Source organism: Labrus mixtus, chromosome 22 (genome assembly GCF_963584025.1).
Source record: "Labrus mixtus chromosome 22, fLabMix1.1, whole genome shotgun sequence".
In the NCBI taxonomy this organism is placed as follows: Eukaryota; Metazoa; Chordata; class Actinopteri; order Labriformes; family Labridae; genus Labrus; species Labrus mixtus.
The window spans coordinates 16,837,805-16,981,983 of record NC_083633.1 but is presented as its reverse complement, the minus strand read 5'-3'; the positions used below and the strand labels follow the sequence as shown (position 1 = coordinate 16,981,983).

General features: G+C 41.5%; 2 protein-coding genes across 2 annotated transcripts; one reads left to right on the top strand and one right to left on the bottom strand.

Moving 5' to 3' along the window:
• The first annotated feature begins 23,876 nt into the window (after window positions 1-23,876).
• On the top strand, window positions 23,877-91,492 carry chrm2a (cholinergic receptor, muscarinic 2a). Its single transcript, XM_061029222.1, has 3 exons — window positions 23,877-24,014; window positions 51,578-51,728; window positions 86,777-91,492. Exon 3 carries the CDS (start codon window positions 86,818-86,820, stop codon window positions 88,327-88,329), a length of 1,512 nt encoding a protein of 503 aa, XP_060885205.1. The 5' UTR covers window positions 23,877-24,014; window positions 51,578-51,728; window positions 86,777-86,817; the 3' UTR covers window positions 88,330-91,492.
• A 5,686-nt stretch (window positions 91,493-97,178) lies between these two features.
• ptn (pleiotrophin) lies at window positions 97,179-136,579 on the bottom strand. Its single transcript, XM_061029223.1, has 5 exons — window positions 136,410-136,579; window positions 109,442-109,536; window positions 107,992-108,165; window positions 105,367-105,528; window positions 97,179-97,971 (listed from the first exon to the last, which is right to left on the bottom strand). The coding sequence occupies exons 2-5, from the start codon at window positions 109,533-109,535 to the stop codon at window positions 97,916-97,918; spliced, it is 486 nt and encodes a 161-aa protein (XP_060885206.1). The 5' UTR covers window position 109,536; window positions 136,410-136,579; the 3' UTR covers window positions 97,179-97,915.
• Window positions 136,580-144,179: the final 7,600 nt, after the last annotated feature.

Genomic DNA, 144,179 nt, shown 5'->3' with positions numbered 1-144,179 from the left:
GAACCAATGCAGTGAATTGCCTTTTTTTTTGTTGCATTATTTTAAAGTATACTCTGGTATAAAGAGTAAAAGAGTTGATATGGGGGCGCGACGGAACAAGGAAAACCAGAAAAACCTTGAATGATTGGGAGGACACATAGAGTGTCATCTGTATTGAGGTAGATGATAGCCTTTCACCTCCATTCAATGGGCCAGCTTATTTTCATTCCTGTCACCTCGACGCCCTCTCGATATTTAGTCAAGACTGAGCCTTGTATTCATTGTCTATTACCAACGAATGAGGCGAATGAAACTGCATGCATTAAATAAATGATGTGGGCCCCTGACAATTCCATTACACCAGAACCGTTTTCCCTTCCTTTGCCTTTGTTATAATTTCCCAAAGCGCATGTCGCCTCTCTTGCTTTGTTTGTCATTATTTCTGACATGTCTCTTGCAAAGCATTCATTTGTCAAATGCAAGTGGTAACATCTTTCAAAGCTCTGCTTCCAATTCCATTGTCTTTGTCACTTTAGATGATGTTATTTGTCATCTTTATCTACTCCAGACAGCTTTCTTAATAAATCCTTTGTCATATATTTGCAGTGGGTAAACAAATGGTCCTCTTTACGACTATGATTTTACATCAGTGCCAAAGCATTTTGGACATTAAATGCTCTTGGGGAAACTTCAAGAACAGATTGCCAGCAGAATTTGCCAGCATACTTGGTCATCCACATATTTCTATACCTTACATATTCAGCCGTATCTGTAATCTCTTTCTAGCATTTAGGCTAACATTTCGTTTCATATCACCCCATCCAGGATCCAGGGAACTGGACACGCAAAAAAAAAAAAAAAAAAAACCTTCATTAGCAAACTTAATTTGACCTTTAAGCTACATTTCTGGATCCAATAAAATTCAGTCTTGTATCTTTTCTAACCAAACTCTTTCTGAAGAATAATTCAAACATGAGTTGTAAGTCATGGATTTATCCTTTAGCTGTGTAGCTGCTTGGGTGTAAAACAAGCTAGCAAATTTAATTATGCCTCATTATGAGCTAGCTTTATTAACTTTGCATGAATATTTTATCGCATTTTTCCATTAATGAACACAACAGAAATCCAGGTAATTTTAAACAGCTGGTTGAAAGAAAAAGCTAAGGTGTTTCACACTCATGAGGGTCCCCAGCATCCTGCCTGAGGCGTGTCTGTCTCGATAAATTGAGTCAATAGATGTGGGGTGTTGCTTGTGGCTGATGACTTTGTTGCAAACATATTCCAATGGATTACTAGCAGACTGACTAAATGGGTGTTATTATTTTTGCATGAATTTGAACTTGCAGACTCTTAAGCTGATGGTCTTAATGAGGGCAAACATGAATCTATTGAACTCCAATTAGACTCCAACAAAAATGCTCGGATATACCAGTGTTCAAACCAAAATTGATATATTCTTCTGACATTGGCAGTTTCAAATTGGATTAAAAGAAATCAATCAAAACAAACAGTATAAAGGAAACTTTTGCAGAATGAATGGAATAGATTTGCTCTTTTTCTGCACACATATTGTATTTAATCTCACTACGTTAAATTTACACTTCATCTTCGGCCTGTACCCATAATTAGATGGCAATCAAAATTATATTCACCTAAAAAAAATTGAGGTTACTTTTGTCTTAAACCAGAACACAGTTTATGGTCATCACAGTCACGTGTCTAAAATCCACCTCTGCTTTTTATCATTTATAACTGCTTAATTTCTATTCAACTATAATCAATTCTGATGTCTGAAGAGGTCATCTTTGTATTCCATAATCATCTGAGGGGGTCCATGTAAACTGTCTTTCTGGTTAAATAAATATGCAAAATACAAAATGAACCCATTTATTTACACAAGCACAATCTTTAAAATTCAATGTTTGAAGAGCTCTTCTGCACAAACACATCACAAATAAAGCGAGATAGTGCTTACTCCTTATTCAAAGCCTTGGGATATTTACTTTTTAAATTATGAATCCAATAAGCCTCTCTTTACACAAGTCTTTTTTATCCGTGTCTTCTCCCTTCCTCAGTGGTGTAACGACCTCAATAACCATAAAACACAGCGTACAGACTTTATGGACTATGACATTAGAATGTCTTGCTACAGTATGCAAGACTTCTCATCTCCTAATGTTGCTTTTATGTTCAGGCATTGAGATTTTCCAATCACTGCCAAACAAACCCACAGGGACACCTGCAGTCCATAGACACCATGTGTCATTCTGCTTTTCATTTGGATTTTTTTTTTTTTTACTTACTTTGTGTGTGGGTGTAAAAAATGATTAGTCTTAATCATTGCACTGCAGTCCCATTTCATTGCCCGTTTCCCTCCAGAGACTAATCAGGCATGATTAGCTGATGGGTTTTGAGATTGGCTTCGGAATACATTTCTAAATTTAACCCCAAAAGCACAGTTTGAAATGCCACGTTAATCTTTGCAACTTTGGAAAAATGACAAGGATACTCAAGTCTTCAAGTTTGGTATCGCAGACATTACTGTCTACAAAAATTTATGTTTTTTTTCACCTTTTCATTTATTTGGGTCGAGAAATCTTGGAGTTGTGTTCTTGTGTAAAACCCATAGACTGTAAATATTAATGGATGAAGCCTTAGCGACGCCAGCAATCGTCTTTTTTGCCAGTCATGTGTATGTGACTTCTTGTGTTCCTGGAGCCAGCCTCAAGCGTACACTCGACGAACCTGGCTTAATTTTTCAAGACCAGAGGTTGCTGCTTGGTAAAACCACCATACTTTCGACCATTTAGTGCGCAAAGGATACCGGCTGCAGACACGGACTCCAGGATTTTATAGGATATGGTCAGGTTTTAATGGTTCATAACTTTTAGCTGTATAACGAAATGAAGGTCATGTTGCTTTAAGGCTCAAACTTACATTTTCATTGGAGCACGGGGTCGACTCTTTCCCAATGGAAAAGCCTTTGGGAAGAATATGTTGTGTGAGTACAGATGAACCTGTGGTAGAAATACCATGACTATTTTATAGTAATAATAATATATTGTTTTTTTATAGCGCTTTTGTAGGAACCCAAAGACGCTTTGACAAAATATAAAACCATAAAAACAAAACAAAAAACGACGAGGACAGTACAATGAAGAAGTAATGTAGGGGGAGGGGGGGGAGTTAGTGGTTGTAGGCAATGTTGAAGAGGTGAGTTTTGAGGGATTTCTTGAACGAGGTGAGTGTGGGGGAATCTCTAATGTTTTTTGGGAGTGAGTTCCAGAGGGTGGGAGCAGCAACAGAGAAAGCCCTGTCCCCCCAGGACCGAAGATAGATGTAGATGCAATAGATGTAGGGATGTTACCCTTGCATCTATACCAAAGGACCCACTCCATGTAGCACACCGCACCGAGTACTACCGTTCCTGTCTGTGTAATTTGATTGCTTAGCCTTCGAGCCCTATCGAGCGGACCTAGCTGCTCCTGGTGGGAAGGTTACAAGGGACCCCGAGGCAAGACTTCACAGATCAATGTGAGCTGCATCCGATTCTCTTGGCTTCATAATTTGCCAGCCAAGTGATCAAGAGAAATGATCCAAAACGTTTCCACGTCTGGCCGAGTGAAATTCATTATCGATTCTCTGCATGGGTCAGTCAGGACTCTAAGTACATCAGAGTTCTGCATGTTCACTTCACAGCAACATCAGTACGGATGGTATGGATATGTACTGTACAATAATATAAAGGGGAATATAGCTTTATAGATTGCCCTTTCAGTTCAACACAGTTTATTAAAGCAATAAATGTATTCATGTTTGTTGAGTCTCTCACACCATCATATATGCATATTCACAAATAGTAGTGTATACAGTCATGAGGAAAACATTGGTGGCTGGCTGACTGGTGCTAAAGTGCAACCTCTGTTGGATCCAAATTCACACATTATACCTCTAAAGGACTTTCATCTCTGCAATCTTTCAACATTGGTTTTTGTTTTCCAGACATTAGTCTTTTAAAGATCAGTAAACAAAGACATCTATATTCTCTGTAAGGCACAATCGACCTGGTTGAAAGAAGTTCAATCATGCACAGAAGTTAAAAGAGGCTGTTGCAAGCAGCGGTTGTATTTCTGTTGAAGAGGTTCATAAATCAGCCGGGTCCAGACAGTTTGAGTGAAATTAAAAACAAAGAAAAACAGAGATATATGAAATTAAATATTTGGTCTTGGTGCACTGATATGTAAAAGGCACATTATCCTTCCTTTGAGAAGAAAAATAAACCCAACTGAAAGGGCTCTTCTTCTGGATTCTGCTGGCTTTGAGGTCACTTTGCACGGCTTAGACAACAACACAGCTGGCGGGACTCGAGCTTCTCACTCATCGTACACAGTCATGACTCAGAGAGACGTTTACAGAGGAAAAACTTGATTTCTGCTTCCTTAAACATATTTTTTCCTCTGATAACGTTTGAACTGGTTATTATTCAGGATGTTGTGGAGAAACTGAATTTGATTAATAGCTGCTGTCCTAAGCATGGTGGCACATCAGCCAGTCAAGTGTAATCAACAAAATGTGTTTTTGTACCAAACAACTAACGAGTTGAGCTCTGTTTGCTGGACACAAGAAATCCATATTTTAAGAGGCTTTTTTTACTTATTATTCTTGAATAAAAAAAAAAGATTTTCTTTTCAGGCACACACCATTAATCATCAACAGAAACGTATTAATTAATCACTGCTTCTGCTTTTTGCCTGCGCTTTAATATCTGCTGTCACAACGGTAGTGTATGCATGACTGGCTGCATCTCTGTGTGTCCACACTGCTGGAGAGGAACGAAAAATCCCCAACTTCATATTAAAAAAACACAAATAAAAGTTAGTATTACACTGTGTGATGCTCAGACTCCAGAGGTTTGAGAAGACAGAAGCCTGTAGTAGCAGAATACATGGATGTTAAAATGTAGCCACACTGGTGTCAAACATCAAGGAGAACAACTCGTATGGCGTTTAATTTAATAACAGATACTCATTTAGTCTTTTATGGAATTCATTTGAATGTGCAGAGGCGCTGAAGGCCTCTGAGACAAACCCAGGCAGGTGGAAATATAAATCATTGACTGGGATCTGCTTTTCTCCCAGAGCCACGCCATGTGAGGATATATTCAAGTTAAAACATTTTAATTGACTCCTGTTCTCTCTCTCCCCCTCTGCAGAATCCGCTCAGTATTCACTGGTGGGGATGCAATCACAGCTGCTTGGTATGCACACGTGTGTTTCCCGGATTTCTTTATTGTCCTTCACGCTGCAGTGGCTGCAGCACAATGAGGCCATCATGGTAAATGTTGAAATGCATTAATGTGACATTATCCACCCGTACGACAGACGGTGACCCCCGCGGGGAAAACGCAGGCCTGATATGAGAATATAGCCGGGGCGCGGGATGTCTCCGGGTAATTGAATCATGTCTTACATTGTGTACTCTGCCTTTGTATGTGCTGTGTGAAAATTAATTTAATGGTTCGGAACAACGTTAATGCATTGAGAGCTATGGTTGCGAGGAGGCTGGTGACCCCTTGGAAGCTTTTGTGGAGTGAGCTTTTCTGGAAATGTAAAGGTCCCGGGCCACTGAAGAGTAGTCAACCTTTAATATTAAATGCCATGTGTGCATTGGGATGTTTGAATAGATAGGCACTATATACAACAAAAAGTGTAACATGTTAATAAAATCACATAATGATGTAATCTTTGAGTTATTTCCAATCAAAGAAGGGTTTTCAATGTTTTGCGACTCACCACATTCTGTTTTTATTCACATTTTACACAATGTACAAAGGTTTAAGGGAATCATTTTTTGCAATAAAGCATCTTTACTTTGTTTTTCGGAAAGAAAGACAAACATAGAAGGAAGATAACAATCTGGTCAGAAATCCAGCAGGACGCTCCAAACTTAATAATGAACCCGAACAACTGAGAAACACAAAAAATTTCCGTTAGCCCTCGGCAAAAAGCTACTCTCTGAATCCAGCAGTGTGATTCAACTCTGAAGCTGTTTCAGTTTATCATTATTTCATCCCTAACACCACTACAGCTGGGCTGGTTGCCCCCGCGAGCAAAGGAAACAGTTATAATTTCAACCTGACTTTCCTGTTCAGTACAAAAAAGTTGTTGTTTCTTATTGTGAACGTTCTGCATATTGTGTTTGGATTTAGTAGATTCATTTGATTTAAATTTCTCTTATTAGAAATGAGTGTGACATTTCCATGGATCAGATGAACAAAACTGCTACTCATCTGCGTAATGTTCAAACCAAATTGAACCCGCCAACTGGTTGTAAACACTTTCCCTCTTCGCCTATAACAGATAATTAAACTAAATTTTTAATTGTCCTGTTGTGCATGCCATTAACATCAAGCATGACGTATTTCACTGGAATGTGCTTGGATTATTGCCTTGATTTATCTATTTAAGCACGAGAAACACTAATCTGTGGCACCGCTGCAGTAGAAGTCTAGTAAGGGACCAAAGGAATTTTAATCTGGCAAAAACATGCTGCTGTTCAGCTTTTACACAACCGAGCCAGTTATCGCTTCAAGAACTCTAAATCTTGCTAATAATTACTTTATTTGTATCCCCACTTGTTACATCAAGAATGAAGCCTGATTTGGCAACCTCTGTTTATCTCAGTGAGCAGCACTATATTCAGCTGTCGCTCAACTAACTAGAGCTTCTCCTTAAAGGATAATTGAGTCACTGTCAGGCAAGCAGGGAAATCTGGGCTATAAAAATAAGCTATAAAAACACACTGAAAGCAAAAAAAAAACCCCAACTGATCATTTTGAACTTTATTTGTACCCGAAGGGTTTTCCGGCAAGGCAGAACAGGACAACTGATGTCTGCCACTTTGCCCTGGTGCTGTGTCGTCATGTTTAAGCTAGCTAGCAGGTAGCTTGTTTGTTAGCTTACATCCTTTCAGTCAACAACCTACGCATCTTCTCTTTGTTGCTGTGCTTGTATCAGTGCGCTCAAGTTAGCTAGCAGCTTGTTTGTTAGCCAAGGCAGGACGTGTCATATACATTGAAATTGGTTGCACTTAAATTAGAAGTAGCAATGCCTGCATGGTTTGTCCCTGACAGATAAACTGATGATTAAAACTCTTAATGATATCACGGCATGGGTGACTTTTTCTAGGACTTTGTGTGGTATGAATTTCCTGATACTCGCAATGATCCTGAGTTGAAAGAAGCAGGTTTTGCTGACTGTGCTGATTTTTTTTTAGGGTCAAATTTCAGGTTACTGCCGAATATGATTCAGAGATTTTTTGTTTTTTGTTTTGCTAGTATGTCTAAGTATAGAGAGGCATGATTGCAGATGGGATCACAGCACTGCCAAAAAGGCTCCGTTAAGAAGCTAATAGTCTCTGTGGATAACAACAACTTTCCTTTGTAACTTGTTAAATGAGACCTGAGAGGTATGATGAGTGGGTGAGCAGCAGAAAGTGAGAGATCCACACTTTGAAATGAGATAAGACTCACTGTTGACTCCTTTTCTCTTGAGCAAGACTTGAACAATGAGTCCAGAGAATCACTGCTATCCTTTGCTTTCATGGCTTGGCAGGAGAAATAACTAAAGCAACACACTGAAAATGGAATATGTAAAAAGGAAGGGGAGCTGTTATTTGGACACTTTCTACGGGAAATGTGTATTTTTGTACGAAGTATAGAGCATGATTGGTTTTCACACCATTGCAGCTAATCTCTCAGTGAGATACAGCAATGCAATAAGCTTTGTATATTCACCAAGGGAGAGAGACAAAGACATCAGGCATATTATGAAGTGGGGCGACATGAAGAATGACGAGTCTTTGCATTTACATTTCAAGCATTTATCTGCTAAAGTCAGTGGTTTTCAAATGGTTTTAAACCAAGCTGAAGGAGCTGAATATTTATCTTTGTCTTGAAAATGTGTGCTTCCTTCCAGAAAAGAAGAAACTCTATTTAAAATTTTGATTTGATGGCAATTTTGGAAGCGTTCAGAAGGCTGAGGGGGCTCATTTGAAATTTGATGATCAACAAACATGGGCACACACCCCACACACACACACACAAACACACACCTAGAGCGGCACAGCATGCAAACAGACCCAGCATGCAAACAGACACGACAATGACCCCGTTAGCCTCTTTCGACACGGTTAGCTGAAAAATGCTTCACAGCCCTGGGAAGCTACTAAAGAGACGGACGAAAATAAAACATATTGATAATGATTTAATTCCATTTACCATGGGACGTTTTTTTTTTCCTTTCCCTTTCTCTACTCACTCCAATTAACTGTAGAGCTCTTCAAAAGTTATGACCAACCAGGCACACATCTACAGAAAGGCAAAATGCTTCTTGAGTCAGATGAAAACATGCTGCATCGCCTCAATATGGACATATCCGTCCTAATGATCTGACTCAAGTTATGACAATAGATCTGTTTGTCAGACACTTCAGTACATCATGTGCTTTGATGCAGCTTCCACTGCAGATGTTCAGAAAATATAAATCCCCACGGGGACCTCTTAAACGCCACAATCATCTTTAAAATTACAAAGTATAACATAATTAGCTGTAACTGAAGCAAACGGGGGAGAGGGAGGAGGGGGTGTAGCGTGTCAGCTGTAACTTGTTCATATAGTAAATTTAGGGACACAAATATTTAGGATTCAGACGTTTTTGAGTTGACGCGATGAATGTCTCTGTTTCCTCTTAGTGCTGTTAGTTTCACTCATTAATATTTGTACATGAGCAGTTAATCAATCAGTACTGTATGTGTAATATGAACAGGGTCACCTACTCATTACTGACTACACTGTGCAGTGTTTTTCAAAGTGGGCGCAGCATTTTATCCTGGTGTATTGGTTTCAGCAGTATGCAGGACGCAACTAACTTTCAGATGACAAATTAGGTGTTAAAAGTGCGTCCTTAAAAGTACGTACGCCACATGTTAGGGAAATTGAGATTTCAAGAGCCTATTTAATCCTAGTCACAAGCCGAGCTACTTCTGACAGCAGTGCTATTGGTAAGCTAGCAGGAGATAGAGCTAGGCAGGGAAGCTGATTGCTAAAAACGGCAAAGAGAAAACGAAAACCTTAGATTACACAATAAAGACATCTAGAACAGACTAAGCTGTAACTAAGAAGCATTTAAGGTAAATGTAAAGGCTCGATGTCTTAAGCTCAACCAACACGACGCTAAGCATCCTTTTTTTTTTTTTTTTTTAGCATCGTGTTGGTTGGAACTCAGCAACAACCAGCGACTTAGATTGTGAAATAATGAGGCTGATTTAAGATTTTATGGATGACCCCTGCGACTACGCTGTCTGCTTCTTTAATGAATACGTGGTAAACAACCTGGACAGAGAAACATGTAATCGAGAGATAATATCGGCTCGTTTGGGAGACAGAAACGTCTTAGCGTGCTTTAAGGAATGTCCACTGTTTCCCGGTGCCAATGAAAGTATGAACTTGATCGATCTTGTAGCTGTGCCAAGTGTCTCAGGTATCGAGTGGCTTGGCTTCTGGAGCATATATTGCAGACTCAGCAAAAAGTCAGTGTGTCTTGTTATCTCTCCCCCCTTGTCCAAGAGCAAACAAAACTCTTGTACGAGTTTACAACCGTTTTAAAAATTGATTCACGGGGGCCATCCCCCCTTCCCCGCGTTCAGAGTCGCTACACAAGCTCATTAAGAGCCAATGTTCCTGTTTTTATGACAACAGAGGCTGTTACTGTTTCCCCGGTAGCACTGTGCTATATGGTTCAATAAAAACAGCATTGATTATTATAGGTGTAGAGAGGAAGGAGGAAAAAAAAAAGTCAGACGACCTGAAACTACAGCAGACGGAGGAGGGAGAATGAGGCGGGAAAAAAAAAAAAAAAAAACAAGGAAAAAGAAGACATTGATGTCAGAAAGGAAAGAGGAAAATAAGGAAGCATGAGCGCTGGAAATGTACCAAGAGACAACACCGCGCTACCAATTAACTTGCTATGAGGCTTTCCAGTTTCTCTTGAGCTCTCGCATCAGCTTCAACCTTTTGACCGCTCATCTATAACTTAGAGACCATTAAGAGCCTCGCAAAAAAAAAAAAAGTAAGCCTCTCATTATAATTGCCTTAAATATTCACGAGGTCCTCACAATCAACAGTAACTTTCTTAAAACGCTCGGTTCAGAAGAGCGGCTGCTTTTTTTTAAGCGCTCAACATCTTTTTAACTGCTGATCTCTGCACCTGCCTTCTATTCTCCAAACGGGTATAGTCCACACAAATGAGTGGCGTTTAAGGCTTGAAAGGGGGCTACAAAACACAAAGACAGACTTCTCCAAAAATATGGAAACTAGTCCGCTTCATGAGCATTTCAGAGTAAAGGCGTATCCGTATAATTGCAAAGGGAGTGAAGTGGGGGTGTGCTGGTGCCGAAAGTTCAAATTAGTTGAACTTTGATGTGAGCTGCTCTGACCTTTGTGGGCGCAGCTAATCCCTGTTGACCACTGATTGAACTGAAAGATGGATGAAAAAGTAATTACCCGTGTTCCTGACTTTTCAGAAGTGTACAATTACAGGTTGGCCTTCGATTAAGACGGACCAGGAGGATGACTTTCTTTGCCATGAATTGGCATGCAGATGTAGCTGTCGGGTTTGTTACAGAAACTCTGTTTCTCTGTGTTTGAAATGTCTGATCTACAACACCTAACCCCTCTTAGTCAACGTGCATTTCTTTACAAGCAGAAGGAGCGAAGCAGACAAATATGCTGCGAGAAGCCAACCAACCATGTTAACTTGACAAGTTTCAGTAACAGGGTTCTCACTCTTTTCCAGAGATTGTTTTCCAGGACATTTTCAGCGATGATCGAGCTGGTGTGACAGTCCGTGATCGTTTTCTCTTTTTGTGAAGGATCTTTTCGCTCCATCCTCTCAACTAAATTGTAAATAAATATCCACTTTTGACACGAGGGGGAGGCGGAGCCATTACATTATCTATAGACTTCCATTCAATCTGAGTTGTGGAATATGTAACAAATAGATACTTTTATTAACGTGTGGCGGTGAAAATGTCCAACTCTGTAGGAGAGTGTTGGAATAATATTCCAGGACAATATGTGATTTTCCAGGACATTTTACTTTTTCTCTCATTTTCCAGGTGTTTTCCAGTACTGGAAGTCAACTGTTTTGAGTGGGAACCCTGAGTAATATTAGCAGATTTTGATAAAAACATGACTCTGCAAGCGTCTTCACCCCATTCTTTGCAAACTGCTTGCACGTGGAGTATGTGTATTCAACTGTTGCCGTGACATTCACGGGCTGTGGCTAAATCGGTTTCTAAGGTCACAAACAAATGAAACTAACTTGAAGATCAACATGGAAAGACACAACTGTTCTGCGTCAGATGGATGCAATTATTAATTTGTGTGCAAATCTGAGACATTGTGCAAGAAGACTTTCTGCACTCTGTAAACTTCCAGGTCACTCTCTTTTTCTCTTCTTAGCTTCATCTGTCATTCCTCTTAGCCATTGTATCAAAATGCACAGCTAAAAGCTAACAGGCATCTTTTTTTTATAACTGAAGGCTTGTGTGTGAATTAGTTGTGTGAAGCTTTATGCCCTTCTTGTAACATGACCTCACCCCCATGCCAAAGTAACACACTGTAGTAAACAGGTGATCAGGCAATGCTGTGGACATTGGAGAGACACCATTCACCATGTTGAAAGTTATAATGCTAATAAACCGACTTTTGAAACTCAATTTTTTAGGTGGAAAAGTTACATATTGCTGCTTTAAGGATAGATGTATTGTAAGCTATATCATAGTTGTATCAAAGTTTGACTAAAGCTGGAAAAAGAAGCAACAAAGACAAACCATGAATGGTAATAAAACTTCTTTCCAGCCTCCCTCATCCACAACAGCTTGCCCGTATGACGTCTTTCTCTTCGGCCTGATTAACTCCCTTCCGAGCTTTGTGGAGGCTGCAGGTATGGTTTCCATCTGCAGAGTCTAATTCAAGTGACGTTCATTGTCGAAGTGTGATTAGTCAACCAGATCCACTGTGGATAGCTGATTAGGTCTTGAGCACCCAGCACCGGTCTGTTGCACACCGACTTCGGTGCACTTCGTCTGTTGTGTTGTTATTTCTCTGACTATTCTTACACAACCTGCCCAGTTACAGAACGATAAGTGATAATCATCAGAAGGGCTTGAGATAGTGACATCTCAGGGACACATGCAGTTCACTCATAAGACAATAAAAACTTTTCTTGCTCCCTTTTTATCCAATTTTCACCAAATATCACTTCAGAAGTCATCCGTTTCTCTCCAACTGGTCCGACAAAAGTAACACCTCAAGTGTCACAAATTGCAATAAATGTTTGTTGTTGAAGAATTGGTTTTTAAATGATGCAAAAAAAAAAAAAAAATTCTTGTAAAAACCTGTGTTACTCTAGAACCATACACACATTTTTATAATGGATTGAAACCATAGACTGTATAAAACAAGTGCAGAACACAATGTAATCATTTTTAAAAGCAAACTCAAGACCTACCTTTTTATTAGAGCTTTAAACTGAATCTCATTTCATCTAGTTTTATTACATTTTGAACCTCCTGTGTTTCCTCATTTAGAATAAATGATAGCGTTTCCTCAGTACCTGTTCTTATCTAGTTATTGTTACCGTAGTTTTTGGATTGTGGGATAGAGGTGGGGGAGGGAGTCGTGTTGTTGCTGTTTGATTTATGTTGATGTAAAGCACTTTGGGATACATCTGTTGTATGAAAAGTGCTATACAAATAAAGTTTGATTGATTGATTGATAAAACACAGACGAAACACCGATCGACCTTTTAAAGCTCAATGACGGCGGTCGCCATATTGGAAATGCGGTCTCAAACTAACTTGCAGTCAAGCCCTAAAAACAGGCAAAGACGTTTAGCCTTTAGCCACCTCCCTAATTATGAAGAACTCTTAGCCATAATATAATCAAAATGAATGACTCATAAAAAATGTCAACCCCTGTACCATGTGAGCCAATAAAGACAAGAGCTAATCAAAATAATAATGACTGTTTTAGCAGTTAGTAAATTAACAGTGTCTGGATTGTGTCACCAGGGGAGAGATGGGGGAAAAAGACACCTCTTACTATCCACACAGGTTTCCAAATGTGTCCATAATTGAGCACCATCAGTGTAATTAAAGTAACTTCTAAACCATAAAAGCTCGATAAAACGAACTCTTAAATGTCTTCTGATCATCCCTGCAGAGCTGCTAGTCATTGCCAATGTCATCCGACTGCTACATCCCGCCCGTCTGCCAAAAATACGACTCGTTTTTTTTTTTCCTTCCGAAGCCACAGTCTGTGTTTTGGCAGTTTGCCAGTAAGCACTCCACACTTGTACCTCTCCCTCCTCTCTCTTCTCTGGGACTTTTGATGAGCAGTGAAAGAGCAGCGATGGAGTCCAACAGGGAACCTTCCGCGTCTCAGGGAGATTGTCCTCACTGGTACTCAGTTTTTTTTTTTTTGTTTTTTTTTTCCACACATTGAAGGCAAACGTATTCCGAGGCATAACAAATATGATCCACTGTCTGTGGCAGAATGAGAAACCAGGAGTCATGTATGAGCGTAAAACTGTCAGCAGGGAGAATTTCACACCTTCATCCTGTGACTTTTGGAGAAATATTTGTAGTCAGTGTGAAGAGAAACGTTTAATGTCAGAGGCCAAATTATCAGGTTTTACTAAACTTAGACCAAATTGGATTTTAGAGCAAACAAAAAGAGCTAGTTATGGATACTGAGGTCAGTTTAATAGATTTAAAAAAAATCTAGAATGGCATTGTTAAAGCTTTTCTACATTGATAGTGCAAGGGTTTTCCTTTACTTTAAGTGTAAAAGCACCTCTAGAATCCAAGGATACATCTTCAAATGTCTTCTTTTGTCAAACCCACAGTTTGAAACCCCAAACTTTTCATTTACAAACTGACAAAATCAACAAATTTAAACATTTAAGATGTTAAAAACAGGCAAATATTCAGCATTTTTTGCTTTAAATATTCAAAAATAACGGAAATACTTCACCAAACCGTCTTAGTGATCAAGAAGAGACGATCAGATTGCTTACCTCCTTGACTACAGTAGGTAACCCTCCCTGTAGCTATAACCGATTGGATCCAACGCAAATAAAATTAAAATCCGCCCATAAATAAGTACAGAGCTTGACCAGCTCCCTGATTCCTAATTAATTGTGCTGCATAATTTCCCTTTAGATTTGGCCGGCGATGCTTAATGTTGCCGCTCAGATTTACAGTGTAATTAGTGTAAAATAAAAGACTGCTCCCATCTCTCATTCTCCCTCTGGTGGTTTCTTATTACCCTCATCACAGCAAGTGATTTAAATTCAATCCCGGGAACTATGGCACTTATAAGCAAACCGTTTCGCACATTACACTGCCACTTTCCGCATTGCTCGACTTCCCCATGTGCCGTAACGCCAACAGTGTTGTCTCTGCTGCGAGCAACACAAAGGGAGGAGAGGAATAAATGAAATGTCCTCCACCTGAAAAAAAGTTATTTCTTTTGGCCATTAACATGAAGATTACTCATTTGCACACATTGTTAAGCATGATGACAATCTCAGCTGAAACTCGTTATTTTTGTCGGTATTAAATAACGGCCTGAATTGCAGCGGTAAAGTTGTTGAATTTGAGAAAAATAATTACCTAATTTCGTTCCCATTGGTGTTCTTAACATATTTTGGAATAATAATAAACCTTCCTCAAAAGTCCTTGAATGTTTGCCACTTTTTGAGCACATGCACATGACTTGAAAATTTGCACTTCTGGAAACGCTAGAGGCTAAAGGGGAGAATTCACAAAAAATAAAAATAAAGGATTGGAGCCGCTGTTCCATGAATTGGCATTGGCTGAGTATTTCCCTCCTTCCCCACCGAGGTTTCTCCGATATGTACCGTCCATTGCTTTCCATTTTTCCTTTGCATTGTCTTTCCCCACTTTGCATAATCAATTTCAAAGTCCTTGTTATTTAGAGACAAAAGGGAGCCACATTTAGCGGAGAACCTTTGATCTAGCACCCAATTTTACTCCCGCTAGTCTTCCATAATATGCCCGACTATAGAGCAACACCTTCCATCCTATTCCCCGCTCCACTTCATTTCATGTGGTTTAACCTGGAGCCCGTCGCGGGTCAGATTTGATCACTAAAGAAATGAGAAAGTGAAAAATCGTGTTCTGTGAATGCTGCGGTATACAATCTGGACCGTTTCACGTCAAACTGCACGGTTTCCAATTTCCAGCTTATTGTTGTCCACACAATATGAGACTACTGTGTGTGGAAGCAAATGAGGAACCAAAAAAAATAAAAAATTCCATAAAAAAATAATTTGCATTTTTATAACTCACAACTATATCTGTCTGTCACTTCTCATGAAGTCACTCTGGATTTGGCATTGTAACTTAATGACACACCAGGAGTCAAATTGAGTGTTTATGCAACTGCTCAGACGGACATTCTTTCACAAAAGTTTCAATTTGATCTTTATTCACTTTATTAATTCAGTGGTAAAAACTTCCGCCAAAGAATCTCCAGCTGCTGCTGCGTGCAAACATTCAGCATAGACAACAAAACTTCTGAGGACATTTTTCCATCCTGATGCCTTTACAGCATTGTCACAGAGCGTTCGCCTTCACTCTAATCACCACAAACCGATAATTAGACGACGCTCGTCGCACATCACACACACTCGCGCGCGCGCGCGCAGCTCCTAGTGGGCCTTGTTTTTGCCTGTGAATTACACTTCTCCGGGGCGGTTGTTGTGATTTTTTCAGATGTCTCTGTATGAAGAAGCACAGATTATCTAAGCAGGAGACCGTTTAAAAGTTAAAGACAAGAGGGAGTCGACGGGGAGAAATAAAAGTCAGAGAAGAAACAAAGAATAGAACTTTTAAATAGACTTTCCATTACGGGGGCACATCGCCTGACAGAATCAGACAGCTCTTAAACATATAATCTGACTATTTGTCTCCTAGCACAGAGGAGCAAAAGGCCAAATTGCCTCTTACGGTGCATTTTATATCAAAACAACTGTCTCGGTGAGTCACTGCAGCGCTGAGCTTCTTTTGCTGCAGGTGAGGTATTTTAGAGGCACAGACACAACAGCAGGCGAGTGTTGTCTTCAGTGCAGTCGCAGGTGGAAGAGAAACGTTTAAGACGGAGTGGAGTATCTTCAACAGGACAGACCCAGAGCAAAGTCAAAGTGACGGCCTGTGGAGCAAAGACAAAGTCGTGTTTTTGTCTGTTCTCTTTAGAAATGTGAGGGGCTGGAAATCCTCCAGAATGACTGACCACAGCCATCCCATGATGCAACATTTTTAGCTTAAAAGTAACAAATTAAAGGTGACTTTGATACCTCTTTTTGAAAGTAATTCTGCCTCCAGCAAAGTCTCTTTTCGCAATACAACCCAGTAAACATTTGTATTATTACGGCAGTGGTCACATTTTTTCATGGAGGTGCTGCTTGTCAACAGGCAAGTCAGGTAACTCCTTGCGGGCCTAGGAGGAAATCAATACTTTTTCCCTTACTTTGTTTGCCCACACCACATGAAACGGTTACACTTCTAATATCTCTTTCCTAACTATTTTTTTTTTTTTTTTAAAGAATGAGCGGTCGAAAACTTTGAGCAGTGAAGCCTAATCCACTGAGCTGACAAATGGGAGGAGAGCTCACCTCAGTAGCAACAGTTCAGTATTCATATCATTACGTAAGGTTTCAGGAGAGGCTTAATGCAACCGGGAGATAAAGTTGACTGTGGAGAGGTCATCCGGTCCCTGAAGGCGTGACATGGAGAGCCAAATCCTCCTGGTCTGCACGATTTTAACAAAAGGCCCTTTTTGCACGTCTGCACTCCTCACCCTTTCCTCCAATTATCCCACTTATCTAAATAACAAAACACGTTTCAGGCAAATGAACACACTTCTCATCTAAAGCTCGAGCACAATAAGAGGTTGTGGGTTTTATTTCTGAGTGTCACCATTAATGACATGTTCATGTATGCTACACCCCTAGCAGAGGTTTTGATGCTTTGTCCGCCGACCCACTAATGCCATCACTTCACTTAATTACCCCCAATTAAGACACTATAAAAGAATTGCAAAGAATTGCTAATGAACTAATTTGGAGACGTGGAAACATTCAAAAGGAGATCCTGGATAGAGGGCAATTAACCCCAGGCATGATAGATAAGCCCCTCCACTCCCTTAACCCCCCCCCCCCCCCCCCCTCTGTATGTGCAGAGAAAATGTGAGCTTAGGAAATGAAAATACGAGACAGCTCAATCAATATTTCAAGGTAAATATTTGCGCCGCTCATCATGAATAAATGGTGGATTTATGATAATTATGCCTTCACATGTTGCTTCATTGGGGTTGAAGAGAGATGTCAATCAGAGCTTTAAGTTCTACAAAAAAAAATCTGCTTGATTCTCTTAAAATTCATCCACAGATTTTGTATCCCATTGGATACAGGTGACATGGCACTAACTCAAAACCATTGGATGATCGAAGTGAAAAGGGTTGAAACATACAGTAGGTAGACTTAACTTTGCCAGATAATTGTAGGAGTAACGTCTACGTCTTCTTTCGTTAGCTCGATGCTTACACATAATGGAAATTACCATCAACGGGCTAACAGAGCGCACAGCGATTGGGGTTATTTTAAACTTAAGAAGCCATCTATTCTACTTAACAGTGTAAAGAAAAAAACAACTCGTCTTTTAAGTTATGTGATGCTAAGTTAGTTCATTTTTCTCTTTAGAGTCTGTAGTGCAACAGTTGTGTCATTGGTCAAAAGTCAATGGCCTCTGGGATGAATGGATTAGCCCAAATGATCAGCAAATAAGGGGAGGGGGGCATGTAATGACAGCTGTCACATATTCACACTGCAGATGTAAATGGAGGTAGGATGCTTAAGTCCTTGGGCTGGAAAAGATAAGCCCAAGGGACGAGCCTTATAACAACTGGGTATTGGTGGTCAAATGCAGCTGGTTCATCCTGAGTGTTTCTGCAAGCAAGTCTAGCAAAGCCATCCTTATCCATCATTACGCTGTTACAGTAGCATTAATGTTGTGCTACTGTCAGAAAAACACAACACAGGTTAATGCAGAGGTGAACATGTTTCGAGTTTCCATCCAGGGTGTGTCCATCAGTGTGTTGGATAATGCTGAAGCTGTAGATTTACCTTGCTAATGGCGCTGCCAAATACAAAGACTAATAGCTCAGCACAACATGCTGAGCAGCAGGCAGGTCACCAGTCTGTAGTGAAACATACTTCAGAATGCTGACACTTCCAGACTTTTCAATCAGTATTGTGCCAAACTGTAAACAGGAGTACAAGGAAAACCTGCATAGTTAGGGAAAAATAAGCAAACGACATCTCATTTTCGAACGAACACAAATGCCACAATAAGGGATACGATACTGTCCTGCGCTGATTCCTGAGAGTAATTAATTAGTCTGGATATGAAATTATTGGAAAAGGCTTTTGGCCTGTTCACTGTATAGAAGGCAACGTGCCCTCCCCATGCTCCGTATCGATTTGTTCACATTTAATTTATTCTGCTGCCTTTTTGTCCCTTCACTTCTTTTGTTCTGGTCCTGGTAGAATTTTGGTCCAACCTTGTCAGTGACTTGCCAAACCTGATTAAGAAAACTAGGTCATACACAAACATAATTATCTGATGTCAGGCCTATAGCCTAGATTTTATGTCATGGATTCAAAACTTGTGTGTCACATTTGTTGTTAGAGATCTGCACGAATCATGAACGTAGTCTGAGTGATGTTTTCTAATGTTTGCAAGCCCAATGATGTTGGTCGCCATATTGGAACTGCTGCCCAGGCTGTAAATATGGGCATTAATGGGACTTCTGGGGTTTTTGTAGCCAGTCTCATGTGACCACTCAAGGAACTGCAGTTTTTTTTTTTTTGCACTTCCCCATTGGCGCCATTTTTCAACACTGGAGTTGCCGCTAAGGTTTCATGAGCTACGTTTAAAACCAATCAAAACACAATTAAAACAACTGAATTCTAATGGTTGGACCAGCTGTTAAGTGTTCTGAAGGGGTATACATTGGGCTCCAACACAACTAGAAGGACAAGAAGGACCAAGCAGAATATCATATTATCAACTCAAACCAACACCAGTATAGCATAACGCAATGCCATTGGGGTCATTGTCAAGTCATTGGGCAGGCAAAGCTGGTAATAAAGCTAACCTTCTCCTTCCTATTTATCAAGTGACCAAAGGCCATAGACTTCCCAAAAACTGAGCCCATGGTAGGAAGGTGCTTTATGTCACCCTTCTGTCTAATAGAGTGGCTCTTTTGGTTTTTAAACAGGTAGTTGAAGTCTCTCGACAGCTGTTTGCATTGACTGACAGCCCCAGTGATCAATAAACCATCTGTAAACTGAAGCAGGTCCCGCTGATACAGAGAGCACTTGAAGTGGTCGACCTAGTGGATGGATTGTAACGGTTTACAGCTTAGTGAAGTAATCACATGGATATCGTCGACAAAGAATAGAACACCACTTAGCCGCAAACATGAGCCAAATCAATGGATGCACTTTACTTTCTCTTAAACAAACGGCGCTACTTATTTCTGCTCTCTGGCTGATTGTGTCGAATCCCTGCCCCTTGTTTATAGGCAGGACACTCTTAGACGTTTTAGCTTGAGAAATGTTTGTCTTCTCAATACAGCCCTTGTATTTTACAAGTATAGAATAGAATAGAACAGAATTACTTTATTGAACCCAAACTGGGAAATTGTGGCGTTACAGCAGCAGGTTGTCCAAACACACAATATTAGCAAATTTAAACACAATATCATATTAAATACAAAGTAAATAAGCACTAAAAATATCAAAACTAAGAATGGGAATATATACAACCAGGATTTAACTAAGCATTACTAGTCTTAATTAAGAAAAGATTAAATACAACATACTTTGCTGGAGTAAATATTGCTTCAAAAAACTGATATCCAACTCTTCATTCCACATCAGAGAGTATGATCTCATTGTGTTGTTGAATGAGGCTTTAATGCATTTCAAGTGTTGTGTAAAGTGTTCTGACTTCTTGCACTTCATTTATGCCTTGGTTGTGTGAGCGAGGATGACATGTACAAAAGACAACAGTCAAAGAAAACAGGCTGACAAGCTGAATGCTTTGGATCCTACAGAGAGAGGATATAAGGAGTCTAACTGATGTTACAACAAATAGAAGAGATGAGTGTTTTCACCCTGATGTGAGGACGGGATCTAAACGCAGAAAAAAAAAAAAAAAAGCATACAGCTTCGACAGGTTCAAACTGCGAGACCACACAGCAGACCTGGCAGCTTCGTGCAGCCATGAAAGGAAAAAAAAAAAATACAGTAACACTCAGTTTTTATGTAGGCACTTTGATGTATCTGTCATTTACAGGACGGCGCATTAGACGCCTCTTTGTTCGCGGCGTCTCTCTCACTTTGGCAGCAGGGAGTCCATTTAGAAACTGGGATTTTCCTCAACTAATTGCGGAGCACTCAAGCCGGCCTTTGAGGCTCGCCCCGTTCATCAGCATTACACAGGTGCAGCATGCAACACGGGATCTAATGGGACACGACCATTTAGGAGCCAGTTTGCAGCAAACAGCAACTACGTGCTTTTACTCCTTTTAAGAGTCATGTGTTTTATGGTCCTGATGGATTGTGTGATAGGTAGTTCTAAGGCTGGGCGATATGGACCAAAACTCATATCTTGATACTGATTAGCTGAATGGCGATACTCGATAAATATTGATAGGTATTTTATTAAGAGTGAAAACACATGGAAAATAAAAAACCTGTTTGTGAATTTAAAAAGTAATATTATAAAATAAAAATTTTCCTTAAATACAATAAAAGAGAGAGAGAGGAGGAGCAGGGTTAGGAGGGACAGACAGTCAGTCATCATCAGTGAGATGGGAAAAAGGTGACCTGACACCTCTGTAACGTTATTTTAATGCAACATAAACTATATCGATATTAACGGTATTGTCTTACCCTATATCATGTTTGAAAATATATCGATATATCTTAAAAACTCGATATATTTCCCAGCCCTAGGTAGTTCCTTAACTCGGGAGGAAAATTATGTACACAGTCTTGTACCTTTGACTTTCTCTCTGTTTTGGCGCCGAATTAAATGTTCTATAGTCACGAGTAAAGGAGTAGCTGGTTGTCTGGCTTCAATCTCTTGATATAAGGATTTTGTGAAAAATCATTGGAGGATGTGAATGGGAAAATTTACTTCCTGAATCAGAGCCGCCGAAAATAGAGCGCACTGGTGAGCTCTATTTGGCCATCCAATCACTCTTGTGGTATTTTCTCCCCATATTCAGGAGCCAAACATCTCTGATTAGCATGCATGCATTTACTGTGAGTCATGCGTTTTTACTGTGAATATCTATAAGCTTGTCACCATATTAATTGGCTTCAACAGTCATGACTGGATTCAATAATAAGAACAGACACATTCTTATTGTTTCGCTAATAACACATTGCCTGAACTGGAGCACTTATTCAAGCCATTAGCGCGTCCTCACGAAGTTTAAATATGTAAAACTGTGTCTGACATCTGTCACTAAGATGAGAACAGCGTCTCGTCGGTATCTTATTTTGTCTTCTTCACAGACCTCTCCTACTCTATATGCAACCTCCACGCATCACTTCCGCATACCAATTTAGACTCCTCAGCCAGACGAGCCACATTGTTAAATAATTCAAGTACAGTATGTATGCGTCTCCCCAAACACGGCTGCTCGATATGCTTTAATTGACAGCCGAGGTTCAAGATGGCACCATTCAAACTGTGCCTAATGGCTTCTTTCCCCAAATTTGCAAACAAATAAAAAGTCTGAAAAGTGACGAGATGAAATGTGGATTGATAGCATCGTAAGAACGAGGAGGGGGGGGGGGGAGGGGAGGTGGAGGAGGAAACAGGTTTTTTTTTTTTCCTCTTATAGGAGTACAATCATTAAAATGGAGTTTGTGTTGACTGTGGGTGTGAGTGGACCTGGAGGAAGAGGCTGTGCAAAACCTTGTCACCTTGTCATTCTTCTCTTTTTCACTCATTATGTTGTGTTTGAAGCGGATCTTGTGCAATATGCTATGATGTGTTTGAAGAAGTCATTTCATTCTGTTTTCGGGATCTTTTATTGTTTTTTTTATTTATTAAAACATCTGTGGAGGAAGCTAAACGTATGCAGCAAAAAACATCGTTTTTGTGAATGGAGTCTGGTGGCTTTGAAGAAAGCCATGAAACAGCTTTTTCTTGTAAAAAAAAAATAAAAATAAAAAAATCACACAATCACAAAATCTCTGTGGGAATTCCTTTAGTAACATGAGCAACTGACCCCTTGGATTACATTGCAGCAATTCCTAAAAATAATTGTGCCCATAAATTACTAAGACTTTAATGTATCTTAATCATAGCGTTCAAGTTTAAAGAAACTGAATTCTCCCTGTGAGAGGCATAAACCACACACACACACACACACACACACACACACACACACACACACACACAGAGGGAGAGAGAGGGGGAGAGAGAGAGAGAGGTCTTTTGAGATTATTCCCCCAGTAGATGTCAGTAAAACATCCACGTGTTTATTTTTCACTAACAATCTTGCCTCTTTGGCAGGTTTATTAAGTAAATACTAAATATAGTCAGATCACACTAAGCCTTTAATACCACCAGCCCTCTTTTCAAATCCAACGCATTAATAAATCAGACAGGAGCTCGCCTCCTAAACTTGTTAGGCGGGTAAATCTCAATAAAGTGCCAGTCAGTTATGATGAAACGAACAATTCGGCGCAGAGAGAGAGAGAGAGAGAGAGAGAGAGAGAGAGAGAGAGCGAGAGAGAGAGAGAGAGAGAGAGAGAGAGAGAGAGCGAGAGAGAGAAGCTCAGGCCATACAATGTATACAACGTGACGAAGAGCAGCTCCGCTCGGCCATGTGTTCAGATGATCAACAGGCTCCCTTGCGGGGACCGAGTTCAAGTCCTACAGAGAGAGCGAAAGAAGTACCCAATCAGTGGATGTAATACATGAACTTTAATTCTTCTTTTGTATACTTTTAATTGTCCCAGTTTCGAATTAGTTTTTTCTTCTTCTTAAAGTATCAAATTAAGAAGAACCGTTTAATGCCTTTTCTTCTGCCTTGCTTGAAGATATTCAGAAACGGATTTGCCTCCCTCCCACAGGATTTTCCCACTAAGTTTGGCTTGAAATGAGGAAGTATTAACATTACATTTCATACTTAATGGTAGCATTGAGGGTTGTTTTAGAGACAGCGTTGTCCCATTTAAACACACAACATAATCAGTTTTATGCCTCTCTAAATTTTCGCTCTCCTTGGTGCTGAAAGTCCTTTTTCTGAGTTGAAACTAAACTATCAGAAGTTGTTTACTACACAAAAAGTTAAAACGGAAAAATGTGTTCCCACGCCAAATTCAAGAGAATGTGGAAAAATAGACAGTGCCTTGGGTCCAAACAAGCTAAATGTGCGATTGAAAATTTGCTGGAATGCGTCTTATCTGTCTGGTTTTGAGGTGTATTTGGAGTATTGGACAATAATTTCTACAATTTGTGGACATTTTTAAATCAGGTGTTCAGGCTGGTTTCATCGAATATAAAAAGGCAAATAACGACTGTCATTATCGTCAAAACAAAATCCCTGCCTACTTCTTATAGGTCTTTCTCTCTGTGTCCCTCCCTCTCTCTCTCTCAATCCCACACACACACACATATACACACACACGCACTCTCACTCCCCCCTCACACCCCCCCACCTCCTGACTTTCTCTCTTGCAGCCGAGGCGCTTCTCGTCTCCAAAGCCTGTCTCCAGAAGCATGTCCTCAGACATGCAGCCACGGTGCGATGAAGCGGACCAAAAGACGCCACCACCATGACAGAATGACAGCAGGTAAATCCCGAATCATCCTTTTTTTCCCCTCCCTCCTTCACGTGTGAACTGTAGCGTGTTTTTACTCTGATAAAAACCAGAAGGAATCGATATTTCTCAAGCGGCTCTCTGAGACCAGGAGATAGAAGGTGTTCTCCACAGTGACTGGGCGAGCGGACAAGTCCGACAAGAGGGACTAGTTCTTGCCAGCAATCGAACCTGGGACCTTTTTAAAGATGTGGGGATGTCCCTCCAAAACCGCCCGGTTGCTCATTCATCAATGTCGACACCTGTAATCATGACCCACCAGCGCGTAAAAGGCGAAATATAGAAACTCGGTCGCATAAGTGAGTGTTTTTTTCCCCCTCTTAAAGACATTCAAAGTTCTACTGCAAGCCACATTGACACGTGTGCTTAACTTTATTTTTTACGGAGATTTAAAGAGAACAAGTCTGAGTGTATAATGTGGACAAAAGGTGAGATGCCATCAGTTAAAATAACGCGTAGAAATCAGGCTAACCAATATCTCTCCTCCTGTGGAAGCTTTGCATGTTGAGCCAAACGACAACGTATCGTTACGCCTCAGCTTCTCGTGCCAAATGGCGCAACTTAGATGTAGATGAGAACTTCATTAGTGATTTATTTCGTGTTATTTCCCCGATTATCGTCAATAAAAAAAAAGCCTCAGTGTCAGATCGTAAGGTTTGATCGTTTAATGCCATCATCAGGTTTATGTTAAAGCCAAATACTTCCAAACCACAGACAGCAGATTGCTCTCTGGCTCGACATTCATCCAATTAAACAATATTTTTTTTATTCTCAGTAATTTAGCACATCTCTATCAAACGATTTACAAACAACGTTGATCTGAAGAAACGGTTGAGCAGTGATGTGTGCGCCCATGGCACTCCAATGCGCATTGGATAAAAGCGTCCTCCATCTCAGTTTATTCCTGCCCTCAGAATAACAGCAGGTTACTTTCTTCTCTGATATTTCATCTGTGCTGTAAACCTTGATGTTTAATCGTCCACACTTAGCAGTGGTGCACATGATCGTGAGTCTGTCATTGCCTGGGAGCTCCTCTCCTGTCTCAATTCGATCGAGCAGTCTTGATTTCCGGCGTGTTTCCAACCACAGGTCGGTGGGAAAATACGGGTTTTAAGCGACCATGTGATTCCTGTGTTTAAAGATCGGTCTGATCGAAAAACTGATGCCGTTATGTCTACATTCAGATCATCAAACCCATTTTAGAATGAGAGGTGTTTTCGCCTCCCAAACGCAGCCTACGTGCGTAAAAGCGCAACGCGCAGGGTTTGTGTCGGACTGTGTCACTGTTGGGGCTTATGGGTGAGATGCTTTGCGCGCACTTGATCTCTCAAACCATGCTCTGAGTGACGTGCAGCGAGGTCTCTGGCCGCAGATCCACGGGAGGACGCGTTATCCTGAAGGTAACGCTGTGATTGATCGAGCTTCTTTTACACTATTTCAGGCTGCATAGGGACAGCACAGCACTAACAGCAGCTTAGTCCCTTCATGTTAATAAAGAGGGAAGACAAATCGGCTGTACTTTTTCCATCATTGGTTTGGATATACCAGTGCAGAGCAAAGTTCTTCTTGTGATGGATGGAGGCAGGTTCCAGTTTCCGGGCTTTTTGGCTTCACCTTGGCATTACTAAAGAGAGGTGTTATTGTTGTAAGTAGAGCTTGTTAATCAAAAAAATGGAAAGTTATTATCACTTGTTTTCAGCAAAAGGAAAATCTGTGAATGCCAGGTTTTGTGGCTGTGTCTAAATATGGGATGAAAAAGGACCCTGCTGCTTATGCCTGCACTGTAACAGCCTAATGATGCTCCGATGCCTCTGTGGATTATATCATACAGTGGTTTGTTGTGTTTATTTTGATTACTTTTCTGCACATATTTACAGACAGATCCCAAATAATCCTGCAGATACACTTCACCTGCAGCAGCCATATGCAGAGATTTGATATTTTGTCATGCAGCGTGCCGAGTGAGTGCTGTGGCTTGACCTTGATTAAGTCTCAGGCTGTAATTGTTTTTTTTTTTGTTTGAAAGAGATGGCAGGTGAACAAGAAAACGACTGATGTTGATTTTAATATCTGTCATTGTCACCGTACCGCTCCTGGGTTTGCATGTCGATGCTGTTTTTTTTTTTTTGTTCTTCCACATTCATGCACGACTTCAATTAGGGATTAGGAGAGGAAAAAGGAGAGGATTTGCATTTTGCTTGTGTTTTGAAACCATTTTAAAGTTTTCCATCAGTTGTCCTATGATGCTGTTTTCAAAATAGGTGAAGACTTTTGTAGCTTTGGTGTGGATGATGTCAAAAGATAACAAATGTGACGTATAAATGTTGCAGAAAATACATTTTCTATTAGATTGCCTGCTGATATGGACTCTTGACAGCTTATTAGGCTACATAAGAAATGTGTAGGGCCACAAATATCCCTTTCGCTTAAAAAAATAAATCTCAGAAACCCCAAAAATATTTAAATGCAATCAAGGTAAGAACTTTTTGAGATGTTCAAATGCCACAAAAAAACAGAAAAACCAAAAACTAACGTTATTCAAATTCTATTTTTAAAGGGAAAAAACCTCAGATTTTTGAGGACTGCCATGTTGGAATATACGTTTAAATACATTTGTGCATAGGATTAGTTTTCAAGCAATTTGCCAACATTTTACATCCATATCAATCATTCTGGATCTGAAACTTTCCAACATGTTGCATCATTGCTCCGCGCAACTTTGCAGAACTTCCTCACACTTGTTGCCCTCCTTCTTCCTCATCCTGTGTGACGTCCTGATGTTGACGGATGAGCTTTTGATACACTGTGACCGAACAGTTATTTGACAGGTTTTTCCAATACCTCTCGCCCCTCTGAGGTTTACCAAGGTCAGACATGTTGCCCCCCCCTGCCGCCCCCAATTCCCTCCAATATCCTCTCCTGAATCTATTTATATCACATTAGAGATGCAGATACTATAGACTTTAATGTATTTTCTTTCTGGAGGTGTCAGTGAGTTTTACTATGATAGCAAATTATATTTTTCATTGATTTGCTTGGCCAGTGATTCATGAATATTGCAGATCGGCATGTCAGTTAATAACTGATGGGAGAGAGGTAACGTCTATGGGGAACGTGATCGTTCAAATGTATCAAAGAACGCCCACGTTTTAGGAGAGAAGCACACATTTTTTGGATGCTGAGAGCCCCCTGTGGTGAAAACAAGGCATGGATAGATTTGATTCAAGTGAGAGTTTGCTGATTTCTCCTTCATATTGACATCATGTGGATGTTAACCAATGACATGCATGCAAAAGACTAAATGGGAATATTTGCTGGGCACACTTAAGAGGAGTAAAGAGTGAAGGAAGAGGCTCCTACCTTCATGAATTCACATCGCACACATATCCTTTAAATATGCATTTTTGGCAGAGGTGGAGAACACCGTTAGGAGCAAGGTCTTTGCTTTTGTGAAAAGTTAAATTTAGCCGCTGGGATGCCTCATTCCACGGACATAAGCTCCTCTGTTGTAGAGCGGCTGCACAGTGCACATTAGTCAATCTGTGTAGCTGGCGCGCTCAGAAAGGAATGTCTAATTATCACGCTTTCAACCGCAGTAGGCTCCTCTATTTGCACTGATCTGCTGCTCTAATCGCTTTCCTTTTCTGTCATTACACACTTATTTATTTTTCATTTTACGCAATTAAAAGGCTATTTTGCACATTTTGTGGATGAGCTGGGAAGTTTGTGCAGGATCTACTTGGGTGTTGAAGGAAGGTGTGATTTTTGCAGAAACACTAGATTGGCTCTGGTTGTGTGTGGACATTTTGTTGGAAAGAGGTTTTTACATAACGTTCATTGCATATGAACGTGTGGAGGAAGGTTGTACCGGTGAAAAGACGGAGTGGATAAGTGTGCATTCGTCTCATTGATCCATCTAGAATATGGTTTCTTAATGTCCATGCAGAGATTAGTATCCACATGCTAATGCTGCACCTTCAGCTAGTTGGGCAAATGGCTGGTGTAGCCTTTAGCTGTTCGTCTTATCAGATGCTAAGTGATTGCAGAGCTTCACAATATGAAGTGCCATTAAACAACCTCACCATGAGGCATTGACTGGAAGAGATGGTGGGGGGGAGAGATTCCTCCTCCAGGTCATTATCTGGCAGACAGAGAGAGTCGGACGAAACAAACCAGTGTAATTGCATTTGTAACAAAAGACTCGGAATCAATGGACTAAGCACTACTTACAGCATTGTGTCAGCGTTTTTCATCAACATGCAGATGGATCCAGTCGGCCTATAATTGCTCATAAAGTCTATTCTACGAGGGAAATTCAGTAGCTCCTTGAAGCCTGCAGTCAGTGTGGACTCTGACATTTGAAAGTCATGAGAGTAAAGTGTTGCACTTAAGTGTTTGCGGTGATTACAGCTGAGCTACGAGTGTTGATTGACAGCCAGGATGTGAACCAAAAACTTGGGTAATAAAAAAAAAAAAATGCTGGAGAAAAATATTATGCTGGAAATCCTAGTCAAGGTTTGAGCAGTGATGTAATGTTTTTGACTTTTTTTAAACCTGCACTTGCTTTTGTTGCCACTTGGGGGCAGCAGAAACGGTTAGTGGCTAATTTGCTAGCAAGCGGGGTGCGGCTAAATTCTGAGCATTAAAATGTTATCGAGTTGTTTTCCTTGCTACCTGGCAGACGTAAGTCCAATAATCACTCTCCTTTCGGCTCAGTTTTTTTTTAATACATCGCTCTTTCGCTGTTAGGTACTCTACTATGTTTACCAGCTAGCGTTGTTTGTTGGCTGTTTTGGTGGTTCAGTGGTAGCGTACTGTGGAATTTTAAAAGTTTGTTTTCACTAAAAACATTGATTTGTACATAAGAGCGGAGGGCGTTGATCATAAATATTTAAATTGTGGGATTTTAACCAAAAAAAGTGAGCTGAAAGACACTACAATTCGTCGATATCAAACAAAAACCATCGTCATCAATAATATGGAGACCATCATCATTAAATTAGTAGGTATTCATGAAAGAGCTGGGTCTTTAGCTTTTCCTTAAAGGTGCAGAGGGACTCTAAATCGTTTGAAAACTATCTGTGAGTTTGTCCATGAAAACGGAAACTTTCTTTTTTTACGTGCATTCACACGACCAATTTCTGTCAGAGATCATTTTAGAAGGTTCAAAGTTTGAACAGTAGCAATGTTGGACTAATCTCCAGCAGTTTTTTTTTTTTTTTTAAACGTTTAGATTACTGAAGTTGCTGAACCACTTAAATAAACTTCAGAATAGAAATGGCCTGATAAGAATATCCTCAGGAAGGTGAACGGCACATTTCAATTGGCCAACACAAGTTTCAACACAAACTGGATTTCCACCAGCAGGAACATAAGCATTTAAATAAATGATGAGGCAACTGTTGACCTTGTATTGCATCCAAACAGTAGCACCTTTTGGAAGGCACAATCAGGTTCACAATTAAAATAAAACGCTGGGGATTTGATTAAACATCAAACTGTACACCTGGCAATGTCTCACATCAGCATTTGTGTCACGGAAAAAAAAAATCAAGGAAACTCTTCAGGTGGGCCGCTGCCAAAGCTGGTAACCATGGTGACGCTGAATTGCAATCAGAAATGGAAAATTAGGATTTGTTTACGTTTTAGAAGCGCTGAATGGCAGAGCACTGACATGTAACCCTGCCTTTTCACAACAGCACAAAGAAGCATCTTTTGTTCGGTTTATTACTGAAGAATATTTCTGTTTTTTTTTTTTAAATCAAGCTGGCTGTAAAATGTCCTTGTTAACTCTAACTCGCAATGTTTTTTTCTCGTTTCCTCTATTTCAAGCCAGTATACTACTACCTTCCATGTCAGTCATTGTGAAAATCTGAACAGCAGCTGGAGCAGCAGTTGTGGATTTTCCCAGTAAAGATCTCTGGAGATTCCTTTTTCAAATGTGCCCTGCTTTCCAAAAGCCTCAGGTGTTCCTCAGTCCTGCCTCTCATCCAGCGACGATGTCGGGCTGCCGTTCCCCCCGTTCTTAATTACCGTAAGCCTCAGCAGCAGATAATTCCAGCCGACTACTTCAAGCTTTGGCTCTGCCGTTATCACTGGCTCCATAAAACATTCAGCGTGCCCGACTGCTCTCTTCGGGACCTTGGCAGGGAAGGGTTATTGTAATTGCCAGCAGGCCCTAATTCCTCTGTGATGGCAGATTGTAAGACAAAAAAAATGGCAGTATCCAACTTCTCCCTCTGACCTCCACTTTTCACACAGTTGGAAAAGAGTTTGGTGATGTAGATAAAAAAAAAAAAGATAAGACAGTAAGTAGGAGGGAAATTACTTTTCCTATCTAATTTTTGTGCTGCTTCTTTAGCAGCAGGGGGAACCGACAACTTCTTGCAAAAGGCACCAACATGACAGTGCGACTCAATATCTCACTGTGCCGCTGGAGATGCTGCTTGTGTGGGTGTTTTCTTTTTTTAAGTAGCCCTGTGTGACTTTTTCTTCTCTTGGGCCAGGAGCACTAACAAGCAATTAGCCAACAGGAAGAGCACTTGGTATTTCAGGGGATGAAATGCAAGTTTACAAAGTCGGAGTTTGTTCTTTTTCTGTTTGTTTCTTGACAGGTTTTTTGCTCGTTTCAGCCATAGCAGACATGAAAGAAGCTTAAAATCATTTAGACATGACAAATAAGGCCCGAGGGGAATATTCGAGGATTTTTAATGAAAGCAGAAAATGTCCAAACACAAGATACAGACGCATATTCATGAGCTAGAATATCCAGTTGAGAGGTTTTTTCAGATTTTTCCACGCATTAAAACTGCTGCTTCAAATGCATCACACATACTGTAAAGTGTTAATCCAGCCACTTTTCAGTGCAAGTCAATGAGCTGTTGGCAGGCTGACTTCTGTTTGAATGGGCAATAAAAGTCAAACTGTACTCCTGAAGGTATTGCTGTCCTAATTACAGACCTGCCTGAAGCTGATAAACAGGAATGATGGCCAAATGGAGGCACCATGTACTTGATGTCCATAATAAATCACTGCCCTCTTGTCATAGACTTTATGTGGTTCTGCTTGGATACAGTCTGTTGGTCTGTTCATAATTCAGACGCTTTAGTTACGATTGCAGTTTTCTCAACAAGCACTGGATGTATTTGGTGGGAGTTTTGTGCAGACAGTTATGCTTCCAAAAAGATGAATCCCAACTACTTGGGGATCCCATTGACTATAAAATAATATGGACAGCGTGTCTCTGTCCTATTTATTTTCAAAAGTGAAGCCAAAATGGCTTGATGTCATGATGGCTGTAGCATTTGTGTGCTAAATGTGCAAAGTACAACCTGTGCACCTTGTTGCATTTCTCACTGTATTATTTAGCATGAAGGTGTCCTTAGAGCAACAGCTAGCATGTTGCCATGCTGGCTAGCAATAAGTTCAATGTAGCAAAGAATCCTAAATCCTACTGCTAGCAGGTTTTCATGTTTCCTGTAGCATTTAGCTTAAAAGACTTAAGGAACTGCCTTGACACCTGCTCACAGAGCTGCTAGCATGATTTATGATGACAATTTGTTGTTTTCATTCTTTTAGCCATTTAAAGCTACTTTCTAGAAAGTTGAATTCGGGATCAGTTAATTACATTTGTGCAAAAGGGATTATATTCCTGACATAAAATGAGTGGCTTTGTGATATTATTTTTATTGAACCTAGAAATATGACTCAGGTTCAGATTTGTCCCTATGGCTGTACTTGATAATTAACTCATACTTTGAAGAAATACCTTAAAAAGAACATGATGTTTGTAATTGTGTACATTGAATGAATCATACTGATCTATCAGGTTACATATGCTGTGAGAAATGATGAATCTGTGCTTTATTGCTTTCTGTACTTACACTCTATATCATTATTCTCTGTTAGCAGTGCCAGTATGTGTCCCTGGGCTTTCCTGAGAATTTGAGAACTTGGATCTCTTGTGACCAACGCGAGTCCATTAACCTGAAACCGCCAGTAAAATTGGAGCGCCAGAGACACCCTCGGTTCATTTCACAATGAAAGATATCTCTCCGTGGGGGCAGTGACAGGATATTCAATTCCTTTTTTCCTCTGCCATAAAAAGGAAGGCTGTAGAAAACCACAAGAACTTTCACTTTCCTCTCTACAAGAATTTTAATAATCACTAATTTAAAGAAGCAATTGCTGAAATAGCTTGAGGTTTTTTTTTTTTCTCTCCTAAGGCTTCGAGTATTTCCTCTGCACACAGATGACAATAACAGGAAAAAAAATGGCTCAGGTAGTCTGCAAATTGTCTGAAAGTGTGTCAATTATTTTCCTCTTCACATTCCTAGCGAGAAGTAAAACGTGTTGTATCAAAGCTGAAGTAGAGTTGCTTTGGAGACAGACAACTTGACACAAAGCTCAATACTGTGTACACACTCAACAGATAAACACAGGTCCTGACCCCTGGATTCTGCAGATCAAATCCAAAGGTAAACATCATTCTCTCTTTGCCTGGAGAGTCACTATGCAGCACTAACTGAGGCTTTCAAACTGTTGGAAGAATCGGGGGCAAGCCATGCCACCCATCCTGAACGGTATTTATTATGTACAGTCATAATCATCGACTGTTACTGCCATTGGATTCTGACTGAGGTCTTTGTTTATTTTTGCACTTTTGCAAGAGAAGACCTGTTTATCACCTTAGGTGTAACTGGGTTCAGCCTGTGTTTCTTTTAATGCCCGGGCGGAGTGTAAACTGTAGCTTCGTTTTATGTGGTCAGCAGGTTGAATTTATAGACTCTTGTCTACTCTGTTCAAAAGTAAACTTGAGACATAACCCAGATGAGGGTAGTAAATTCCACTCTCTTGTCTCTTGTATCAGTTGATGTTTTTTTTCCTGAAGAAATGACAACTGCTCTGGTTTTTTTTTTTTTTCGCAGTGCCTTAGGGAGCGGTAGAGGAAATGACTTGCAAGCATAGAGTATTATTGTATTATTAAGTTGCACAGGAAACCGGATCATGAAGATAAGCATGACCGGGTTATTTAGGAGACAAACACAGATTTGGATTACTTGCCTTGAAATGCGCAGCGTGACCCAATCTTCTGAGATCAGGGTGCCTCACTTACCACCCTAAGGCTTCAGTATGAGGAGCCAAAAAGAAGTGGACGTTGTGCTTCGGCCAAAGCTTTGAACAGTTTCATGGTCCGGTTTGACATTCTCACAGAAGATCCCTGAAGGTCTGTGTAACTCGTTCCAGGTGAATGATTTGACATTTTGAAAGAAAGGCCAGCAAGAAGGAAAAGTGAGCACTTCTAGAATTTCTATCCAAGTTTGTGTTTGGGTTGTGGAACTTCTCGGAATTCTTCTTTGCATTCTGCAGGCCGACACCACGAGTCGAGTTCTGCACAGTTTTCCGACAATGTTTTTCAACCTCCACGGCCTCCCCATGAGCCGGCCTGACTCGTGTCAGAGCAGGGGAGCCCATCTGAAATGCTGTTATTTGACTTGACAGGAACAGTACTGCCGACAGAGTCCAGAGACTACACTGTGTCAGTGGAGCACAAACAGACTGCGGGATAGATTCACAGTGTGGGGGCAAACGCTCCCCCTCCGATGTTCACACTCTCTGATGGCCCTTTTTGACAAGCCGCTCACAAACAGAGCAGTCATAGCAGAGAATAGACATGTCTGATCATGAGGGAACTTAAAGAGACAGTAAAAAGAGAAATGCCTTTTTTTCCCAAGTTCTGAAATGGTGTTGAACTCTTTCTTGAGCCCTCTCTTAGAATGTGTCAAAAGTATTTTCTGAGTATCGAGTCTCTAACGTTTTGTAACTTGTGAGATATTCATGAACAGAAGCTCTTCTAAATCTCGGTTTTACTGACCGTTGGTGCAAGTTCTCACTTTGCCGCAGTAATTTAAGTCAGTACAGTGTGATGTACTGACATATGGAGGTTTGGAAAAAGCTCCTGACATAACACGTTTACCAGTCACTTTAAACCAAGCAGAAACCTTTAACTTGTAAGATGAAACCAAATGATGCAATGCAAAAAAACTGCAGTCCCTCGAGTGTCCAACTTGAAGCTGACTCCAAAAGGCCAGTAAGTCCCATTAACTGCCATGTCAACATGTTACATCCACAAAGATCCAAGGATTTGGATAAATCCAAAAGGCAGCCGCACTCTGACCTTTCAAGAGCAATTCATTTAGCCAATTAGGACCTTCCATTCACTGTTCCCAGCCTATAATAGCCAATGAGAGCATGAGCTGAAAGGAGGTGTGTGCCCTGTTCTTACGTATGTATAACCGGCCAATTGGAGGATACTGTGCCAATGACGGACGTTTCTTGTAGCCAATGAAATTCTTAAGATGTGGAAATGTTGCGTCTTTGTTTAAGTCTGAATTTTCATCACACATTTTGGTCCACTTGTAAATGTCCCAATGTGAACACAGACCAAAATGATGCAACAACATAACAAATTGGTCCATGTATCTGACAGGAAATTAACAATAGGTGTGAAAACCCCCTTAGTAATGTTCACAGTCGATTTAATACCCTCTTAAAGTTATATTCTACCCACCTTTACCTTTCAAACATGTCACTTTTAAGAAGACTGAAGACCCACCAACTTTTTTATTCCACTGTGTTTCAAAAACACACATTCTGGCTGAAGTACCTGGGGGCTAAAACTGAAAGCATTGCTATGCAGGTACATCTCCCCTGCTGTCTCTACTTTCTTTGTCAATCAGGAGAGGTGTACAAGAGACAAGGTCATCCCACTTCTCTCCAATCTTTACACAGTTTTCCAGCCAGATCGATACAGCCCAACATGGCTAAATCAGAGAGGTCTCATTCCCCAGTCAGCTGATAATTGGAAGCTTTTAGCATGGAGGACAGAACGGGACTATCAATTGGCACAGTGTCTTACTTTTTTTCAAGTACAGGCCCAAGACTGATGAGCTCTGTGCCAAAAGCTCAAGTGTTGGATGTTTTAAAAACAGCACTTCAACATTCACTTCTTTTGGTTTGTCACTTCATAAAATCCTTGAGTTTATATTAGCGGAAATAATTGACACTTCAGCCTTCACTAGGTTTGGCAGAGTGTAGACCTACTGCTCTGCCAAACAATTTACCTTTAAATGATGTGTAGAGAACAATGAATTAACACCAGATCAGGAAGAAAAATAGTCAAGTGTTTTAAGCACTATATATTGAGCAGTAAGATAAAGACAATGAAAAATCATTGAAACTTGCATTTGTAGCATCTTGCCTCGTCTATTGCAACGTTGTATATCTTATAAGACCTATTCCTTTGCTATTCTCTGAATCCCAATGAGGACACTTCCTGTAATCCATTCTTTATAAGAACCAGGTGTGCTAGAAAGGTCAACCAGTTTTCGACAATCAGAGGCAATTACCAGGTGCATTGCAGGAAAGTAGCACGTTTGCTTCAGCTGCCTAATCAGAGTGATTACGGTGAAGTCCATTTTTCATTAAACCCATCTCAGAGTTTAACTAAAAAATATCTTGCAGCAAAGTCCTCTCAGGATCTAACTTTCCTTATTTCCTGTCATTGCCCAATGTCAGCCTTCACATTAAAAGCTTGCAAATACCATAAATCAAAGACAAAAGAGACCTTGACATTCCGTTTAAGCACAGTACTTAACACTTTAAAGGGCCCTCTCTAGGTCTTTTTTTTATTTTTTATTTCTCAACTGAGTGAACCAAGAAAGTTCTACGTCTTCAGACAAACCTCCTTATTAGGAAATAGAATACTTTTTGTAGATAAATCGAGACAAGTCTTGCATTTGTTCGATCCTATCTTTAAATGACTCTTCTGTGAGAATGGGATTGTGGTGTTCGGGTTAATTACGGCGTTGAGGAACGACCTCTGTTCAGGAGACATCAAGCCTGAGTGTCCTTGCAGCCACTTAACTTTCTCCACAATACTAACAGACTTAAAGTGGGAGCATTTAGCTAACAGGGAAAAGGATAATACCTCTTTACAAGAGCTTCGAAGGTGCGGGAAACGACAAATATCGAACACAAAAAAGACCTGTCATAGCAGTACATGTTGATTCCTTTGGATCATTAGGTTTCCAGGTCTACCTCCAGCTCTTATTTGATGTATTTCTGCTTATCCAGATCGAGACATTTGCTCCCCAGACATTGGTGCCATCATACAAGTTAAATGACGATAATGATGACTGCAGCCCAACAGATTCATTATGGTGACCGACTTTGTCAGGTATCACGTTCTTGAAATCAATCCAAAGGGAACTAAATCCCCATTCCTCCTCTCTGAGTTAATTGCAAACCACAGTGTCACTTTTCATGGTGCTGCAACTGTCCCTTGAGTGCAGCTTGTCCAATTATCTGTGTAGGGGTGATTTATTTGGTAACTTCTTTTTCTCCTTAGTAGCATCCCTCTTTTCATTCCCTTTTCCTGCTCTTTCATTCTCCTTATCCATATATTCCTGATGTTCCAATCTTTCCATCTTCCTCTCTCTATCTATCCTCGTTCGGTCTCTAGATTCCGGGGCAGTAATGGTCTGGTTCACCATGCCCGGGCTCAATAATGAAGCCACTGCCCTAGAAAAGCCATGTTAATGTTGACTCTGGGATCAGATTCTGCTCCAAGACATACAGCAGTGACAAATGAATGTGCCAGCTTGAGCCAACCCAAGACCAATAACACAGCACATATAGATCCATGGCTTTGACTGAGAGCTGGGAGCTGGGATGCTTTGCAGACAGATTTATTTTTGTCTCTTTGTCTATTTCACATTTTCTGCTTAGCCTGATTCTGGCAGATGGCTGTCCACCAATGAGAGCAGTTCTTCTGTAGGGTTTGGTCTCTCACTTTTTTCAACTTTTTTTTTGGCCCAGCTTGATAGCGCGAGTCAGTCCACCGAAATTCTGCTCAAGGTTTCTCAACCAGTCTGATCTCAGCAGTTGACCTGTCCACCAATGAGTCTGGTCCTGCTAAAGGTTTTCTACCTTTTAAAAGGACATTTTTTACATTGTTGGGTATGTGTAAAAAATACCTTAAAAATACTGTTTAGGTTTGTTGCTGTGCAAATAAAACGGGTTGATTGAAAGAAAAATATGAGGATATGAGGGAAGAGAATTTTAATTCAAGTCATAAGGGAATGTTTCAGAGTGCTCTTAACATGCTCTTGACATGAATTGCTAATCAGTCTAATCAATTTGATGAAAATCCAAGTACAAAAGTGCCTTCCATATAAAAAATAAATTAAAAAACAGGGAGAAACAGTAGACCTGAAGCTCCCTAAAGTATTGGTTCATCCATCTGGTTGTCAACAGCATTGACAAGCTGTCCGCCTGCTCCGGCTCTGCCACTCTGACCTGCCTTGACCTCCTTGGTTTTGATCTGACAGCCAGAGATGTGCTGTGTTCTTGGTGAGGTGTGTGCATCTGTCTGTCTGCCACTGTGCTTAGCTGCATTTACATCTGAGGATAGCCGCACCAGTGACCCCGGCTGACGTACATGGGCAGACGAGAAGGAGTTTCCTCCGTCTAGCTTTTCCCCACGTTCCTCCTGTCAGTCGCGCTCTGTCTGGAGCCTGCTGAGCAGCCATGCATGCCTTCCCTCCATCACAGAGATGGACTCTCTCTGCCATGCCCACTCATGCTTTTAAAGCTTGATGTCTAATCTATTTAGTGCAAACTATATTAGGTCTGTTTGGAGGTTCTCTTCTGAGGCACAACCCTAATCTAAAACTCCACTCTGATGTTTGTGTACAGAGAAAAAGAGTTGTCTGACTGGTTAAAATGTCGATTCACTAGGCAAGACAAGGTTGTTCTAGCAAATAGCTTCCATCTGCCAAAATGTATTTTATACATTACATGATCTAAATGAAAGCCCCACTGCATGTTTTTTTTATATTGATAATTTCATCAAGGGCCAGCCAGCCAACTGCACCAAGTTCAAGGTAATAAAGTAGCCCATAAAAAGCCCTCTGGGTTTTCTTTTATTATTTAGCTTTTTGGCCAAATTCATTGGTTTCCATTGGACATAAAAGCATGGTATTGGTCCATGGCAAATAACCCATAATACTTCCAGGAGCCGTTTATCAAACTACATACAGATTGTGAATGGATGCGAAAATCTATTTTCCAAAATGATTGTTTATTGCTATTTGCTCCAATGCTTGTACACAAGCCCAAAATATGGTGTTTGTTTTCCTCTGTGAAAATATGCAAAAATGTCAGAATGAACAAGTGGCAATTATCTCGTGTTGCAAATTTGATGAAATGCATCCCAGATCAGTCGACACCATCTGGGTTTTTCCATTTGACCAAACAGTTGGTGTATTTTGGTGGAAGCCATTTGCAGTTGCTTCTATGTTTAACCATGGTTCATGCTCAGAGCTGTTAAGTCATTCAACCATTGGCTGTCTGCCAAAGTTGATAGATTTGCATACTTAACAACTACCTTTCTGGTTTGTCTGGGTAATGAAGTTTAAAACATTTCAGATTTCAGTCACAACAACCTTTAAAAGTTTCTTCCTGCAGCTTTATTTGAGTATCTGTCTTATGAAGTCAACTCTGAAAATCTAATCCACTGCATCTTTGATTGAGTGTCAAAACTGCCAAACAGCTGGTTAAATTCGAACATATGGGCCTGTTCCAAAAGAGCAACTTGAGGGAACTGCTTACATGCAGATTGCAAAACATTGACAACGGCATGTTTACCAATTGTGTAATCAACTTGTGCGTCCTGCATGAATCTTGCTTTCTCATGAATTATTCACCAGAATTTTGTTGAGAAATCTTGGATAATTCAAATTGTATTGGCAGCCTGCAAATCTGGTAAACTGCACCATGTTTTTAGAACATGCATTTTGATTATGTTCAACATGTACTTGGATTATAATTGATGTGCAAGGCTTCTGTATTCTTATGCATCAAGAGTGAGATTTTTTTAGAAGAGAGAAACATTGGCTGCACAGAATAAACACCAAGCATCCATCTTGGGAAAGGAGTAGCAGATTTCTTGACACTAGTGCATTTTTCGTTAATAGCAATTTCAGGGCATGGGCACATAAAACTTGAAAAAGACTGATTTTTTTTTTTTTTGCTTACCACTTACATCTAAGAGAGCTGCATCAGTCATGCAAAGATCAACTCCACCTCAAGTGATGGCTTGGATATGTTTGAGGCAACATGGCTTCATCCACACAGCATCCCCAGTATGAAAACGATTCTGCTTATTGCAAAATGCATCAAACCTCCTCTGTATGAGGGATGTGAAATGTTATGAGACCAGGTGTAGCTCGGCCAAGTCAATCAATTTCCAATTAAGCCGTGCTCCTCGGTCATCCATAACTCTTTTTAGCTTGTAAGTGGCTTTTTAATCTTTCCATACAGGAGGTGTGCTTAACCCATGCACCCTCGATGAAAAATGTCAACGAGTGCAGAAGGAAATAATTAAAAGAGGCAACCAGTCAGATGGATAGTGTTGAATGTTCTCCCTCTGAAAAATACAGTTCATTTGTTTTAATTTAATTAATGCATGCAGATCAGAATGGCAGTTGCACTGACGCCCAGCCCACTCGTTTACAGTTCGGAAACTGGCAGAGATTTATGGTGTCATTTCACTCTGCCAACTGAATAATTTATCACTCAATCTTTCCTAAAAAGTCAAGCAACTCTTTGGCTGGTCCTACAGTCAGACTCTTATTTAGAAGAGAGTAAGAGTCATGAAACCCAATTACTGCTAAATATTTAATTATTCTGAAGATTTTTGAGAGACATTCGGAATCGATTACCTTTAGGTTAGGCATTGTGAGTTAGTCGACGAACCACTTGGTTTAATACGAGTATTATGATACCTTAGTTAATAGATCTGGGAAAAAAATAAGCCGAGACTGGAGTCTGTTTGGCTGTGTCCAAAAGTACAACTATTAGTTAGTTCCTAGAACCCAGTTTAGAGAAACCTTTTTAGTTCCTGCTTCAGAGTAAGCACCATGGCGGTGCAAATGTGGACTGAATGGACCTTGAGACAGTGGTTAAAAATGGTGGAGAAAAAACTGCTAAGCTCCTGCTATAGCTAACTAGCTAAACATGTCATCAGTAACTTTTAAATCTAGTGGAAATGAGGTAATCTCCTGGGGTTTAGCACCTAAACTTTGTTTTTTAGCCTACATTGTCAATGTCTATATTAAAAGAAGAAAGTCAAAAAGACACCCAACTTCAAATATCCTATAATGCTTCTGAAGCCAAGTCCAAATACTTAGAATCCAACCTTTTTAAAGCTCTGAAAAATCTAAAGACTTCCAGGGCCACATTAATAATTAATTCCTGAATCTCTCTAAGAAAACTGGAGCATCCTCTTGGTGCTGGTATCAGACTCCTAATTAGAAGAGAGTAGTGGTGCTTTCACACATTACTACTTTTCAGGCAGAGCTGCAAGTGTGAACGCACACAGCCCAGACTGTGCGTTCCACAGACCAGTGGAATTTTCCCGCGAGCCCCCTAGCAGATTATACTCGTGAAGTTGTGAAGAGTGAGCCAATGCGAGGACGCAGCAGGAAATATTCAGGAAATGTCACCGCGAGCGAGCAGCTGGGGTGATGATGTTTCTATCCTACGACCGGTGCGATCTCATGTGCATATTGAAACTGCGTCATTATGTCTTCTGTTGTAGTAAGTAATTCTCCACTCTTGTTGATACCATGATTATGACAAACTACACATTGCATTTAAAAGCAATTCATTTAATCATAGAATCAGACTCTGTTGGGATGTCCGCCATTTTTAATGGCATCTATGGTTGTTTGTCTTTTTCATTGTTTGGGCTGTTTTGTTGGTGCTGGATATTGCAGAGAGATACTAACAGACAGACAGTGAAACATTACTCAACTCAGGGAGATAAGAAGGCCGGCTTTTTCTAAGTAAAAGCTGTCAGTTTGCTCAGTACGGAGAATGTGATTGAGCATGTCTGGCGGCTGCTTACACCACAGTCTTGCCATCTCACTCGATGCAGCGATTGATTAAGCTGTCCCAACTGGGTCTCCCCATTGGCCCCGTGCCCGTCCTGCGGCCAAAATACACCTGCGCTGCCTGTCAGCTGCTTAAAGTTACGACATCATGAGGCCTCTCATCAGGCACCGCCATTGTTTTAAAATGAAGGCACATCAATTTCACGGGCTCCACGACCCAGCGGATGATTTGTGAGTACTATTATCCGCTGGAATCGCTCCGGAAAATGGCTGCAGCGTGAAGACGGGAATTGGTGATGGGGTTTTGTGGAGGTTTGCGGTGGGGGTGGGGGATTGGTTGGTTGGTTGGTTGCATAGAAATGGTTCATTGATTGGGGTATGTAACCAGTGAGAGCAAAAGCAAGGTCAGGTAGGGAGATAAATGGAAATGTCAAGTTTCCACGGAGGGAATGAGTTTATTATTAGAATTTAAAAGTTTCTTCAGGATACATGAAAGCACTTCATAAACATCCAGCAGGCGCTGACAGACTTTTGGCAGATAAGAGGAAAAAGGAGGAAATGGCAAGAATGGAGGAAGGAGTGACCCAGTCGAAAAATCAGCACACAGGTACTTCATCTTCCCTTCTTGTAGCGGCAGCGAGCACAGGTCTGACTTCCATCCATCTGACAGCGGATGTTTTCATTTCCAAGCTTGACCAATTCACTATAAAGCCATTTGAGTGCCAGAACTCTCCCTTTTGTTATAACCTGAATCTGAGAAATACCAAGCTGCTCACAGTCCAAAAATCATTTCAGACCTGACCACAGTGAAGGTAAATACAAAATGCATCTTCTTAGGAATTCACTTCACCACCCACTTGGTGCGAGCGGTTCAATTTGTCTGAAGCGTCCACCAACTTAAATAAGCAGATTGCAGATAAGAAATGCTCATTAATCTGGTCTGTGCAGCAGCTGAACCCCTGCGCACCATCTTATTTGCTTCTCAAGAGTTTCCTCTCCTTTTTGAAAAACTCAAAGTAATGCGAGAACAAAAAAAATGGGAATCTGTTTGGAGGGAAAGCAACGCCGAGCGCTTTTATAGGACCAGCTGCCTGAGCACAATACGTGGTCAAATGTTAAAGTTATCTGTGGTGTGCAGGAGTGAAGGAGCCTCTTCACCACTCCACCTTCCACACCTGCACTGAAGGATTTCAATTCACCGGCAAAGCCTTCTATAGCGTCACGGAGCCACTCTGTTGGGCCGAGATAAAACATGACGAAGAAAAAAAAAGTTAAATGATCAATTCCAAAGACATGCCTTGGTATTAATCTAGAGCAGACTGCAGCATGCTACCTCACGGAGGACTAAGACGATTTGCAGAGGGATTTTAGAGGGCGAGATTCACCCTGTGTGAAAAATATACACCAACATGTTCGAAATACACTATTTTATCGTGTTTAGTGTTAAATTTGTGTATACGATAGAAGACAGAGTCTATCTTCTTATAAGGCAGATCATGACTGAAGAGCATTTCCACTGAATAGACGTACTATTGTTTTAGTGTCGTAATAAAAAATATTAAGCAAATGATTATCTGGAGGTAATGTGAAGGTGACGTCAGGCATGTTGGTTTCATTGATGGAAATGATTTTTGTTATAGCATACAATCATTCAGTCATTAACTCTTTACAAACCAAATGAGGTCAAACTAGATTGGCAAACTGTAAAAGAAAAGGCAAAATATAAGGGGGTTGGGGGTATTGTGTACGGAAGCCCAAAGGGGACATGCATCCCTATATTTTATTTTACTCTATTTCCTATGATATATTTTGGTCATTTTTATAAAAAGGCAGACAGAAGGAAACGTCCTAGCAAGATATACAGATAAATTGAATCAAAACAAATGCATTCACTGCTTTTTTCAGAACAGTATTAAGTCTGAGTTTGGAAAGGTAGCTTCCAAACAGCTGCCTGTTCAAGAGCAAGAGAAGATCCAAAACTAATTCTACAGTAAGACTTATGTAAACACCATGCAAAAGTGTACAGCCCCACGGGAGGAAGTAGTAAATTAAAGACAGGAAACTGGTCAGCATTGGGTCTGTTGTGACTCCCTTTGCTTCGTTTCATGTCTTGACTTAGCCTTGTGTGAACTCAACCTGGAAAATGATTCAAATATGTAACAGATATATTATAACAAATAAAGTTTTGAGGAGACAAAGAGACATGTCTTCAAAACTAACACTGAAAATCTCATGAGGGATTTCGAGGCTTGATATGAAAAGCTAGTAAAAGTCACGTCAAGTTCATGCTTCCTCAGATATAATTCTCCTAATCCTCCGATAGGATTATGTGATCAAGAGTAGTATTAATGTACTTTCAAGCCTTTGGAACTTGCCACAAATTAATGTCAGCATTTGCAAGAAGGAGGTCAAATTTACAAAAGGAAATGAAACTAACAGAATATCCGGAAGGAAGGAGCAAACAACTTTGACTGAAGTCGGCCTAAAACCCATTTCGGGAATGATTCTTTGTGGAAACATTCCCTGCTGTTTCACTTAATGTAAGTCCCAACTAAAAAAAGGTCCTCTGCAAATTAAATTAGTCCAAGGGAAGAGTAAAATGCTACTTCACTGAAATCCCTAACAAAGCTGCTGTGATTCAGACATTACCACCTTCTTGACTGGAGCTTTTAAATACAGACCCAGACATGTATCATTTTAAAAAATCTAGTTGCATTGTCTGAAAAGAGGTCCATTCAGTTGCATTCAAGATTACAGATGAATCACAGCACAGTGGAATTTCAATTTAATCTTCTTGAGAGGAATTCTTTGCAGCTCTGATTGACTGTAATGTGCAAAGCCAACCTTTATATTATCCCCACCAAGTGTTTATTCATATCTTATCCACATGCTGAGGCTTCACCCTGAACTTTTAACCCAAATCTCTATTCATCCGTGTGAAAAAAAAGGAAGAAAAAAAAAGGAAGAAAAAAAAAAAAGCTTGGCCAAGGAAAGCGATTTCCACTGAAGAGACGATGAACAGTGTAAAAGCACATTTTTCAATAGCACGGATATGAAAAGCTGATAGAATGAATTTCTATAAATATGCAGGTGGTGCTTTTTTAGAAAAGAGGGAAAGAGTAAATTGGACTTCTTATCATGTATGCTCGGTGGATAGACATCTAAAGTTTGAGCTTTTTTCTGCTCCATTTTAAACCTTGGACCCTGTGCCTTGATGTTTTTTTCCCTCTATACTAAATTTATTTGCCAGAGAAGGTGTATATAAAACATTCATCTCAAGCAAAGACCTTCTCCATCTGTTGACTTTGATCTCACCTTATTCACGGCACACAAAAATCATGCTTTCTAGTCTGTTTCTATTCATTTTCAACAATGAACACAATTTTTTCAGCTTAACAAACGAGAAACAATTGAAAAAATATGTAACAAAAATCAAACCCATTGTGATGTTTTTAGAGGAGACATCAGAGAGACTTCTTAGAACTGTTGAAAGGGTAACAGTCTGGTTGCAGCATATAGGGGAAAACATCAACAGCTCCAAGTTTATCAAAGCCTCAGCCCATTGTCCAGATATAATCCGAAGATTATCGTATTTAAGATATTGGGCTCTCATTCAAAGAAAACCAATAATTAAATCTTGCTCTAATGGAATAGAAACACAAAGGAGTATACAATGGAATACTGTAAACATTGTAGTCAAAGTCTAGAACCAAAAGATGTTTAGTTATGAGTATATTTTCAAATGAATGCTACTCTCAAGATTCGGCCCATAGCCCAATTATGAAAACCATGCAATGTTCTTTGGTTTTATGAACTGGGTGTCCAGTATCATACTGGGAATCAGAGGCACTGCTTGTCAACAGGCAAAGGCAGGCAACTGCTTTGGGCACCAACACCAGTAGGGGGCCCCAAAGCAGTGGCCTAAAATGTGCAAATTCTGCAAACCTTGGAAAACCTCCCTAAGGGGGCCCCATCTGACAGCGCTCACTCTCGTTGCCCTAATGAACGTTGGTTGGAGGGCCCCCCCAATTGATTTTTGCCTAGGGCCCCAACGGGCTCTAGAATCGGCACATGCTTAATATTTCACCCCCCACTGGTTGGCCCATAAGAGAGAGAATACAGTTTACTCCAAAACAGAACAGACAAACTAATAAAGAAGAGCTAATTCACAAAAAAACAAAGTCGACTTATAGATATAGCCAAACAGTCAAAACATTTGTTTTTGCCAAAGATAGAGAAGCTGAAGTTAAAGATTGCTACTTTCAGTGCAGTATTGCAGTGACTGAATATGAAATTAGCTTTCCCAATGGAAAAGCCCCATTTGCAGCCTTTGGTGGTTTCTCTTATTAGGGCCATTGGCTCTGAATGACAGTATTGGGACGTACTTCAGAGGAAGAGGATTGGAAAACCAACAATGCAAAACCCTAAGTAAACTCTCTGGTCTGAAAAACAGGATCCTTCTCCCCTGAGGTTGAACAGATCCACTAATCACTCCCTTTGTTTGGTTTTGGCTTTTGCGTTTATCTCGGCAGAACCTGGAAGTATATTTGCAGTTCAGCTGTTTCCAAGTACCTCAAGCTTGAACATTTGGCTAGATATGGGCCCTTTTTCAAACCAACCCCTACACACTCCCCCTCCGTTAGAAGTCACACTCTCAGCTGAATGAAGTCTCCTTCATCAAGGTGTAGGGTAGAAATACAGCGGCAAGCTTTGGGACAAACTTCCCTCTCTCACACGGAAACAGGAACTGTGTGTTACCATGGTTACTCAGCGGTATCTTGCGGGAACGGCTTTTTTTTTTGTAGCTAATGCATTCTGTCAAAATATTTATGTAGCCTAGATTGTTCTTCTTCTTTAGTTATATTAGTGTAGACTTATAACAAAACTATTAGATTGAGCCTACATTGTTTATTGTAATTTATAATTTAAGTTAATTTATTGTAATTTTTAGATCAGGGTGTCTTAAATTAATGCAAAGACAAGGAGACTATTGTTGAACATCAGAGCAGCAAAAAGTGTATTTTTTGTTGTTGAATTTAGATTTCACAAAGACATCAAAAGTAGAAAAATAAGAAATAAATATTAACAGCGAAAAGTTGTCTGCAACATGATTTAATATTCTTTTGTTTTTGCAACAGTCCCTGTAAATATAAAACACTTTAAATAAACATATATTTGATCCTCAATACAATACACATTTGAAGTTGTTAACGTCTGTATGATGATATCAAATGTCTATCTTAGTTGGAGCACAAACGGAGGGGTAGGGTGTAGTGGCCAGTTTGAAAAAGGGCCATGCAGTTGCAGAAAACATCAATCCTCTGTAAACGAGATAGATGGTTATATTAGTCAAGATTGAGATTTAATAAATGTTGGCACTTCTCCATGCATGTTTGGCGACTTGTTATTCGAGTTTCTTGATCGATCAGAGCAGGCAGTTAAATGGAAAACATTTACCAGCTGACCATGCCTTCAAATCCATCATGTATATTGAGAGCAATGGTCCGCAATATTCTGCAGAGATGCAGAGTCAGTGGAAGATTGATGCATTGGCCTGGAGAAGAGGCTGACAGCCAACCCTTTCAGACGGTTACATAATTGAGGCTTTTTATCCAGGCACATGCCTCCCTGCTGGGATGCTAGCTGAGAGCAGATAATGAAGAGCTAGTGTACATGTCCACTGAGATCTATGACCAGGTTTAGACTTGGAGAAGCAACGCCCCCACTCCTTCCTCCCCGTCATAATGCTGATGGTGCAATAAAGCAGCAGCCCACACTTTGAAGGAGGGCTCTAGCGGTTGCAGTCAGGGGACACCAAGTACTAGGAAATTGCATTAGACGTTCCCCTTGGAGTATTTAAAAATGGAAACACTGGAAGGCTCGTTTTATTGCTGATGCTTTCAATGAGCTCTCTCCAAAGCACTTCTGACAGTTCGTAGCAGTGCGCACATGTTTTTGTTATGAGACGGTTAACACAGCGCTCTTTGGGGGATCTCGCGGAGAAGCAGAAGTCATGAGATGTAAAACAGCGGTTTAACAGAGGGGTTTTCTGAGGTTAGGTTAGGATGAGTGAAAAAGGCGCTATGAATGGTTTAATCTCCCTGGATAAAGGCCTAGAATTTACTTTGGCAAACAAAATTTCCCATTTTCCAACACATGAATGCCTCATTGTACTCTGTGTACCGTTGGCTCCTTAATGGCGATGACTGTATTGCTATGCAGTGTTGATTCAAAGTGAGTCACATTCTTATTTAAAAGCAAGATGATTAAAAGAACTCTAGAAGGCCAAAGCTTCACCCTGCACGTCTGCTGTCTTACTGTGTGAAATGTAAGGTTTAACATGTGGCTGCTACTTAAATGATCTGCTGCGAAAAATAACAACTAGATTCAGGAAAAACAGGCTTCAACGTAAATGGAGACAGATAAAAGACAAGCATGGTGATCTGAGAGTTTAAAGAAGCAAAGACTTACAGGTGGGTGCAGGTAGACAGGCAGGTCCACAGGTAACAGGAAGATAGGTAGATACATGTCTTCTTCTTCTTCTATGAATTTCCAGCAGGCTATGCTACAAGGCAAAATGATATCCTCAGCCGGAATTCCAATGAATTGATTCACTTTGACTTGAATTCTCGAATAAAGTCCAGTGGTCCTTAAGAAAGTCAAAATAGCCCTTTCACTTCCAAAAGATAGCATTGATTTCAGCGAAAATGACTGTATTCCCAAATCTGAAAACTCTTTAAGAAGTTGTTCTTTTTCACTGCTTTACTTTTGGAACACACAGGACGTGTCCAGGTCAAAAGGTTGAAAACAAAAGAATAATGTCTGCATGAAGAAAATCCAAGGAAAGGGAACAAAGGAGCTTTGGCTCATAGTGAGTGGCTGATCAGGAAAATGGGGTGCAGGTGAGGAAGTGGGCGGGTGCAGTCCAGGGCTGCGTTCAGCTCTGTTGAGATGTTGCTAAATGTTCATTTCAACAAACACAGTGCTGCACTGAACATCCTTTTGTGAATGTTGTGTTACCAAAATTAAAGCCTGTGTAACACCTTCAGGGAAGAAAAAACATCTGAAGGCCTTTTTCACACTGTCTACAACTATTTCGGGAAGATATGCTCCATTGAACCACATGTTTCCCAGAGATTGTTTGCAACAGGTTTTAATGTGTTTTTTTTTTTTTTTCTCTTTTTGGACGTTGTGTTAACTTCATCAGCATTGACAAGGAACTTAAACCCTTCTGTATCAAAGAGGAAGTGTAATTGGTATAACCCAAAAACACATGGTGAAAAAACATTTCTTGTTGTGCTTTGAACGCACCCCAAGTGTGGCGTTGGGTGGGGCAGTCAGGTGATGGGGGGAAAAGGAGGGAAAGTGTGAGTGCATTTGGTGATCTGAGAGAGGCATCTAGTCTGCCGGAAATACAGAAGAAGAAGAAGAATGAGGACATTTGGTGGATCTGTTGAGAGAAGCACTGACTGGACTTGGAGATAAATGGGGCTGGAATGGGACAGTTAGACAGATTGTTTGTTTGACACTATTCCACTGATCAACTATTGGCGTCTGTAAGATGAATTGTCTCCAGTAGGAGCATATGAGCAGCTTTAAAATGTCCTCTCAGAGGCATATTGGATTCCTCGCAGATGGTATGTCCATATTTTAAGTCATTTTAACTCACTGATACTGATGAACAATCAATATAAAGATCTCAGAATAATTTACAACCCACAAATCAACACCGAGCAATCAGAAAGAGATCTCACTAACTTGGCTGAACACTCCATGAATCAATGAGAAAAAAAAGTTTTAGTATCAGGCCATCCTGGTGTCTGCTTACACATCTACAAATTGTGTTTTTAGAGCGGTAATCACATGTAAATGCGATTTAGTTGGCAGCCCAGCCAGTTCGAAGCAATCTAAGTTAATGTGTATCTTTAGGGTACCTGATTACCGCCGTGAAAACAGAAGGGTAGGGAACAAAATCGGATTGTCCGCACAATGATTGGGATAAATGAGTTAATTTTGGAGAGCCAAGGCTCAGATTTAAAACGTCTTAAAAGCTGATAAATGTCGTGATATTTCCGCAAGGATGAAACATTGCTAGAATAGAACAGAAACAGTAGTCGAGGCGAATTCCAGCTTAGCGCTTTCACACTAACAATCATCCCTTAGCCAGCGAGGGACAAAGTTCATTCTTATATCTTTAGGCTTACACACATTCAGGTCCAGTTGGTGTCAGAGCTGTGATGACAGTCTGCTGCACAGGTCGCTCACTTTATTTAATGAGAGGCCCCCTTCTCCCCAGAGCCGGAGGTAATTCTTGGGAGATTACGGTGATAGAGTGCGGATAAAAACAGCCCTCCTGGGAGAAACACACTGTTGTACGTTTGCACTGTCACACACATACGAAAGGCACTGCTTGGAAAGGGGGAGGAACTCAGGTCAGGCCGACCTACAGGCCAATCAGCGGGCAGTAAATCTCATCCATATACGTTAAGCCTTACTGCACATGTACTCAGACCAGCTCGTGGGGGAATTAACCGCCTGTCCACTTGGGAGATTGCAATCCACGTCCAAGGCTGCCTGTTAGACATTTAAAACGCTTATCACCATCTGATAATTGTATGACTAATTTTCATCAACTTATAACGCGGCAGAATTGCTTGGAGCCTTGCAACATGATTAATGGACATTGAAGTACACTTATGTTTATGCAATGTCTGAACGGACTGACAGTTTTTCCTATTAGCATAATAAATGAATTAGAGCACCAGAGACAAAGATCATTGGGCAGATTTACACCATGGGGAAATCATCTGGACAATGTGTTGTCTAATAATGTGAGACAACAGTGATGCGTCATGCGGCCTCAACATGTTTCACCCTGCAGTTTTCCCCCCCCACAATCCTTCTCTCACCAAAAACCCCGCTGCTGTTTGCATTCAGCCTAAATAACCTTCATGTTTTTTTAGAGGAGGCTGTTTCTGTGATTAGTCATAACACTGAATGGTATTCTGCAGACAATAACAGCTAAATGCGCCCGGGCTAAGTTGTTATCGTGACACTTCATCTGCTCACAAACACAGACTGACTTAGTGTACCAAACACTGTTGCCTCAGGGTTTATCCCTTTATCAGCAGCTCACCGTCTTTTCCCTCAACTTCTCCGGCGCATGTTATTCCACTGCCTGCTCGCAGTTCAAAAAAAGCAGGTGTGACATTGTTTCGTTCTTGCACTCCTTATGCTAAAGACATTAACAGGGGCTTGTTAAGAGCTTCTTTTTTTTTTTTTTTTCAACAAGCGTGCAAGGCTTGGGTAAAGGGATTTCTAAACCGCCGTGGCTCCTGCAAGGTGCTCTGGTTGGAAATTTGCATTTAAACACGAAGTGTGCCTGTTAGGGGGCTTCATCTGGGAGTATAAGTGCGAGCGCTGCAGCACTCTGGGATAATGGTCTCAGAGGGCTGCGACTTCCATACAGGGCAAGCGCATATAGTGTAATCAGGCTACAGTCATTTACATCGAAGGCAGTCTGAGCCACCATCATTTTCTTTGATTGTCGTGCGGGATGTCTACATTATGTATATTGGTGGTTACAGGTCCATGGGGAATGAGGACTGTATAATTTACAAAGTGGGGGACTGAAACTTAAATCCCGGGCCAGCTCCATGCTGCTGCCGTTGGAAAGTGGATTAACAGCTCGTAATCTCTAAAAGAACACAAATTAGTGGCTAACTCAGTTTGCACTACATCCAGTTGAATGTTAGCTATTGATTAGCTAGCAGAACAATAGCTTCTTACACTTATCATTACGTAACAATGCGGGTGAGGAAGTGTGGATGGAATTAACAGTTACACATACACTGTAAAGACTGAGAATTAGTTTAGTCATCCGTTCAGAAGACATCAAGGGCGACTAGATCACCTTGTCAATCATATCCGCACTTGACCGTTAGCTAGTTAGCAGCTAGCAGAGCAACATGTTCTCCCTTGTTCTTCTCATTATCTAACATGGCCGGTGAGGGAAGTGTGGGTGGAAATAACAGTTACATCGTGCACTATAAAACTGATGAGTCATTTCTTGATTTGGAAAACAACAAAATCATTAAAACATCATTAAAAGAAACACAAGGCGGATGACTAACACGTCTTACACACTTGGGTTTTTGTATGGATGAATGTCAGGGATATAATGTTTTGAAGAGAGAGTATTAGGGATGTTCGTAGGCGGATTTCATTAGATATGGATATAGCCGCACTGGCTGTTTTCCCTTCTGTCTAATCTTAAGGTAAAGCTAATGGCTCTATTCTCATATTTAACAGACTCTTTGGCAAGTGACTGGTTTTCATCTAATTCTTTGCAAGAAAAAAAGGAGATCTCGATAAATGTATTTGACTCTTAACCCTAGATTGTCTACCATATCCTCGACTTGCATATGATATTTTGAAGATCATTTAAGCTATTCATGCAGGGATTGTTAAGGTCATAAAATTAATGTTGTGTTGGCAAATGGTTTTCGTAAGACTCAAAGGCGGAACAGACATTACTTGCCCATTGCTGACTGTCGTTTACTTTTTTTTTTTTAACAGTGGTCATGGCCATAAACCATGAAGCTGGAGCCAGACACGCCCATCGCTTCCTTCTGTCAAAAAAAAGCCTCTTTGGTGCTACATTGAACACAAGCTCTTCGAATATGCCATCCGAGTGCGAGAAAGCCCAACGGACTGCTTAACACCCGCTGTAAGTACTCACACACTCTGGACTCTGGAGTGTTTACTCATGAAACTCAACCAAAGTCAAACCCTAAAAACAGAAAATCTCATACTGCTGCCCAGATTTCTGAATGAGTCATTCCTAAATCATGCTTGTTGTTCAAATGTGGGCAAAGTCTGTCCTTACGGATTACACTTATTCCTTAGGTTTATTTGAATAAAGTTAAGTCTTGTTTGTCTTCAAATATGAAAAAAACCTGCTGTTGGCTTGGAGGGAATAAAAGTGACCCAAAAGCCTCAGACTTAAATTTGTCTAAACCCATATTACATATTTTTACAACTTAATGTATTCCTCCAAAGATGAAATACTTTACTGGACCTGATGATAGAATTCTATCATATTAATATTATGTAGACAATGCTGTACACCAGGCAATCTCTGAATCCTTTGGAAATCATCGTCTGTCAGCATTTGATGGCGAAATATTCCACTGTGAACGAAAGCCAACTTCTCAGTTATTCTGGCGTTGCCAGTAGTTATTGTTAACCATGACTTCCTTTCCCATGAGGCCCTGACGCCATAATGTCTGTTTCCTGTGAGTCTCACTTCAACAGTAGATGATGTTTACACAGAGGCTTCTTTTCTAGCTTACTTCAACTATATTTGCCCAAAAAAAAAAAAGAAACCAATTTCCTTGTGATTTATTTTGCAATTAAGGGGTCTTACATTTTCAAGAAACAAGCACATCTTGATGTAGGTTTGTTCAGAGTTAAGTTAATTCTGTCCTCGAGAGGAGAAGCAATCAACTTTTAAGATGCCTGTTTGTCGACTGGAGTCGGGATCAATCATTTCTGATTCATTTCAGGTAATCAGGGAATCTAAATGCTGATTGGCTTTTGCGAAACAGCATCAAGGTAGATTTGTCTGTCAAGTTGACATGTCGCATCTGATGTTTGATTGTTAGCGGCAGTTTTTTTTTTTTTTTGCAGATGTCTGTTTTTAGAGCTAAATATTTCGACAGGTCCGAGCTGGTTCACATTTAGTGCAGATTGTGTTACGTCTGGACTGTTTTTCCTGTATACACAAAAGCCTGGTGATAGGATTTGGTTAATACAGCTCGTTCTACAAATTTACTACAAAGATCCCTTCCCATGCTGAGAATCAAGACCCCCAATCACAGATTCTACAATAGTGGATTATAATGTTCAGAGGTTTCAAAACGCATCAGATCAGGTGTCACTCTGTCATGCCAGACAACATCTGCACTCCAAAATGGATGTCATGTAAAAAGCAATGTGCGAGCACTTGATATCAACAACCTCACTCCCCACTGCGAGTGTGTGTGTGTGTGTGTGCGAACATTATCAGCAGACATGGCATCTGCTAGTACACACACACACACACACACACACTCACGCCAGTGTTTGATGCCGTTCCACCAACAACGCTGTCAAGTGCTCCCCCTCTTCATCATCGCAGCACTATGCAGAACCATATCTCAAATGGAGTCACTGCACTTTCATGTTAAGGAGATTGAAAATGTGTGTGTGTGTGTGTGTAACTGCATATCTGTATCTATCATTTGCATGAGGGTTTGTGCATCTTTGTGTGTGATTCCTTGAGTATGTTCATCTGTCTGCTTTTTTTTTCTTCTAAGTGTGCTTGTTTGCTCATACACCCCCAAAGGACTGTCAGGTCAGCTCCATGTCAAGCCGGCCAAATCACTGGCACAGATTAACAGCAGAGGGCAGCGCCAGCCTTTGAGGGCAAGCGCAGTGGGAGCAGTCGCACCAATTAAGAACCCCGACCACCCAGCCCCGCGCTCACACTGGCTGGCTGGAGATAACAGCGCAGCCACACACATGCTCAGACAGATAGGCACGCAGGGGGAAGCGCTCGCCGCATACCCACTCATAACTTGCTACCTAATACATATGCAACACCCCACCAAACATCATCCATTAGCTGCAACAGGGGCCTGAGTGCGCTGCTAGTGGTGTCAAATATGCATGAGGGAGTGGAGGTCTGTGTCTCATAATCCTCAGGGCAATTAATACAATCGTTTCCCAGGGCCAACACCAAGACTCACATACCAAACCTCTCCCCTGGGCTTGTTGATTTTTTTAGGGCAGACTAATTTAAAGGTAGGCTAGCCACAGGCTGGCTTTAATGGATTGGGGCCGTCTGGGAAGAGACGGCAGGCCATACATTGAAAATTGCTCTCGGTGATGTGTGGGGCTGAGGGGAAAAACGGAAAAGCTTTTTTTTCAGGGTAAAAAAAATATTTCTGTTTTTCCGACTGTCATGTAAAACTAAATCAGCAGTTTAGAGGTTTTTTGATTTACTGAGTTAATACATACGTTTCCTGTCACGTCATGATGAGCTCAGTTGAACGAGTCACTTTTGACCAGTCACAGACCGTAGCAATGTTGAGCTTAGCATCACTTCACTCAAGAAAAATGAACTTTTTCACATTAGTTAAAATAACTGAAAATTGGGATGCTAATTCTGATAGCTCTTTGGGGTCAATTTCTATTATGTGTTCGCATTAAGCTAACATACTGAGTTGTAAGAAACTGTGCCCCTCCCCCTTTCCCCCCAAAGAGATCCACCAATGCTATTTACTATTAAAAAATAATTGCTACCCTTGTTGCTTTAGTATCAGGAGGGTGACGATGTACTTAATGGACCTGAAAAATGAAAAAAAAAAAGATTTTATATATCGAGCTCTTTCTATTATATTACTGTTCCTGCAGAGGGTAGAAGTGGTCGTCTTCACTATATTGCAAAGCATTTAATTCCGACTCTCTCTTTTTTGTTTGTCTCCTGCAAGATGTTTTTAGCCTCTAGTCAGATATTGATTGAAGTGTTCAGCCTAGTGTGAGAAGAAGAAGAAGAAGAAGGAGGAGGAGGGGGCTGGTATTCAGAGGCATTCGGTTGGTGGGGAAGCAGTATTGATTGCACTTAAAGTGACAAGATTGAGGAGGCCCACTTTGACACGTTATCCCTATTGCCGCCAACAGACAAAGTGCGGGGGCCCGAGGAGCGGCGTCGATTGATTTCTGTGATCATGAATGGTCTTGGACCTATGAATCTCGGGCTCGAAAATAAGTCAACAATTTTTCATGGCGCCGCTGTAATGTAAGGACTGACGGTCGGTTTGATTTAGGAGGACAAGTAAATGCTATGGTAATAGATCAGCCTCCTGCACATTCTGACGAGCTGAAAAGTCCTCACAGCTCCGGCAATAATAACCCGGCATGTAAAAACACATGCACTGGTAGTATATTTGAGCAGGCAGGTATTGTGGTTGAGCCAGGATTTTGTTCTTGCATAATTCACTGGAGAGGCACGAAGCTGATATAGCCTCTCCCTCTCTTATGAGCATCCATCAGGTAAAATTGCTTTCTCCTAACATTAGGCTGTCAACGAGAAATAACAAATGTAGCCATGCAGAGCAACACATGATTACAGGGTAATAATGCCCCGAGGTCAGACGAATGCGACCTCATTCGGAGCGTCTTGTTGAAGGGAGCAAGTGCAATCATAGTCCGTAAGATGACAAGTCGCCGGAGAGATGCTCATCTTCATCCGAAGTGGCTGCTGTCAGGTCTGCCATATCTGGTTTTCTTTTTTTGGATCAGTTTAACTGAATGATTCATAGAATTAAGAAAAAGAAAAAGATGAACCTGCAAGCTCAAAAGGAGGGTCAAAAAGTGCATGCAAGGAGCATTATTGGAAACATCACCCTTGTTTCTGATTGACTCTACTTTAAAACTGAAAAAAAAACCAAAAACACCTCACACCCAAAAGTGGAGGGATATTTCGAGCCCCACATCTTCTCTGATTGATATTGTGTAAATCCATCACTATAATCTTCCAGGAAATTGCACGGGCGTTTCCAGAGGTCTAATCGAGATGTGGGAGCACTCGCAGACGGAGTAGGAGTGAGAACGAGGAGGAAGACAGATGGAGGAAAAGACCTGCACCACTCGAGATGGATATTTTTTTTAAAAATCGGACAAAATACATGTAAAAAGGGAGAGAGAGGGAAAAGGAACGCAAATTATTAAGTAAACAAGAAAAAAAAAAAGAGAGAAGGGACTGAATGAACAGAGGAGGTGGGGAATTTTTCAAGCATGCTCCAGTGATCTCAGTCTCTTCCATCCCAGTGTCGCCTGCAGGTCTCTGGTTCCATGTGCTGCATAGCCAATTACCCGTGAAAATAAGGGAGAGAAAGCCAGTTGCAAATGATTAACACACACACACACGCACACACACACACACACACACACACACACACACACACACACACACACAAAAAAAAGCACCTTGTTGATTCCTGAACATGGACGCAGAAGCAGGATATAGTACAGGAGTTAGCTTAATGAAGCTAAGTGCTATTTTTGTATTAGGGCTGTATTTCATTATGAGATTTTGTATTGGAGCGTATGATGAACAAAAAAAACACATTTCTGCCCTCAGCTTATATCGACTTAAGTGAAAGAGTGCAATAATAAAACGGGGCACCACCTTATTGGATTTCTATTTTACAGTACACACCATACAGTACAGAGTGTGCTATAAAGGGAGGCTGTGCACAAGCCAACACAGCATGGGATACCAGCACAGCAAGTGTTTGAGCATGTGGTTCTTAGTAGGGAAAGGGGGTCGGGTGTGGGGGGGGGGGGGGGGGGGTGACTGAATTGTGAGGTCTAGATGGTATTGTTCTTCACAGGGGAGGACTCAAAGGACGTTTTAATGATTGGAGCTTGGGGAATGCAGTTGGATTGGCTGTCATAGCAGGAAGGGGGGAGATACTGTTGTGATGTAGATGTTTAATTATTAAAAAGTCAGGATGGTTAATTACAGTTATCTCGAACCTAAGAGACGCTGTGAGTATTCTGTTTTCCTTTCAATTTGATGCCTAACTCTGGGGGAAAAAATGGTTACGCGTTGCACGCTTTCCTCTGCAAAAACAAAATCCCAGTTTTCTTTTCCTGCTGAACATCAATCAAGTGGCTGAGATGTAAAAATTGTCATGGACCCAGCATGACACATCCAGAACCACTGCATGTCCAAGAGGAGAGAGACATGATGCGTAATGTGTTATGGGCTTAAAATAGGCTAACTGAGAAAATTCCACTTAGTCAGTGCGCCCTGCGTTCCGTCAGAGCCACGCTTTTGCTCCATGGGACGGCGTGCAGCCAACCTTACTGCGTCCGTTTCTGTATCAGTGGCGAAGACTAACTTCCTTTTAAGGGTCAGAAACCTTGAGCAGAACCGGAGTTATGTTGAACAGCCATCTGCTCCTGACTCAGCCTTACAGCTCCATCCGTCTTTCTTCCTCACCTTTTTTTTTTCACTTTAGTAATCTAATCTGATCATCGCACTTCTCAATCTTTTACCCCGTGGCCAACATTTATTTGTCTTTTTGAACCCATTCTGGTATTATCCATAATGATACACAGATCCAAGATCTACCGAAATTGAATGGGACCTAACAAAGGAAAAACTGATCTTAATGCATCCCCCGAATCCATTTTGGTTCCAGCACCAAGTCTCAGGTTCTAGAGTCTAATTAGTCCTCCATGTAAAGGCGAGCGCTCCTACCTGAGAAGTTAGACGCGAGAGCGGTCTCTGCTGAGCATTAGGTAACTTTGAGTGCATGTGCTTGTGAACAAATGGTGCAATCATGTGCAAATGTATTCTAATAACGGCTTTGTTCTGCTTAAAATTCCATCTTTGATTCACTTTATTTGTTACCTACAATTTCTCTCTCAGCTCCTAATCAAATAGCAGGAGGGCAATGGGGGAATTTATGTGCATACATACATCTTTAATATCAGCAGTATGAATTTTCTGTGCCGTGGTAATATATTTTAATCATCTAAGGATTTTAGCGATTCAAATGAGCAGGTCTTGCCAGACGGGTGGGATTAGAGCTGCTCGGCTAAATGTGTGCAGAGTAGCTAAACTGTGTGTGGGATCTAGTCGTGTGAAACGACTGCGCTTGTATTCTTGTGTATGTTTTTGTTTGCAACCACCTGCATGTAATGAGCATCTGACCCCGTACATGGATCATTTTCTTTCTTGGCTTTAATTAGGTTGTAAATGTCAACATATGAAACCGTTCTCTTCCGCCCCGTGAAGCATGTGTGTTTGCTGTTTGCGTTGCCGGGCGAGGGACGGCTGTTCATCTTTTGTCACATGTTGACATGTCAGACAATTACAGAACGTGAATGACTCACAGGCAGGGCCAGGAATAGCTACCTGAGGCACCTCTCGCAACCTGACCTCTATTCCTCCAAACAGACATCACAACAGCAGCAGGGAGATGCGAGTCGTGGCAACCCACCAATTAAGACCACATATCATTCACATAAGGGCTATTGCTTAATCCAAGCTCTGAGAATAATGAGCTAAAGTAAACAGTAATTACTGGAACCAGGTCATTGATTACAGTTCTGCCTCTGACTGGCCCTGAGGGAATCTCCAGGCAAGGGAACATCTCCAAATATGCGCTTGATAGCAACATGTGACCCCCGTGGCTCGCAATGAAATCCATTAATCTTGTTGAATCAGTATTATTCATACCGCGTTAAAGCGCCCACATGTTGCCAAATCCAGCTGCATTCAGACATGGAGATTGATCACGACTCCTCCCTGCTAAACGTTTATTCACTCCCTCGACCATTTATTTAGCGGTGTGATGATAAATCTTTGCATGGAGCCCCGTGCCTGCAGTGTGAATTATGTATGTCCTATGGATTTGCCCTCTCTGCGGAGAAGTGGGCGAATACATGACCATGCAACCTGCCGTTACATTAGGGCGAGATAAGGCTTGAGAAATCGCTGATTTGTTGAAGTTATTTCAATCTTCACTGTGATTTAATCCCAGAGTGGGGTGTCAGAAACACTGGGGTGGTAGGGTTAGAGTTCAAAAGCAAACACACAGAAACTGTGATCGTTTGTATGTTCATTGGATGTACAGAAAAAAAAAGAGCATTAGGTGGTTGTCATGTTTGTTTTTTTGATAGCACAACCTCTATTATGTTGTTGGTCATCCTCTCTTTGTTGCACATGTGGACATAGCATGACAAATATGAGAATAAAAATGTCTTCAAGCAAAAAGAAAACAAATTGAGCAAACATCTAATGTACTGAGCTTCAGCTAGCTCGTGATGTAAGCACTTAACTGAAGTTTACACTCTATGTTAAAGGTTTAAAAATGACTTAAAGCTCCTGTGAGGAGTTTAAAGCTGGTCGTGAATCCGACTGAAATGTATACTGATCTCTCATTATGACCTTCAAAAGCAAACAAGACCATTAGCGACAAGATTGATCATTTCTATGCTGTTAAAAATATAAATAATGCTTGAAAAAACGCTGCTGGAGGTCAGGCGTCAGATGAAGTGATTGACAGCAATGCTGCCCAAACAGCCGTTGTTCGCACTTCCCACTGCAAAACATTCCCGATGCATTTGATTGGTAAAAGAAAGCGAAATGAGATTTGTTTGTTAAAACACCAGATGTGCAAGAAAAAATCTAAAAATCAGCAGTGTTACAGCATGTGTCCACATGGGGGCGCCAAAAACGACACAAAGTAAAAGTTCCTCATAGGAGCTTTAAATTCAGAATAAATCAATATTAAGCAGCTTAAAAACAAAACGAAAACACAGCATTGTGTCCATGTTGCCATGTTTTTTTTTGTGTCTTCTTATTACCTACTTTTTCTTGGCTTGGTAACCAAAGTCCTGCTATGTTTGGTGAAAGATTGCAGTTATGCCAAATACATGTTGGAAAAGCAAACACAGCGGATTGGGCATGGTTGTATTTAATATGAAAGTAAATGTCAGTTCTGTGTGAAGTGGATGAGAGCTCCTGCATGTATGTCGGACTTGACACACTCCCATCCATTACCCTCACCTTCATACCCTATCTTTCAAAATTGATATGGGTCACATTACTTCCTACTTGATGTGGGAGTTGTATGGATATCCTGGCGTGGTACGATATGGGAATTTTATGCCTCTATTAGAGACAGGAAAGTGGATAGTGTCAGAAAATCAGGGAGAGAGAGTCGGGAATGACATGCGGAAAAGGAGCCACAGGTGGGATTGGAGTCTGGACTGCCCGCTTTGAGTACTGTAGCCTCTGTAATTGGGGTGCGCAAACTAACCACTATGCCATCTGCGCCCTTTTGACCCCCATCTTTCACTAAAGTCATATCATTTCTACCAGACATAGCTTTGCCTCAGTCCAGTCACTCAAGCAGTTTTCACACATGCACATTTCTGGAAAATGTAATGCAGGCTGCCCGTGGAATCTTCCAGAGTTGCTTGTTCAAACATGCACCCCCACAGCGGGAGGCTATCAATGTCAGAGAGTCTGATGCGATGATGAAAATGTTGACCTTTATATAAATGCTATGTGATCAGATCAGAACATACTGCCAAACAAGAAACTTAATGAAGCAGTGTCATCGCTTGCATGCACTGCATTGTGCTCTGGTCGTGGGACATAAACATCATCACCCCCCTCCAACTAGATTGTTGTGAAATTTCCTGCTGCGTTTTCACAATTCGCAATTCAGGGTAAAGTCAGAATAAAAAATGGGTTGTTTGTGTCAAACTTGCAGCTTAACCTTAAATAATTTCAGGACGTTTTCAGGATCTTTGTGCATATGCAAATGGGGCTGTCACTTTCCTCTCTTGCCAACACGGCACACCTGAGACGCAGCTCCAAGAAATTTCCTGTTCTCTCAGAAAGGAACTCCAGTATGGCCCTGTGTAAAAAGCTGCCAATGTACCTGCACAAAAGCTCAAGTTAGTTTATTGTCTTTGAGGGGGAAGGGTAATGTTAAAGCAATACGGGAGGGACATTAGTAGGATGTGAGTCTAAACAGCCCTTATAGCGTATTGAAGAGACAAAAGGTATTGAATTATCTGTGTACACTTTTGTTCTGTAGGGGGGGGTCATCCCATAGTGTCTTCTGAGCATTAGTGGTGGAAATTGGTACACCTGCTCTCTCAGACCATTGCCATTCATTACTCCCATTATCATCCGAATAGATCCTCATAAAATCCACACATTATCTCTAAGTGAACGCACATTAAATACCGCAAATTGTCTTCCATTACAAGCCATATTGCATTGACACCAAGTCTACCACAGAGGAATTCTCGGGTGGCAAAAATTTGCATACATGTTAGAGTCAGTCAGTGTGTAGGTAACATGAAAAATGCAATTTTCTGCGTGACTTCTCCCTCCTCGAGATGGCAGCTGTGCAAGAGCGAGTCCATGCCACCTGTAATTGCATGGCAGCTGACATTTCTCATGATTCCAAGTGCTGGTGCAAATGGTTTCAAGTATCTTTTTTATTGAAAAGGGGTTGTGCTTCTGTTAAAGAAATACTTCGTCATAAAGTTTTGGTACCGGCAATCCCTCATAGCCTGCGGTGCTGGACATTAAAGTGCTCAGAATAGTCATAAAAAGGTGGGGGAAATGTGGCCTCCAAAAGCTGCAGCTTCAGAGAGGAGGAGGATAACTGTAGATCTGGTTTTATGACAGAAAAATAAAGGTGAAATGTGCGTTAAAAAAAAAACGACCCGATCTTTGTCTTTCAGGGGTTCATAGAATTTTGGTGCATATCGACACCTCTTGATATACCAAATGCAAACCTTTACATCCAACTCAGGATGTAGTGCCCGATATAGGGAGTTCATAATATTGAGGTCTAAATGGTGGAGCTTTTTGCATCTTCTATTGGGCTACATGTTCAACATTTTCAAGGGATACTGGTTGAATCAAATTCAGCCAATATCCCTTGCAAACATCCTTTATCTCTACAAAAGAGTGTAGGAATGTGTTTCAGGGTCACATCTGGCTCGCTGCAATTTTGTATCTGGATAATCATCCATCTGAAAAAATCAAGTCCCTCTAAGCGGTTTCATAATCAGCCACAAGAGTAAAAGAACTCTCAGTGGTGGAATCAAACACAGCAGTGGTAGACTTTTCAGTTTTGCTCTATAAAGGCAAACTTGGATTTCGATGAATGTTTTGACATGCATGTAGCCCCATGGAGAGTATCAGCCAGCCTAGGTGTTCGATTGATGACAACTCTGGTTCCTATAAGGGTTTTCGATTCAGCACATCAATAGCACTCAGTTATTTCTAAACAGAATGAATGATTGGTCAGTGGGGGATGAGACAACAAGCTCTGCCAAGAGAAGCTCTTTCTGCCTGTCCTGCTGCATTGTCAGTGACAACATTGTTCCCCGGCACAGTCAGTGACACAGAGTACATTGAACAGCCTCCTGCCTTTTCCCTCTACAAGGGGTAGCCTCCAAGAGCACTTCAGCAACACATTTGTGAGAATAAAACTGTAATGAAGTGACTGGAGGTACAAGCCTTTTAACAAGGGGCTTTTAGAATGCTTGGTCTTCAGTCCCAGCGCTCTCCACATCTTTTGTTAGTATGGTACCAAGGTTATGCTCTTTTTTTTTTTAAAGATTTACCAATGCCCGACACACACTCTTTTTCACAGGTCATCTAATACTGTTGAAGCTTTGTCTAGCCCCACTTTTGTATCAAATACAATAGCCCAAGGTAATTTCTGTTAGCTTTTGTTTCATGGTGCCCTTTTCGCTCATTTAAAGGTAACCTTTGGCTTTTATGTCAAGGTATGCTTTTGCTTATTAGGTTTATACACCCTATGGCATTTATGTTAAGGTACCCATTGGCTTTCATGCTTAAGTACTCTTTGGTGTTTCTCTAATGGTGTCCATTGGAGGATGTTTCAAGGTACCCTTTAGCTTTATGTCAAGTCCCCTGAGTTCATGTGTCAAGGAAGCCTTTTGCCATCACACTATTCCACCTGCCTGATTTTGGCACTCGACACCAAAAAGGGAGGTTCAAATCTGCAGCCAGAGAGCCTCAACGGGAAAATGCTCAGATCTGGGCAGGGAGAAAAGGGCACATGTCCCGCTCCTGAATGTGGGTTGTCAGCATTTGATGAATGGTTGACATCATTGTGCGTTTCAACTTGGTCAGGCTGATAAACTGAGAGAAATCGCTGATGGATGGCCACCTTCCTCTGAGATGAGACTAATTTCTCTCCTTGGGATATCGGCATTACAGATTGTAGATTACATTAAATACATTGTGTGTATCACACTGGGGGGATCTATTACCTGTTGGTCCACTGAAACAAGATGGCCTTGACTTTATGCACTGTTTCATGTAATGGCTTGGACAGTGGTTGAGGGATAGACGCGCAGCTTTCGGAACACAGATTGCATTTCGAGCAAGAGAGCCAAATGACAAGGTGCCAGGCACAGAAACACATGAGCTCATGTAAGTGGCAACCCAGTGTGCAGTGAGGCCTCAAAGGTGCCACATGTGCACATTAATGATTAATGGCTTTGTTTGTGTCGACATAAAACATGGGTTGCTTTAAGATTTAGACACCAAAATCATATTTATTCATTATTTATTTATTCTTTCAGACTAGACTGTCTGGGTAATATGGTTTTTGTACACGAAAAATTAGAAAGTAGACCCAAATTAAGGCATGGACTTTCACAAGAATTCAAATGGTACAGGCTTCCACTGAAATATATCATTGTACAACACGGGTTTGAGAATTAAGAATTTAAAAGATGCTTTTAAACACATTTGTCCCTCTAAGAACTCCTTTCTCAAGACTGTCATCTTGGACGTATGGGTCAACTCAATCACAGCTGTCAATTGTATCGTATTCATGTAACCTAATCAATACTTTAGATGGATGATGATTAGGACAGCCTGAGCAAATGGACTGGTGATCAATTACATGTAGGCCAGGTTCATACAGATAGGCTCAGGAAAACCAGATGTGTTCTAAATTACATTTTCACATCTTTGACACTGGCTTTGCAATCATGCATCGCCCGGGGAACATTTTTGAAGTTTCATTAAGAGAATTCTCTTTTCCAACCATTAGAATAACTGGCAAGAACATTATCTTAGGGGTCTCATTTTCACGTTCCCGCTCCGCATATTACAGTCACTGCAAATTTAACCCAAGAGGACGTAACGTTCACTTTCATTTACCCTAAGGGCACGCCTGTTAGGAAGATTTACCATACCTTCCAGTTGCCTGCAATTGATTTGAGGTGGGTCCCATTGGAGTCCAGTAAATGAAATGTCAACATTGTGTGACATGTGATGAAAATTAATGGAATCCCACGTGGGAGAAGAGTCAGCAAGGGGGTAAAAAGCCAGTTTAGCCGAATGTCATGTTTGTTGAGGCAGGAGTGACTGCAAATATTAGAAATTTGTGTCAACAAGAGTTGGTTTATTAAAAATCATGAATATTTGTCCAATTCAACAACTAGAAGGGACAATGAATGTCTTCACAAACAACTGAAATTTAGTTAAAATGCATTATTATTCACAAAGAAAAAAGACAGAAAAAGCATCCCTCAGGAAAAACAAACATTGCAGTTGGATCCAAAAAGATTTAGAAAGGACAGTAGGTGGAAAAAAGGGAAATTCTCACAAACCAGTCACAAGTCCTGTGAGTCCAGTCAAGGTTTTCCCATCAGTCGTCAGCCAACTCCGTCCCAGCAGTCACTGTATTTTAACAAACAATACTGCAAATCAAGGCCGACTTCCTGTCAGTCCTTATTTATTCTTTTCTTCTTCTTCTTTTTTAAATAGGGACAGTGCACAACAATGAAGATAAACATGTAAATATACCATAGGCTAATTTCCACCCGTAGTACACAGAACACAGGTAGCAAAACAAGAAGCAGAAACCAAACAACAAAATCAACTGTACATTATTTGACAAAGACACACATATGACAATACAAAGCTGGCTATGCGATTTTGCTCAAAACAACTCCAGAATAAAGGAACCATTAGACTTAAAGTGCTAAAAAGACGGGAGGTCGTTGGACAAAATAAGCTGTTGAAGTTTGAGTTTTTGTCCATTTTTAAAGAAAAAATGGATGGAAAGTAACAGGATGGAAGGCCTGTTTCAACTCTTTAAAATACAGTCCACATTGGAAAAAGTAATCCATCCAATTAAAGCAGCACCGTGCCTGTAAACTCAGTGAGTGTGTTGTGAGCTTGGAGAGGGCATATTTTGCATGGCTCGCTGGAGTACACCTTTTCTAATCTCTGTCATACACCTTCCTCATCTTCTCGCTGTAATTATGGGCTACATTCGCCATGGTTGATTTGGCTGCCTTGGTAAATCGTATTAAGCAATCCTTCTACTGAATGTTAGCAACAGCACATTGTTCAGGAACTTTCTCTGAAATGCTTTGGTTGGCAACATGCCAGACATGATTATACCAGCACTCTAATTTTCTCACTTTCTTGTTCATGAATGTCAGTTCACCTTGATTTTGGTCTGAAGGTTCTGTCAGCTTGAATCACATTTTTGAGCTGTTTTAGTAGCTGAGACTGTTGAGTTAAATGGAATTCAACAAAAAATACTATTGACAACATTCTCTTTTGTTTCAAAGCTAATGCTCCATGTGTTACGGCACCAATTTTGCCTGTTTAGTTTTCATACTGTTCATTTCCTAATGTCATGTATATCATGGCAAGTTATTTCCAAAATAGCTGAAGTACAGAGCAACAGTGTCTCAAAACACCTTTGAATATTGATGAATAAATTGCAAACATTACCAGTATTGAAAAAGCCAAAGAGAAAGGCTCCATGGATGTGAGGGATATTCATTATATTCAACTCATGAAGACAGGAGATGGGGAAAGGGTCCCCCAGGACTCCACATGCTGATGGTGGTGGAGGAAAGCCAATATAGGTGGAAAACAGAACCGCACTGTTGAATTTCCTGGAAGAATCTCGATATTATGGGGGTAGATATGGGGCGATGGGGAGGTAGAGCAATAAAAAAAGCCTCGAAAGGCAGACTTCCAGCAGCAGCCACTGATGATTGGTAAGATATGATGACATCTGAATGTGTAAGTGTGAAAACTTTGGCCACGTGGGAAATGACAGGAACGACTGCAGCAGTGGTGTGCAAGTTCACACTTAGCAGGAGCTAGTCTTGTACAGTTTATACAGAGTACACTGACATATCCCTTTCTCAGAGTTTGAATCTTTGGATTTGGAGCTAAATTTGCAATCACACAAAAAAATGACCAGTTAATTTCTTTCTGTAGTCTTTTACAACAGGCTGGTAAACAGCTGTCTAAATGTCTTATTCAAAATGCTTTGAGTTTGACTCAAGTGGATAAATGTAGTGGCTGTTGGCTTGTGGTCTTAGCATTGGTGAAAGATCTGTTGTGGACATATTTACCTGGAAGATATGTTCCAAGAAATATGAACTGGCGTCAGCTGTATCAGAAGCTGCCACTGAATCGCCAGTTCGACCAGCCATATGGTCATGTTAACAGTTGTTGAGTCTGAAGGGAGTTGGTACAGCTGCATCAGATGCATCAAGTTGACCATTTACCAAAAGTCAGACAAAGTTTCATGAACATACTCCTCTACAGCTTTCATGCACAACACCAGAATTTGACTAGAGAAGAAAGTAACAATCCACCTATTAAGAAAAACATGCAAAACAGAATAAAACTATTTGTTCATTGAACTTTTATCACCAGCCTCTTTGTGTTACACTCTGTCTCAAATACAATCAGACACACAATGGGTTCAGAGCCATTGAAGGAAATGCACTCAATGGGAACTAACAGGGAACCAAATGGTGCGTCACAATGGACATTGGTTGCCGGCATGGAGTTTAAACTTTCAGCAACAGCACTGTTTTTAAAGTTCCATTTGCTGCTGTTTACGAAAGGGTTTCTTTAAATCCTTATTGCTATCATGTTACAGTGGACTGAGATCTTTACAAAAATGATGGGCTGAGTTTCACCAAGAAATTGTTATAACATTCCTTTTAGTTACTCTTGGAAATCACTCAATAAAAAGATACTGTTGCATTAGGAGCTGTGGTGTCTGAGTCATGGACGATGGCATGCTGAGAGCAATATTGGGGTTTGTCCAATACAACCAGGGTTGGGTTGGAAGAGCCTAGCAGCCTGAATTAATCAGATGTAATTAACATTGCCCTCTTTCGTCATTTCTCAATGGTCCTCTATCTTTCACTTCGACTCTGGTATAATGGAAAATCAGTGGGTTTCATTACCCATTACCCAACAGCCCCATTCATCTCAGGCCAGAAGAGAGGAAAAGTCCTCTATCTGATCAATATTCCAAGAAGGGGGTGAAGTACGGCCAAATATACAATTCAGAGAACAAACCTTAAGCGTTTGTCACGTTGAATAGCAATTATTGTTTGCAGCAGAATTAATGGTTTCAGGTTGTTAAATCATTGATCATTAAAACATTTTTTTGGAAGTGATTCAGAAGTGAGTGAAAAGTGTTGGCTTTTCTAATTACACCTAAAACATTCAGTCCTGCTAAGTTTATAACACACTCAATCAATTCAGGCTCATTGATTGTTGCAAACTAGTTAACAGGCCAAGATTGCATTTTTTCACCAATTTCTCAGACACTGCATAGTTTTCTGTCAAACAGCTATGATATTGTAGTGTAGAAGTTAAACTTCTTTATGTACTGGAGCTGCTTCTGTTGTTAATACTTCAACGACAGGCAGATTGGTGGATTTAATCATTCTTTGGAAGTTGATGAGAATCTGAGGCAAACTGCTTTTAGTTCTGTATTTTCAGACAGTGGTTGTGATAGAGAAAGCACGACATGTTAAATGTATTGCTCTAGGTTTTATAAAGAAAATGGCTAAACATGACCAGGCCTCACATTCTGCAAAGCGACTAAAATCCTCGTCGGTTTGTGCACTACCATGTCCATGTGCAAAATTACAGAGGTTGACTTAAGATCTTTACATCAACTTGAATCAATGATTTGTAAATGTTAATGGTAAAATAGAGGATTCAGATGGAAGGAACTGTAACATTTTAGTGTATACAAGAGAACACAAGAGAAAAGACCCAAATGCAGACCCAGCAACAGTAAAAAGAATACACTGCATGAGGAATCCCAGTAAGTGGCAGGCTCACGTAAAACATTTAAAAAGACAAGGTCGAGGCAAACTAGGGTGAAAAAAAAAATTGTAGTAGTCAGAACAAAGACAACAAATACAATTCTTGACACACGGACAGGGCGCTCAATCACAGGAAGCACAAAAGGTGGTAAGTTAGAAGATACAAGGACAGGTTTACAACAAAATAACAAATGGTAACTGAACAAAATCAAAGTACTTAATAGAAAGATGTTTGTACGGTATTATACCGTATTACAGATTTATCTTACTCCTTTTATAACGTGACGTTAAAAAATAAGCAAAGGGAACTCAGAATCTTAACATAGAGCTTACGGTGTTCACTTACCACCCGGTTCAACTAATTGAGTTTGGGTTGAAAAGTTAACCTTCAGTATTGCAGCACACATGGCTTCAGTTTGATCTCATGTCCATTCAGCTTTTGAGAAACATTCTCCTGCTGTCTCTAATAACTTTAATGGCTTCGTTGAACTAATTTCCTCCTAACTTTATCCAAAACCGTCAGCAGGATCATCAAACACACATAAGTGCAATACCAATTTGCCTCGATGCTTATTTGCAACTTCCAAAATGTGCACTTCTGAACTTCCGGCAATTACTTCAGTGAAATCTATAGTGAGGGAGAGAAAAAAAAAAAAACATCCTCGGATGACGGAAGCTGGCAGAGGAAAAAGCTTCAAGGAGCTCTCAGCTAAGAGTGTGCAGTGACCCATTACTCACGTCTGGCCTTCTCTGACTGCTTGCTACAGCCTCCCCAGTTGCTCATGAACAAAGCTGCGGCTTTTATTACTGCAGGGGTCATTGATAATGCTCCTTTCATGACTGTTTCTGTGAGCAGAGAGCTGCCCCGTGCTCATGAACTATGCAGTTGTTAATTTCAACGCACATTTTGACACACGGTGGCAGGGTTTTAAAGTGTACAATGAAGTTTTCACACCTGCGTTGAGTTTTGGTTGAAATTTTAACTTGGAAGGTTTCGTTCAAGACCTTCCTCTAGACTAGAGGGTGACAACATCAGCCTCCGATGCAGCAGCTAATCCGGAGCTATGAATCAAACTGGCAAAGCCCCTCCTTGTCTCTGCCTCGACCACATAAAGACGGTATAACTGAGTGTAGCATACTGATGCCAGCCCCTGGAGTCTGTCTGCGGCCGTCCAGCTGGACCACTGCCTGGCAGCGCTGCTCGCTTCCTGCCATCGCAGGCACACGGCGCTTAGCGGTGGTTTATCAAACCCACTGTGCCATGAAAGTACGACGGCGTGAGGCCTGTAGATTAAAACCACACATTGCGAGAAGGAAGGCGCAACACTCTGTAACAATAGGTCTGACAAGAGTCATCGCTCTGGGTCAGAGCCAGATGGAATTTTTCGTTTCCTTTTTCCATTTTTCGCTCCCCAAACACTGACGGTTCATCCAAATTTGCTGAGTTTGGTCCCGGCTGTTTGATCTCGCCGTCCCCTGTTTAAACAATGATCCACTGGCAAAAGCGCTGTAGAGTCAGACAGTCCCTATGCAATGCATTTTCGCCGATGTTAAACACAAAGATATGCAGCAGACAAAACACGAGACATTTTTGAAGAGGAAAAAACCGATGCGGCATCTTTTCTTTTTATGTACAAAGTGAACATTTCCAAACAAAAGCCCTCCGTCAAAAGCAAGAAAGGAGCAGAAGAAATGAAAATCTTATTTAAAAAGTTCACAAAGCAGGTGTACACCTTCACAATGTAAAACAGGTATTCACAAAGAAAACTTCCCCCGTCATGCTTCGAACTTTACAGAGTAACTTTAAATCACAAGTTACACTCAGCTCTTTTAGAGAGAACATAATTTACATGATTTTATTCATTTAAGCTCTAGTTGCTTTAAAGCAGTTATATATAGTTATCTATAATTTCTAAAAAAGCTGCAGCTGGGTAGGCGTCAAACAAAAAGTCAAACAACACGCTGCTGAAACGTCGCTTTTTACACTTTCCACAGCAAAAGTTCTCTATAATTATTTAGACTGTTAAGACACCTGGACCAATTTCACATCCATCCCATAATCTATACCGCTTTTCCCGTTTAGGGGTCGCTGGGAGCTGGAGCCGATCCCAGTGGCCAATGGGCGAGAGGTGGAGTTACACCCTGGAGTGGTCGCCAGTCAATCATGTCATCAGTGTCGTCTGAGATTTAGAATAGACGCCTTTATTGAAAAGCCTGCGTTACGAAATGAGGGGTCTGAGTTTGACCAGGCAGTTTTATAAAGTGAGTTTACTTACAGTATGTACTAATTTTAAGACCCTATGATGTGGCATCATTTTTTTTAAAAGCTCAACCCTTAAAAACCCTTTGCATTCTCCTCAGCAGCACATTCTTACTCTCCAAAACCAGGAGGGAGCTGAAGAAAATGAAGTCGTTACGCAACACACAGGCAGCTCTTTTAGCTCCTGTGCGGCGGCTAACTCCTACGAGTCGTGCCGGCTCATATGGGAGTAAACAGATCAATAGGCCCACCTGAGAGATGGATGCTCACCTCCTCCGAGCAGCTGTGATCAAGCAGACTCTACAAAGCCTCTCTTTCAGCCGCGGCCTAATGGCGCTAATGGGCAGCAAAGCTCTCTGAAACCCCTTTATTACACTGATTAGGCCAACAACCTGAAATATAATGGCCTAATCTGATTATGAGATGGACACAGCTGAGCACAAGAGGGACAGAATAGAGCACGAGGGAGCAGATTCATAACGACGGGCCTCTTTTGTGCATGAGTCTAGAGGCTAACTCACAAAGAACCCGGCCGTGCACTCGTGTCCAAGTGTGCTAAAATGTCACGTGTAAGAGGTTTGTTGTCATATGAAGTGTTCTTGAAAGCTAAGCCACTTCCAAACGCACTGCTGAGACTGACGGGAAACTGTGCACAACTGATAGGAGGACTAGCCGTATAGCCAGAAACCCCCCCGGAGGCTTCATGGATTGAGTTGTTTTCAAATGTAGGTCACTGTGACAGCAAATTATCCTTTTTTCCTCATAGCTGAAATTAGCTTAGACCTTTCAAAGATGCCCCGCAGATTTGTTTTACCTTCAGTTTCTCAACATATGCATTGTATGCATCCTTGAGGTCTTAACGTTTCCTTCCTGGAAATCTATTTGCATTTTTTATAAATGCATTGTTAACATGCTTGTTTATCCTATCATGGAGGATGCCGTGGTTATGACTTATACTGCAGCCTGTCAGCGGGGGGAACTCTGAATCTTTTGGCTTCAGTCCTGAGCAGATGTGTTTCTCTGTCCATCTTAATATACAATCTTTGGTCAAAAATTGTGTTATAACCAGCAGCAGTTATGTGTATTGTGTCCCACATACAAAACAAACAAAACAGGGACTCACCCATAAAGTCATGGCAACAGTTTAGGAAAATCTTTAAAGCTGTACCTTCAATTTGAAGATCCATTCAGCGTCTTGGAGGTATACAATCAGTAGGGCCCGACCGATATGGGATTTATGGGGCCGATACTGATATCGGGGAGGGGGGAAAAAATTAGATACCGATATATCGGCCGATATTTTTCTTTCATCTATGAAATCTGTTGAGATAGATATACATTTATGTATTTATTGCATTGATCCATCAAATGCAGTTACCAAACACTTAGACTTATACAAAGACAAGATGGTCACTCAACTGGAAATTTACTGCGCGTGTACGGTGCATCACCTCTTCTGTTTCTAGGCTCAGTTGATTTGAGACAAACCACTTGAAATCCACTTCAGTCGATGTTTGAGCTGATTCGGTCATGTGAAAGGGTGTGTCACCGTTCACACTATGGATTGCTTCATTTCTCAAAATATGTCGTTTTTTTCTGATTTAAAAAATAAAAACATAAGACTAAAATAATTCCACCTCAGCAGTGAAATTCATCATGGGATCCAGGCCAACCTAAAATCAATCATTTCCCCAGGGATGAAACCTGCAGTGATGGATACCACCCCCCGGCTCGCTGTGAGACAAGAGTGCCACTTTGTACGAGCGTGTGCGCGTGTGCGTGGACTACACTTCATTTAGCACTGCTCCACGGGGGAGCCAGGGGAAATCACACGCAGACACGGGGAGAGAATAAACAAACAAATCAAAAGCATTAAACCAAGCAAACACAACACAGGAGGCTTTCTTTTTTTTTTTTTTTCTGGAGGACCGTTAAAACCTCCATTATCCACCTCAAATTAAATGTCTTCTTTGATAGACTCCTTTCATTCTGCAGGGAGGTGCAAACATGGTACGCACAGGTTGCAGAAGAGGATAAACAAACTGGGTGCCAATAGCAGTGGCTTAAAGCAGATAAAGAGGATATTAACTATAATCTTATCTCATCACACGGCTTCACATTTTTTATATTGAGGCAGAAAATTACGCCGTCGTCAAATCCTCGCAAACAGACCTTCCTATGTATTTATATTTTTATGAGCGGAATAAGGAATAAATAGAGCACAAATGTTCCCACTTTAAACCTTCTTCAGTGTATAAATGCATCTCTGCGCACGCTTGGTCGTGCATTCTATATTTGTGTGACCCCGCCCACCATCTTCCAGCTGCAGGCACTCAGTCTTTAGATGATCCAATAAGATTATAAAAGCTACCTACAGAGCTCACAGAAGGTACAAATCTAGATCGACCAGCGCTACAAGCCGCACATTTCATTCATAGAAGACTCATCAAATGTCAGGTTTACAGCCCGATTTCTGATCGTAGAAACTCTCATTCAAGTGTTAACATAAATAAATGCACAGGGTATCAAAGGAAATGATGGAGTTAGATTAAAGTTAGCAGTTCCACACATGCAGCATTGATATAAAGGAAAAATGGTCTTCATGGCGTCAGACTCTGTTGCTTCGTCCGCCTTTTTCCCCAATGTTCTTTTTATCATGCCTTGCCCCCTTAGACAGCTGCCATTATATCTGACTTTTCCAGTTTTTAAAGGAATCACCTTTAAACGCTTTCATCTGTTTAACGGACTGATTTGTAAATATTTGCTAGAGCGTGTTGGATGGCACTCGTTGGCGGATAGAAGAAAGTGAGTCACGGCGTTGGGTTTACTTCTTGCGCCGTGAAGAGTCTAAATTTATCTAAATAATGTTCTCTAAGTGTATATATACTATTTGTCTTTGTGTAAATAACTCGATGAGCGATGCCTCTGAACTCTGTGGCTTGTATAATCCAATGAGCTCACCGAATGACTGAGTGCGCTCAGCTGTGGTGGTGGTGGGTGGAGTCAGCGTTGATGTATTTTGCCCACTTAAAGGACCTCTCTGCTTTGCTAACAATAGTGTCAAAACTATAGTGGAAATGTTTGGGGGACTGCAGACCATCTCTTCTTCCGCGTGGCAGCTCTTTAGCAAACCGATCTCAAAGACGATTCTAAAGCTTGGTTGCTCTCTTTTTTTTTTTTAGACCTGTGATTCTTTCTGTTTTTGCTCCACTTCCATCCAACACAAGCTCCTTCTGAAACACATACCGGAGTTTAGCTTTGCTTGTGCAGTTTGGAGCTCAGACATGACATCTCTTTGAGTGCAAATACTGTAGATACAATGTTCCAGGTTGACATTTGAGTTGAATGGAAAGACGATGGCTATAGAAATGGTGAAGGTTAGAGTCTAAAAATAGGCAAGAAAAGCCCTCAATGCATCTGTATGGCATATAGGAAGGAGCTGAACTAATTTAAACAATACGCACTGTTGTACAAGATGCTTAGGTCTATCTGTAAATAAAATTGTCTGTATCTGTGTGATGCTTTTTGCATTTGATTGAATAGAACCTTAAAGTTTGCGGACTTCATTCAATAGCAAGGATTAAAAGAAAATGGGGAAAATAATTATAATCCATTGCTGTGAAAGATACAATGGGGCTGACCAAACTCAACGTAGTGCAATCCTCACTTTCCCAGAGTTTCATCATTTCTTCTTCTGCAGAAACAACTTTATGTCTTTTAAAACCAAATAAAGAAACGATGGCTAACAGCCTTAGAATGAAAAAGCCTGCCATGCGGACATTATTACATTGCAGCATGCCGTCTGAATCCCTCGCTTTCTTATGGCTTATTGGTAGTCTATATGCGTATTATGCAATTTAATGACATGACCGATGTGTGAACAGTCAGTAAATGAAAATGAAACAAGATTAAAACAGCGAGTCGTACTCAAATAGGAGGTTTTTCATTCTGATCAGCATGGAGGGAATGCTGCGTTCTTGTAAACAAGTGCATAAAAACAGGATTTTCTGAGTAGCTGTGCAGCACATTGCTCACTTTCCCTCTTTTCCACCATTATACAGTGGCTGTCTGCTCTCTCCTTCTACTTTCACCTTTTCTGTTTGACTGGCGTCGTGATTGCAGCTGAGGCAGATTTTGAATCTATTCCCCAGAGACAAGGATGTTCTCGCCCTTTTCACTCGGGTCAATTATCCTTTTTTGTGTAACCGGCAGTCATCTGAATCACATTACAACAAAGGGGATCAAAATCAGCCTTTTTCTCTCCGTAAATTATAGACCGCGATGAAGTTGGAAGCATAAATGTGGGATGAATTCGCTGGAAACTAATCTGAATCTGTCATCGTCACTGTCACATTTTGCGTAGGCACTCTTTAACACTCGGAAAGCTGTGCTCAATCTCTGTAAGAAGCTAAGTTTTGAAGAGGCTCCCTTTGGATTTATTGAGGTTAGATTTAGCCCATTAGACGGAGCATGGGAAGAAGCTTTATCCCATTTGTAAAAAGAATCACTTTGGACTGAAAAAAGGTTTTAGCATTTATTATTAATGTCGAGGTTTCTGATCCCAATTGTCCATGAAATCATTCTTCTTGCTTTGCAATACTTTGCTTTTAACGTCCTTTTCTTTGCAGCTACGGTTGTTGGCTCGTCCAGTCAGAAACCTTTTATTCTTGCTTTAATAGCTTAATGAAAGAAAAGCTTATAAATCAAGATTTGGAAACCAATCATAAGTGCATTGTAGAGGTCCCAACATCAATTTAAAAAGGCAGTCTTTGTACCATGGATCAGCTGTTAATGTGGCATGAGCGGCCAGGCTGATCTACTGAAAAGCCTTCTACGTTTGTTGCCATTGTCTGTCTATTTGCTCACGCTCTGGCTGTGTCTACCTTAATGATCGTTACTTCCCAGCTTGTAATAATGCCTTCAATAAATCCAAACTATCTTCATTAACGTCAGCATAGCCAATCAAGATAAGGGGGAAAACACACTGAGGGGCACAACACAATACAAACAGAACAGAGGAGCGCGGCAAACAAAGCCTGTGTTCCTGCAATTCAGGTTTTCAGTGTGTAAACTCATTATACACCGATTACGTTTTTACGACTCTGAGCAGCTTTGGCATCAGTGAAATTTCCGGTCTTGGAAAAAAATATAGAAGGATTGGGTTATGTTTACTAACTTGAAAATACTCAGAAACTATTATCATCAATCTGTCTGACGTTTTAGATGCCCAATTCCCAAATGTGCATAAAAGGAGAAAATCAAGCGGTGCTCGTCGTTTGTTGTGCCTGTTTTGGAAGGGTGTGGGCGTAACAGCGATGATGATATATCAAGAGCAGTAAATCCATATCTGGCAGCTGTGACTCTGTGAACATCAACATCCCATTTTTTAAAAAACATTTTTTAATACCAAATGGGCTGATTTCCCAGTGTGCTTGTTTCGATGCCTGTGGTGCAGGATGACGTTACGGCAGTCACAGCCGGGATAAAGTGTGAATACATGTGTTGGAGGTAGACAGCTCATCAGGATGAGTGACGAGTGTCGGGGGGGGCAGGAACACTGAATACAACTCCAATGTCACGTAATAACTCATCAAGTTGAAATCATTGATTGAGTTGAACCTCCGCACATAAAAAGACATTTAAATGCAGAGCTGCGGCTGTAGCATGTCTAGTAATGTGCAATAATCTTGTTTGGAGAACTGTTACCAGAGAATGAATTAACTGAGCGCTGAAAGGCACTGAGACACTTAATGGCACATTAACTTGGCCTATTAACATCATTTGGGTGAATGTGTGCATATCCATCTAATCATAAACAATAGGAGGGTTTATGTTGTAAATAAAAGAGGGGTTTTGGATGTTTAAAGCCTGAATTCAAAGACAATGATGGTAGAGAATGTTTTTTTTTTCTTTTTTTGTAGAGGCTTGGCCGAATATGGTTCATTCAATTTAACTGGAATTTATAATTTATTCTTCAGAATCAATAGATGACGGAAATACTACAGTCGTTGAAATATGTTCGTATCTGTGAAAATGGGTCAGGTTGGACTTTAACAAAAGATTTTGGCTGCAGGCGACACTTTTCTCCAAAAAATGACCAATTAACAGAATCCAACCTGACAGCTCATTTCCTTGGGCTGATTTTCCTTTGCGTGCTCTAATGTCAACAAAATCGCCGCCATCAGTGTCAGGTCTGCTAATGAATGTGAGGTTTGAAGGGATACGATTGGCTCCGGGCACAATGTTTTGATGATATGTTAAGGTTAGGTGCATTTTCCGTCGCTCCAGCAAATTTGAAACACCAATTAGCCATGTTCCAATGATGGAGAGTGGCTTTGGAGCACAAAAGTCCAGTGGCATGCTCTCCCCCCTGTAATATAAAGCTGTCAGTCAGAGCACAAGGGAATGAGATAGTGAAAGCTAGGGGAGGACAAAGTAAGAAAGGCTAATTACATAGCTGACACCTTTTGCCTTCTAACATCCTTTTACAAAAGTATTTTTTTTTCCACATCTCCATAGTAATTTCACAATGACAGAAGGCTTTGTTTGGGGTGTGCATTGTTGTGCAAACCTTTTTTTTTCTGTTCTGTCTGCCCATTGTTTTGTGAAATGGACAGAAATGATAGGGGACATGTATCGAGCAAACCACAATATTGGCAGTTTGTTATTCCCATTGCAATACTGAGGGAAAAAAGTGCATGTCTGTGCTATCAATCCCACGTGTCAAGACCTACAAAAGGAAACAGATGGTGTAAATAAATCAAATTCGATGCGGGAGCACATCTCTTGTCTATCAAAATGCTTCCTGTATTCTCCGGCGTGCAGCAGAATCAGAATGTCTCTCGCGGCGAGCAGGGCAGCTCTCCGTGTGTGGTCCTGCTTTTCAGATACGCCAAAGCCCTGTGGTCAATATTTATCTTCTAAACGTTCACAAACATCCTCAAACTAAGCGGTAACCGTTAAGGATGGTTATTCCAGGCAGGGCAGCCTCTGGAGGCAATGCAAATAATTGGAGTGCAAATAGTGAAGCTGTAGTATTTAATATACAACATTAATAATTGATGACAACAGTTTGAAGTATAGCTTGTGTTCAAGGGTTGGAAGCTTATTATAGAGTTACACTTTGAAGAAAGTTAAAAAGTGGACTTGGAAGGGATTCTTTCAGTTTTGCTAACATCCAGTCTTTAAAATCCCAGGATTAGAAGTTATGGGAAAACTGTCAAAAAATCATTGTAAATCCCTTCTTAAAAGGGCATTGAGGTGAAATAAAAGGTATCACTTTACTCCACTACTAATCTCTTCATCTGAGGATTATCCAAATGCAATGACAAGGTAATCATAAGGAGAAAGCCACATAAGTAGATCCTGTCGAAAACATTCCTGTCTTGAGTGACACCCAAAGCTTGACAGGCCATCAGGTTTGAACGCTTTAAGTTTTGGTCATGGGCGCATCTGTTGTTTGGATCAAGGTTGACGTTTGTGGACGAGCATCTGTCAGCTTTATTTACGGCGACACCACACTTGGCTTCAGAACGCAGATTACTGCCAAGGATGCTGATGGCCACTTGTGACCGGCTGTGGCACATTGTGTTCCCCGTCTTATCAGACCTCGCTGAAGTCGCCTCTTTACGAGTGTGAGACAGATTCCCCGTGTCTCTCCGCGAGTGAACAACCGCGGAGAGCCTTCATACACGAGTGCTTCTTGGACTGCGAGTCCCACAACGCTCCAGTGAAGTAGACAAGTTTGTCATGTGCTGCGTTCATGTGCTCCTTCAGATGATCCCGTTCACAGAGTTGAACAGTTGCTTTCTCTGACTTCGTTGTGTTTGAAAATTTGAAGTAGTGGTATAGACACATCGTAATTGTTACAATTGTGATGAATTGTATTGCTAAGAACTAAAAATATATATTCAGCTTTATTCGGTAGGACAGAGGAAAGAGTAGGAAACTTGGGAGAGAGAGTTGGGAAAGACATGTGGGAAAGAAGCCATAGGTCGGACTTGAACCTGGATCGCCTGCTTGGAGGACTTTGAACACCATACAAGGGGAACGACCTAAATGATTGGCCATCTGAGGGACGTTGTATGTCAATTTCCCCAATTGGAAACGTTCTTTTCTGATTATTCCGGCACCACTCCAATGCGAGGATTGGCTTTCCGTCTCTTTGTTTTCAAAGATCGTGTGAGAAAAGAATTCAGAGATGAGAAATTTCACAAAACTAGCAAAAAACTTGAAAGCTCATCGAGTACTTTACTCCAATGGCCGCCGCAGAATAACCTCGCTGAATTGTCTTCTAACTCATTGTATACGGTGATGGAAATTATTGTCTGCCTTACTGTTATATATGAGGTGATCTAGAACAGATATTGTAAATATAGCAACCTGTCCAAGGGCAACATGGCTCTGCTTTTTATCACTAAACTCTGAATCACAGGAGACGCAGTATTCGAGGGGGGGGGGGGGGGGGGGGGGGGGGGATGGGCAGAGAAATACAGAAACAATGAAGTGGAACGAATCCAACAGGCACCCGCTTTATCTCTCTCCCTTCGCCTTCCCTTGCCTTTTTTTTTTTTTTTTTTTTCCATTTATGCTATCTTTGTCTATCTTAATGAGCAGCACAGCTTTCTATCCAGGGATGGTGCCAGTGTGATACATCACAGGCGGGACACATGCAGGGGGGAACGAGGACAGGACAGGACAGTCGCAGGGTGACGCCCGATGCTGGCAGAGCGATTAAGAGTGCTTGTGGAAGGCATGCTGATTCAGAGTGCGAGCAAAAGAGCACCACCATGTTCATGCGTGAGGGCAGATTGCACCCGCCATTGTCCTCAGACATAAAAATGTAAGAAACTCCTTAAGTTCCAAGTCCAAGTCTAGATAAGTTTGAGTCAAGATCATAAAGGGACGAAGCCAAGTAATGACCAATGGAGAAACTCTAGATTTGTCGGCTGTGGATCAGTGGTCGAGTCGGTCATCTCAATCTGAAGGTTCGGGTTAGAGCCTCAGCTCCTGTAGTCCCAAATTGCTCCCTAACAAAGCCATTGGTATATGAATGGAGTTAGTAAGTGTAAGAATGTGTGTCAATAGGTAACTGTAACATAAAGTGGAAAGACAATTTAAGTGGTTTGCAGGCTACAAACAGTAAGTACTAATTATCGTCTGCGGTCCCCCTTTATCATCTTATTTGAAGGTTTGCACTGAATGTCGGAAACCTTTATGATCTCCTGTAATGGAATAAACAGCATCATACAGCATTCAGTAAAATTACTTTTTTCGACGGATAGAAACAGCGGTGGGCTTTTTCATAAAAGCCCTCTTGAGACTGGACTAGAGACCCTAATGAATCTCAAGTATTACAGCCTGGGTACCTGTAATATCATTACTTTTTCTTGGCAGATTCTCATCTGCTGAATACTAACTAAATGTGCTCGACACCTTTTGTGAGACGCATTTGAACCTTTTGGGAGTGTCACACCGAGAGTGACATTAACAGGCTTATGTTCTCCACACTTAACACACTCTAGTCCGAGGGTTAGCTCTTAATTGCTCATCGGCCTGAGTTGAAAATGTCTGGTCATGAAGTCGGTCCACACTTAGTGGCATGATCAGAAGCACTCGCTGCACAAAGTCTGGGAGTTCACTTGCATAACACGATCTCATTATTCAAAGGCAGGGCATTATAAGCTTGACCTTTCCATTGGTCTTTTTTTCCCCTTCTCTTAGTCGGGCTGTCTCAAACTCTTCAACAAATCAAAAATGTAGTGTGTACTCATCCACCCCTTTCCCTCTACATTCCCATACTGTGACATCGCACACATGCTCCGTGGTGGCGGCTAAGAGCAAGGTTTAATTGAACAAACCAGGGAGAGGATGCCCCAGAGCAGCACCGGCAGGGCTCTGCTTCACCTGCGTGAGGCGATTACTGAGCCCACTGCATAAACGCACGGGCTCGGGCGGAGGGTGCATCCATGTCGACGCCCTATGTGAAATCAGTAATGAGCCAGCAACTGCCAGGAGAAGCTCACAGGCCAGCTCATTGCCATGCATAGTATGAAGAGGCAGGGACAGAAGGGGAGTCCCAGAGGCGATATAGAGACGGAAACCGGCTATATTGTCATTCTAACGGCAAGTGTACATAACATGGGGAGATCTGATATAGCAACAATAGGGTAAGACACCATATCACTTCTAGATGTCACAAGGGGCACGATAACGTTCCATGGCCAAGTAAAGATTAGTACTGTAGGGGCTCCATTTCCCTGGATTTATCTGAATCACAGCCTGAAATGCAGCAGGTCGGTTGAGGATGCACTGTGAAGAAAGGCGTTCGCTGTATCGTGCAACAACAATCATCGATGTTGTATCCCTGCCCACATGAGACGCATGTTAGATAATCAAAAATGGGTGTATTTTCATGGGAGAAGAAATGGAAATGTCAATACACTTATACAAGCTCAAAGGATCTCTGCATGCAGCGTGTTGGATCAGTACACTTTTTTTTTTTTTTTTTTACGTTATTCCATTGCACAGCATTTAGCCTAGCACAAATATGCAGGCTGTCGGTTGCTGGCAATGTCCTGCAGCATTTCACCAGAGAAATGACTTGCCTGCCAGCTGTTGCTTAATACGTCGGTCAGTCTGGTTATAGCTTGTTTCAGTGCTGCTGCAGTAAATTTCCTTGCATGCCCTGTGAAAAATGTTTGTCATATATCTGCTAACAGAGACACCTGGGGTGATCTCCATGAGAAAAACATAAAAGAAGCCATGTCTTTATAAGCAGCATTGTGTTTCCAGATCTGCATCTGGGTTTAGTTTCTATTGTTTATGTCTCATGGATGAATGGGAATTTTAATTCGAGGTCAAGGTCACTGATATTTCGTGCAGAAAGTGGTCTCAAAGTTGATTTATAATGAAACAAAAACTATCCATTGAGATTCCCACTAATGAAATTGTACTAGTTGGGGTAACAGCTCTTACTGCTGTTTTCACTCTTGAGAAGCAATTATGATTAGAAAAATGGAAATCTGCTAATTAAAGCCAAATCAACAGAGGATACACTGTGCAGGGTTTCTTCCATTGTGGGGAAGTTATTTGTTCAAAATGAAACATTAAGTGTGAAGTGAGAGGCGAGATAGCGAGCGTTGGAGTAGGAAGCGTGACGGCGTTTTTTCAAGTGGTAGCGGCTGTGGGGTCTCTCGGTATGACAGGAGAAAATTGACTCGTCTACCTTACCTTCCCAGCTTGCTTGAGGACTTTTTTTTTTCATCCACCACTGGCTGAGCTCCAGTGTTTTTTGTTTTTTTTTTGCATCCCAGAAGGCGTGTGATATTTCTAGACAGCGTGGCTTTGCAACTGTTGACAACAGTTAGAAGTGTATCTGATCTTTCCATTGACCTGTATCCGTTCAAAATATGTTGAATTGGCTCTCGTGTGCTATTTCAATCCGTGCATAGCAGGAAGCTAAAATGTGCTTCTTGTAAGTCCAGCCTCAAAACTGTTGCATAACAGAGTGTTTGGTTGTATGTGGCAGCTTTATGTGAATCAGGGTCGATGGATGGGGCTGGTTTTGCAGATCGGCAGAGGTCATATCTGACACTGTCATTTTTCACAGATGGTGCGGAGGCTGCCAAAGCAAAGCAGCTTGAATATCAATAGGTTGATCTCTGAGCATTCTTCCAAGAGGTAGGGAGAAGGGGGTAGCTTCAGAGAGGGCACCTTAAAACGACATTGCAATGTTGAAGATAATTTGCGGTAAATCAGTGTGGATATAATTTCTATGAAGTGGCCTTTAAAGGTCATCGGGGAAGAAATACGAGCCTCTAGCTGTCAGGACTCAAAGACGATTCATAAACGGAAATAGAGAAGGAGTGGAACAGTCGATTGGTCTTTATTGGTTTGACTGCATCAGGACTGCAGCAGAAGATGTAAAAAGAGTCTGTATTTTCTACCCTCTCTCGCCGTGTTCTTAATCAAAATGTGTGCACACACAAAAGACAGGCAAATTCTCCAGTGTACATTTTGATCTCATTCCCCTCACTTGGCGCACACTGACACATGGCCACCCACAGTTTCTCGGGGGAATCTCTGGGTAGTTGACTGTTTGCAGATTATCACAGCTTGTTTTTCCACCTGCCTGAATGCCATTTCCTGCTCGTTAATTCTCCATTAATGTCTCTTGCTTCGCGTCCACTTAACACAAGTACTGCCAGAGAGGCCTGGCTATGAGAGGCTTTGTCACACCTGTAAAAGAAGTGCGGTTTTCCTGTAATTAGCTCCTCTCGTGCATAATGCTATTGTCTAACTTTTAATGAGAGGCCACTGTCAAGTTTCATAAGGGGTTTTTTTGTAGTCCACGTGGTAATCATGTTGGAGTATTTGCGTGCCACTGTCACCCTGGGCAAAAAGCTCCCAATAGATAAATTAACCCAGAATTATGGGCGATGTTAGGGATTCTTCAAAGATCTACTTGGTTTCAATGAAAGTTACCTTATTACTGAACAGGAAAACTAGGGGGGGGGGGACTTCCAAAGGGGGATTTAGATAGAACCTCTGCTCCTTTTAAAGTTGAAAGGAGAAAGTTGTTCAGTTGGTATTCCCCATGGTACCATCCCCCTGGGCCACTTCCCAGGTTGATATCCAGGAGAACGCTTTTATAAAATTTGCTGGAGGAATTACATCACTTTTCTGGGCCCGGACCCCCCCCCACTCCCGCATTTTCATCCAGTAGGAGCTTGAGGTTTCGGTTTGAAGAGGATGTCTGGCCTTCTTTGTTTGAAACCCACTACCACAATGATCCAGTACCCGAGTAAACCACTGCAAATGTGTGAATAAAAAGTCCTCTCTCTAAATATGAACAATTCATCTCCACAGACATCTGTAAAGCTCTATCCCTAAGAGTCTGATCCTCCTGAGACAGTGACGAGACCTCGAGGAAATTAATGGCCAATTTGTAATTATACTTCACTGGCTCAAGATGCAGATCATTTTGTTGAAATGTTCCATCAGAACACTGAGACGGTGTGTTGGCCCGATGGTTATCAGAACCCGTTTCATTTCCTGCCGAAACCTTTCTTCCAATATTTGTATGCATGTATGTGTCCATGTGCACTTCAGAGATTTGCCTGTTATCGCCTTTGAAGGACAGCCCTACTGGACTGTCATTTACCCATACTTAGGATAAACTAAGCCAATATTTACCAAAGCAGGTAGTTAAACTGACAGAGTTCAAAAAGTTGCAGGAGATTGTCTCGTTGAAGAAAAAGACTTCCTCTTTGTTTACCGGCCTTAATTGATTTGTCACAGTTTCATAACCTCTCCACACTGTCAAAATAAACCTTAGAACTTGTCACAAAACTGCCATGTGAATTTATTTTATCTAGGAAATGGCAGCGGCTCATGCTTTGGATGAGCAAGGGCAGCAGCGAGTTTGTTAAACTTACTTATATCCATTAACTGTGATACCAGTGGGAGGAGTGCTGAATGGATCTGAACCCCCTGTGGAGCAGTTCTACTGCAGCAATGATAGGTTTTGCATTCCAGTCATGCTTCTCTGCAAACAGCAAGTAAACGAAGGCCTAACCCTGCATGCTCCTGTGGAGACAGCCAGCAATGAAAATGCATGTAATCATTGAAAGCAGGGGGCATGTGCCCTGGGCTTTACCTTGGATCAGTGCTCAGAGATGGAGAATGGGAATCTGGACACCAGGGAGGCAGCCAAATGTATCGGTTCAAGTGCAACCACAGCCGCCACATTTGAAAACATTGTTTCTGATATTTTTTGCTAAAAGCATACAGTAAAGCTGACACATGCTGTTGTCTGTCCTTGACAAAACTGGTGACCTGTGTAAGTGGCTATTTAGCATTGCAAAACGAAAATAGCATCTATTATAGTTCATACAAAAGAACTACAATATCAATCAATGGTTCTCACTTAGTTCAATATGTTTTTTTGAGGTTTACTCAGAAGTGATTTGACCATCCTGAGGTCCAGTACAAAATACAATGTGGACACATGTTGAGGAGAAAGGGCAAGGTTTCTGCTTCCCAAAGGGCATAAGCAATTTTCAGCTCTAGTGAGCCAGCTCCTGCAAATATCTAAGTCGAACACAGAGCAATACTCAAGCTCATTTATTCACATCCTCCCAATGGCAGTCCCTGACTTGTCATTGTTTTTGTCTAAAGTACAAAACAAAGAGAGCAACTTTGAGGAATAGAATTCAACTCAGTGCAAGTCATAGTATGGTAAAACTCTATCAATTACTTTACATCAAGTCTTGTATGTATGCTAATGTATTAAGATGAGTGATAAGACACATCTGAATAATAATCACTAAAGATAAAGATGTGTCACTCATCCTCTGATTGGGCTCCATCTGATGCCCTTGCACTGGCTGCAGTAGTAGTAAGAAATGCAGGCAGGCTCTTTGATTGATAGCTATGCTAGAAGTGCCACTGCTGCTCTCCCCAGGCAATGGCAACTGCACTCCTGCTCAGCAGGCTGGGGTGCCAGCTTTCTATCAGTCAACTCTGTGGCAAAGATGTCTTCCTTCAGTTCAGTGCAACTTCCCTACCATTGCCTTTTCGAAGTGAGATTAGATGAGGACGTTTAAGATGGGATAGTAGAGGCAAAACAGTTAGCTAAAGTTTGATGGGTAAAATAAAATTCAAAACTGGCTTTTTTTTTTTTTTTTTTTAATAGAAGTGTCAGTTCACAATAGGCTTAAGCGAATATGACTCCACCCAGAAGCTTGAAAACCAAGTCCAGGCTCCCCTAAGACACCATGGGTAGACTTAGATTTGAGCATCTTTAGTTGACTCTAGCTGGGGCACGCCTTCCCCTGTGTCATGGCAGAGATTTCAAGTGGAAAACAAGGCTTATGGCAGCTGGCGGTTGACAAAGGGAGCAGTTGGAGTTGACTGCACCCACTGTGCTATGACCATCTTTACTGATCTACTTCACCTTACTAATCCACTTGTTACAAATGTGTCCCATTTGTATTGTGATGTTTTTTATTTTTTTTATATATAAATCACTCGTCTTAAACATTTTATGGGGATTAGCCCAGCTTAGCTCCATGGCTAATGCAATGATTAGGGATTTCTGGCACAGAAGATAAGTGAATGTTCACTAGTTACTCAGCAACTGCACTCAACTGTTTAAGACTTTAAGCCGAAAGTCTTGGACAAGGCGGTGTGTCATCCATTACACTTTATCAACCTTGGTTACACCACGATACATCAGTTTCACATTGTCCTGTTTCATCAGGTAGTTGGCTGGTAAGCACATAAGGAGAGCTCTAGCTTCAATGTCAAGAATCTTGACCTAGCTCAAATGTATTTGATCTTTCTTTTGAGTAACACAGTGAAACATCCAAAAGCTTGTGATTTACAGACTGAATATCTGCAATTGTAGTGGTGGTGTATGTTCACCAAAGAAGAACCTTGATGAAAAAAAGGTGTAGCACTTGAAGGCTGATGATATTTATGCCAAATTGATAAGTGCAAAGCCACCACGTGTGCTATAAAATCTGACCTACAGCTCCCAAAAGAGCTCCAATAGTCGTGGCAGCCCCCGAGCAGACAAATCATATTACTCGTACTATCAAAGTTCTGTGAAACGCAGAACTGAGGAGTGTATAAATCAAAGCAAGGTCTACAACACAGGCATGTGTTTAAGGTTAAAAGCGAGAAGCAGTGGGTCACTTGGGCATCAAAAGAATTTTATAGCGCAGTATGAAGAGAATTCTTAAGTGCAAGTTGGAAATGGACCTTTGAAGATAAAATGTCAGCTGCAATTTGGTCAATAATTCCTTTTAAGGTTTTTATTAAAGTAATGGTAAAATGAACTCCGTGTGTGGGGTATATAATTACTTTCCCCCCTTCAAATGTACGTGCTAGCATTACAAAGCAAAACAAAATGTAAGTACTAGCAGTGGAAGAAAGAAGCTTTTTTTGGGATGGTCCACATTCATCAGAAAGACATGTATGACATCATCAGAAATGAGTTGCCAGTGTCTCAGTTTAGTATCCGTGGGGTTTTGTTAATGCTGGTTTAACTTGTAATAAGTATTAGTTTATAGGTATAATGATAGTTATCATTGTCATGTCCTCAATTGACTTTTTGCCTAATTTCCTCCCATATAATTTTTCATCAGTCATTCATGTGCGCTTGGATTATTCAATCCCTTTTCATTTTTTTCATAATGAAGCAGGTGTCTAATGGGGGAGATGTTATTTACTCAGTGATTATGAAAAATATCTGTGCCAAATATCTAGACTTGTAATTACCAATCTAATTGGCGTACAGCCCAAAATTGTCACTGTTATATGATGAATTGCTTTTGGACCAGCTTAAAAGCTGATGTAACAGAAAAAAGGTCACATTGCTCACACGGATGGCTTAGCGAAGCTTGTATTTATATTTTCTAAAGTACCTTAGGATCAAAATTGATATCATTGCACATCATTATCTATAAAAAGACAGCACTGGATCTTTTGTAGCATATCGAATATGTTATTCTGAATGTTGATGGAACTAATGCGTGTTAAAGTGCTGCTGATGGCCTCAGTATTTCTATTTAGATCATTATATTTTCTGTGCTTATTCAAATGGAATACGGTAAGAGTTCTTTCTGAGTTGAGAGAAAAGTGACATTTTCCTGAATAAGAACACCAGCATAACTGTGCGATACCAACGACTCCATTGTATACATGTGAAAGCAAATCCTTGCACCTCATTACAGATCTTCTCTCTCTGTTCTCTTTTGTAGGTTCCATCTGAGTAGGAGGTGGCAACAAAAGACCAAATGCCATGGATGTATTCAATTTCACCTACTGGAATGCCTCCGAAGGCAATGACACAGAAGTTGCCGCAGAGAGCGAGAGCCCCTACAAAACCGTGGAGGTGGTGTTCATCGTGTTGGTGGCCGGTTCCCTCAGTTTGGTCACCGTCATTGGAAATATCCTGGTCATGCTTTCCATCAAAGTCAACAGGAACTTACAGACCGTCAACAACTATTTTTTATTCAGCCTTGCATGTGCTGACCTAATTATCGGACTGTGCTCGATGAACTTGTACACAGTCTACATAGTAATAGGGTACTGGCCCCTGGGGCCTGTGGTGTGCGACTTGTGGTTAGCCTTGGACTATGTCGTCAGTAATGCGTCTGTCATGAATCTACTCATCATCAGTTTTGACAGATATTTCTGTGTCACCAAGCCCCTCAGCTACCCTGTCAAAAGGACCACCAAGATGGCAGGGATGATGATTGCGGCAGCCTGGGTTCTGTCTTTTATCCTTTGGGCACCAGCCATCCTCTTCTGGCAGTTCATTGTGGGTGGGCGGACAGTGCCTGAGAAGGAGTGCTACATCCAGTTCTTCTCTAATGCCGCAGTCACTTTTGGCACTGCCATCGCCGCCTTTTACCTGCCTGTCATCATCATGATTCAGCTCTACTGGCAAATCTCCAGAGCAAGCAAGAGCCGTGTGAAGAAGGATAACCGCAAGCCTTCTTCAGGAGCCAATCCAGAGCCCCTGTCACCTGTCCAGAGGAGGACCAACACACCCAAGCCCAACAATAACAATGTACCAGGGGAGGACACCGGTCGTTCCCCGAGCCAGCATGCTGTGGATGGAGCCAACCACAATGATGGGAAGTTGCAAAACGGAAAAGGACCTTCCTCGACGACTGCTGATGGAGAGACCGAGGGTGAAGACGCCACGAGAGAGACCTGTGCTCCCGGAGAAGAGAAGGAGAGCTCCAATGATTCAACATCCGGCAGTGTGGCTGCGTCCAATCAGAAGGACGACGAGGCAGCCCCTTCGACTGTGAACTGCAGTGCGGGGACAAGCCAACCGCCCCCTCGTCAGCGAGCAAAGGCAGGGGGCTCCAAGCTCACCTGCATCAAGATCAAGACAAAATCCCCCAAGGGTGACTGCTACACACCGTCCAACGCCACAGTCGAGATTGTCCCAGCCACAGAGAGACAGAATCACGTGGCACGGAAGATTGTAAAGATGACAAAGCAAGCGCCCATCAAGAAGAAGAAAGCGGCGCCATCACGCGAGAAAAAAGTTACCCGAACCATCATGGCCATCCTGGTAGCTTTCGTTGCCACCTGGACTCCATATAACGTGATGGTGCTAATAAATACCTTCTGCTCCAGCTGCATCCCCAACACAGTGTGGACTATTGGCTACTGGCTGTGCTACATCAACAGCACCATCAACCCGGCCTGCTATGCCCTCTGCAATGCCACATTCAAAAAGACATTCAAACACCTTCTCCTCTGCCAGTATAAAAACATTAGGTCAGCTAGATAAGTTTTAGCCACCTCGGAGAAAGTGTTGAAGTATGAGTTGCCTGAGTGTGTGTGTGTTCCATCCATGTATATTCCTGGGTTTGTCTGTAAAAGGTTGGTGTGCTTGTGAAGTCTGCAAGAGAACGTTTGAAAATTACTTTTCATCATTTCATTTTTTTTTTTTTTCCTCTCTCAATAACCGGTTGTAGCACTTTACAGGAATTCAACTGATGCCAGTTGTGTTGATATGTGTCGTGCAGAAGCAGCGTAGAAAAAGAAGATCGTGAAATAGTCAATATTAGTCGGAGTTTTTAAGCTCAAGAAAATTGGGTTTGTAAAGCAGGGGAACACTTTGGAGTGACAGCGAGCTGATAAAAAAATTGAAAAAAGAGTAGAGGAAGATCTGCGCAGTACGGAAACACAAGAAAACTTCAAAATGGGAAAATAGGGCTGACTGAATCTATAAACCTCAGAAGTTTGAAGTTCAGTAAAGACACCTGTAGATAACTGTACATATCAGTGTGAAATCAATATTCAAGTGGGCGCACATGTGGGTGTGTGCTGGTTTAGAGTATCCGTGAACACCCATTTGTGCCCCGCTGCCTGCCTTCCTTCTATCCGTCTGTGATCTTCATCATGGCACTTCCAACCAGCAACATGTAGAATAAAGTGGGGCAGCTAGCTAGTGTAGATTGCCTCTGATATGGTCACATCAGGGCTGGAAGCTTTCCCAACTACAAATGCGCCTCTATGAGAATGAGTTGCTATTAATACATGATAGATAAACTGTATAAATATATTAACACTGCATTTGTTGACTTTGCATGCTGGAGGGCCAAACTGGTGGCGAAGAATACATTGAAACTTAAAAATCTAGTCAGCCAAACTACATAACAATTTCTCAATGTCTTCGACCATATAGCACCTTTGTGTTACTTAGCCAGCTAATGAAATATGTGCCCCAAAAAGGACCTCCATCTACAACAATGGCGATGAATGCAGTGCTCACCACATTAAAGATTAACATACAAAACATTTGACAGCAGCATGTCTTTCCAGAAGCAATATCCGAACTACATAGTCAACCTTCCACTGAACTCCTTTTTTCAACATTACTTTCTAATTACAGCATCACAGATGACCATATGTGAGATTTTTCAATTTCCACAAATTTACTCTTTTTCTAGACCAATTTGGTGCCATCAAAAAGATAAATCTTGCAATCGGTGAAGAAATACTCATCGTCTAAGTTGGACCTTCCAGATTAATCAGTGATCCATCCAAAAAAAGGAACCTCGTCCTCTTAGGTAAACAAAAAAAAAAAGGAAATTTCAGAATTTGGGACATGTACGTTATTCTTAGGCTTGACCAGACGCTAGGTCTTAGACTTGAAACTGATAACTCATACAGTTAGCTTAACTTAGCATACAGATAAAAGCATTAGGAACAGCTAGCCTAAATCCATCCCTGTGTTTAACAAATAATCAACTCCCAGCATCTCTCAAACCAGTTCTCAAGCCCAACATGTCAAACACAGAAGCTTGGTCTGTGACCGCAACGCTTTAAAATATTAAAAAACCTAGTTAGCGCTCAAGTGTCAGTGTAAATTTCATGCCTCAAACTAGGAACTTAAAAGTAATAATTCTATTTAATATTGTTGTTGAAGTCTATCTATGGATCGACAGTGGTGCTAGCTTATCCAACGAAGTCACATGACCAGTAGTTGAGTAAGTTACTAATGGCATGCTAACGGTCTGGCTAGGCCGTATGCAGTACTGTTGGAGTATGTACAGGCAGTATGTTAGTGTATGGTTTCGGACACAGCCCTGAGTAAGAGTCCGGTATTTGGCACCCAAAACCGCCAGCCGATGTTGACTTTTGTGCTCATCCTTTTGTGTCTAACATCACATCGAAACATTAAGCTAGGGTAACATATCTTGAAATGAAACCACATCTATACACTGACCACGCTGCTGTATTTGACAACTTCAAAGTGAGAACAGGCTGCTTAACCCCACTATATATACCATGTCTTATCCCATTTTTAGAGGACAAAAAAAAAAAAAACGACTTGTAAAGATGACAAAGTAATGTCTAGGAGCTAAAAACTTCCCGAGTTCATCCGTATGAGGACATTTGGTGCATCTAGCCAAACACTAGTCCCTTTAATAATCAATGTAAAACCATCATTTGTCATTTTCACATTTTGGATTCGTCCTGTCCTGCATGATTATAGAGAATAACAGAATAGCTGTAAGAACAACAAAGTGACAACAAACAACACGTTATGACTAAGCAGAAAAACAGGAAAAAAAAAAGAAAATGTGGCATGAGATTGTTCAGTCGCACTCTTTGATTTGCCAGCTTGTTGCATCACATCACGTCCGCTTTCCCAGCTGCTGACAGGATGTTTGATGTATATTTTATGGTTTTCATGTTTGCTGTCGAGTTTACTCACCGATGCTAGGAAGCTTCCTACTCGGGAGTGAAACAGGTGGCTGGAGCTCAGAGCTGGAGACTCATTACTGTGTGTGGGAAGGTATTGTGTGGTTCTTTTTTTTTGTTGTTGTTGTTTTCTCCTGTTGTTTTTGGTGTGTGCGGATGAGTGGGAGACTTCATTTGATCCTGCTGATTAGTGGATTGATGTCTCAGCGTGTACAGTACACTACTGTACTGATGATGATTGTGAAGACCTGTGTGTGTGTGTGAGTGTGTGTGTGGGTGCTCCTGTGTGAGGTTTGTGTAGGTAGTATAAATGCTGACGAGTGTTTGCTCCAAGAGTGGAGTCTACTTCTGATCACAGGATAAAACCTTGTGATTTAAATAAGGGCTATTTCCACGTCTTCAGTGTAACGCATCTTCAGCTTCATCAACAACCAATTTAAATCCATATAAGTAATATATAGTCACGTTTGTATTCGTAGTAAAAGAAATGAGAACATTTCAATTAAGTGTAAGACATGTTCTGTGTATCCATGCATGTCATCCATCATTTCAGCCTATTAGACGTTTCTCTAGTTACATTAATGTATGCACATCAGTCGCGGCCATGAATATTCATGAGCGCTTGCCATCAGGAGGTTGCCGCAGAGCAGAGGCTGGTAGGGGGGCTTTGCAAAGACTTACGCCTGCACCGAATACCTCCTTAAGGCTTGTCTCCTTTTTTCTTTTTTTTTTTCCCGAAAGAGAGATCTGGGACAGATCCTATAATGAAAACTCACCATGAGGCTGATCAGATTACGGGACGATGTGGAACACCTACATTTGAGATTAAAGATTGCCCATTACACGCTCAGCTTGTGCTTTGCTTGCTCCACGCCCATGCCCCACTTAGTGCTCCACTCAGCCCCTAATCCTGTTATAGTCTCTACCTCAAGATATACGAGGTCATGAATGTAATGTAAATATCACATGTGCATTCATTAGCATCAGTTATTATTCATTCTCTTTTTCTCTGACTCCTTGAGTTGATTCTCGCCGTCCTTTATGCTATATTCAAACTGTAGAGTGTTTCCGTGCCAGCGCAGGATGAAAATCTTTGCATAATTTTTCATTAACCTACTGAAGCACACTGACATTTACTTTTGCTTTGCTGGCCACCTAAAGCCAAATGATAAATGCTACATTAAAGGTGCTCTAAGTAGATCTGAAAGTTGGAGAAGTGAAACCATTGTATGCTATATTTTCTGAACTAAATACACAAACTGTATTCAAAGGAAAAAAATGGCTCCTGTGAACACTGTGAACACAGGAGAGTTACGTTTTCACTGCTGCGGGCCCAACACCACCACTTCTCGCGTAGCATTTTATCTTCAGTGTTCCAGGGACCACGTTTTACTCTGAGGACAGTTTGTGCATAGAGTAATCAACATTTATCACAGAATCTGTACATTTCTCCAACTTTCACATTTCTCCACCGGGCAGAGATTTGAATTGAATCGATTTATTTAATAGGGACGATGCAATGCACAATAGTTTTAATTCAGAGAATGAGACTGATCTGCTGCACAGAGAGTTTATAGCTATTGCTAATTTCCAACTCCTGTCCCTAGTTGGGGCCTTAAGCCCAAACAGATGCATTTTAATGAAATCGGTAATACCCTGTTGCATTTTGGGAAGTTGCTTTTGCAGATTGCTCAGTACTAAGGCCAGGGTATCTTGTACTTAACACAGATTCATACAAAAAAAATGAATTTCCAACTCTGAAGCAGATAAGACTCCCAGCTTCACAGTAAGCACATTATTTTTTAACTCTGAACTAGTTCATGAAACAATTTTTCAAAAATGTTTCTTCATTAGGCCGACGGGTAAGAAATTCATTGGTTCCAATTCCTCAAATAAGATGGATCTTGTTCCTTTTCTCTGTTTGATAAAGCGGTCAAATTGAGTAAAAATTAAAATTTGTCACTAAATCAGTTGGACATAGAAAGTGTAGATATACTGTGCGCAGCTCACTGTAGTGTGGTGTTTGATTACTGTGCACCACTGATGCACATACATGGACAGTCCATGTTTTCTACTCGGCCAGTTTCAGCGAGAAACCGAGGCATCCATCCAAGTTCCACATCCAGCCATCCGTCACGACGATAAGTCGAGCCGTGTCTGTTTGACATCTGTCACACTTCTCAGTAGTGGGTAAAGAGCCTTCCAGAATATTTGATTAATCTTTGCTAAGCTGTCGTTTGATTGATACCAGCAGGAGAGTAAGTGGCTCACAACTCAGGCGGAGGTCCAGGGGTCCTGGTTTGAGTAGCTGCTTGATGGTGTTTGATGGGAGGTGATGGCAATTTATCACCTCCTGGAAGCCGGGGGAAAAGGGGGAGAGATGCGTCCCAAAAAAAAAAAAACTGGTTATCTTCACGGCATGCACTTAAAAACATCAGGAGCAAAGTTCCCGTAAAGTGTTTCCACCCCCCCCTACTCCTGTTGCCGTGATGCCGTGATGAGAACAAAACAGTATTCTTGTATCAGGCGTTGCTTTTTATGTTGGGAGGAGAAACAGAGAGAGGGGGGGGGGTGATGTGTGAACATGTGGGCTTATGATAGAACAGCGGAGTGTTGTCGGGTGACAGTGAAAGAGAGCGGCTGTCATGCAGACGCGGGAGAAAGGCGGCTGATAGCCCCTGAGGTGTACACTCTGTACAAATGAAACAGATAAGCTTGCCTTTGTAGTCATGGCTACCGGGTGGGAGGGGGATAGAGAGCGAGAGTAAGGAAGGAAAAGGTGGAGGAAAGGGGGGGGGGGGGGGGTTTCTGTGACAAAATCCAAAGCTTACGGATCCCGCTGCGTGTCGACCATGTTTGGAAAAGTCACAGACGTTCTTGGCAGGTCAGCCAAAGGTTTCACTGCAGGAATTTGAGTGTCCCGGAACAAAAAAAAAACAAAAACTCTGCCACGTGCTGTAATCACGGCAAGAATCCTCACCGCTTACCTTTTACTTTCATCGCTTTTTATTGCACCTAATTCCATGAATCCGCCATCCATTCTCATGCATGTACGCTCATGCCATGGACCTATATTCTGATATTAATAAAACTAGCGTCAACATTGTCTCCATTCAAGTCAACAGATCATTTTGTGCCGTCAGAGCTAACTGGGCTCCTCTTTCATACGGCTAATGTCAAAGGGCTCAAACTCCTTTTATGGAGTACATGTGATATGTAACGTTGTTCAGAGACGACTCTGATATTTGAGGGTTTTCTCTGGCTTCTTTCATGGGGGCTGATGGCTAACGTCTGCAGCCGGGCCAGAGTGAAAAACACAGCAGCGTGTACGTGCTTGTGAGAAGTGTTACGGAGAATAAATCTATATCGCCAGATTGTACAGAGCAATTTTGAAGTGCCTTATCCAGAGTGACAAAAACAAATTGCTCTCCTTCTATCCGTAAATCCTCGTTGTGTTGTTAGCGTGACTGTGATGAAAGTTGTGGTGACTGTCGTTAAAGCCTTCAAAAAATATTCTGTAAAAGCAGCTGGAAAGCGAAATCCACAATAGATTTGAAACCTTTTTCAGTAAGGGTGTTATGTCCGTTATACATAGCATCTTAAAGGAAATTATTTTCATTCCATGTTGAGTTTGAATTTGGCGTGGATACCGTGGGTGTATAGTAGATGTAATGCAGTAGATATTTGGATGTTCACACCCAACGTTAGCATTGTTTGCAGGAAAGTTTTGTCAGCCACAGGTGTCGAGTCTCCACCAGTGTTGTCTACTTCGGCCTGCTGGGGTCTGATCATACATTTTTGGTGATTGGTATTTTGGGTCAGCATTTATAGAGTTGAGAACAAGTAAAGGCATTTTAGCTAATGCTGAATGTGGAAGCTAACTGCTAGCTATGTTAAGGATAACCAAGACGTTTTTTTAACTCACCATTCATTGACCAGTTTAAACAGGTAATTTCTAAATAGCTTCTCCCCTGATCCCGATCATTGACAGTTTATTAATATGGACAGTGAGTCTCTGTCTTTCCGTTTGTCCAAAAGTGAAGCCAAAATACCTCCGCGACTGGTGCAGATATACTGTGCTGGTGACGTACAACTCACAGCGTCAGGAGTGGGAATTGAGCCTTCGACCAGTGCGGCCACTGCATCCTCTGTACATGGGGCACCCGCTCCACAGAGTAACTAATAAAAACAAAACCGGGTTTGACAAACATTTATTTGACGTGCACTTAAACTTTATAGTGTGAAACATGTCCCATCTGGTAACATGGAGGAGGCGGGGTTCATGACCTATACTGCATCCAGTCAGCAGGGGGAGCTCTAAATATTTTTGACTTCACTCCCAGGCGACTGTTGCTGCATCCATCTTAATATACAGTCTATAATTCTGACCAACACGACTCAAGCATATCGTTTACGGCTGTACGCTGATTGTCACGAGAGTTGATGTGTGCGGAATAAGGCAAGTGTCAATCAAAGCGCCAATGGCCACGCCCACAGTCAGGAGAAATTGTTTAAACAGGAAAATTATTTATGAACTTGGGTTTTATTCATAGCAAGGGGTTTATTTTCGCAGAGGTTTACATGTACATTTTTTTCAGAATGAGGTTTCAAGCCGAATTTTCAGAGGCTTTAGAGTTAATGTTTCTCAGCTCTGAGCTCCCATTATTATGATTTCTATTTTAACAACCGCTTACTGATTGCAGCTGCAATGAAACTTTGGACTGAACAATCTTAAAATCATCTCAATGCCTATTTAAAATAACACTGCATAGCTACAATCACAGCAGAGACATATTTCAGTACTATCCTCTGGCACAGCAGGCCATTTTGGCTCATTTCTCCATCCATTAAGTGCGCGTCAGCTGTGTGTGTGTGTTAGTGTGTGTTTAACTTTTCTATATGGGGGATGCTTCCCTGTTTGTGTGTCTGAGATTGTACTGAGATCAGTGCTGTCATTTTCTAATGTGTGTGCGTGTGCAGCTTGCTGTGCGGTGTTTATTTCCTTGGTAATGGCATCCTCAGCATGAAGACTTCATCAGATTGGACAAAATATCTCGGCACACATCAGGGAAGACGCTCGTGGTGTGATTGTCTGTTTCTCTGTCATCACTCCTTCCTCTTTAAACAATAGCGACAGGCTTCCAAAGACTCACAAAGACGCTGCTTTGCTTGGGACTGGAATACATAGAAATACATTATATTGTACATTTTCTATCACATTTTATAAATCTGTTTATCATTGTACAAATGTAGTATTACAAATTAGAGTATAATTCTTGTACAGCCACAGTTTCTTTTATTTGGTTTGGAATTAAAGTGTGACATAAAATCTATAAATGTTTGAAGATCATGGGGAGAATATGCTTATAAGAGTAGAAGTTATAAATATATGTGCATTTCCTGGGGGCATGACTTCCCTAAGAAATGAATTCCTGCTTTGCAAAGATGAACGTCTGGATCAGAAACTTTTGAACTTTACAAGCGCGGTTCCAGGGGAATTCAAAAGTGACTTTTGCAGCCAGAAAAGAAAGGGGGCGGAACAAAAACCTGGAGGAGGACGAAAAAAAAAAAAAAAAAGGCTAAAACTGGTTTTAATGTGACCAAAAGGGCCCAGAGGCAAAGGGGGGCTTCATTTTGATTTCACCTGGAAAGTTATGAAGCTTCACACTCACCTTGGAAAGAAGCTGTGATATCCTACTGGACACACTTTATAACTTTTTTGCAATTTTAACATCCTGAGGGGTGTTTTTTTTTCCGTGGAGCAACCAAAGTGTTGAGGTTGTTTGACCTGATGTGAACTCCGAAGGTCATGATTAAAATGTGGAATTAAAACAAAAAAAAAAAAAATAGAAAAAAAAAAAGGAAAAATCAGTAGCCTGCTGCAAGTGTTAAATGTACATACAAGTGTTCATTTTTTCATTTGCGTTGTACGTAGATGTTCATCGTGTGTTCACTTCACTGTGGCTTGTGGCTTCTCTTGCAATAGGAAAAATTTAACCGTCTATTGTTTGCATTGTACATATCTATATGATAATAAATAATATGTAACTGGGATGTGGAACATTTGAAATGTACAGACACGTCTTTTAATAGCTGAGTGTTTCCCCTCCCCCCCAAAAAAACCCTTATTTACTCCCCTCCCCCTCTATGATACTTCCTGTACAGTAACAATGGTATTGATTCTTTTTTTTTTTTTTTGATGCATTCTTGATTGATTATTTGTTCTGGACAATGACTGAGTGTTAATATCTCTGGCCGCCTATATGACCCTGTAAGATGAACGGCATTGAGTGGTTACTATGTGCCGTATGCTCTCAGAATGACATTCAAATAAAAATATATCAAAATGTGTTTTTTTGGGGGGGTTATTTTGGAGGACGTTGTGAGAAAAGTAAAAAAAAAAAAAAAAAAAAAAAGGACAACATTTATTTTTGTAATTGTTTTATTTTTGGAAATGTAACAGGAAACAAAGGGGATGTTAACTCCAACTTGAAGAGGGGGAGGGGGGACTACAAAAGCAACGACTTCATTTTTTACAGTGCGTATAAATTGAGGTACAACAGAGCAGCAGAGGGGAAAAACTTGTAGCTTTTTCCACACAGAACTAGCTTATTTGTATTCTTAATGGGAGTTAAAGCAACATATCATAGCGCAGAATAACTGGGGGGAGAGTGTTACCATTTAATTGAGCTACTTTAAAAATTGCAAATACACCGTTTTTCTTTTTTTTTGTTCCCCAAATTAATTGAGCAAGCTTCGCGTTTAGCAAACTGCCTCATTAAGTCACTGCATGGACCGCAGAGTTTCCCAAATGAGCGTTAGGCTATGCAACTGTAGAACAAATCCTATCCAATTCGCTCTTTAGAAAATCATGCTAGAAATCAAACCATTAGGTAAGAAGAACACTATTAAACTTTTCTTTTTCCAAATCCATTATTTGTATTATGTATTCTATTACAACATACAAGCTTCTCTTATCAGGTGCTAGAAAGAGGGGGAAAAAAAGCCAAACACGTTAAAAATCACATTTTCATTTGTTTTGTCAAAGCTCTACAGACTGCTACTGGCAAAGCTACAGGATATACAAAGAGGAACCGTGTTTGAAATAGGGCAGTGGACGTCTTTATCCCCACCCCTTTTCTTCCCGTCCTCAAACATCCTCATCAGTCCATTTGGGTGCGCTCTCGCTTCTTGCCGTCCTTCTTTTGCTTCTTTGCGTCTGAAAAAAGAAAAAGACAGGAAAGACAAACATTTGAGTTATTTTGCTTAACCGGAACATTTCTCTGCCAGAGGTTGTGCCTTTTTTGAAAATAAACTAACCCCCATTGTGTCCGTGAAGAGCACAGATGCTCCGCTTCAGATTGTAATAATCAACAGTATGAGGTTTAATTAGTTTTTTTTTTTTCGGTGCCAGAGTGCAGGTTTGAAGCTGCGGCGCTGCGTGCAGTCCCCTCCTCCAGGCCTCTGCTCGGGGATTGATTTGGTGGCGTGTTAGGAACGCCACGCTCCCATGAACACACGCTTTATAATCTTGCCGCAAGAGTGGATTGGTACCTGGCAGCCATGACAGAAGCCACGGTCTGTGGCGTCCCTCTCTGCTCTGCTGGACCGGAAGAGGGAACAACCTAGCAGCGGTTCGGCTAGCTAGCTGCTGGCTAAATGTTTGTTGGACTGTCAATCAGGCGGGCTCGTTGTGTGTTCCTGCTCTTATTTATGCATCTATGTCTGTCTTATTGTTCAACTGTCTGTCTTTTAACATGACACTGAGTGTGTGCAGTAGTAGATTATTTACCTAAAACAACATTTTTTTAAGTTGTTTTTTGCGGTTTAATGAGACGCTTCTCTGCCAAATCGGCCTCTTTGAACGCCCTTTGTTGAAGCAGTCAATAAATGATGGTTGAATTCCTTTTTAGGGTCATGATCAGGCACAGAGCCTATGGCTCATAGCAGAGTGGGCGGGGACCAATAGTGGGCCCTTAAACTGTCTATAGGCTATATAGCATATGTTGTAGCCTATATAGTAATATAGTATAGCATTTATGGTATAATATCGGCTGTATGGAGATACAAGACGGGGCGGGACGAAGAGAGATGCCGCTGCAGATTACAAAGGGTGCTAGTACAGTGACAGGGACTTATCAGTGAGTGAGCTGCTGATATTTAAGCAGCACAAGTGCTGATATGTCTGTGCGCATATTCCACCAATTAAACAAGTAAAGCAGACTTCATCAGCCGGACGGGAAACCAAAGATAGAAGGCAACTACAGTTTGACATTCAGTGAAGTCGGACGCTCATCCAGCCACACAGCCAAACAGACAATACAATAAAACCACACATTATCAACCCACGCACGACAACAAACTTTGTAAACGGTGTGCAAGCAATGGCCTGCCGTTCATACAGTACGATAACCAAGCAGACACGGCGGTCTACAACACGTGCACCCACAAACAAAAGACCAGCATCTAAAGCGTAATCTCAAATAATGATGAAACAACTTACCAATTAAGTTTTCATCAGCACTGTTGCTTTCCTGCACAGAGCTGGCTGGGTGCTCCTCGCTAACATGTTTATTTGCTTGGCTAGTAGCGTTTACGTTAGTGGAGCTAGCAACGGGAGGAGACTTGCCAGGTTGAGTTGTCATTGAGAAAACACTTTTTATTTAGTTTTTTACACTTTTAATGTTACGAAAAACTGCGAGGTAAACAGAAATAAAGCAGACAGACGACGACGCTTTTAAAACTCCAGACAGCAGCGGGGGCCCAGCAAAGGGGGTGCTAAGAGGTGGAATCAATGACATTACAAGCAGGCCACAGCACCCTGCTGGTGCTGTTTGCTGCCGAAGTTGAGAACCCCCTTGGCAGTGGAGGGGGGGCCCCTCTCTGCTCTACAAAACACATTGTGTGTCTTGATTGTGGCAAAAGAAAAGAGAGACTCAGACCTAGTCAAACTAACTTTATTCGAAAATTCAACTAAATAACAAAATGCATGTTAAATTTGGCTCAAAGTGGGCCCCTTGAGACAACAGTGGGCCCGGGGCGGCCGCACCTTCTGCCCCCACACTCGCTCCGCTACTGGTCATGATATTGATCTTATGTTTTGTCAACACAAGGCTGTGATCAGGCTCTGTCTGCTTGGGACCACCTTGTACTTACATTTAAACAAAAAGCTGACAAGTTTAAAAAAAAAAAAAAACACACACTGCTTAGGGCTGCGCAAAATAAAAATAAAGACGAGTATCTTAAAAGAGATCAAAGTCATCTTACATAAAAAGGAAGTCTACAGCTAAATCAATTTTTCTCATGAAAAAGGACACTTCTAAAACTCAACAAATCCTTTAATGTCATTCAGGCGGGCAGTTCAGAACCACATATGCTAAATCAATGAGATTAAATTCAGTTCAACCTTTTTAACATTCTGAAATGTGCACTATGAGGAAGTCTGTTCCTGTCACCTCCACTGCAAACTTCCTTGGGCATTAACATTTTGACGTGCAAAGCGTTCACACCCATGCAAATGTGGAAATTGCTCTTCCATCCCATTTGTTCACTTGTTTTCATTTTCAGTTTTGTTTTTTTCCCCCTCTTCCCCCTATTGTTTTTGTCAGCATATTCTACTCCCCCCCCGGGGGAGCAATGGATAGAGAAAAAGATTCTCTCTGTTGCATCTGCTTGATATCTCAGATGCGTACTCACACACCAAATTTGCACATTCCATGACGCCGCTCGCTCTCCTCTGGAGCTGCATACAAAATCTGACTTAGGCACCAGATCTGACCTTTTGGCATTTGCTTTGTGTCTGAATGTACATACACTCTAAAAGTGAGATATGCAACCTTGAGTTAAGTCATTCTATGCTAATATCGCTGCAAAAAGCTCCTGTGAGGAACTTTCTTTTTCGGTCGATTTTGGCGCCCCCTGTGGACGAAGCGATATCTCTTATTTTATTGCTGTTTTTTATTGTACACGTGTATAAAAAAAAAAAATGTAATCTAAAAAAAAAATCTCATCCTTCTTTCTTGAAACAGTCAAATGTATCACTCCATAAACCATAAATCTTTTCAGCGGGAAATCGTTTTGAAGGGCCCATATTATACCCTTTTTGGGGTTCGTATATTTAATCTATGTACCTACTAAAGTATGTTCACAATAGATAAAGTTTGAAAAAAGTGTCTGTTTTCATGTACTGCCGCTCCATGCACCGGCTCGCTTCTGACTCTCTCTCTAATGCGCCGCAGAATTTGAATTTTTGCAAATAGACGCGCCTAAACATGCACAGGATACATGGAAAACACACTAAAGAGCATATAAAACCAGAAAAAGCAGAATATGGGACCTTTAAAATAGAATTTGAAAAGAAGATGGCAGTGATTTAATTATTGTTCACTTAATTACTTTAAGGTTAGATTTAAAATCGACTCAGAATCAAATATTTTTGACAGGACCGGCCAAGTCACTAATCACGGCTGTGCAGGCTGAAAACTGTCTGATTCGATTCACCAGTCGGTGCATGTCTATTAAGCTTGAAGAACCGTTGTATCTGTTAAGAGTTTGCCCCGCCCAGCCTCAAAAAACGTCCGCACTTCTTCTCCTGATTCAGCGGTGTGGACACAAACTAAATGACTGACATTACGTGTTTTATTCTCATAGACAGACAGGTGGTGTTCTGATCCTCAACCAAACAAATGTGGCATCTCATTAATTAGTTGGAAGCAATTTCCTCTGGAGAGAAAGCCTTTTTGTTTAACCTGAAATCAGCTCTGGCATCCACACAAACACACACACACACACACACACACACACACACACACACACACACACACACACACACACACACACACACACACACACACACACACACACACACACACACACACACACACACACACACACACACACACACACACACACACACACACACACACACACACACACACACACACACACACACACACACACACACACACACACACACACACACACACACACACACACACACACACACACACACACACACACACACACACACACACACACACACACACACACACACACACACACACACACACACACACACACACACACACACACACACACACACACACACACACACACACACACACACACACACACACACACACACACACACACACACACACACACACACACACACACACACACACACACACACACACACACACACACACACACACACACACACACACACACACACACACACACACACACACACACACACACACACACACACACACACACACACACACACACACACACACACACACACACACACACACACACACACACACACACACACACACACACACACACACACACACACACACACACACACACACACACACACACACACACACACACACACACACACACACACACACACACACACACACACACACACACACACACACACACACACACACACACACACACACACACACACACACACACACACACACACACACACACACACACACTCCCCCATCGCGCTCCTTGCTGCCTGTTCTATTGAAAGAGAGGGCGGGGACTTCAGTGTTTGTACAGGCGTTCCTGACGTTTAATTTCTGTCACTCTTTGTTCTCTCTCTCTCTCTGGCTCCGCGGGGTCCGTGTTTCACCCGGGTTAGACGACTAACTCTGAATCTCGGATCGCTCCCAAGTCGCCGCTTACAATTGTCTCCAACAAGAATCTGCAAATGACAGATGCTACATCCATCACAACAACCTGCTGCATTCAGGGAAACCCACCTATATCGCCCAGAGCCAAGGTGGTGTTCAGAATTGCAGATTTTGGCCGTGCAGATCTGTGCTCCCAGCTGCGGGTTAGATAGCCTTTAAGTCGCGGCGAAGCCAAACATTTTTTTTTTTTACCCATAAGCCCTGTGATCCCACTGCTGTGGACTGTATCTCTGCCATCCCCTGACACACACAGAAAAGCAGCACACAATTCCCCCCTTCCTGTGCACACCTCATTGTGCTTTCTCTTCTCCCAGTAACCACCCCCTTTTCGCTTCTCAGGGCTTATCATCCAACTGGCAGACCTGGGAAATCGCTTTGCAATCAGCCAGCGAGTTTCTCTTCCTGCTGCCTCCCTTCATCCCGGCCGCTGTCATCCTCACTCTGCCTCTCTGTTGCCCTCAGCGCTCGCACCTCTGTCACTCCGCATCCACACATCTGGCCTTCATTAGAATTGATTTGCACAGGTTTTCAGAGCTACAAACACGGGACACACACACACACATCTATGGGACATGAATTTATACATGTGCATTCTCCGCATGAATACTTCACGATGTGCATCGATATTCTTGCATAATGAAACATGATGAATCACATTTGAAAAGCAGAATAATCGAAGTGTGATGTCGAGGCGTTCATGCATCTTCTAACAGGATTCTAATTGAGATCATGGCTTCGGCTGTCTTTATGTTACATTTTTTATGCCATATGGCAGCCCCCTTTTTTCATTGGCTGAGTCTGGCCCTTTAACAGACTCAATCTGGCCTTTGACCTTTTCTATCACAGAGATACTTACCTGATCAAAAAGCTTCAACATGTTAGCAGTTAGCAGTTTGTTAAGAAGAGGCACCGGGATCTATGTAGGCTGTTGGGTCCCAATGAGGGGGGGGCCGCAAGATGATAAATGGGCTTGAGCTTGTATGCCGCTTTTCTAGTCTTCTGACTCCTCAAAGTGCTTTTTACACCGCAGGTCACACCTACACATTCACACACTGATGGTAGAGGCTGCTGAGTAAAGTGACCATCAGTAACTAATCCCATTACCCCCCCCCCCCCCCCCCCCCCTTGGAGGTTAAGTGTCTTGCCCAAGGACACATCAGACATGTGGGGGGAGCTGGGGTTCGAACCCTCGACCTTCCATTTGCCAACAGCGCCAAGATGCATTCCAAAATAAACTAAGAAAATGTAAAATCCCACAGTGGGGTTCATCATGTAACCAGATCAAGAAGATTCAGAATTTCCTTGAAAGCCGCATAAGTGGGTTTTAAGAATAAAGTTATTCCCAAGAAAAGTTTGTGAATGATGCCCAATGACACGCAGGATTTATCAAATCCATTTTTCTCATCTATAAATCCATCTACATCTCTTTATATTCAAACAGCATCATCCGGTACCATATATATATTTGCAAATGATAAATAACAGATGGCAAGTACAGCATGTACCCTCAAGATCCTTCCCGACACGAGGCATTAAAGATGTGCTACTGAGTGAAAGATTAAACACATCCTGCCTTTGAAAGTCAAACAGAGTGTGGCATTAAATTCTCAAGACAAACAGTGGAGCAGACAGATGTGTTACACCTGGCATCCCCACTGTGTCTCAGAGGTGTCCGTTGTGTCTTACCGACGTCATTCTGGAGCTCTGCTTGACTCCGGCTGTTTGATGAAGTGACAATGAGGTTAAGTAAACGCCATGTGCCAACCCTTGTGTGCACACATGTCATCTGCAGAGCGTGATAAGGACGCAGTTTTATGGCCACTGGCAGCGATTCTGCACTCGTAATAATCCTGTTTGGACAATGGGACATTCACAGCGGGTCACTTACAGCCTTGTTTACATTGTTAACAAAGGGCATCGGCTTAATTGGAATGAATCGAGTGGTTTCTTATCACCAGCTTCACAGAAGATGGAATTATTATTCTTCACACATCCACATTTCATAGTCTGCAATTTGTCCAAAATCTTGTGTAAAGTGACTTTTCCAATAACTGGCTATTTCCCACCGAGCGTTGGAAGCAGCGAGAACACTTCCCTGACTTCAGTTTTCTTTGACATGACGAAGAAGAAGCATAAAAGCATGTAATTACAGTTGAGTGGCGAGTTTATTATTATTCTTCACCCAAGCCTTAACGCTGTGACTCACTGCTTCAAACTCAGCACTTAAGCAGGTGGATTTCCAACACGCTGATGTGGGGGGGGGGGGGATTCTGGATCTGAACGTGAATTACAGCGGCCGTTGCATGAGATTAAAATTGTTTGCGAGGCTTTTGGCGGATGTAGCGAGAAGACGCAATCAGCGTTCAAGTCGATAAATATCTGTTGAACTCGCACAGTTATCATCACGAAGGAGGATGAGGAAAGTTCCCTCTGAAAAACAACTTCTGAAGCGGATTTTTGAAGAAATTCTTTTTTTTTTTTTTTGGACCTGCGAGTTTTGCCATTGCATGGGCACCTTTTTTTTATTTGATTAAATGTCTGCAATCACACCGACCTCAGCGCCTGTAGATGTCGCTGTTCTCCAAGTTGGCTGGCTTTGAATAGTTTTATAGTTATAGTTTGGTTTGCAGAGCTTGGTTTGCCAACAAAAGAAATGTAGCTAATCCAATTTGTCTGATGAGATATTCATTAATTATTATGTAGAAGCTTCTTTCCCCAAAAGGTTGATCAATCAATCAGGTTGTTCTGCTGAGTATAAAACATCATATCTTCACCTCATGCCACATCTTTCAGGACAAAACGATCCATCAGTAAGACTTGTGTACCTGCCTGAGACTCAACGTGTCCCCCCCTGAGAGTCACACATCATCTACTGAATATTTACTCCACTCTCAGCGTACCTTGCAGCTTGGGCTTGGGGATTTTCCCACAGGGCTTGGTGGCGGTGACGGTGGAGGCGCAGGTCGCATCCGTGAGCGCTCGCTTCAGCACGCCTGTCCTGTTCTTCCTGCCCGTCGCCAGATCGCACTCCCCCCAAGCCTGGAAGTCGTACTTGCATTCTCCTGTTGCAGCACAAAGAGAGGGAAAATCAGATACTTTAATTAGACGCTCTTGTTCGGCGCTCGAGTGGCTCCGAGAACACGAGAGTATGGGAGCGATCAAGCAGGGAAAAACCTTGTGCAGCAACCGTCTGCATTTGTTTTTTTTTAAAAGCAGTCGGGCCGCAATCAGTCGATGAAACAAGCCCCCCTAGAGCCTGCGAGGGTTGTGCGCTCCACACTCTGAATGGATGTTGTTCGATGAGCTGTCTTAATTGACTTCACTCATAACTCCTTCCCATCTATAGAAGCCGTCCATTATCTAACGGGGGAGACCTGCTGAATCTCATTAGAGGACCCTTTTATTAAAAGACGCTTATGGCTTTGTGCTAACCAGAACAGATGGCGCTTCGGTTCTGATCTTATATTTTCTATATGATGAAACCCGCAAGCACACGATCGCAATCAAATGCAGCCTGGAAATAACTAATGGACTCAAACAATCTTAGCAGCAGACGATACTGTGAGAAGCACCTCAGATAAATACACATGTGCTTTTATTTGATAAAAAATGAAACCCACCTTAAACTAACCCCTAGAGGATGCAAGGTTGCTCCAGAAAATTGCAACAGTGCCGGGTGTATATTAAGAGAAATGTGTTTGAAGTGTGAGTGAGTGTGTGTGTGTGTTTGTATATGTGTACTGTATGTCTCTCATATCTCCCTCCATTATTTTGTTGCCGCTCCAGCCGGGGCCTCCCTGGAGGCTGTGACACTCATTCCTCAGCTTCCTCTCACATGAAAGCGTCGGACCCTCTTGTCAGCGCCTCTGAGATCCCAGGGTGCTCATCAGACGAGGGGAGAGGGGAGAGGACGGGGGCGAGGGGAGAGAGGGAGTGACAGTGCTATTGTTGCAAGAATCCTACAGGGACTTCCTGAGAATATCCAACTTTAAAGGCCTCCATAATTTGTCTCAGAGAGAGCGAGAGAGATTCCCTCGCAGGCTCCCCTGGGATTTGGCATGCAGCCCACGGTCGCTTAAAGGTGTCACTAGCAAGTCGGCAAAAAAAAAAGTGTGAGCACGCCCACTTATCAGTGACCCTGAACCCTGACTGCAGAGTCAGATTATTAGAAGTCAGGAGTGGAAGAGATGTGATCTGTTTGCTTTTGAAAAACTGAAATATAATGTCACATTTCAGTTATCTAATCAAAAAAAAAAAACACAAGTGGGAAGAAGATTGAGATAATTTCATATATTCTTAGAGGGCAAGCTCATCCATGTGGCGGCAGTTGCGGTTGGACAAAGTCTGATACATGTTGAGCTCATGAGGTTCATAACTATGTTTTTAAATGTGAAAAATATTTGTATTCAATAAAATCATGGTGCGTGGTTGATTCTGGTTATGTAATTATGTTTATATTGTATTTCTCAAAGAGTACGAGTATTTTGTCCTATGCTAAATCTAAAAAAAATCAAATCCGGGACATGTGCTGCAAAACTTTAAGAAACCCAATTAACCTACTTCTTGAGGAGTTTAGTGTTTTATCAGATGTAACAGTTTTCGCCAAAAGGGGCTGCCATGAAATCTTTCATGCTGCGGAACGACCCATAATTTAAGTTTAATCTCTTTTACAAGGTGCTTGTAGTAGCACCTAAAGCCACATAATATTGTTCTTCAGTGCAATACCCGACGTAGCCGTGCTCAGCCTCGTAGCAAAAGAGTGTTTACATCACTGATTAAGAAAAAAAAAAGTGCATGAGCTGAATTTAGATTTGTCATGCCAGGGTGCAGGGGTCTGCTCATGACAATGCTGATGTGTTTTGTGGGGTGTATGGTATTACCATATCTTTTTTTAAGTGCCCAATAGCCAAACTTAAAAAAAAAAAAAAACAGTCTCTCTTGACTCAAAAAAAAAAAAAGGCCAGAAACTTTCCACGATTTAAATGCCAGGGGCCATGCAACTTCTTGCCACTTCTTGCCAAACTTTCTGCCGCTCTAATCTATACAGCCAGTTAGCTGGACCATTATTTCCTGCAGTGTGTTCATCACTCCTGACAGGCTCATTGCAGAGCAGCAGGCCCCCGCCTGACAGGCCGTACTAGGGGGGAACAAAAGTCCCTGAGGCTTGTCACTGCGAGACACTTCAGCTGTGAAGGCTCCAGCCCAAAAAGCAGATGACAAAGAAAGATGATTATTCCTGTGTTTTTTCCACTGCGATGTATCACCTCCTTACCAGGCATTTCTGTTGTACCTCTAATTAGCTAGCTTACTCATCCCCATTGTGAAGTTGGGTGCTATTGTTTGTGTGAATGACAGGCCGGCATGCATCATAGAAAGATGTGGGGTGAGAGAAATGGGGTTGTACAGGAGAAAGAGAGTCATCCGACTTCTTTCCCTGGTCTTATTATGTAACTGCGATTTGGAAGAAGACATTGTAGATGTGCTAGAAGAAACGTGTGAATGATGATGATGATATCCTGCCTCACCTCCAAACTTCTTCTTCCAGTTGCAGGGGATCTTGCAGCGTTGGGTCTTGATGGTCTGCTTGCAGTCGGTGCCGGTGCGTGTCCCCTCCCTGGTGCCGAGTCCGCAGTCCCCTTCGTTTGCTACACACACACTCCACTGCCAGTCCCCGCAGTCCGACTTGCGCTCCTTCTTTCCTGTGAGATCAAACGTACAACAGTGTTACCAACATAACCGCCCAAGGATGAGGTTGAGACACAGTGTTGTTTGGGAGAAAGTAACAACCAATTCTAGAGTTAATGAAACTAAAGCTTGAAACTTATTGACAATGACAACTGTTGTCAAGCCACACTTCGAGGTGGGTCATTATTTTGAGGGCATTATGCAGTTACAAGGCTTCAAAAGACGACTTGGGTCAACTGTGTCATCAGTTTCATTTTACAAAGATGAGAAAAATCAATGCATTTACACATGTACTTCATGCATGGTTGAATTTGTTTCCAATGCCACAATTCTGGCTTCAAAATAAAAGGCCTCAAAACCAATGGTGTCATGGTGGCTACGTCTTCTTCTCGCATACAGACTGCAGTCGACAGCTTTTAGCAGTGTCATGTCATGTATTCTAGAAGAAGAGTTTAAGGTTCAGTTTCAAAGCAGGGAAGTTTTGAGCATCTCATTAGAGGTCGTGAATCTGACTCCACTGAAGTGAGTCTCACATCTCCAGCTCTGGATGAACTAAATATGTGCTGTCCTCGTTCTTCATTAAAAACAAGAAGTGGGAAATGCAACATGGAGTGTTTATAAAAGTATTGTACCCTCTCGGGCTTTTTCAAATTATTCCAAGGCAGACGTAATTGGTTTAGGTGCCTGTGCTAATTTCCAATGCAAATGAACTTTTTTTTTTCTTTTGCTTGAATTTAAATTAGGCTAAATGTTGTTGTGCTTCACCCAAGTGGGATTTATCCGACTTATTTTGCCTCTCTTGCAAGATACTGCTATTTGTTCTGCTAAGTTCTCATAGGAGACAAATTACTTCAACCCCAGTGGCTATTTTTTTCCTCCTCATTTCATTTTCTTTTTTGTTTTGAGTTGTGTCCAACTAAATAAGTTAAGAAGGACGTCTTTCACAGAGCAGCCTAGAACCCCTCGTTGATTATTTTACATGTTCTTTTTCGGTGAATTGATTGATAGTGTTTCTCCATCTTTTAAAGTAAGCGAGGTGCACCGGTGGCCTAGCGATTAGCTTGCACAACCCATGTACAGAGGCCATTGTCCTCAAAGTAGCAGCTCGGGTTCGAGTCTTTTGAATAAGTAAGCAAAACATCATTTTTAAAACACCTTTTGAAGACTTGCTTTTTTTTTGTTACAGAGAAAACAGGATGTGTCCCTTGACTAACCCTGCATATTCTTTTTTAAATTCACACTTTTTTTTCCCAAGAGTTAAAGAATCCTCTCTAAGGTTTTCAGCCTCACCTTGTTTCTCTCCTTTTCCTCCCTCGGCTGCCATCACCGTTAGCACAAGGAGTGCCATCACGGCCACCCGTGTCCACTGCTTCTGACCGGTCATTCTGAAAGAGATACAAAAACTGTTTTTGAGCATCCTGTATACATCACCATATTGATGCTACACGTCCCCATGGAGACAACAAAAGCGCACAGTATTGTATCGTATATCCTGTTGGGAAATACATATTGCATCATTCTGCTATGCTTGGTGAAGATCCAGAAGTTCTTCAGGTTTCAATGTAAATTATTTTTCAAAACACACCATTTTTAAAAACTTGTGACTCCCTTGTGAAGTCTGCTTATACATAAGACACATTCAGACAGATGTTTGGAACAGGAGAAAGCAGGGGGAAAAAAAAAGCCCACAAGACAGAGGAATAGCCTGGGGAATATCCATCTCTCGTCCTGTGTCATATCCACTGTGCTGGATTCCAATGTGAACATTATGATTGTCTGCACTGCCACCACACTGTCAGTCATGACCATATTTGCTGTCAATCTCTGTGAAACCTTGTCACTGGGAGATCAAATTCTGATAAAAGTTGGATTAGATTTGTTCAAAATCCTGTTTCTACAGTATGCCATCGTCTGAACCGTTCCAATTGACACTGTGGGTGATGTTCATGTTAATGATTAACGTCTTCATTGACCACATGACATCGAGGCAGCATTTTTCTATCATTGCCATCAATGGAGAAATCGGCCAATGCTTCCAGCTTTTAGGGTGAAAAGTTTGAACAATTGTGAAAGTGCTTCATGATAAGTTTTTTTTCTCGTGAAAAAAAAGGGTAAATGGTGTGAAAGTCGCAAAAAGAAAGTGATGACTATTTCAGCGACCATTTGACGTTTTACACGGCAGAAGATGCAAAAGGCTTTCGAGACATTAGAGACGTGCTGCTTGTCAACAGGCGAGGCAGGCAACTGCTAGGGGCCCCGGGCCAGAAGGGGGCGCCCGACGGCTGACAAACGTTGAACCACAGCAGTTGCTCAAAATGTGCAAATTTTGCAACGGCAGTAGGAAACCTCCCTAAGGGGGCCCCATCTGACAGCACTCGAACACAATATTTCTGTGAAAACCAAAGTTTGTCAATGAGAGTCGCAGAAGGGAAATAAATAATAATGATCTGTCTGTCAGGGGTAAAAAGAGGAAAATGGGTTCACGCTGGGACACTGGGAGATATAATGTTGATGAACGCTGTTTGGAGGGGCCCCAAATGAATTATTTGCCCCAAGCCCCAGCAGAGGCCAGCATCGCCACTGCTTCCACAAGACAGTAAGAAAAGAGCAAGCATTAAGGAGATCGTAGCACTGCTCTGTGAATTGTCACCGCAGAATGTCATCAGCCAAGTCGTTCTTTGTTTTTTCATTGTTAACAGAGAGCTGCTGACATTTTAAGGTTTTAGACGATCAAACATGAACTTCATAGCAACAGAATCAGACTCTATCGTTTGATCCTCCGGCTGCTTCTGGATCACCAGAAAAGCTGTTCCTGTCACCGTCCCCAGGATCGTGCACCGTGATGAAACTACGCCAGAAAAAACCCCAGCGTCTCTGACTTCCCCTGCTTTCTCCTCCTTTTCTCTTTCTGTGTGTGACAGAGAAATCCTCTCGCAGTCAGCGCTCTCTAAGAGGAGAGACAGCGTGAGACTGAAGCAATTACCTGGCTAACACCGAAAAATGCTCCTCTGTGCTCAAATTCCTGCGGAAAGGTTGAGCCTGGCGGGGAAATAAAACCCATTTATCATTTTTAATTAATTATGAGCTGGCTTTGAGCCCGACGCCCCATTGTGCTAAAAAACGTCCAAACTTTATACTCCTCTCGGTTAGAACGCCGCAGACGTTACCTCTCAGTTTGTTTCTGGGAATTCAAACCTTATATTAAGTCATTGCAATGTATTGAAAGTACACTTTACATAGGATGTGTCCTAGCACTTGTGAGAAACTAATAATGAGCTTCATGGTAGTGCCTGCCAAGAGAAACCATCTGAAATCTTCAGATTTTCCAACTGTGCCAGTGCACAGAGAATCCCTGTTTTGATTAGATACTTCCGACTCCAACGCCCAGTTTCTTTTTTGTCGACTCTTTTAAAAGATTCCAAACTATTCATCTCCATAACCCAAAAAAATAGGGGGGAAAAAACCCATTGAATCCCAACTGTAAGAAGTGCATACAATGACTTCTAAGAGTTTCAGAGAGAAAACTCAATGAAAGCTCCTTGATAAGGATCATTTTCCAAGAGAAAAGGCATTGAGGCCTTTCAAAAGATAAGAAAGCCTTTTCCTCAGTTAGTCACAAGCAGAGAGATGGGCTCGTGGTGCAGTGCGGGCATGAAGGGAGATGGGGTTGATGACTTTGAATACTCCATACAGTGGGTTAAAGAAAGAAATAAGTTTGAAGATTACTCTGAATTAACCATTTTTGCCTGCAGTCAGAGATTCGTCTGAGAAGACGGGTTCCTCCTCCTCCTCTCGAGGTCAATATATTTAATGTCACTCCCAACCATGTAGCCTCTATTTTCAGAGCATGACAGCACCTATAATGGATGACTGGGTGGATGGGAGCATTTGACTTTCATTCGCAGGCATGTGTAAAGCTTTGATAAGAAACGCTGGCAGAGTTACAGGATGTCCACTTCCTCTCATTCCAATATGTTCTTTCTCCTTTTCCTTCAACACCCAGATTCAGTCATATCGACAGCTTCGACATTTGTTGACAGGAAGAAGAAGGTTGGATAATAAGGAAGCAAGGACACTGACGACACCAAGACTCTAAAGTTTGAACAAAGCAGTGGCCAATTTTGGGCCCGATTCCGCCCTTACAACAAAAAACCAAAAGCCCTATCCCTAATGGGTAACTCTGTATTACCTGGAGACCGGTGATCATTTGTAATAATTGCGCAGGACATCTGTGCTTTTAATCCTGGCTGAATCAACCATGTCTGCAATTTGTGAGGTAAAACCTCCCAGGCAAATTACCTATTATGATTGAGCAAACAAAGATACCCTCTGATAACAGTTATCCTGTCCCAATCGGTATTCTAGTAATGATTGGTAGTAAAATAAATGTAAAAGGTCTCTGTGGCTTTTTCCAGTCGAGTAACTGGAGGCTTCTTGGACACCACGTTTTTGGTGCAAATTGAGTTGGCTCATCTTGCTACACAGTATGGAGACCCATTCACAGAAAAAATAACATAAAATCCATCAGAAGAATATATCAGACATCAACAAGTGATGGATGGATGGCAGGCTCAACAGCATGTGGTCAGGATGATTTATATCTTTCAACAGGTTTCAATCAGAAGCCTGTATAATGCTAGCACTGTGTGTACATTAAAGCATAGTCGCCTGCAGAACGCAAGTGGCACTTCATTGGCTTTTATTAAATTGAATTTGAAAAGAAGATGGCAGTGATGTCATTATTGTTGCTAGGCAACCACTACATCAACTGTGCAGTAATTTTCCAATCAATATCTCCAAATAATGAAAATAGAGGGGATAAAAGTCTGGGGATGGGCTCAATTACCAGAGATCCACACAGAATACTAATCCTGTGTGAATAGGCTAAAGGGATTATAAATTTCAGAAACCTGGAGTCAGTAAAGTTTTGTTACAAATTGCTTGTGTTGGTCACACAAATTAAGGAAATTCTCAAATTTAAGTAGCTGGAACTGCATATTGTTTGGTATTTTCTGGATTGGTTAATGACTTATTCATCAGTTGTTTGTTTCAATGTTTTAATTTAATTGAAAGTATGAGCAAAGGCTGAGTTAAGATCTAACTTGACAAAGGCAAAACCACCATGAAAAGCCTCCAGTACAACAAAAGAAGAAGAAATAAATACAGTCCTCATGAGACAATTAGAGAAATGGTACAAGACTAGATCTTTTCATGTATCAAAGTGGAAGCCAAATGAGATAGCTTAATTGGGAAGGAATTACAGTTCCCCCTTTGAGCTTCTGTGGGAACAAGAGAACTAAATGGTTGCAAACCTCACACGAAGGGAGGTTACTTTATCTGGAACATCAGAAACATCCAGAAGCCGATATGGCTCATGAGCCAGTGAGAATTAGTCCTATCAAACCCTCAATTTGCCCCATTGATCCAGACCCAGCTGTGGGTTCCTGGTGAGAGGAATGGAGGATGAAAGCCAATACTGGCCACAAATCGATAGACCTTCAGTGACTCCAGCAAATAAACACAAGATGCTCCACCACTCCCGAGCACAGGCAAAGAACGGGAGCTAAAACGCTCTCAATCACTCTTCTCTTACTCATTGGAACTGATGTTATCCCCGCTGTGTAGAAAAAGGAGAATCTGTTTATACGAACACATCCTTTGCTCACTTTTAATACTAAGTTAGAAGGTGATGGAGTCGGCAGAGAAGGAATAAAGCAGAGAACAGTTTAATCAATCAATTATAAGACCCAGGAAAAGGTGAATCACTTGGGTTATTAGCTGTGCAGGCTGAGCGAAAAAAGATTTCCTCCATTAAGGTTCTGCGAAGAAGGGATTATTGTCTCTTTTTCTTTAACCATTAAGGTCTTAAAAAAAATTCTTAATGCGAGAATTTCTTTGTACCTCTGTGGCGTGTAAGCGGTGAACCCAAATATCATCATCACACACGTGTATGGTTTAAGTATCACTTAGCAGTGCATGAATTAAACATGCTTTTTAATATCGCTTTGCCCCTAGAGGCTTAATCAAAGGATCTTGTTTCCAAAGGCAAGTTTTTCCCAGCTCTCTCCAAATCCATCACAGAAGCGACAAGACTTTTTTTTGCTAAAGTGGCCTTAAAAATGTTTTTCACACGTTTAAGTTAATATCAACTTCTGTACACTCATAACTTAGTTATTGACTCTGAAGTTGTTTTGATGTTGGTGTTGTTTTTTTAAATGCAGTGAAAACCTTTTACTTTCCCACTCAATAAGAAAATATACATATTCAAATCTTGGGATAAAAATAACCGAAGTCTTGCTCTACTTTCACCACAAGTGGAGCCCTCTTAAAGGGCTCTTTAGGCTCCGTCACCCACCTTTGAGTATCAACATTTGCATAATACATAAAGCTAATCCTAAAGGGCCCTTGAAGTCATTACATCTTCAGTCTTTAATGGAATTCCAGGTTAACATGTTCGGGGTTGTGCTTTGAGGCAGACCAACAATGCATAACAATTGTTGTAATTTAAATATCCTGTAACAGGGGACAAACCCTGACAGCAGGTCAGACAGGAACATAACACGATGCCACACCTCATTCATCAGCAAAGTAAAAAGAGGGACGGCAGCCAAAAATATTTGATTAAGATGAGAAAAAAAACACAACCCGCCGAATGTGTGCTTGGAGTAAGGGAGGAGAAATATTACAGACACCAACACTAAGCAATGTTTATGTTGTGTAACAAGCTTTTTTCCAAGTCAGAGCAGTTGGGTGTTCGGTGCCTTGCTCAAGGGCACATTTGCAGTACTTAGGAAGTGGCCTGGCATCTCTCCAGCCAGACCAACTTCCATATTATGATGCGCCTCTGGACTTGAACCGGCGACCACCGGTTCCCAACCCAACAATTTTTTGTGTGAATGGTTGAAACCAAAAAAGAGCAACAAGGAAACTTATTTGTCTCGTCAATTGGTCGGAAACTCAACCATGCTAAAACACGCTACTGGACAACTCTTCTAGTGTGAGTGCGTCCTATCTTAGATCCAGTTTTAAAATCTCTATTTTAGCTGTAGCCATTGGTTGGAAGTCGAGATTCCAGGGGCAAGAAACTTGAAACTTTCAAGCAGAGAAAAGTCATTTACATCATGCTCTTTCAGGTTGTGTGATGTATATTTTAGATTGAATTTTCTGTGTGTCTGTTATTGTATTTCTTTGTGTGGAAAGTTTTTGTTGTTGCAGCTTCTTTCTCTGGTACTGTTGTTGATGCTTCCTTGGCAAAGGTGTTTCTCAAAGAACTCTCAGTTGGATTGATTTCTCTTGCAAAATTAATAACCTTGACTTCGTCAATGAAGGTGAAGGTAATAAAGAAATAGAATACAATACACACTTCTAGCAGACAGGTTTCGACTAGGAGGATAATTTCTTGCTCTCTGTGCTGCTTTTTGATATTTAGAAAAACAGAAACAACAAACAAAAGTACTTTTTAAAAGATGTTTCTGTACTCTTCACTGTGTTATTTTGTCTTTCAATGCAGCCAGACAATACAGCTCATCGTCCTTGGGAAAAGGCAGGCAGAGAAATCCACTTCTGAGTGACTTTACTATCTCAGTAGTTGTGATTCAGAGGAGAGAGAAGCGAATGCCTCACCTAGACACAGGGCATATTGAAAGAATTTATTTAGGAGTTTCTCCGTCCGTGTGTTCCTTGAGCTGAGCTTTGGAGAGATTCCAGCACAGATGAAATGACAAGTGTATCGGCTAGGGGACAGAGGAGAGCCTTTGAAATAGACGGACCGGAAAGAAAAAAATCAGTGAATAACAGAGGGGATAATAAAAGTAAAGCTGCCTTCTGAAGTGTATAGTCGCAATAGTTCATTTGCTGTTCCACAACAGTTGTTGGTAATATAATGAGTTGACTGATAGGGACAGATAATTGTTTGACTTGTTTGAATGTTACACTGGCATTAGTGACAAAATTTAAAAAAAAAAAAAACATTACTTAGTCTTCTTATACAATAAATGATTGAATGCACAAATCAGGAGCTGTTTGCTACAACAATGCTAACAGCAGAAGTTGTTTGACTGTGATAGAAAAACATCAACGAGAAGGAGTCACTCCTCAAAAATATTGTAGACAGTTAGCTTCTGTATGCTTACTAAATTAGCTTTAGCCTGGCTATTGACTGTTGATTAGCTAACTAGATTAGTAAGAAGATCTCGTATTTCTTCATGCTGATTAAGTTAACTTTAGCCTTGCTCCTAACTGCAAACTAGTTTATGTATTTGGGAGACAACCATGTTTTGTAAAGACCAATTCAGAACTTTAGCAAAGCTAGCTTCTGCCAACTAGCTTATGTAGTTGGGAAACCCAGTTTTCTAAAGAAGATACATTTGGACTAGCTAGTTGCTGCCAACTAGCTTCTGTAGCTGGTGGACTGTTCTCTGATTAAGGAAGCTAGTGACTGACTTGTAGATGCTAACTAGTGAACATGTGCATGGTATGTTCTTCTATGAGCTGATTCCGTTAACCATTGACAGGCTCATAGTGCTAAGTAGCTAACATAGTTGGGGAAACCACTGGTAACCATTGGTTCCCACTGGTTTATAGCTGCTAATTAGCTAACTATGTCGAAAATAATTGTGGTGAGATGTCGTGATAATGATGTAGGAACAGGTTTTTTATTTGCTATGGGCAGCAAACACAATCCACAGCCCTTTCCTCAACTGCTATACCGAAACCCTGAGGTTGTCTAGACCCTTTATGTTGAGGACAGTAAGTTTACAACCCATGGAGACCCAAGAGTTTCCACTGTGTTGTAGTGCATCCTTGCTGTTTACTGGAACTTACACAGGCTTTTGTTCTTCAAGGGGAAGGCTCCACTGGCAACATTACCTACGGACCTAAGAGACGCAAAAAATCAATTTGTGGATGGATTTTGAGTTGGTATTTTTCTTTAACTTCTTAAAAAAAAAAAAAACTTTGCAGACAAAGACTCTTTTCATGGACTATCAAAAAGCACCCCAAACGGTCGTGTAAAGGGTATAGATAAAAGCTCAATCATGAAGAGAAAGCGAGATAATGCTGTTGAGTGCCATAATACCTCGGGGCATGATTGACCGCCATTGAGGAGAAGTGAATCATTTCTCACGGGGCTGTCAGGCGCCTTAATTGAAGTACGCCGCCATTTCTCATGTGTTTAGGTGCGGATGATTAGAGGAAAATGCCACACATTTTCTGACTTGTGTTTTGTAAAAGGTCAGACAGTGGGGGAGACAGTGTGTGGAGGAGGGTCCCCGCTATCTCTTAGAACAGCCCCGGAGGAGCCCCCAGGGAGCCGTGCTCCAGAACAAAAACAGCATGTGTGGTACTCTGTGTGTGTGTGTGTGTGTGTGTGTGTGTGTGTCTGCTTTTCTGTATGTGTGTTGTGTTTGAGGCCCAGTCTTGAAAACAGAGCTCACTTTGAACAGGGGTGCAGAATAGCAGCCTTGTTTAATGACAAAAACACAATAATAAGGATGACAAACAATATACCCTGTGAGAGCATTGAAGCCGAAACAGCTGAAATTGAAGACTTCAGTTTACGCACGAATGCTTCCATTACGCTGATCGCATTATATCTACGCTTCAAAACACCCACTCAGTTGCTTATCCTCCCACTCATCACAGTGCCCCTTTTTACGTTATTATTAGCTCTCTTATAAGGCCATTATGTGCACCACACTGTCACTGGTCTGACAAACTCCAGCAGTTATCAGATACCCTCCTTTCTCAGGATTATACAACTGCACCACCACAAATGAAGTCTATTCAACTTTATTAGCAAATGCACCTCCACAACCCCTCTAAATTCAGTCTATCAGGCTCTGTAAGGTGTCAGCCTAGACACCAGAAAAAGGCTGCACAAAGAGAACCAAATGCACAAAGAAAACACAATTGGACTAGACATTTTACAAAAAGGATTTTTTTTTTCAGTGGAGACAGGTTGGTAAAATACCTCCCCAAAAAAAGCACTGGCTCAAGGCTGTTGTTCAAACAAATATTAGAGAATGTTGAAATTTGGAACTGAGAATGATGGTAGAAAAGTTTGAAAGCACGCAGCACTTTACTTACCTCAGAGTTTTCTCTCATTTTGAACAAGTAGAATCTGTTGCACACTGAAGTGGAAAGCATACTTCACAACACCATGGAAACGATGGTCTTTCAGTGTAAACTAAGTGGTAACATTGTTGAAAAAAAGTGTTGAAAAATGAAGCTGAACGCAGAAGTGCAAAAAACTGCAGTTCCTCAAGTGTCCACTTGAGGCTTGCTCCAAAAGTCCTTGAAGTCCCTTTAACACCCATGTTAAAACTCCCATTTTGACAGCAGAAATAAACAAGTTTACAGCTATGTTCAAAAAACAAATTTGGTATCAAATGCTTGTTTCTTTATTGGTACACACTGTACAAAGGAAAAAACTTTCCTTTACACCTTATTTGCCTTCATTTTATTAAGGCTCACAGTTATGCATAATTATGTGTGTGGCTGATCTGACCGACAGACGGGCACATCGTAGCTGTTTGTCAGAAGGCAAAACTTTGAAGCTGATTTACTAGCCTCAACTGAAAGCAAATATGGGTGTGTTAACCTTCACCAGACTTGGCACTGCCCACATTTGACAAATTGTGTCCTGGCTGGGAAACTTCAGATTCAGGTGTTATGTCTCCCTATGTTCATCTAGAAACCCTTTCTAAACCTTAAATAGTTTGCTTATGATCATGTGTTGACAGTTGAGAAATACATGGCAGCTTTTACAAGTTTTAAAATGTGCAATGGAAGTTGATTGCTTATTTTTGCCATAAAGGCCAAAGCAGTTTAACACAGCTACTTTTCTGCCTGGAGGATTTTGCATTCTCTGCAACGATGAGCTCTGTAACCCTTGGAGAGAATATCCTGTGCTCACACAAACTTGCATTTCATCTGACTCCAGGTGCAACAGTATTTTAAAGTAAAGTTTTCTGCGTGAACCAAAATGTCAGAACTGAAAGGGTTCACAGGCAAAACTCTGATAGATGCATCGCATTTAGAGAAAATGCTGAAAAAGAGCCCAACAGCGGGAACATTTTGAGTCGGCAGGTTTGATAATTTAAGATCACGCTGGCTCTGGGTGTTGCTGCATTCACAAAACTGCCTTATTTTTTCATCATGACCATTAATCTCCATTCCTTTCAAAAAATGTGCAGAGAGCTACATTTAAATCACGTGTGGGCCGTGTCGGCTGCAGAGGACGTCTTATCTCCGCTACCTGCTTTTTCCTCTCTCGATGTTTAAGTGCCTTTTGATTTCTAGAAATAACTGGGTTTGCTCCCTTTAGATCCTGTCTGGCTGGTTTGTGGACCCTTATGTAGTCTGGCAGCCGCTGACAGCCCAGAAACGCAGATCTCCATCCCTGTTAGCATCCTCCACATCCCTCTCTCCTGCTGTAGACGCTCTCTCTCTCTCCCCGTCTGCTCTCGGAGGACACCAATTTAGAGGTGTCTGTCTAATTGAAAAGGCAACATTTATCTCTTGTGAGTGTGTGTGTGTGTGTGCGCATTCCTCTCAAGAAGCCACTGAAAGCACCTTGACTCACTTGTTCATTAAAGTGTGCTGGATGAGAAAGCTTTCGCACACAGTGTGGGAAGTTCTGTCCGCCTTTTGATTAAGTCATCCTCCCTCCTTCACATTTTTTCCCATCACGTCTGCCTCCCTCATTCTTGACTTCTCATTTTATGTATTTCGCTCAAAGATATGTTGAAAGACTTTGTATTTCAGACTGCTCATATCTCTGTGTGCTTCATTTTGGCATGTAAACACCGTTGGATTTCATATTTGTAAGGCAAGGCTGTAAAAGCTTATTAAAGAGACCAGTATTGGCTGTGAAAATATGAGTGGATTAAGGTAAATAATGCTGTCGTGGATTTACTGTAACATGAATAATATATTAAAGTACAAAGTATAAATAACACATTGATTCATAATCTTCAGATTTTAAGGTTTGTAAGGGTGGATGTGGTTATGTTGCATTTCTGCAGTGTCATGCTTTCCCAACTTGTAAAAATTAAGCAGATCAGTCATGCCTGAATGTAATGCCACGGTGGTGCAGTGGTTAGTGTTGTCGCCTCACAGAAAGAAGAAACCTGGTTCAAATCCCAAGCCGGGCAGGTGTCTTTCTGTGTGGAGTTTACATGTTCTTCCTGTGCATGCGTCCCACCGTCCAGGGTTAGCGTAAATTGGGGACTCTAATTTGCCTGTAGGTTGAGAATGTGAGTGTGGCTGGTTGTCTGTCTCTATATGTCTCTATGTTGTGATTGGCTGGCGACCAGTCCAGGGTGTACCCCGCCTCTCGCCCAATGACAGCTGGGATCGGCTCCAGCTCCCTCCGTGACCCCAAACTGGTAAAGCTAATGCATGGACGGATGGATGGTTCCATATCCACTAAAGTTGCGCATCAATTTTAAAATGTTCAGTAACTCCAAAAACGTGTCATCTCTGCATTCCAAGTTAAATGTCTTCTTAGCAACACTTGAAATTGTTTTGCAAAAAAAAAGACATTTAGGATCTTAGTTGAATTATGGCAAATCTAAACAAAGGCATAACCAGATTTGAAGCCCACTGTCGGGCTGTGTCGGACGTCTTATCCACTTTGGATGACCCATTTGTGCTAATTTAAATAATGACATTATGCGGAAAACCAGATCTGCCAATAAACCTGAGACTCATTGTATGACTTCATATTGTACACCACACACACACACACACACGCAGGCAGGGAAGTCAATGCTCATTCTTTGGATTAAACTGTGATTCCAATCCAAGATAACCTACGTCTACCACCTACACACTCGCCAACATTTCTCCACAGAGGTTTCACCACCCACTTCCCCCAAAACCGAGAGCCTCAGTGCGCGGCTGAGAGGGAGCACGACTACAGCTGCTGCTGGAGAGATAACGACCGCAGTTTACCTGTAATCCCACACCGGCTTCTAACACACGGCGACGCGAACAACAGCAGGGTATAGGTGTAGGATTAACAGCAGATTGAGAACAGGAACATCAGGAGCCACGGCTACAGAGGCTGGGGAATTTCCACTCTCCAATTTCTGTTTCTTTTTGCATTTTCTTTCCAGAAGTTTGAGCTCCTGCATGTGGCTTTCTTTTCCAAAAACCATCTTGCTTTCTGTTCAAACTGAGTTAACAACAACAGCTTCAGACGTGTGTTTTTATTTTGGCACAAATGCAAGATGAAGAACATAATCTAAATGTATGTTTATTAAAATGTCACATGCAGATGATTACTTCAAGTTTATCTCATCCGCTCTAGAAGGATACTTACATTAAGGTATTAAATATCATGTGCTCACATTTTTGCAACAAAATTGTAGGAAGTCAAATATGAAGGGTACAATATTGGAAAAAATTAAGGAAATTAAGCTTAATGTGGATGTTTTTTTTGGAGAAATGCACAATATCTGAGTGCTTTCAAGGTAAAAGAAGCCTCACAAGCCAGATGTTGTGGTCAGTAGGATGCCTGTTGGCAAAGAGAAACGTGTTCTGCCATGTGACAACTGTGCCAAGATTAAAGATCTACGTCATTAAAGCCGGCCACCAATCCTCCCCTAATAAGAGTAGAATGGAGCTTCAAGGTCAGCGGTAGGAAATTTACGAGTGCCAAGAAGCTGTGGATGCAGGATGGAGTCAGCTCTGCAGTCACAACATAACATTACCTACTGTATGTGATATGACTGAAATGTTTTATTGGAAATGTGACAGAGAACAGAACCAGGTAGATTCTGCAAGGTTGGTTGAAACAGGCTTAAAGATTTTAGGATAATGCCAAACAATTTGAAGAATTAGAATGAGGGTAAGGTCAAACTACAGTTCCTTGGGGTAAGTTCAAAGACTAAGAAATCCATCTTTCCCATTTATCTTGGAGTGAAAAGGTCGGTAATGAATCATTCACATTAAGACATGACAAGCATTGGCTTCTATTATTTTGTTGTACAGTTTGGGGAAAGTTATTTTGTCTCTTTTTTTTTTTTAACTGAACGTCAAAACCTAACGGTGTTGAAGAAATGGCTAAGACTTGACTCCACACAATACGACTCAGTTGACATCAGATGGCTTACGTTGATGAAAGTTTATACGTCAGATGAACACTCGAGGAGGCATGATTCAACATCACACTTCCGTACTCGTGTCTTGCTCAATCACATCTGCAGAACTTTTTTCGAAAGGCAATCGCATATATCCCCAAAAAGACATTATCATTATCAGGGTCACATTGACCCACCTCGACAAAACTGTGACGTCAGTAACACTGGAGCAGACAGCAAGTCTACCAAACATCCTTGCAGATGTCAGGAGAAACAGTTGACACTCTCCAAGCTGTATTTGGTGTTCTAATAACAGCTGAACTCTGTCAGGTCTGACTGACATTAGAGAACAGTGAATAAACCTAATGACGTCCGTACATTATAATCTAAATAACTACAGAAATTCCACCACAAACGGTCCATTTAAATCACTATAACAAACTATTCTTCACAGTCCATCTAACCCTCACCACTGAACAAGACCCAGAGATACTTCAACTCCTTACTTGCATTGAGTTAACATTTGTACAACACATGCTCGACAAACAAAAGTGAAGTGAATGCTCCACTTTTTCTCTTGGACTTTTCAGATCTCCTCTTTGCGACTTGGGGAGAAATGACGTCAGCCCGAGCGGCACGCTAACGCTACACGCTGTCACCGAGACACGTACCAGATAAAGAAGTTTCAACTGTCTGACATCAAAGCTGCAGACAATAACTTCAGAAAGCGTGGGCGGTGAAAGTGTGTTTGCTGACTTTAGCGGAACAAATTGCGCTGGACGGTTTTGACAGCTCGTCCTGCAATTTTGAGGAGATGTAACGTTTGTGTTTACAGTATTAATGTCACAGATACTGGAGATTATGTATATTTATACCTCTCACATTCAAACTGGTCCTCTCCTGAGCCCACACACAGTGAATCAGAGCAGCTTTTTCCTCCATATTTCTTTATGCCTTCTTGAAATAGCTATTAAAAGTCTATATGGTCTCTGGTGTAGAATAACAAAGATACAGTATGGCTTCTTTGTTTTTGCTCAAGCACCTCAGCCCCTGTTGGAGTTTGCAGCCTGTGTGGCAGTGGAACAAAAGCTTGACTCCAGATTACGCAAAAGCTTCACAAAAGCAAACAGCGGTACATTTCCCTCCAGGCTGGAGGCTCACCTCAGATCACACGGCAGAGCGCGGAGAGAAATAGTTACAGCTCGACATCTATAAGATAAACGTCACACAAACTCGACCCCCCCCCCCCGACAAGCAATGGCAAAATAAAAGGCCTATTGATTTTGAAATAATAAAAATAGTCAGTCTCTACAGCGCTTTGAGTCGCAGCATTACCTTGATATCCGTCCAATTTCAGGGATGGCTGCAACTGAGTGAGTTTAGGCCTTTTAATCACTAACCTGTATGATTTGCTAGAAGGCAATCATCAGTGGTCATTTTCAGTCATTTTCTCCCAAGGACACCACTCCATGACTCGTCGATTTGGACATGTGACCCAACATGTGTGCGTTAATAACCCCACCGCACCACCCTTTCTGTATCGAGCCCCATCTCAAAATGTTTCGTCGATTAATATTCCCTCACATGCTGCTACCGGGTGCTAACCTGCAGAGAGAAGGGAGTTTTTAGGTGCACCGTTTCGATAGCAGTGTTTCTGCACAGCTCTGGTTGGGGGGGGATTTGTTTTTCCCTGCGGTTTTTCTCCTCAAATACCCGATGCAAGCCGGACTGAATCTCAATGTTTGCCAGAAAGAGTTGAGGTGCAGTTTTGGAATGACGATTCTGTGGCTGAAAACCAACTTGTCGAATGGGTTTTTTTTTTTTAAATCCGTATGAGATAAATAAAGAAAACGATCTTGTCTCATTTTTGCCTTTAGCCAAGATGGCTTGGGATGTAAGATAGGGTAGAAAAATTATTTTAATGAGAAACTTGAATCGTTCACTGCCTAGATTCAACATTCTAGATTTACTTTTCTTCATTTAAGATGATTTATTTTACCTGCTAATAAAAAAAGTTAGTAAAAATGACATTTAAAGCCATGTGCGACTGTACTAACTGCTTTGTAGATAAAAGGATGATTTCTTCTTCCTGCAGGTTCACTGGTGTCAAAATGAAGCTGTACCCTTCAACAGTGAACTTCTGCAAAACTGTAGCCGAGTACAAAACTTGTCTAAGCAATTTAATTACCTCACCGAATGAATGAAATAATGAATATGTAGCATATACTGCTCTTTTGTTAATTTAAGGTAACATGCCTTGGGATGAGAGCAGAGAAACACCATGAATAGGTAAAATCATTCATAGTAAATGTCTGAATAAAGCTGAAACGGCTTCTGGTGATGAACTATCAAAAAATATTTAATGTAAATGTTTGAATCTCTTTATACTGAATCAATCCAAGAAAAATGATTTCAGATGTTCTACTCCATCTTGATTTTGACACATGCAGAAGCATCAGGGGGAAAAAAACAGATTTCAGTTATTGCATTTTCAGAAATGTGCTTTAAAAGTCAATAATGAGCCCTTGAAATGATTAGCAAAGTTAAAAAGAATCATTTTTTTCCTTTCAGTGGGTTCACAAGTGTCCAAAGAAGCTGTAAAGTTGCACAGCTTCAACAGTTAGCAGTCCAAACTGAGAATAAATCTCTGGCCATTCCTGGAGTCTGAACAGTTAAACATGCTATTATCACACTAGTAAGTCTAACACATCTCCTTTATGGGCCCTAAATCATTTCTTCATTACTTCTTACCACAGCAGGTGGGTGTCTCAAATAAGACGTTCATGCTAAAAGATGATTCGAATTTTCAAATCTCTATTAAAAAAAAAAAAAAAAAAAAAGCACCTCAAGTGTGATGACTCAACCGCAGAAAAGAATCATCACTAAAGTATATATTTCTTTTTAATGTTAATGGATGAGAAGCTGGAGCCTTTGTTATGATGTTGTTATTGGTTTCTTTTTGATTTAACTGTCAGCAGAGGGCTCTCATGATCTATCCATAACGACCCTGACCTCTCATCTGCACTCTGTTGCAGGAACTGTATTTAATGACTCCCACCATCAGCGTCCTCTCATGAGAATATTGAACAGCTTTTCTCCTCTTCCTGCTGGGTTTTTTTTTTTTTCCACCTCAAACAATGGTGGAGATTATCTCACCTCGCTGTCAAGCACCGTGTTGCTTTGATTCCTGCTGCTCCATGTCACATTGATTCCCTCGCTCCTGTTTGGACTGGATGAAATGATATCCATCCCCCCTTTCTTTTACTGTGTCCTCAAGTATACATGTTCAAAAGCTGTCATGTTGAGCAGATGACCTCATCAGCTGCACACTGGCCTCTACTGGGTGATCTAAGTTATTGCCTGAGGAAAGGAAGAAGAAAAGGGGTAGAAAAGGCTTGTTTTGGTGGAGAAGGTATAGGATTATTTCAAAGATTATTTTGCAGATGGAAGATGTCAGCCACATTAGAGGTCCTTGTTTGTGCTGATGGGTAGTTTTGGACTATGCATGGATATAGGAATGAAAAATGGCTGGGTAATTTCGCTGCTTCTTGTGAACACGCCGCATCTCCCCATCTCCCCAAAACACTCTTTTGGCAGGCTTTGAATTACCTGCACTCATCCCTGCCTAAATTGTTCAAATATGTTAGAAGTTGATCAAACAGAAAGGCTTTTCGGAGCGTGCGGCCCGACAGAGCTTTTCCCCTGTGGGATGTTGGGGATCAGACATGAAAAACAGGGAAAGAACAAAGGCTTGTCGGGCCTGTTAAAGACGGCGAGACCACAGCGGCCCATCAAAATTCATTCGGTGAAACAGGCATGAAATGCCCGCAGCCTGCAAGAGCCTCTCAAACATGTCAAAACTCCACTTCTTGTCTCTGAGAGACTGCGGCGTCAGAACAGGGAGATACTTTTATATGAGACGTGAAGCCTTTGCTTCACTTGGTTTTTCTGTCTTCTTGAAAGATAAAGTGATAAATACTATGTCTGCAGGTCTTTTGTTTTTTTATCAATGAATACTTCACAAACACGTAGTTATAAAAGGCATCCTGCATGTCAGAGTAAACTTTTGTGGCTGAGGCTCAGTTGGTAGAGTCGGTCGTCTCTCAACCAGACGGTCAGGGGGGTTCGAGCCCTAGCTCCTGCAGCAACATGTCCGATGTGTCCTTGGCCGAGACACTTAACCCCGAATTGCTCCAGCTGCAACTTGTTGAAAGTTGTAATTGCTAGCAGCATGCTACTTGACTTGTTTTACTTCACTCAGTAAGAGCAGATGTTGTTTTTTTACTGGCGGTTTGGGCAGTGCGTTCCCTGTGATAGATTACATCCCTTTATGTACGATGACTGTTTTGACTCCCGCTTTAGTTTTTAATGAGTGGAGATAATTCCACCCATCTAATTACAGAGTAAAGAGTGTGGACTTTGCACCAAAACGTTAGACAGACCGGTTCAACAGACCACAGGAAGATATCTTAAAATGAATACTAATGATGCTGGTAATCATGTCTGTTAGCAGAGGAGACAAACTTTCTGAGGTTTGTTTGCAAAGGTGAAGAAACCTGTCACTTGTGCTTTGAAACCAACTTCCTGTTATTTGATTATTTCATGTGTGTGGTCGTTTTTTCAAGCGGTCATGCACAAGAAGGCATGTGTTCTGTGTTTCTACTTTAAATGTTCTTAAATATTGATGATAACAGTGTGCATGAGCATCAATCAGGTGACTCTTCTCAACCAAAATGGAAGAGGCTACAACTTAAAATGATTTTTCTGATATCCTTACATGTACACACTGCTGATTATTCAATAACTTGTTATTCTGTGCCAAATGTGAGGGATGATTTTTCTTGAATCCCTTCCACGCCAAAGAAAGACTGCTATTTTTAACTTGTTTACTCCGGATAGCAATGATAGTGTCACTCAGTTCCTGCTCTGCCAGAGTCGGTGCGACCCTCAATGAATCAAACATAGCTCGCGACGCACTATATTCCGGGCCTCGGTGACAGTCTTATTTCCAGCCATCGAGGAGGCGGGGAGAAAGTTATTTACTGAGAACGGTGGACAGAGGAAGATTGGACATCCCTGATCTGTCAAGGACATGACTTTTGACCGAGGCGAATCCCTCACTTTTATTGCATTGTCTTTGGGGCCCATTTGGCACGAGGAGACGGAATTGGAAGGCTAACGTGGCACATTGCCTTCATCTAGCACTGTCTTCCACTGCTACGTTTTTTTTGTTTTTTTTTTAAAGAGATAAAGTCCATTGTATAACCTGTAGCGTCTGGAAACACTGGAACATTTCTTTGTAGCTTAAGGCCTTGATTTTCCAGAGCAAAATGCTGATCCAAACATTAATTACACCAACTTTGATCATGACGACGCACCGTCTGGATGTCTGTCACAACTTTTAACAAACTACTTAAGCAATCAGCTTAAAACATCTCTGATACCAGCTGGCCAAAACTTAATTGAACACCTGTTTTCCCTAGGCGTCCTCAAAAATCTTGCCATCACAACAAAACCTAATAAACATGTAAATAACTTTTTTTTATATGCGACGTCCTTGACCGAACAGTGAGAGGGAGAGTTGGAGTTGGGAGCGGCGAGCAGCCACCATGGAGGGCCATGTGCCGCATCGCAGAGATCCGCTGCCTGAGCTCCTCTGACGTCAGCCTCAGAACCTGATGGGAATTCAATACACAGCCTCCACACCCTCTAATTTATTCCACAATACAATCGGCTGCAGCTTGTTTTTCTGCACTTCCATTGATGGTTTGGGGGGGGGCCGATGAACCACCACTGACGTTCAACATCGATTCTTTAACTGGTGTTTCTTGTGGTTCTGTTGGCTGTCTTTTTGCCTGTTGGGAAACACTTGATAAAAGGGACCGCCAATGACACACTTATCATCAAAGTTTACAGGGGAGATCAAGGAGATCTGATCCGACACAGACGCTGAAAATGACATTGTCCATATACGATCTCTAAGGCTTATCCCTGGTGTTAATGCATTCTAAAGCAACTGCATAAAGAGCAACGCGATTATATAATTTTCACAGATCTGCACTTCAGACTTGGTAGGCCCTTATCTGAAAAGCTCCTGGGTATGATGTAGATATTTACAAGAAAGGAAAGCGATGATTACTGGTTTGTCAGAGATGCTAACATACTGTAAAATTGTTTGTTTGTAGCCTTATCGGTTGCAAATGCAAGAAGACAAGGTAAGGTGTAGACTCCTATTGAATATTTCACACATCTCCCCAACATCATTGAAGATTCACAACAAAGATACTCTTAAATAGGAAAAATATATTTCACAGGTCTTTCAAGATGCAATCTTTTCCTCTTGCAGAGATATGTGTGTCTGTATTTCTACTCTAGGAAATATTGTCTGTAACTTTGACTTGCATAATGTATTTTTTCACATTTATTCCACTGAAAGCTGCAAAAGCAAACTCAGAATGACAAAAATACTCCATCGTAGAAATGATACATTTGAAATATAGAAAGGGCAGTTCATTTACCTTGTTATTGGCTGCAGTGTTCTAATAAAATAGATTGTACAATCTGATGTTCGCATAATACACTGTAAGGGTAGCCACTGTTTGGCTGATTTTCACTCCTTGTTATATACCGTATGTTCCATTTCCCAACCAAACTCATTCCGTCTTGTTTTCTCACTCGCACAATGCAGTGTTTGCTCGTGTCCACCATCCTATTCACCATCACCCAGCCTCTGCAGCAAGCTATTTCCATCCATCAGCAACCCAACCCGGCAGATTTTCTGTGTTCCCACTGCTGTCATTGTCTAAATTCATCAGCACAAAACTCTATTTGCTGCGGCTTTATTTACCAAACCATAAATGCTGCGATACTGTATGTGGCACAAATAAATAAGGGAGCTTATTTTCCTGCATGGACAGATCCAATCATTCCCGTTCAAAATGGAAACACAACTCAGAGCTGCTGTGCCAATGGCAGTACTTTCACTACAACAGGGGCTGTGCTCAGGGAGGGTGTATTGGGGGGTGGGGGGGGGTGGCTTTTGCCCACAGTCACAGCCCAGGGCGTTAAACATGACCTTTTTAGCTTGCCACTGGAAATTAGAACAGTCAGAGGGGACAGGGAGTCTTGGTGTACGAACAAGGCAGAGTGTGGCGGGGTTAATGTGGCTCACACAGGCCACTGCAGTCAAGGTAGTTTCACCCTGTGTTTAAAGAGCATCCAAGTCCCCCCGAAGTGCACTCAGTTTAGTCGGCTCGAGGGCAGAGCTGTTGGTCTCTGCAGAGAGTACACTGTCAAAACGGCAAAAGAACAAATGTTTGTACTGAAAAGTAGAAATCAAACACAACTCGAAGCTTCAAAGCTAAAAAAGTTAAAACACCAACGGTTCAAAAATGAAAAGTAAAACATTTAAGAAGAGAAACATGGACCAGAGAAAAATATTAGATCATCAAAAGTCATTATTTAATTACTAGGCGCTCAAGAGAGCATGCATCAGTATTTAGATTGACAATAAGGTTAAAAAGTAGTTGTTTTATTAGATGTATTTTTGGGCTGTTATGCCTTTATTCAGAGGATTGAGAGTGAGTGGGGAAAGACATGCGGGAAAGGTGCCACAGGTTGGACTTGAACCCAGGCCGCCCACTTCCAGGATAACATCCTCTGTACAAGGGGCGCAAACTAACCACTAGGACCCTGGCGCCCTGGTTTAAATTGGTTTTGAGTTAAATTTAGTGGCTGAAGTGACGATGTAGTTAAGTCGACTAAGGATGTTTGCAGCAGACAATACTTGTGTACATATAGGAGGTCACCTGGTGTCCCAAAGCATCTCACTGTTCAACTCAATCGATTTTGGGGGTTGTGTACATAACTGCAAACTCCCTAGATCAAGTCCAGAGGGGGGTCTTGTTTCATATCACCTTCTTTTCTAGTAACCCAAAATCTTGATCAAAAGAGACAAACTCATGTACTTAAAAGAACATCAGCTGAGGTGGGAGGCAGCAGTGAAACGCCTTGATGTATGAGAGTTACTCATGCTCTATTTATTATATAATGTTCCCCTTGTGAATATTTTCACAAGAAGGTAGTTAAAGCAAACATTAATTAATTCAAATTTTTGATCGCAAACATTTTGCTTAATATTTAGGGCTCCTGACAAAGATGATAGTTTAGGTTTGTGTTAAAGCAAAGTCCCTTATCGGGATCCTTCAGTGATAAACTGCTTGGGAGGGAAAGTGGAAGGTGTGTGAAGAGCGGACATTTCAAGGGCGGAAGGACGTTCCTACTACGAGACAATGCATCAGACTGTACATAATGTCATTGAAGAACTCGACTCTCAGTGGACTACACATGAGTCAGATTGTTTTTTTTCCCATGTTTCCTCCCTGGAGGCCGCCTTGTACTGTACTGTCCTCATCTTGTACCGAACAGCATGTGAACTGTTGCTTTACCAACCCCGCTAACATCTCTAAACTCCAGCAGAGACAGAGGGCAAGGCCACAGCCCTGGCCCTGGTGTTTATGGTCAGATGGAATGTGAACTCTGGTCGAGCAAAAGAGGGGGAAGTAATAATGAGGCATCCCCCCTCTGCTGGTTGTTTGTTTGGACAGACCGGCTGTCTCACAGCACAAGCTGTGGATGGAATACTAATGGATATGACTAATGAGTCTCTCTCTCTCTCTCTCATTCTCAGGATCCCTTCCTACTCGACTCTCTCGCTCTTGCGTCTCAGTTCCTTCTCTCCAAGTGGATGAAAATCCAAAGTTAGGGAGTGAAAATGCATAATTCATTGACAACTAAAGGGACAGATGTGACAAACATGCACATTTAAGGAAATTTAGGCCAAGTAAAGAAGTGCTTGACAGAACAGTTTCTCCTTTGGGGCTTTGTCAAGCACCCCCCCCCCCCCCCCAACCAACCTTTCCGGATACTGGTTTCTAATCACTTATTGGTGGGTGGACATAAAATCAAGCCTTGGTGTTTGCAACCATAGTGTGGGCCTGCCTAATCCTCTGCCCATGCGTTTGAGGAGTTTAAATTCCAAATCATACTTTCTCCAGATTGTGGCGCCTTGAGGGAGGAACAGGAAGACATCGCAGAGATGCAGAAACTCTCCACTGGGCAAGATTAAAACCTGCTGAGATTTACCAAAGGATTAGACACCCCCTTTGGCATTAGTGGCTGTATAAACATGTCGAAATTATTTTGGTATTAAGTCTGGAAGATTGGGCTCTTCAAGAAGCCGGGTAACCACAGTTCTGTTTGGCCTATTAAAATGCTGGCTGCAAGAAGAATCAAAGACAGATAACTGACACGTACTAGTTGAAGAAAGTATTGTTAAAGCCAATTGATCTCTCTCTCTCTCTCTCTCTCATGTGCACTTAAAATAACATTTTATTTCATCAAAAGCTATGCAAACCCTTCTAATCAGAGAAGTTTGTCACCTCAGTGCAACATTACCATTAGCAATCCAATTAGCGGTAGGATTGGAAAGGAGGCACTAAGTGGCAGACGTTGTTCCACAGCGATGCACCCGATCAATTTAACTTTCCATTCAACATCAGTGGCCATATCACAACATGTGAGAAACGGCATCTCTAAATCCTCCCCCCCCCCCCCCCCCCCGCCACCTTTAACAACATACGATCTCTTTAAACCTGGCAAGAATCCAATTCTCTGCCTAGAAATTATTTGAATATCTTTTAAAAACACTCCACACACACTGGGTCGAATCCACTCAGAGCTAGAAAGCAGCCAAAATAGTGGCTCTAAATAAGAGGAGATTGCATTGATTGAGACAATAGATTACAGCATTTAGGAGGTGCTTTGGCAGCCCATTGGGTGTATGTTATTTAATAGTCACCTCAGGGTTTACCTCCGAGCCATTTAGCAATGTTCTGCATTGGGTTGAAAGTTTTCCAAGTCGATAACCTGGCTTCTTCCTGCACCCGTTATTATCAAGAGGGATAACATAAGACTTACAATTTAAAAAAAGGTAATTTATAAGGCTGTAATCAATTGTTTTTCCTGTTCCTCTTTTCATGATCAGTCAATTGCAGCAGCTTCATTTGTTCAACTCTCTCTCCCTGTCCAAGTTTCTCTCTATTCTACTGATGATAGCGTGAATGAGAGAGACTCGATCATCCCTCAAGTTCATTAGAGGAACACAAACACTTCCACTCCCCTGTGCTTCACAGTCTTAATCCTGAACACACACATACTAGGGCAGTGGGAGCACCCTGATGACCCGTATTCCCCGGCATGACATTTGCTAAAGACAGACAACAACGGCCTCCCCGTCCCAAACTGTACACAGTAGTGTCTGTCGAAAGCTGCTTGGGAGATTATACAACGCGACACAGGGTAGCTCCTTTTTCACATAAAATGCACACTTAAAGCTGCCATGAACGCTATTTTTAAATCAAGGACACAAAAGACTACGTGTAGTGAGAAGAGGTTGTTCCGAGGGACAAACCCAGAGAAAGTTGTCGCCCAACTCTGCAGTTCCCCTCAGTTCTACAGAGCGAGCTTATTAGCCTCTTTACACTCATTAATTAGGTTTACAGCTTACTGCTACAAGCAATTTCATGCTCAGCAGATATGAATCGATATGAACAAAAAAACGACGCAATCTGCTCTGCAGCAAAGTGCACAAAGCCAAAGCCAATGGCAGCGTGGAGAGAATCATGCATTTATTTTGCTTTTGGACTTGTTGCCATGTTGATGTAGCCCAAAATAAGAACGCTAATGTCACTCCCTGTCCAATCCACGTATGTATAAACCGTTGTTTACTATTACATTTGCAAGCTTTACAAGGTGAAAATGTGTCAATATAGTGTTTACAGCTTGTTGTTCGGCCCCCCCCAAGTGGCCAAAAATCAATCAGTGCAGCTTTAACATCTTTTGCTCACCATTTGTGAATCGATGCAGTACAGTACAGTCATTTTGGAGGTTTTATTTCCAACTGTTCCAGACAGATATTGATCTAGATCCATTTTTGTTCGGCTGGAAACGTATTATGCAGACTTTTAGAATGTAATTCGCTGACCCGCATTTTCAGGAATTTTACTTTTACGATTTGTGAGAACGGAGGTTAAGCAAGACTTGGTTTTGCAAAATATTACAGGATGTTCACTGTTATGGATGACAGAACACTTTACATTTTCAAAACATGATATAAAGTAACACAAAAAAAGAATTGGCTAAACTTAAAAGCAAGTGAATCTCAATGAAATCCAATCAAACATCAATGTAAATATTGGAGCTCAGTTTTGAACGATTCCATGTTTACTCTTTTCAGTAAACACAGAACCGATTTCCCAGCCCTGTGACCTCTGCCCTCTCTTCTTTCAGTCGCCTAACCGGCAAGCCTGGGGACAGCTGGTGTTTGTACATGTGTGCGTTAAGCGTGTGTGGGTGGCTGCGTGACTGAAAGGGAAACTAATGAGTTGACTGATTAGAGTGGAAAGCCTCGGGTTATCATTAGCTCTCTGAGGATCAAACACCAGATCAAACCAATGGTGGAGAGATGCGGGCCGTGATTACATATTTAGTTTTGAAATGGAGAAATGGAAAAACCCTTTAAAAGTTTGAGGAAGGAAAGAAATTAGCATGTTAGTCTGGAAGCGGAACCTTAATAAGGAAAAGTTTGATTCAAGAAATGAAAAACCTCGCTCAACACTTGTGCACAAAAACAAACCTCAGATAGTTCATATATAAACTCATGGTCTCCCCCCCCCCCCCCCCAAGACAAAAGGACACACAAGCAGAACATTCTCTCATCACCGGCTTAAAGGTTTTTGCAGACAGCTTTGATTGTCTCGGCGTTGCCTGTAATGAGATAGCTGCTTGCTTGACGTCTCCATGAGAACGTCTGCGTCTCCAGACATGACTATTAACCGAGCAGCTTCGGGGAGCCGGTCTCCTCGCAAGTCACTGCTCAGCGCAAACGACTGAATAAAAGATAGGGTGAGATTTCAGAGAGAAGTTCAGGGGCTGTCATAGTGAGCACACTTCACCTCTACTGAAGAACGGTAAACAGATGGGCCCTTGGTTGATTGAGAATTCTCCTCTAACTTGGGGAAACAACACATTTGCTAAAACGGCATGCAACTAGGAAAGGAAAAAACAGAGGCAGCAGGACAAATGGGTACAAAAACTCTGAAAAACTGTCCTCTTTAAGATGAAAACCAGTGCCAATTACAAGGATTTGATTGAATATCAGGCCACAGTGTAACCAAAGAAGGATTAAATCCATCCCCAGCTCCATCTTAACCTTAACCTTACAGTTTTTCTAACCAAATTACAATTGGTAAAGATCCATTTGTCCATTATTCCTAATGACAGCATGATCTTCTCCAGGTCGACTTTTGTGCTACATGCGAGCTATGACGTCTAAAACTGGACGCTATGAAGGATGTTTCCTTTACTGGCCTCTCTCTCCTGGCATCCCTCCCCTCCTCTTTTCTTCATCTCCTCTCTTTATCCCTTCCTCCCTTTCTTTGGAGGCCCTCCGGACCCCATCAAGTCTCATTCTGTTCATCCCACATGTGAGGGGTCAGTGCGTACCCCACAAGAATAAGCCAGCCACTCAATGTGAGAATCTTTGTGTATGTCCTCTCGCCCCCCCCCACCTCCTACTCTTCTTTCTCTCCCTCTCTCTCTCTTACTTACTTGTGCCCTATAGACCAGAATTGGCTCCATTCAGAGCTCTTCCCTCCCCCCTGGAGTGGACTTCTCAGGGCCCCTAACAGTGCAATTCTATGGCTTATTGCTCCGGCTCCTCCATGGAGAACAGTCGCGTCAAAAGCATTTGTGAAGACACAGACGGAAATGAACCGGCTTTGTGCTTAGTCTTGACATATAGGCTAAGATCACGTGGGTGAGTCTCTGGGCTGAGCATTTAATAAGAGAAAAGGGCAGAATGCGTAAAATGTCTCTTTTAAAAAAGGGGCCTCCAAGTGGCCATCTTAGAAGGAAAATGCCAGGACCTATTACGAAATTGCGCAGTTTTATGAGTTTGGCCCTTGCTGGCCGTCCTCCAGCTTAATCCACATTGTGTTCCGACTTCCTACACACCAAAGCTGGTTTCTCAAGCTCATCTCCACTTCTTGTTTAATCTCCCCCAGCTCTTTCACGAAGGACCACACCATGTGTTTGATTCTAAAGAAATGAAGCGGACACCTCATTTTGAACAAGAATGAGCCCCGAGAGCTGCTTTTGTCCGCCGCAAGGAATGCCCGCAAGACAGAGAGGAACACTGTTTGGACTGACTCGGGTTGCTATACCAGTGCTGGAGAACACCATGGCAACGCAAGGAAGAAGGTCTTGCCGGACCAAGTAGCGCCGATACAATGCAGCCTGCTCTGGGTTTGTCATTCCAGTCAGGCCTGACCCAAATTACGACATCCCAGATGGGCTAAAAATGTTCCACTCAAACCACCATACAAGCAAAGACATATTCAATTGGACTTGCATAAATTTGCCTGATAGCACTACTTTAGAAAACATATGGATGTTTGAAGTCTAATCACCAAGGAAGCGGCCCTGTTAATGATTTAACACCACCAGTCCACACTGCCTGTGGCTGCTGGATTATAAGCACTTTCCAGTTGTTTACCCAACATGTCTACAAGCCACTTTTTTTTTTTCCCCCCCATCTGCGGTTTTAATTCTCAACATTTTTAAGCTTAATTGTCTTTAATGTTATCATGTGTTTATCATCTCCTATCAACAGCCTCGGGGGGGGAAATCTGTTTAAATGGGGAAAAGCGACAAAAAGGCAATCGGAACCATGTCGACAGAAGTGTTGAAGAAAATGTATCTGAAAATATGCAAAATGCAAAACGTCGTTCTGATCGCTGCAGAAACTTTTACTCAGCTTTGTTTTTTTGCATCTTTAGCCAAAGTTTTTCCTACTTTGAGTTTTTGAAACAAGGGAGGTTGATGCAGGCATTTGAGGAATTCACAAAAATCCAACTCCAAACACACAGAAACATTGGCTCGCACGTCTTCCGCGCAACTGATACTCTTTGCACAGAAATGAGTTCAAACACCAAACTTTTCTGCCTGCCCTGGCTGCTCAAGTGACCACCTCACCACCCCATCACACCTACCCCATGAGAGCCGTGCTTCAGTAAGTTTGCACCCAGAAGAAAAAAAAGAAATCCACTTACTTTATTTGGAGGTCTGGTAGTTGTATATAACAGAGCTTGAAGAAGAAGAAGTATCTCTAGGCTCTTTTCATCTGCACCTCTGCCCTGCTGCCCTGCCTCTCCAATACTATTTCTCTTTGTGGGCTGAGCATAAGATAGCTGTGTAGTTTTTTTTTTCTTTTTGTGTGTGTGTGTGTGTCTGTGTGTGTTGCATGGGGTGAGGGGAGGATGGTGGGGTTGGTGGGTGTTGAATGCCTGGATTTCCTGACTCGTGATCAGGAGCTCATTACCCCCCCAAGGTCACTCCAGGGACGCCCTCTGCCTGGCACTCACCGAGAACACCAGACAGAAGATGTGAGACGGACGATGAGAGCGAGAGAGAGAGAGAGAGAGAGAAAAAAAAAAGAGCGAGGGAGAGAGCAGTTAAGAGGCAAAGTGCCTGGGAGACCCGTGGGGACGGAGGAGAGAGAGAGAGAGAGAGAAAAACAGACGTTCAGATAAACAGAAAAAGAAAAGAGAGACAGTGAGAGATCCAAATGTCAACAGAGAGGCAGATATTCAGGAGGTGCGAGCAAACACAACAACAAAATACGGCTGGATGAGCACACAGAGTGAGCGGCCCTGGAACAGCAGCCCAGTCAAAGCACACAGAGTTATATAAAATATCTTGTTGATCCATGGAAAAGTGAGTCCAACCACAGCAATCAATAGATTATTGACAACACCAGCTGGGCTCTGGGTTTCTTTTTCAGCCTTATGTTTGGACGCAGAAAAAAAACATGTTTACTCTGTCATGTGAATGACATCTGATTATATAACGATGTTACATTTTGTTTTGTTGTCGTTGCTTGATTGGAGAGTTGTTATTTTTTATAATCAGTTCTCCCTCTCTCTCTCTCTCTCGAAATACAATCCAACTCTCATCAACACTACATGAACAAAGTTAGCGAAATGATGTCTATTCATGATTACTGAAAGCTGTGTTGATGTTCTACCTGGAGGAAGAAAGATTACACGTTCAGTAGATAAACACCGTTTGAACACAGACTGGCTGCTTTTAAACCGCAGCGTCCCATTTGGGGTCTTTTTGCTTAACGCTAATGCGAGCAGGGCAACATGCTCACAATGACATATTCACCAACGTGTTTAAGAATGCACACTGAAACTAAGGTTGAGATTTGGTGGAATTTAACCAAAAAAAAAAAAAAAAAACAAGGTATGATGGATTATATTTTGACCTGAGGGGTAACGCAATAAAAAAAGTTTAAGATCACTTCACACACCAAAACATGAAGGTAGCTTATCCAAAAACAAAAAGAACCCAACATTTTCTTTGAATAATGGGGCTTTCCAACTTGCTCAAAACTCTTTAAGACTTCCTGAAGACAGCTTGATTTTTCACTCCGACTCTACCCGGAGTTTTTGATGCCAGCCTCCAAATATTATGTGAAGTCTGGGTGAGCTGATGTGAGAACCCGCAGTCCGTATGCACGCGACTAGTCCAATCTGGAGACTTATTTGTCGGTGTGAATGTAGATAATAAAAACTACTTTTTTTGTTTTTTTTCACAGATATCTGACAGTTAATCCTTATCCAGTGTGTTTCCCTGTGTTTTTCTGTTTTAGCTCACCTTTGTGGCCAGACATCCTTTTAGAGGGAGTGTGGTAATAACTTGTGGATACTCTCAGGGTGTTTGGCGGCAGATGGCAGGAGATGACCCCGTAGAGCATCCTCGGCACTCTGCCGCAGCTGGACAAACCTGGATTGACAGATTACAGCACACACAATCAATAGAGAGTACCATTAGTTCTGTCTACAAAGCCCTGTGTACAATACTGATGCCAGTCCGCCTCTGTAAACTCTCTGTAGTCCACACGTAGAGAAATGGCCGTATATTTCACCTTATAAGGCTGCCTCTCCTAGCTCAGGTTATTGATTGAGTGCCTGGCACAAATTCACTGAGCACTTGAAAAGCTGCATCGTGCCAAAACAGCCACTCTTTAGCTCATAATTATTAGATAACACATTTTAGTGCCAGGCTTTGTTGTTGAGGTGCTATTCAGAGGCTTTCACAATGTGATTATAATTCACTTTTTCAGTACTTTAATGGCCATTTCATGCTGGAGCATATTAGATAACAGCCTTTGGGCAATGTGATGAAAACTCAGCATTGTTAATTCAAAATAAGTGACAAAAATAGGAACTAGTGGTCCCCAATCAGATACACAGAAACACATATTTTTTTACTGAAGTACACAAACAGGTATATTTTAAATGAAACAGAGACTTTGGTTGAAGTTGAAGTACTGATTGGACTGAGTGCTCTGAGATTAGAGTAAGGGTAGCTCTCTGACGGACATCAGATATTTCTCATGTAATATTTGTGAGATTATAAAACTTAAAATTCTAAATCCAAATAATTTATATATAAAAAATAAAAAAAATTACTTTTACCTTGCGACTGACATCTCTTCTCCATGGTCGAGTTTGCCTTCTTGTCTTGCACATCCCGCAAGACAACGCAATATGACGGAAATGTTGTAAAAGATGTTTAATGAAGGATATACCAAGGAATAATCTTTTCTATGTGGTTTTGTCCAATCCGTTTTTGGTCATCGGTTTCAATAATTGGAGGGCGACGAGCAATGACACAAAATAATTCCGCTCAGGTGCATTTGTGCTTACGATGCTTATGAAAACTCGGAACTAAAAGTTCGTTTGACATAAGTTGTCAGACTTTTTAGATGCTCAAGATTTGTGGCTACAGAAGGCATGCTTGTTGTTATTTTTTATTAAGTGGTTTTATTGACCTAATTGCCAAGATTGAACCGTTTGTTTTTCGCTGTCAAAGTGAAGTCTCACAGCAGTCAAGAAATTTAAACGCTCAATTTTCCTGAGGCGAGTCTGACTCATGTCCAAACTCTGAGTCTGAAAAAACATCTGCTTTTCATTTCAAAGGGAGAAAACTTCTTTCATGTGGATTTGGAAAAAAAACGATGATCGTTGAGGAGGTGAGAGGTGATTTGTGATGTTTCAGATTTTAAGAGGCTGCTGCAGGTATTCAAGCCTCAAGTTGAAGAAAAACGAAAGGGGAAATTTTTTTGGGTTTTTCATTTGCAACTGACAGCCTGTTTTGAAAGTCATCAAAGAAGTGTTTAAATGAAAAAAAAAAAAGTAAAAATTGGCAAGTGGCAAAATAATGGATTCATTAGTGAGAAGCCTCAAGGCTGTGTTTGACTTTATGCCTCAAAAGATATGTCCTCATTTAAAGTCTGAATTAAAGTAGAAAGTAGAAATGAAGGCATTGATTTTTGGATGTGAACGAGCAGGTGGGGAAATTTTAGGGATGACTTTAGGTCACAATTGGTCTAAAAAGGCAATATTTCTTAAACAATAAGGGAATACAGCCTTGAAAACACCCTATTTTTCTACCCACCAAACCCTTGGATGTTGTAGTAAATTCAAGCTTTCTATGTGCAGAGCTACATGTTTGGCATCATGTTGCACTGTTGGGGATTTCAGCATCATCCCCATTGATGGCCAGTAATTAGTATGACTCATACCCCCTGCTGATAACGATATACCATTCCACTGCTGCGTCTCCTATTCCACTCATTAATAATACATTTCATCCATTTGCAACCCCCCCCCCTTCAGCCCTCCCTTAAGTGTGCGATATGCTTTAGTGCCATCCACCAGGAGCTTCTTCAATGATATCATTTCCCTCTTTTGATTAAGTGAGATATGACAAACGAAGAAAAAATAATAATACTGAAAAATGATCCTGCATGGACTCCATGAGTTGATTTTTCTGTTGTGCTGAGAGCACAAAAGGAGTTACAGTGAAGAGTTTACACAGATATAAAAAGGATGTGAGTGAAATATAATCTTTGTATTAAATCAAACAGCTCCCTCGTTATTTTCTGGACTCACTTCAAACTGGCTGCTGTCACTGTGAGGCTGAACAGAGCCGAGGATGAAGTCCCTGTTAAGCCCCAATGAGCCTGTCCGTTGAGTGGGTCCACCGGCGGACCAATAAGAACACGTCAGTGACTGGGGCTCGTCTCTGCAGAGAAAGTCTGATGAAACCAAATGAAATCAGCCTGTCGAAGTCAGTCACAGCACTTTTTTTTATTTTAAATCACAGCTCCAGCGGCCATGCCTCTCCATCCTATCGTTCCTTGACACTACCACAACAAAGTACCACACAGATGAGAGCACCAGGAAATAGCAGAAAAGTCATTTTCCCATACCTTTTTTTTTCCCTAAATGCAAGTATTCAATTTGTGCTACATGTCTTGGAGGAAATGGAGACAGAATTTATAGCAGAGCGAGAAGCAGAGAAAATAGCCGTGTCTCTGAACATCCTCTGGAATCACTCAAAAAACTGTTTAGATATAAGATAATCATACACAGCAAAGAGCAACACCCCATAATAACACAGTCCAGGCTCAAGGGCAGATATGCACTCGTCTCCACTGTTGTTATCCATACATGTCATTCATCGTTTTGGGAGATAGTGCATGCGGACGAATGCGGGAACAAAATGTCTCGACAGTGTGATTCACAGAATGTACCCTGCTAGGCCACACGTCATATCAGAAACAGGACAAAAGCACACATGCAACACACTCTCACTATGAACATCTGTGGGGTCATGACCGCCATTTATAACCGTATCAAGCCTAATGCTGGATCCAGCTGTCTACAGTACAACTAGTGCAAAAGTCAAGTCAAGCGTATTTATAGCGACCTTAATCACAAGTTTGTCTTAGAGGACTTTGAAAAGTAAACAGTTCTCTCATTGTCTAGAGATCAGATGACATTCCTCTTCTTCTTTTTTAAACAACCTTATCAAGAAAACATGAGGAAAGACCTCGAGAAGATAAGCACTTCATGTACTGAATGGATAAATGCTCTATGGGTTTATCAGATGTTTTTTGCAGAGGAAAAATCCTGCATAAAGAATCTATGGGGTATTGTCAAGACGACGATGAGAGACACCAGACCCAACAACACAAACGAGCTGAAGGCCGCTAACAAAAGGGCAAAAGTCCAGTATGAAGTTTCCACAGGCAGCCCTAAAGGTTGCCTAGAGCGGCAAAAGACATTCTTTGCCAGATAATAAAATATTACAAATAGTTATTACAGGTTTTTTTTCCAGGTTTAATAAGTCATTTTTGGTTCTTCTGATTTGTCAGTGGATCTCATCTGTGTAAATAATAGCAGACACTCTTACGGTACAATAACTCTAACAAGTCACAAGCACAACACAGAACTCCCCCGTAAAATCGATTCTCATCACAAACCCTTATGAAAGCAAACCTTTATCTCCTGAAGTTTATAGCTCCCATCTATTCAGCATGAAGTAATGAACGCTATCCCATTATGCCCATTTAATTTCACAAGAAGCTCAGTTTCATTAATAAAGCATAAGCTCGTGGTTGAATATTAATATTTATACGGCTCTGCCCCAGCTAATACAAGTTAGGAGATTTTTACTTTACAAAGACGATTCCCTGAGGATTATAACCGGCAGGTTTTTCTTTTATTCTGTTGTTGTTGAACGGCGAGCAACTGCAGGCGAGTCTTTTTTTCACCTATTCACTGTGAGAAGCAAAGGTTTATCTCTGCTGCCTCTAAGACTGCAGCTGCATTTGTTATTCCAGCTGTAGTGCAGTCTTTAATCTCCATTTAAAAACCATTTGATGCTAATTAGTCATCATACACTTTGCGCATCAGCAGTCCAATGGTGGAAATATATTGATTAGTGAGATAATCAGACTGAAAATGAATGAATGCTGATGTATTAGCCTGATGTTTATGTATGATAATGTGGTTCCCTTGTATTGGAATCCAGAGATCCCCAGGGAGCTTAAAAAGGTGTCAAGTTTTTCCTGGGTGACAGACTGCATGAGCTGCTACCAATCATACCAATGGAAATGTGATGCAGTACAGGGTTCTTTTTTTGCTGCGTACAAAGCCTCAGAACTTTTCCAGCTGAATTTTAATGCAACTCCAACTCCAACTAAATCAAACGTGTCCCCTCCTATACTCATGTATGAGTATGTCAGTGAAAGCCCCCTGTCCTGGCTGTCCTGTTTAAACAATGCAGAACTTAATTTATGACTGACAATTAATCTGAAGGAGCCAAAACACTCCAGCCTGGCCAGCGGTGCGTGACAGCGTTGGCGAACAGCCCTCGCCCGATTTGTCTCCCAGTCGACAGTCGAGTCCCCGTCGCACCAGCGTTTATCTGCCTCCATACGCTTCCCCACCGAAAACTCATTAATCTCTAATGGCTTAATTCCGTGTTCCCAGTATGGCCTGCGTATGTTCTCATTAATGGCTTTTCAATCTTGCGCTATAGAGCGGAAGCAAGATTATAAAATGTCCCTTTTTGTACCAAAAAAAAAAAAGAAGGGGGGATTAGATTGGAAATAAAAAATGTACGTGACCCCTCTTGTAGTTATTTGATGGTGAGAGCAGCAGATAATCGAATGTGAGATCGGGTAGGAGGGATGATGACAGAAAATGAAAATGTAAAAAAAAGCTTCAAGCGAGTCATAGTTCAAACAGCACTGATGAACTTGTGAAAGACACTGAAAGACTGACGACCATTAAGTTTATAGAGGGCAAGGGATTCTTTCCTTCTGCTCAGTAGTTTGACTGTGATTATGAAAATGATTCTTCCAAATGAAAAGCTCCTTCTCTTTCAAAAGTACGACTCCATGTACCTTATTGGTTTATGACTTAAATATAACAATCAAATATCCTTTATTACTTTACATCACTGAACAAATTGTAAGCCATTCATCCTGAGATCGGTTTGACTCCATTATTGTTGACTTTGCCATGAATTATTAAGCGACGGACTCGGTCTCCTGACTATGATACCAATGGGTTCAATTCTTTTCACTGCTCTGTTTCTGCAGTTGGCTCAAATGTGTGGCCAGCGAGCTCTAGCTTTTGCAGTCTTTGCAATGGAAACGAGTTTACCAATAGAAAAAAGGAATGGAATCTTTAATTTTCTAGTGTTACATTACATGTGCCATGCTTGTGATTATTTCTTATTGTAAGTTAAATAATTGTGAGTTTTCAAGATAATGAATGGGTGGCAACCTACAAAGATCCCAGTAGGCTGCATTTAGAGAAACCTTTTAATAGTGGCAGCCGTCAGCACCCCTATAGTCTTTGAATGCACCCTTAAAAAGGATGCAGTCCCTAAATCGGTGAACCAACTGATTTAAGCTTGAAATGTTGACAACCCAAATTATTTATTTATCTTCATCTTTGCCTATAATCCAGAGCCACTCACTATTTTCTATAACCACGTAATTGTTTTTTTGTCCAAGACATTTTACATCAAGATAACAAAAAGTATTTCAAACTTGGCTGTTATAGGCTTCTGTAGAATATTGTAAAAATGTGTAATTAGTTCTCTAGTTCAGACTCAGAGCCCCAAAATGAGGTGATGAAATGAAAGAAAGAACGGTCAAGAAACCAGTTTGCCAATAAAACCTTTCAAACAACACATTATTCCTGGATTCTTCTCTTTACTGTTGCTGGGTTTATGGATTCTCCCTCTTGCCTTTGGGTGTTTGCTCCGTTGTGAAATAAACAAAGCCTTCTATACATCATTGGAGAACAACGTTATCTGAGCAGTAAAATTCATTCCCTCTCATTTTTTTTCCACTCATCAGTTCAGACTTCCAGTTGTCAAAACAAAACAAATTCTCAAAATGAAGCAGAGTGTGGATCTCTCACGCCGAGTACATGATAGCTTCGAGG

Coding starts and splice junctions, on each gene's coding strand:
- chrm2a (XM_061029222.1), top strand. CDS start 86,818: ATGGATGTATTCAATTTCACCTACTGGAATGCCTCCGAAGGCAATGAC.
- ptn (XM_061029223.1), bottom strand. CDS start 109,535: ATGACCGGTCAGAAGCAGTGGACACGGGTGGCCGTGATGGCACTCCTT. Junction 105,529..107,991: donor CTGGAAGAAGAAGTTTGGAG/GTGAGGCAGGAT, acceptor GTGCTGCAACAG/GAGAATGCAAGTACGACTTC. Junction 97,972..105,366: donor CCCCAAGCCCAAGCTGCAAG/GTACGCTGAGAG, acceptor TTCTTTTTTCAG/ACGCAAAGAAGCAAAAGAAG.